At 55.3% G+C, this 102,820-nt stretch overlaps 3 protein-coding genes across 26 annotated transcripts; all 3 read left to right on the top strand.

Annotated features, from left to right (window-relative positions):
• The first annotated feature begins 1,247 nt into the window (after positions 1-1,247).
• Positions 1,248-13,264, top strand: TIRAP (TIR domain containing adaptor protein). 4 transcript variants are annotated; one of them, XM_059675808.1, is made up of 5 exons: positions 1,248-1,349; positions 7,632-7,750; positions 7,936-8,094; positions 9,724-10,374; positions 11,355-13,264. In XM_059675808.1, exons 3-5 carry the CDS (start codon positions 8,028-8,030, stop codon positions 11,372-11,374), a joined length of 738 nt encoding a protein of 245 aa, XP_059531791.1. In that variant the 5' UTR covers positions 1,248-1,349; positions 7,632-7,750; positions 7,936-8,027; the 3' UTR covers positions 11,375-13,264. The 4 variants fall into 4 exon arrangements, with proteins under 4 accessions (XP_059531791.1, XP_059531792.1, XP_059531790.1 ...); XM_059675809.1 differs by having other exon boundaries at positions 1,262-1,366; XM_059675807.1 differs by having other exon boundaries at positions 1,276-1,349; positions 7,570-7,750.
• Positions 13,265-16,015: 2,751 nt separating this feature from the next.
• On the top strand, positions 16,016-51,090 carry DCPS (decapping enzyme, scavenger). 2 transcript variants are annotated; one of them, XM_059676163.1, is made up of 6 exons: positions 16,018-16,264; positions 18,218-18,386; positions 36,925-37,070; positions 42,090-42,203; positions 47,329-47,439; positions 50,700-51,090. In XM_059676163.1, the coding sequence occupies exons 1-6, from the start codon at positions 16,055-16,057 to the stop codon at positions 50,964-50,966; spliced, it is 1,017 nt and encodes a 338-aa protein (XP_059532146.1). In that variant the 5' UTR covers positions 16,018-16,054; the 3' UTR covers positions 50,967-51,090. The 2 variants fall into 2 exon arrangements, with proteins under 2 accessions (XP_059532147.1, XP_059532146.1); XM_059676164.1 differs by lacking the exon at positions 47,329-47,439 and having other exon boundaries at positions 16,016-16,264.
• A 9,264-nt stretch (positions 51,091-60,354) lies between these two features.
• On the top strand, positions 60,355-100,670 carry ST3GAL4 (ST3 beta-galactoside alpha-2,3-sialyltransferase 4). 20 transcript variants are annotated; one of them, XM_059676152.1, is made up of 12 exons: positions 69,498-69,591; positions 83,994-84,148; positions 91,127-91,202; positions 91,484-91,592; positions 91,994-92,074; positions 92,322-92,419; positions 93,544-93,604; positions 94,126-94,221; positions 94,320-94,509; positions 95,168-95,311; positions 99,596-99,739; positions 99,991-100,670. In XM_059676152.1, exons 2-12 carry the CDS (start codon positions 84,131-84,133, stop codon positions 100,369-100,371), a joined length of 1,398 nt encoding a protein of 465 aa, XP_059532135.1. In that variant the 5' UTR covers positions 69,498-69,591; positions 83,994-84,130; the 3' UTR covers positions 100,372-100,670. The 20 variants fall into 20 exon arrangements, with proteins under 20 accessions (XP_059532140.1, XP_059532143.1, XP_059532145.1 ...); XM_059676155.1 differs by having other exon boundaries at positions 91,508-91,592; XM_059676157.1 differs by lacking the exons at positions 69,498-69,591; positions 83,994-84,148 and adding an exon at positions 60,355-60,514.
• Positions 100,671-102,820: the final 2,150 nt, after the last annotated feature.

Raw genomic sequence — 102,820 nt, forward strand, 5'->3', positions numbered from 1 at the left:
CACAGAAGAGGCCGCTGAGGAGGTGGCCAGAGGCAGGAGAAAAGCCAGGAGGGTGAGGGGTCCGGCAGAGGAGGGATGGTCAACGGTGTAAGTGCACGTGGGGGCTGGATGCAGCCCAAGTAGGTCAGGGGGACCTCGGAGAGCCGTTGTGGACTAAGTGCACCTCGGGGTCTAAGGTGTGGGCCGCTGTTCAGAAGGGAGAAGTGAGTGGGAGTAGTGACAGCTAGTACAGTGCCCTCACCCCCAGTGTCCTTTGGAGAGAAGAATGAAGCAAATGATGGCGGTGGGTCTCACGGATCACCTGGGTGAGGGAGGGAGGAGAGGGCAGATGTGCTGCCAGTGAGGAACATTAGAAGCTCCTGGGGGTGCGGGGTGAAGAGCCAGGAAGAGGAAGGGCCACCCGAATTAGGACAAGAAGGAAATTGCCGGGGGAGTGGGGCCAAGGAGGAACTTGCCAGGGGCATGGGGACAAGGAGGAACTTGCCAGGGGAGTAGGGATAGGGGCCATCAGGTCAAACCCGACACCCTTGTTAACCCCGGGAGGTAGGGTCCTTAGGTGCCCAGTGGGCACTCGCCCTTCAGGACAGACCCCCACCCATGGGTCAGAGGGAAAGGCTCCGCACCAGCAGCTACTTCCTTGGAGAGGACAAATGGGCTTATTAAGGTTAGAGAACCCTCCGTCCTCCCGCCAGGCTGTGTTCAGGCGGCTGGGGGAGGACTGAGCTCATCACTGCCTCGGTCGGTGTCACTAGTACACTGTGCGAGGGGTGGGGACTAAACCTTCCCCTCCGCAGGGCACCGAGCTATGGAGATGCCCGCGCAGTACTTGGCTCGGTGTTCACCTGGGTGCCTCTCGGCTCCCTTTGGAGCCCGAAGACGGTCCCCGGCCTCGGGGAATCCTCAGTCTAACGGAGGGCTGCGCCGTGGGCGCACAAGCTCCGAATGGCACCGGTGCAGCGGGAATTGGGGGAGGGAGGCGGGCGGGGAGCGGGAAGAAGGGCTTCCCTGCATAAGCTACCCAGGTGCCTCTGGCCAGCAGCCGGGCGCTGCGGGCAGAGCTGGGGGGAGGAGGGCGGGCGCCGAGGGGCCCTTCTCCCCGAGGCCGCGGGTCTGCCTGGTGGGCCCAGGGCTCATCGGCCAGCTGCTGCCCAAGTGGTGACCCCGTGGGCGCCCGCGAGCCCACCTGCCTCGGACCCCGGGGCCCAGGGCGGGGCGCAGCCTGGCACTTCCGGGGGCGGGGCAGTGCCCTGGCCGCGCCTCACTTCCCCTCGGCCCAGCGGGCGGGCGCCGGAGCTCACACTGCACCGTCCATCGCCCGCACCGCCTGCACCGCAGCCCGCCCCGCGCAGGTGAGCGCCCGGAGCAGGTGCGGGGACGGCGGGGAGGCCGCGGAGCAGGGCGGGGTCCAGGGAGGGAGGCCGCTGTGGGTGGGCAGGACCCGCGTCCCGCCCTCTGCCCCCGCGCTGGACCCAGCCCCGCGCAGGGCACACCTGCCTGGGATCCAGCGCCTCCCTCCCTCCAGCCCGTCCACCCGCTGCCTCGGGCACCCCGGGCACCCCGAGCGGGAGCGGACGCGGCATGAAAAGGGCCTCCGGGGCGGCTGTCACTCACCATCCGGTCGCCCAGAGGCTGGTCCAGGGAGCCCGCCCTGCTGGACCCGGGAAGGCGGGCCTGGCCGGGCGGTGGCTTCTCCCTCTGACTCCGCAGCCTCTCCCTCTGCCCTCCCCACGGTCTTTATGGCCGCGCTCCCGCAGGAACGTGGCTTTCTTAGGGCAGCGACCTGTGAGGCATTCCCTCCAGAGTCATTCAACCAACATCTGACATGGGCGGGGCACCGTGGAAAGTGCTAGCGACACCACTGACCCGGACAGATTCCGCCCTCCTCCGGGAAATTAGAAACCAACGCCCACCCTTAGGGAGGGGGGGCTCTGCAGCTCACCCAGGGGGCGCCCCGGGTCCGGAATCACCCACCCTCCCAGGAAGTCGCGTCTAGGTGTTTTTCAAGCTTTTGAAAAATTGCCCAAGTCGTAAGTGTCCGTCTTACCCAGTTTCCACACTGAACTTTTCCTGTGCAACCTGCATCCAGAACAAAGAAATAGTGCTCGCTCTCCAGAGGCCTCCCACACCCGCTTCCAGTCTCTGCTTCCGCCTGGCACCACCACTGACCTGCCTGCCAACCCCAGAAAGTAGTTTCACTTGCTTTTGAACTTTCGGTAACTGGAATCCCATGTCGTGTCCTTTTTGTGCATGGCATGTGAGAGTCACCCACGCTTCCTGTGTCAGGGATCTGTGGCTTCTTACTGATGTGTAATGCTGCACCGTGCAGACAGACCGCAGTTTATTTCTACATGCCACCCGACGCTTGGATTGATGGACATGGGTTTTGGTTTGGGGGGTCCGCCCCCTGCGTTTGGGGTTATTGTAAATAGCGCTGCGAAGAATTCTTGTGTTTGTCTTTCGGTGTAAGCACTTATGCTGGGCTTGTTCCTAGAGGGAAGGTGCTGGGTGTGTACGGTGTCAGCTTTCTATATGGTGCCAAACAGTTTTTCAGTCTGCTCCCCACCAATTTACATGTCTCCCTGCAGCGTGTGAGTTCCTCTTCCTCCACATCCCTACCAGTACTTGCTATTGTCTCTCTTCCATAGAAGCCATTTTGCTCAGTGTGTGGGTAGTGGGGTTGCTTTGAGGGTGTTTTCGTTTTCTTAATATATTTTTATTGATTTCAAAGAGGAAGGTAGAGGGGGAAAGAGAGATAGAAACCTCAATGAGGAGAGAGAATCATGGATCGGCTGCCTCCTGCACGCCCCACACTGGGAATCGTGCCCCCAACCCTGGCATGCGCTCTGACTGGGAATCGAACCGTGACCTGGTTCCTAGGTTGAGGTTCAACCACTGAGCTGCACCTGCCAGGCTGCACTGAGGTTTGAATTTGCATTTTACTGATGACTAATGCCTTCTGCATATTTTCATATGTCTGTTGGCCATTTGGAGGTCCTTTTTGTGAAGTGTCTGTTCAATTCTTACACCCATTTTTCTAATAGATTTTCTCTTTTTCTTACTAGTTTGTAAGGGTTCTTAAGTATTCTGAATGTGAGATATTTATTGGCTATGTAATTTTAAAATATCTTTTTTCTCTCAAAAGATTGCCTTTTCACTCTCGTAATAATGTCTTTTGATGAACAGAAGTTTTTCATTTTAATGTTGTCCAATTTATTGTTTTTCCCTATGGTTGTATTATTTAAGTACAATTTGAAAAGATATTTTGCTTCTGGGGTAGGGGTGGAGCATGAAATGGGTGAAGGGGGTCAAAAGGTACAAACTTCTAATTATAAACTAAATAAATCATGAGGCTATAATGTATAGCTTGAAGATATAATGTACAATATAGTTAACAATACTGTATTATATATTTGAAAGTTGCTAAGAGAATAGACCTTAAAAGTTCTAATCACAAGAAAGCAAAATTGTAACTGTGGCGATATAAGTAGACTTACTGTGACAATCATTTCATAATATATGGATACGTAAAGGGTATGTCAGAAAAAAATATTGCTAAGAAAAACGTCATAGATTTTACTGCCTATGTTTTCTTCTGGGAGTTTTATGTTTTCAAATCTTACATATAAGTCTTTAACTCATTTTGAGTTTATTCTTGTGTATGGTGTAAGAATGTGGTTTAGTTTTATTTTTTTAAAATATATTTTATTGATTTTTACAGAGAGGAAGAGAGAGGAATAGAGAGTTAGAAACATCTATGAGAGAGAAACATCGATCAGCCGCCTCCTGCACACCTCCCACTGGGGATGTGCCCGCAACCCAGGTACATGCCCTTGACCGGAATCGAACCTGGGACCTTTCAGTCCGCAGGCTAATGCTCTATCCACTGAGCCAAACCGGTTTCGGCAGTTTGCTAATATTTTGTTGAGGATTTCTGCATCTGTGTCCATCAGGAATATTGGCCTATAATTTTCTTTCTTGGCAGTGTCTTTATCTGGTTTTAGAATCAGGATAATGCTGGCCTCCTAAAATGAGATTGGGAATCTTCCCTCCTCTTGAATTTTTTTGGGATAGTTTAAAGAGGATAGGTGTTAATTCTTCTTTGAATGTTTGGTAAAATTCACCTGTGAAGCCATCCAGTCCAGGATTTTTTTTTTTTTGCGGGGGGGAGGAGGGAGTTTATGACAACTGTTTAAATTTCATTGGTTGAAATCAGTCTGTTCAGATTTCCTGTTTCTTCTTGATTCAGTCTTTGAAGATTGTATGTTTCTGAGAATTTGTCTATTTCTCCCATATTATCCAGTTGTTGACATATAATATAATCCTTTGTATTTCTGTGGTGTCATTTCTGATTTTGAGCTCTCTCTCTCTCTCTCTCTCTCTCCCTCTCTCTTTCTCCGTTAAAGATTTATTAATCTTGTTATCATGTTTATCTCTCCAATGAACCAACACTTGGTTTCATTTATCTTTTTTTGTTGTTTCATTGAGCTTTTGTAATTTTTAATTTAGACTCGATTTCATTTGTTTCCACTCTGACCTTTATTATTTTCTTCCTTCTACTCACTTTGAAATTTGTTTTTGTTGTTTTTTTAAGTTCCTTTAGGTGTAAGGTTAGATTGTTTATTTGAAAATTTTCTTGTTTCTTGAGGTAGGCCTGTATTGCTATGAATTTCCCTCTTAGGACTGCTTTGGCAGTGTCCCATAGATTTTGGGTTGTTGTGTTATTTTCATTTGTCTCAAGGTATCTTTTGATTTCTTTCTTGATCTCATTGTTAACCAATTCATTGTTTAGTGGCATGTTATTTAGCCTCAATGTTTCTGTGTTTCAGGTTTTTTCTTGTAATTAATTTGTAGTTTCATACTATTCTTGTTGGAGAAGATGCCTGATATGATTTCAGTCTTTTTAGATTTATTGAGACTTGTTTTGTGTCCTAACATCTGGTCTGTCCTGGAAAATGTTCCATGTGCACTTGGAAAGAGTGTATATTCTGCTTCTTTGGGGTGAAATGTTCTGAAAATATCAATTAAACTCACCTGGTGTAATGTGCCATTTAAGGTCTCGGTGTCCTTGTTGATGTTCTGTCTGGAAGATCTACCCATTGATGTCAATGTGGTGTTGAAATCCCCTACTGTGACTCTATTACTGTCAACCTCTCCCTTTATGTCTATCAAGATTTGCTTTGTATATTTAGATGCTCCTATGTTGGGTACATAAAATATCTTCTCTGCTTGGAAACTATGTCTCCCAAATCTCAATATGTGACTATTACTAAATCTTGTAAAGATTAAAGCATATTTGAGAGTAATAAATAGCTCCACAGCCTCAGCTGTGCAAGAACTGAAAAGTAACAAGGAAGATGTGGGGTTTTAGGCTCCAGGAAGTAGCCAGTGTGTATGGCTAATGGGACTTAACCTGCTGTCTTGCCCAATTATCCTCTGTCAACGATGGTATTGTTTCCTGTGTTTAAACTTTTCCATAATGTTAGTCACCAGGGCTTCTACCAACCCACTTCCAGTGGCCTGTGCTGTTGGGCAACTGGATTTTTCTTTTTCTTTTTTAAAAAATATATTTTATTCATTTTTTTTACAGAGAGGAAGGGAGAGGGAGAGGGATGGAGAGAACATCGGTGAGAGAGAAACATCGATCAGCTGCCTCCTGCACACCTCCTATTGGGGATGTGCCCGCAACCAAGGTACATGCCCTTGATCAGAATCAAACCTGGGACCCTTCGGTCCGCAGGCCGACGCTCTATCCACTGAGCCAAACCAGCTAGGGCTGGACTTTTTCTGAACCAAGCAATAAAAAAAGGCAATTACTCCAAATCAGCACGTATAGCTGGAAGGGCAAGTCATTTTATAAAATGGAAAACTGAAACTTTTAACTCTACATCTATTGAGTAGATTAGAGTATTCAATTAATTTTTAATCTTTAGGCTATCATTAAAATATCAAACGATTCTCCAGTGTAAGTATTTGACGGCCAAATAACACATTTAAAAATCAAACAAAACTGAAAAATACTCGAATACTATAAAAACCAAGTGACAACCGTTTACTACTGGGGGAAAAGGGATATACTGGATGGTTGAGCCGAAGATGTCGACACACAGTAATCCCTAAGCAGGAAAAGGATTTCAAAACCTGACTGTGGCTGTCAGGCGCCAGCCCAGCACGAGGCTGTCTGAAACCCAGAGAATGTTAGCAGGGGAAGGAACACAGAAAGATGTTCACCTGCCCATGTCCTCTTGGCCGGGCTTAGCAGCTAACTGCTTTTCTCTTTCAAGTATATCTCTGACTCCTGCACCATGCCACCTTCTCCTCCTGCCCCCTTGTTCCTGCAGTTTTAAGTTCTTTTTTTTTTTTTTTAATATATTTTATTGATTTTTTTACAGAGAGGAAGGGAGAGGGATAGAGAGTCAGAAACATCGATGAGAGAGAAACATCAATCAGCTGCCTCCTGCACACCTCCCACTGGGGATGTGCCTGCAACCAAGGTACATGCCCTTGACCGGAATCGAACCTGGGACCTTTCAGTCCACAGTCCGACGCTCTATCCACTGAGCCAAACCGGCTGGGGAAAGTTTTTTTTTTTTTTTTTAACGTTGGTATATTTTCATGAATCAACAGTCCACTCTCTTATCTTACAGTCATCAGCTTCACGTAGGGGTGTTTAGCATTTAACAGTGGAAAAGCATTATTGTCCAATGTGGGATGCCGCCCTTTGCATTTTGAAACCCCTTCCTTCAGTGTGTCTAATCTAAGTTTCTTCTATGAAAGTTCCCAGAGAGTTTGTTTTGACTTTGCTGATTCAGCAAAGAGTGAGGTGAGGAAGCAGCCCTCTTCCTGTTGCTCCATAGCTGGAGAGCCAAGCGCTCCACCAGGCCTCCATCTCTGGCTCTGGCTCGGACCCGGGCAGGCTCTGCCCCACAAGGAGTCACCCCCAGAAACCTAGGCTGAGAAAACCTCTGCCGTCAGGAACATCCTGGGCATTGCGGTGGGAAGAGAACATGGGAAGTCGCCCATCCTTTGCATTTTCATGTACATTTAGAAGCAGTTTGACAATCCCGCCGCCACCCCACCCCCCAAACCACAGCCCTTCTGGAACGAGGGACAGCATCGATCTAAATATTAGTTTGGCAAAAACTGATGACACTATTGAGTCTTCTTCTAAACCATGAACATAGTATATATCCCTCCAGTATCTAGATGATTTTAAATACATACTGTCCCACTGTTTCCTGAGCACAGTGTGCCATATACCATTAGTCCGTTACATAAATTATCCCATAATCTTCACAACAAGGCTGAGAAGCAGGTTCTGGTATAATTGCCAAAGGCCACAGTTAATGAGAGGGGAGAACCCAGGCACTGGGCCTGCACAAGCTGCAGTCTCTTCTCCGCTATGCGGCCTTGCTTCTCTGAGCTGACAGCTGAGGGCGGGAGGAGGGGCTGGTGAGAAGGAGGGAGAGAGGGAGTGGTGGTGGGCGGATGGAAGAAGTTATCCAAGGGAAGGCCGACGTAGAGGGAAAGTTTCTCGAGGCTTCTTACGTGTGTTCCCTCTCTTCTGCTCAGCATCTGCCTACCTGGATACAAAATGATTTGTCCACATAGCAATCGTGCTTCTCCCATTTCAGCATTTACACCGGACGTCCCTGTAAAGAGCTGCCTACCAGCTGCCCTTCCCCAGCTGCCGGATGCCCTCCAGGCCAGGTGGAGCGGAGAGCCGACCCTGCTGGTCATGCCGAACCCATCTGTGAGTCTCACCACACCACACAGACTTGGGTTTATCTCCTCAGCCCCAATCACAGTGGCATCTCTCCCATGTGGGTTGAGGGATCGACAGTGAAACTCTGTCAGGCAACAGGAGAGAGAGACCATCAGAGCCCACCCCTGGGGTCGAGAGTAAGGTAAGTGACTCTCTCTCTCTGTCTCTTGCAGGATGGCTGTCCCATGAGGTCAAGACTGGGTCTCGTCCCTTCTCCCACGTTACCAATGCCTGGTCTCATGGGGTTAGTTTTGAACCTAACACGATGGCCTCATCCACCCCCCTCCCGGCTTCTGGCGCCAGGTCTAAGAAGCCTTTGGCCAAGATGGCTGGTGAGTGAAAGCAGGCTCCTAATGCTGTTCTCGCTTCTGTGAGTGGTCCTCAGTATCCCTAGTGGTGAGGCGGGGGCCTGCCAGGCCCAACCCAGGGGAGAGGTGCAGGAGGCTGACGATGGGGGCTCCTGCCTTGGTTTTGGTGCCTGAGGAGAGGAGGCGTGCATCCCTGGGACCTTCAGTCCTTCTGGCTCAGCTAACTCTCCTAGCTCGAAAACCATGGTGCTGAGTGCCTCACCTTGTGTGTCTCTTGTCGTCTAAATCTTCCAGAATCATTCAGAGGAAGGGGCCAAGCAGAGAGAGAAAACACATCCATCTCCGGAACACCAGACTCTCTGTCCCTACCAGAAGCTGGGGAGCTGAGCTGAAATCATTATGGAGTACTGACAATATACCAGACACTGCATGATCCCAGTTAATCTTCAGCAACTAAAACGAACCCATTTTCCAGATGAGGAAGTGGAGACGTAGTCTGACTTGCTTAAGACCATGCAGAAAGCCAGCAGGTCCATTCAGGTCTCTGTTTGACTCCAGAGTGTAGGTCCCCAATCACCAAGCTCTGTGCTCCCTGGGGCTCTGAGCAGTGGCCCTCTTCCATACTTTCCTTTTCCTTTTAGCAACAATCTAGGGTTGCTCAGGGCCAAACAGATGCTAGTCCCTCCCCCTCTTTCTCTTCCATAATGGCTGGCCCACCTTCCTCCAGATCTGATCCCCCTTCAGTGCTAAAAATGAGTTTGGGGGCTTGCTGATCCTTCTAGCTTCACGTAGCTCTACTCACAGACTCACAGATGGTCCACTGGTCAAGTCTAGAAGTTCTGGGTAGGGTAGGCCCACCCAAGGGCCTGGAGCAGGGCACGGCCGTCTTTCACAGTCAGGCTGGTAACACCGCCAGGGTTCTCCCCCCCCACCCCCCTCATATTGTTATACCAAGGATTTTTTTAAAATTTAGGTATAATTGACATACAACATTATATTTGTTTCAGATGTATAAATGATATAGTATTTATATATTGCCAAATGGTCAGCACAGATTTAGTTAAGATCTGTTACCATACAGACAGAATTTTTTTTCTATTGTAAACACTTTTAAAATCTATTCTCTCAGCAACTTTCAAATATGCAATGCAATATTATTAACTACAGTCACTTGCTGTAGGACTTATAAAACTGTCAGAGTTCTTATGTCTTCCCCAAAACTTTTTTTAAAAAGTATCTTTTTATTGGTTTCAGAGAGGAAGGGAGAGATAGGGAGGGATAGAAACATCAATGATGAGAGAAAGAATCATTAATCAGGTGCCTCCTGCACACCCCCTATTAGGGATTGAGCTTGCAATCTGGGCATGAGCCCTGACCGGGAATCAAGGCAGGACCTCCTGGTTCATTAGGTCCACGCTCAACCACTGAGCCACACCAGCCGGGTGGAAAACTTGTAGGATAGTGGGAACTTCGGGCAGGTCCTGAGGATGTGCAGAATAGCCAGGCAGTAGGTCTGAGAGTTGGGCAGTACTGGCCAGTGCAGGAAGGTGGGCAGGTGCAGGAAGGCCGGGGGATTCCTGGCCCCATCTCCCCTCTATGGCTGGAAGGAGGCGGCCTGGTGAGAATTAGGCCTGAGCAGAGTTTCTCCCGCAGGCTGGCTCAGGCAGGCACTGTCCAAGAAGCCCAAGGAGAAGCCTGTGTCCCAGGAAACCGCCTCCAGTCATGCTCCACTCCAGCGCTCGGATGATCCCCCATGCCCCGGCCTCAGCTCCTCTGCATCGGCTGAGTCTCCCACTGCCCTGCCACCTGCACTGGAGAGCACCTCCTGCAGCAGCAGTGGTGGGGGCGCAGCCAGCGGCAGCAGTGATGGGGGCGCCGCCAGCGGCAGCAGTGGCCGCTGGAGCAGGGACTACGACGTGTGCGTGTGCCACAGCGAGGAGGACCTGGCGGCTGTGCAGGAGTTGGTGGCCTACCTGGAGGACAGCCCTGCCAGCCTGCGCTGCTTCCTGCAGCTGCGGGACTCCGCCCCGGGCGGCGCCATCGTGTCCGAGCTGTGCCGGGCGCTGGACAGCAGCCACTGCCGCGTGCTGTTCATCACTCCCGGCTTCCTGAGTGACCCGTGGTGCAGGTACCAGATGCTGCAGGCCCTGAGCCAGGCCCCGGGGGCCGAGGGCCGCACCATCCCCCTGCTCGTCGCTGGCCTGGCCAGGGCCGCCTACCCGGCCGAGCTCCGCTTCATGTACTTCGTGGACGGCCGGGGGCCCGACCAAGGCTTCCGCCAAGTCAAGGAGGCCATCCTGCGCTGTAAGCTCTGTGAGGAGGGGATGGTGGGGGGGGGTCAGCGTCGATCTGCTAGGCCTTCAGGAGGCGGCCCTGAAGCCCAGGAGTTCAACACGCAGGCTCTGAAAGCAGTGTGCTTCTTGGGCAGTTACCGAACCCCTCTGTGCCTGGGTGTCCTCTTTGGGACACGAGAATGATGCCGTGTGCCACAATCGGTATATACACTAAGTACGTGTTCAGAGCAGGGCTGGGCACATGGAAAGTGCTCATGACAGGCACCTATCAAGGCCTCAGGAAGTCTTAGCCATTGTTAGCATTCCTTCTGTGAGTTTCTCTCACGCAGGCCAGGTTGGAGGAACATCTATTTATGTATATAAAAGCCTAAGTGACCATTATGACCAGTCGACCGCTTGACCGGTTGCTATGACCCATACTGACCACCAGGGGGGCAGAGGCTCAAGGCAGGAGCTGCCCCCTGGTGTTCAGAGCACTCCCACAGCCAACCTCCCACAGCTGGACAACTTCCGGCGGTCCCTCCCCCTGGCCAGCCGGCCCTGATCTGCCCGATTGCAGGCCAGGCCCAGGGACCCCACCTGTGCACAAATTCGTGCACCGGGCCTCTAGCGGTTTAATAAGGCAAGAAGACGTGTAAAATAATGGGGGAGAATTGCCTCTGATAGGGGGAGGACATTATATTACAGGGGGAAGTAAAACAGTAAAAAGTTAGAAGAGCCCTGGCCGGTGTGGCTCAGTTGGGTGAGCGTCCTCTCGGGCACCAGAAGGTTGTGGGTGTGATTCCCCGTCAAGGCACACACCTAGGTTGCAGGTTCAGTCCTGGTCAGGGTGCATACGGGAGGCAACCAATCTGTTTCTCTCTCACATCGACATTCCTCTCTCTTTTAAAAAATAAAGCCAATAAAGACAGATTTTTTTAAAAAAAAGAAGAGGTGGAGACATGTTGGGGGAGGGTGACAAGCCCTGTGATTCTCTTTGGTCTCTTTCAGATCTGCAGCACATCAGCTGACACTCTGCCATCACCGAGGGACCCAGGAAGCTGGCACAAGCTGGAAATGAAGTGAGCGAGCACAGGGCCTGGACCCCACTGTGTGACAGGGTCCAAGGAGCCAGAGTTGGTAGCGATTTGTATGTGATGCCGGGATCAGATTGCCCAGCGGGCTTCCATTATTGTGGGCTCCTCAAGAAGGCCCTGAAGAAGCTGGGGACTCCCCTGGAAGGCGCTGGGGAAGCTGGGGACTCCCCCAGGAAGGCCACGAGGAAGCTGGGGACTCCCCAGGAAGGCCATGGGGAAGCCAGAAAGAGTTGGTAGAAGGTGCTGATACCAAGATGACCACCCGTGTTTTGCCTCCTCCTTATGGGACGTGAGTCTGGCACATCCCTATGTCTTCTTCCCCTGGGATCGGGCTCTGGTGTAGAGACGCCTTCCTCCTGAACAGGTGGCTCACCTGGTGAATCAGCTAGAAGCCTAGGGGGCATGTTTGTTTATTCCTGTTGCCGGGGAAACCCTGGGACAGCTGTCAGGAGGAAGGCACAGGTGTGGGTCTCTCACCCTCACACTGCTGCCTTCTCTTCCCCTTCACTCACTTTAGAAAGCTACATGGACCTGCACTCAGCACCGTGCTGTATTTATTTTACTGCGTGCAGGTCATGAAAGACTCAACTCTAGAAACCATTCTGAATTAGACTAGAGAGGACAGGGGGCGGGCGGGGGGGGGTAAAGAGAAGGAAAGTTCGGACCTTTGAAGTGGGATCAAAAGCCCGCCCACGCTTTGACATGTGGGGCCGCATTAGGGGTCTGGCTGGAGCCCATGCTTTGCAGTAACTTCGTCACCTCTGCACCGAGAGAAACCAGCATTTTTCTCCTGCCAGAGGACTGTGTGCCCTTGTAGGCCAGGCAAGGTTCCTTCATCAGTTCTCAGTAAAAGTTGATTGTTGAACCGAAATCAATCTCATTCCCCCAATGTGTACTATTGTGCCTCTTCTCTCACTTCCCCCTCCTTTTACTGAAAAATATTTATACATATATTATATATATTTGTAATTGAGATACGATTGGCATATAACATTATGTTTCAGGTATATGAGTCGATATTTGTATATATTGTGAAAATTTTTTGTATTGTTAACTATGAATTATTTTATTACACACAACAGGGCTAAAGCATACTGTCGTGTACACTCACGTACCTTCCACCCAGCTGAAGAGGTAAAACGTTACCACCCCTAGGGTGTTCCCTCTGTGCCCTAATTTTCTTCCAAATTAGTTGTGTTAATTTATGTCCTTACCACTTGTGTATGAGTTCCCACTGTTTGATGTTCATGCTAACACTTAGAATGATCAGATTTGAAAATGTTTGCTAATCTGATGGGTGAAACCTGGTATCCTATTATCATAATATTCTTGTTTTCCTTCTTATCTTTTTTTATGAAGATTTGGTGAATCCCCATATGTCCAATGCCCAGCTTCAACAATGACCAACCCAGAGCTAAGCTTATATCAACACTAGAGGCCCGGTGCACGAAATTCGTGCACTGGGGCGGGGGGGGGTCCCCTCAACCCAGCCTGCCCCCTCTCACAGACTGGGAGCCCTCAGGGGATGTCCTACTGATGGCTTAGGCCCGCTCCTTACTATGGTTTTTAATAACCTTGATAACTTATAGGTCAGTCCTTTCTACTCTGCTTTTTCATCAAAACCACTTTGACATTCCTTTCTTCTTTTATAGAAATGATTTTATTTGTCAAGTTTTAGGAAAATGCCTGGTTTTTGTTTGTTTTGTTTCTCTACTGGGCTGACATAGAGTTGAGAGATTCATTTTGGAAGAATAGATTTTTTTTTATGATATGTGTCCCTTTTTTGATGCTTTAAATGTATTTCAATAAAGCTTTATAATCATTCTCCATGTCAGTCAGTCGCATCTTTTATTCAGTTTATTCCTTAGTACTTCATATTTTCTGTTGCTAGTGTAAATATCTTTAAATTATATTTTTTATCTATTACTGGTAGAAAGTATTGCAATTCATTTTGCACACTGATCTGATATTAAGCAGACTGCTGAACTGTTTATTCTCTAAGACCACAGACTTTATTGTTTCTATAAAGACGATCATAAAGTTTGAAAACAGAAACTTCCTTGTTTCCTGGGCTGCTGCGGACCGCCAGTAAAATGCTGAAAGTGGCCATAGCAGCCATCTTTGTCTCCTTCATGATTTTAAAGGGAATACTTCAAACATTTCTCCATGAAATGTGATATTCGATGTAGGTTTTTGGTTTGGTACTTATTTTTTAACAAGTTGTAACTGTCCTGCTGTTTCTAGTTACTTACCTTGAATAGGCTTTACATTTAGTCTAAAATGTCCACATTTGATTTCAGAGAGGAAGGGAGAGGGAAAGAGAGAGAAACATCAATGATGAGAGAGAATCATTAATTGGCTGCCTCCTCCACGCCCCCTACTGGGGAGCAATCCTGTAACCCAGGCATGTGCCCTTGACTGGAATCGAACCCAGGACCCTTCAGTCCATAGGCTGACTGACGCTCTATCCTCTGAGACAAACTGGCTAGGCGGCCCCCCCCCCTCCTGCCCCCGCACTGATTTTTAGAGGGTAGGTGGAGAGACAGCAAGAGAGAAACATTGATGTGAGAAAGACTTATTGATTGGCTGCCTCCTACACACGCCTTGACCAGGGCCTGGGGTCGAGCCTGAAACCCAGATATGTGTCCTTGACTGCAGTCAAACCTGTGACCCTTCAGTCCATGGGTCCATGCGTCCATGCTCTAACCACTGAGCTAAACTGGCCCGGGTGGATATTTTATATATTTTTTAATTGATTTTTTACAGAGAGGAAGGGAGAGGGATAGAGTTAGAAACATCGATGAGAGAGAGACATCGATCAGCTGCTTCCTGCACACCCCCTACTGAGGATGTGCCCACAACCAAGGTACATGCCCTTGACCGGAATCGAACCTGGGACCTTTCAGTCCGCAGGCCGACGCTCTATCCACTGAGCCAAACCAGTTAAGGCTATGGATATTTTAATCAGAATTATAACTGCGCTGATAAATTTGCCACTAATGAATAAATTTCTCCACACTATCTCGCCTGTGCTCACCCTAAGGACCACTCCTGTTTCTAAATACTGTCAAGCTCATTTCTGCTTTAGGGTCTTTAGCATCTGATACCTTCTCCCCCTGAAATACATTTTCCTGGCTGTTTCCTTCTTATCATTCAAGTGTTTGCTCAATGTCACCTCCTGAGAGGGCAGCCACCTGTGACCACCTTATCTAAAGTCCTCCCTGTACCCAGAGACTATCACATTGCTCTGTTTATTCTATAAATAACGCATTAATCGTCACCTAAAACGATCGTATTTGTTTACCTCATCTCTATTCGAATATGAACTCTATGAGAGTAGAGGTCTTTCCTGTCTTATTCAGGATGGACAGTGTCTGGCAAATAGAAATGGAGGCCCAGAGAGAGTAAGTGACTTCCCCAAAGTTGCACAGCTAGTCAGTGTTGGAGGCAGACTTCATGGCTCCGAATTCAGAGCTTTTTGTTAAAACATAGCTACTCTTTCCAGGTTCAAGAAAAGAAACAAACAAACAAAAAAAAACCTGGGTGGAGGGAGGAGACAGAAAGACAAAGAAAAGAGAAAGGAAGCAAGAAACGGGGAGGAAGGAAAAGGAAGATGAGCGTGCACACCTAGACGTTTTCAGATCCGGGCCTTGTCGTTATTTTAAGCAGGTTTTGCTACTGTCACTTACACTCGGGGCATTTTGTTCTAGTGTTGCATACAGTTTATAACCTCCTACTGAATGGCCCCAGACGGCGAGGGATGAACCCAGGAAACTGTGAATAAACAGCAAATGTTTCTGGTTGAAGATAACTCCTCCAGAGCCTAAGCTTCCCCTACTAACTGCGCTGCTTCAGGAAACAATTAGCCTTTTATCCAACTCGATATATAGGGTGTCCTAAAAAATGCATACACACTGCCCCCCGGGCATGGCTCGTGGTGGAGTGTCCACTATGAACCAGGAGGTCACGGTTGGATTCCCAGTGAGGGCACGGGTTTCAGGCCCCAGTTGTGGGGCGCGCAGGAGGCAGCCCATCAGTGATTCTCTCACATCATTGACATTTCTATCTCTCTCCCCCTCTCTGAAATCAATAAAAACATTTTTTTAAAAAAATAAGATCGGCTCAACTGATTGGTTTTATTTGTTTATTTTTAATATATATTTTTATTGATTTCAGAGAGGAAGGGGAGAAAAGCATCAATGATGAGAAAGAACCATCCACAGGCCACCTCCTGCACGCCCCCCAGTGGGGACCGAGCCCGCAACCCGGGCATGTGCCCTTGACCGGAATCGAACCTGGGACCCATCAGTCCCCAGGCCCATGTTCTGTCCACTGAGCCAAACCAGCTAGGGCTCAGCTGATTGGTTTTATAAGGACTTGCTTCCATGTTAACTAATCAGTGCAGCACTGCTATGGCCCGTCTAAGGACTCGCTGCCTCCTCTCCTCCTCCCTCTGCGACCCGTCATCTCAGTCCCTTGGCTGAAATCGGTCCCCCGGAAGGTCGCCGGGGTCAGCGCCCGGAGCATGCCGGGAGTTGTAGTAGCGGCCACTCGCGCAGGGGGGCGGGGCGGGCCGCGCCGGGGTCTGCGCAGGCGCGCTCTCCCGTGGGCAACATGGCGGACGCGGCCCCTCCGCCGAGCAAGAGGAAGCGCGAAGTGGCCGCCGCAGGGGAAGACGCCCCCGGCACAGAGGACAAGGAAGCCAGAATAGCCGGCGTTGGGAATGGCACCGCTGCCCCTGCCCACCTCCCTTTCTCCGGCTTCAGAGTGCAGAAAGTGCTGCGGGAGTCCGCGCGGGACAAGATCCTCTTCCTGCACGGCAAGGTAGCGGCGGCGGCCCTGGGCGGGGGACCGGGTACCGCCGCCGGGGGGCGGATCTCGTGGGCCTCTCGGCCGGGAAGCACCAATCGCATTACTCGGGGGTGAGGGAGGAAGCGCAGGTCTGCAATGCTTTGGGGGTCGGGGGGAGGATGGAGAAGACGCGGTCACCCGTGGAAGTGGGGTCTTGAACACGTGCGGCTGATTTTCCTAACCCCTCCCTTGCAAAAGGAACCGCTGGCACTGGTAGGGTGTCGGGCAGGTGAATCATCCCGTCCGTGTTAAATGTCCCAAGTCACTCACCCTGTGTCCATCCGCTCTGTAAAGGTGCTGGGAACCCAGCCGATGTGGCCGGCCGCCTTGCTCCCTCCGGGCCCCCGGGGCCGGCAGGAGACGGACGGTAGGACACCCGAGCCCTGCCGTACAGGACTCCAGCCCCGACAGAGGAGCAGGTTATGAAATGGGTAATTCAGGGCCACCTGCCATGCGCCGGCAGGCCAGCCCTGAGCTGGGTGTAGCGATGAAGGTTCCCAGCCCTGATCTTCAGGGGTGCAGAGGAGCTTGGGGGAGACACCTTCCCACCGCCGCCGGCCGGGAATACACGTGCTCAGCCCCCCAGCAGGGCCTGGGGAGAGCCCGGAGGCCAGCCTGTGACTCGGGAGGAGGCCCAGCCAAGGGCAGGCCCTGGGGTTCCCCAGCACTCCTTCCTCGCGGGAGCTCTCACTTTGGGAGGATCACGGGGGGCCTGGTCCTCGGCATCCATGCTTCTCTCTGGGCGTCTCTTGCGTTTTCACCAGGTTCTGTCTGGGTCTCAGCCTGCAGCACCGCTTAAGACAGCGATGGCGAACCTTTGGAGCTAGGCGTGTCGGCATTTTGAAAAACCCTAACTTAACTCTGGTGCCATGTCACATCCAGAAATTTTTTGATCTTTGCAACCATCGTAAAACAAAGATTTATATTTTTTGATATTTATTTTATATATTTAAATGCCATTTAACAAAGAAAAATCACCCAAAAAGATGAGTTCGAGTGTCAGCTCTGACACGCGTGTCCTAGGTTCGCCATCGCTGGCTTAAGAGGTTAGCCCTGAGAACGTTTGCGTTTCAAGGGGTTCGTGGGGATGCCCGGATTCTAGTTTCCTTTTCAGTCCTGACTGTTCAGGGACCTGGGGCGATCGCAGACCTCTCTAGACCTCCGTGTCTTCGTCTGTGAAACGGGGAGAATTTAACAGAGGCCCCTGTGAGCTTAAAATTGAAGACAGCCCAGAAGCTTCCCATCTGTGAGAGCAGGGGTGGGGAACCTTTTCTTCTGCCCAGGGCCATTTGGATATTTATAAACATCATTCCCCGGCCGTACAAAATTACCAACCTAAAAAGTCGCCTGTTTAAAAAAACCACAACAACTAGCCTGCTATATTTGGTCAGGCATTTAATGAACTCACCGGTAAGCCGTGGCAGAGCCAGACCAAATGATTTAGTGGGCCTCATGGCTGGGACGCTCCCCACCCCGGTTTTAGAAGGAAGGATTTAGGTCAGTGATGGGGATCCTATGACACGTGTGTCAGAGGTGACACGCGAACTCATTTTTTTGGGTTGATTTTTCTTTGTTAAATGGCATTTAAATATATAAAATAAATATAAAATATAAATCTTTGTTTTACTATGGTTGCAAATATCAAAAAATTTCTATGTGTGACACGGCACCAGAGTTAAGTTAGGGTTTTTCAAAATGCTGACACGCCGAGCTCAAAAGGTTCACCATCACTGATTTAGGTTAATGATTTCTCCCCTGGGAGGAGAAACAGTGCCATTGGCTAGACTTGCGGGGAGAGAAACTGCAGGGAAAGGAAATCCCAAATGTTGGGAATTCAGAGGCCCTGGCGGGGGGGGGGGGGGGGGGGGGGAAGGGGGGTGTTTCTGCTTCTGTTCTCCAGGCCTCATGGGGTGTCTCCCCCCACAGGTGAATGAGGCCTCTGGGGATGGAGAGGATGCCATTGTGATCCTGGAGAAGACACCATTCCAGGTGGAACAGGTGGCCCAGCTCCTGACGGGCAGCCCCGAGCTCCAGTTGCAGTTCTCCAATGATATTTACAGCACCTATCACCTGTTTCCTCCGAGGCAGCTGAGTGGTGAGCAAGTGGCGGCCGAGGTGGCTGCCTGTGGGGAGAGCAGGGTGGTGGGACATTAGGGAGGGGTGGCTACTCCCCATAACTGATTTGCATATTCTAGTGCAATAGTTCTCAGTGGAAGGAAGAGGGCATTTTGGCCCCCAGGAGACATTTGACAATCTCAGAATGACAATTTTTGGTTGTCAGAATTGGGGAGGTGGGGGTGGCTGCTGGCACCTGGAGGGTAGAGGCCAGGTATGCTGCCTAATGTCCTACCTAGGAAACACAGGATGGGCCCCCACAACCAGAAATGGCCGTAGAGTCAAGGTTGAGAAACTGGCTCTGGTGTAGTCTGTTCTGAGGAGGAAGTGTGACTCATGGGAGAGAACAGGTTCATCTACTAACTGAATACTAATGGATGTCAGCACTTACTAAATCCTTACATTGAGCTAGCCACCATTCTCAGTGCTCTTCATCTATCATCATATTTTATCCTCAGAATAGCCTTGTGGTGATAGGACTTTACAGGGGAGGGAACTGAGGGTTTGGAAGGTTGAGCAACTCGGCCAACATCACACAGCCAACAGGCACCCGAAACACAGATCTCCCAGTAGCTGAGGACTTGCTCACCACACCTGGTGAAATGAGCAGTGTGCTGGGTCACTTCCCTAAAGGAACTCACTTTCTAGTAGGGGAGACAATGCGTGTGATTGAGGGGGATGGACTTGAGAAGGACAGGAATGCAAGGGTTAAAAGACAGAGATTTGTGGGGGAGTTTTGTTTGTTTGTTTGTGTTTCCTTTTTTTTAGAGAGAGAAACGTTGATGTGCAGTTGCCTTTCATAGGAGCCCTGACCCAGGATTGAACCTGCGACCTGGGTATGTGTCCTGACTGGGAATCGAACCCACCGCCTTTTGGTGTAGGGGACAGTGCTTCAACCAACTGAGCCACACCAGCCAGGGCCAGAGATTTGTTTTTGATTGCAAGTATTTTTATTTTTATTTTCTTTCATCTTCACTCAAGGATATGCTTTTCATTGATTCTAGAGAGAGGAAGGGAGAGGGGGAGGGAGAGAGAACTATCGATTGGTTGCCTCCCACATGCATCCTGACTGGGCATTGGACCCGCAAGCTGGGTACATGCCCTGATGGGAATTGAACCTGAGACCCTTTGGTGCACAGGACGATGCTCCAACCACTGAGCACACCAGCCAGACACAAGTATAATTTATTGAAAAGAGGGAAAAAGAAGAATATTCCATGCCAAAAGCCAGGCATGAGGTGAACTTCCTCTTTCTATCACTAGATTGAGTAGGCCGCTTTGTCGGAAGTGTGAGGGAGACTGGTTGACCTTGAAGTACCTCTTGACCAGGAAATGCTGGGATCTGCTTTGCAGCACATACCCATCTGCCTTTTTATTTGCCTTCTGGCATTTAAGAACAGTTTGGCTTTACGGATATCCTGCCACAGCCTTTCTGATAGATTTAGTCTTTTCCGCACCCCACGAAAGGGTGCTGTTGTTGGCCTTTGGAGATATATGTGAATACTTGATGTGAGACAAGCAAAGCTTCACAACTGCCAGCAAGACAGCCTGGTCCTCCATTGAGGGGAAGCCAGATTGATTGGCTCAACTTGACAGAAATGGACAGCTGTATTTACTTTCTCGGGCATGGACCTTTAAGCAAATAGATCCTTCAACTCGGAGAGGCAGAAGCATGACAGAAGGCACTGTCGCCAGATGGGTTCTGGGGTGTTTATTCTGCTGTCACCCCTTCCCCTGGCCTCCCTGCACCCCTGCATCTACCCTCCCCAACCCTCAGCCAAAATGAAGGTCTCCACAGAGCAGCTCTGTAGAATTCACAGCTTTTTCCTATTTTATTTTTCCAGTGCTTCTCTGGTGTTGCACAAAGTGATGATGGCCCCTCTTTATCTTTGTCGTTTTTTCCCCTTAAATTAAGTCGGGAAAGGGACAGTCAGTTATCCGTTCACCACAGGCCCTCTTCCCCATTCGGAGCCCCAGAGTCTCTGCGTTTTCCCCAGCACAGCCCGCTCCCACCGGGCGCCTCAGATGTTAGCTCCTTTCCAGCGCTGCCTTCTGAGCATAAGTGCTCGCATGCATGCAGTGTGGTCCACTTTGTTCTCCCTGCCCAGACGAAGTCATAACAGTTTGTTCCGAGCTGTCCTCTCTCTCTTCTTGTTTAGCTATGCATCCTGTCCCTGGATGCGCTTCTTGGCAAACTGTGGACGGGCCAGAGAATAAGTGTTTTAAGCTTATGAGCCACAAATGGCCTCTGTCACATACTCCCTTTCTTAATTGATTTTTAGAGAGAGAAAGAGAAACATCAACTTGTTGTTCCATTTATTCATGCATTCGTTAGTTGTTTCCTGTACGTGCCCTGACTGGTCATTGACCCCAAAACCTTGGCATATCAGGACAACGCTCAAACCAGCTGAGCTACCCGGCCAGGGCTCTCCTTTTTCTTTTTCTTAACGCCTTTAAAAATGAAAATACTGCTCTCAGTTGGGCCAGGTTCGACCTTCTGGCCAGTTTGTCAACCCCTGGTTCAGATTTTTGCCGCTCAGAGTGTGATCTGTGGACCACAGTGTCGGTATCCCCTGGGAGCTGCCAGGCACACGGAATCTCGGTCCCCACTGCAGACCTCAGAACCTGCACATGAGCAAACCCCCAGGGGACTCATGCACGTTAAAATGTGAGGGCACTGGCCTCTAATCATCACCTGTGTGCGGGCGATGCCCATGTTTACTTCTCTACCCCTGACCTTTCCAAGAACCCCAGGCTCACACTGGAATGAACGCCTCCTGGGCGTCTCCATTGGGAAGTCTCAGGTACCAGACGGCAGGAGGTGAGGCTCCGGTGCGCTCTGCATGTCGGCGACTTCGCACGTGCTGAGTAGTAGCTGCCGTCCTTACTCTGACGCGCTGGGCCCTCCGCTGGGCACTGGAGCTTCAGAGATGAGTGAGACACGTCTTTGTCCTCACCGTCTTGCTATGAAAAGAGGGAAGTAAACTCAACAGGGCTTGGTCATTGCCTGGCCGTAGGGAACCACGGTCTTGAGAGTTGGGGCTTGTCGGACCGGTTTCTGGTCGTTGGCAGCCAGACCCGTTGGCAGCCAGACCCGCCTTAGGTGCTCAGTACATGGCTGCTGAGGAGTAAAGCCACAAGCTGACCAGTGTTCTTTCCGGAGGACCAAGCACTCCGCAGCCACGAGGGGGCAGCATTGCCAAAGCATAGCCGGCTCCTCGGCTCCTTTGGCCTCCTGTGCCAGAGCCGTTCAGTCCTGCCTCTCCCATCTCATTCTGAGTCACCAGCTCTTCCCACTGCCAGGGGGGCCTTAAAGTGCCCTCCACAGCCTCAGCCCTCTGAACCCCTGCACAGTTGCCCCTTGAATTTCCCGGCTTTCTCCAGCTGCTTCTCTAGACCTTCCCAGAACAGGAGTCTGGGGGAGCTCCCCCACCCCCATTTCTGAGCTGGTCGCTCTCCTTGTTTCTTCTGGTGTTTCTCTGGTCACTGGCACATTTCTCCTTTAGCTTGGAGGTTTTGCAGTCTTCTCCTTTATCCCCTCCAATCTCAGCTGGCCACGAGCGGCTACTCCCCCTCCATTGACACAGGAGAGCACGGGCATCCGAGGCAGGCATGCGGGGTCCTGTCCCAGCGCTAACACTGACCAGCAGTGGGAGCCGAGGCAGGCATGCGGGGTCCTGTCCCAGCGCTAACACTGACCAGCAGTGGGAGCCGAGGCAGGCGTGCGGGGTCCTGTCCCAGCGCTAACACTGACCAGCAGTGGGAGCCGAGGCAGCGTGCTGTTCGGATTTCAGCGTCCGGCAGGGGCTACGCAAGCCTCGGGGCAGACATGGCTGGGCTGGGATTCTGCTCTGCCCTTTACTAACGGTGAGGGGTTGGGAAGTTTCTGTGCTCGTGTGACAGACGAGCGCCTGGTGCTGCGCTGGATGCCATGTGGGTTGGGAGTCCATCAGGTAGCATCGCTGTCTGGAGCCCTGTGGTGAGGCAGACGGCCAACCAGGAAACAGGTCACCGTGGCCCTGAACGGGAGAGGGCTGTGTGGGCTGGACGTCCAGGAGCCTCTCTGGAGCTGACTCCCAGGCTGAGACCTGGAGGATGGGGAGGAGCCAGCTGTGCAGAGAGCTGGTGAGGGGCGAGGAGAATGTCCTGGGCTGAGGGAATGGCCCGTGTTCTGGGGGAGGAAAGAGAAGGAGAAAGGAGGCCGTTGTGTTGGGAGCCTGGAGGGGCAGCTGGTATCCATGGTGTGGGGTGCCGATGAGTTTGGGGAAGTACTTGTTAAACTTGTTTAGCAACTGAACATACCTCAGGATGATTGCGGCAAAAATAAGAAGGAACAATTTTTTTGGTGTAGCCTCTGCCCACAGTGAGAAAGACATTTTACATCGTCACCCAGTACCTGTGAATGAATACACAGGTTTGCAAAAACAACCCTACCCTTACTTTGTGGGATGCTCTCTAGTTTTCTAACTTAATTCCAGTCTTGTGTGTTTCCCTTTTTAAAAAATTCTAGTCGTAGCCTTCTAAATGAGTTTCATCACCGCTGTCATGAGTTAGGACCATTGGGAGAAGGCGTAGAAGGCACTTAGCATGCGGTGGGTATTGGACGTGTTAGTCATTTTCTATTACTGTTACGCCCTTAAAATTCTATGAGCCTTAAGTGGAGCAACATATGCAGCATATGGAAATGCCAGCCCTGACCATGGGCAGGTGTCCTTTCTTCCCCCTGTGGCCATATGGCAAATGTGAGGACCGGGTGGGCCGGACGGCTGGCATCTTAGTGCTGCTTCTGGCCAGCAGGCAGGGCAGAGCCTGGCTCACCTCCTGCGGCTTCCGCTCTCACGCTGTCAGGCCCATGCCTATCAATGGAGCCCTTTCACTGAGACCTCTGTTCCCTCTTACCGGGGAAGAAGGGGGAGACACTAGGGAGAGCGGTGTGACTCAGAAACCCAGGCTGCGTCTAAAAAGGCCAATTGTTTTCCCGATGGAGAGCAGGGTGTGGGATCTCAGGTTCAGAGGAGCAGAAGGCATCTGTGTGAACGAGGCCAGACGGGCAGGGCAAGCCTGGGAACCGCTCCTCTCTCGGTTGTAGGGCACTCCCAGGACCTGGGCGACAGGCAGGGCTTTCCTCCTGTGCTCTTGGCAGAGGTGAAACCCGGACCTGAGTTTAGAGCGCGGACTTCTTTGGGAGGAGATTTTAAAGACTAACTGTTCCCATAGGAGTTTTCCTGGCAGCCTTGGTCATGATTAAAAACAAAACTAGTAACAACCTGGATATCAACTCACAGTAGAATAGATAAGGAAATTGAGTTGTTTTCCTACACTCGGCTGCTTCTCTGTTGCAGTGAAAATGAATGAACTACAAGAAAAGGAAGACACAGAACACACACAGTGTGATTCCTGATAAAGTTGAAAAGCAAGCAGATCTAAACAATATACCGCTTATGGTGCATGCGTACATAAGAAAACTAGGAAGACAAAAAAAGATAAGATTTCTTGCCCTAACTGGTTTGGCTCAATGGATAGAGTGTCGGCCTGCAGACTGAAAGGTCCCAGGTTCGATTCCGGTCAAGGGCATGTATCTTGGTTGTGGGCACATCCCCAGTGGGAGGTGTGCAGGAGGCAGCTGATCGATGTTTCTCTCTCATCGATGTTTCTAATTCTCTATCTCTCTCCCTTCCTCTCTGTAAAAAATCAATAAAATATATTTAAAAAAAAAAGAAGATTTCTTAACACCTGATTCAGCAACATGATCATCTCTGGTGGGGGTGGGGCAGAAAGGACATTGAAGTCCTGGTAATGTTCTGTTTCTTGGACAGTGTGCACCATGCGTGTGTAGTTTAAATTTTTATTTTAGGTCTTTAAACTGTGGCATATTTTATATTTAAATACACAGGCACTATACATATATACAAATGTGTATCTATGTGAATACACACATGTTTTATATGTACAACATAATTCCCAGGGAGAATGGGCACGTCCTTAGAGAACTTAGATTATTTCCCCACTAAATTGTAGGTTCTACTCACTCTCAAGTTTGGCTTCTAGTCCCTGTTGTTGAGAGTAAAAGTGTTGATGCAGGCCTTGCTCTTGGTTTTGGGCGTTAGGCGACCTGTTTGTGCACACCGCCTTTTCTCTGGGGCCAGGAGGCGGGGCCTGGCCCTTTTCCCTCCAGGGCCACGGGAGCGGTGCTGTGCCGAGTGTCCTCCCGGACAGTGCCAGCCCTGGCACGACGTGCAGTGTGGGAGGCCCTCCAACAACTGCGGGGGGCCCGGTACCAGGCTCTGCGGGCCCCACTCCAGCACAGACTGGCACAGGCCTCACCCCATCTCGAGGGTGTCCTCGGCAGGCCTCCCCTGGCAGCTGAGCCGAAGAACAAGAGTCCTCTGAGCTGTGACCAGCAGGGAAAGCCTTGCCAAGCAGGTCAACGGCCGAGCGAGTGAGGAAGAGCGCCATTGTCATCTAGCGTGAGAAACTCCCCAGATGTGGCCGGTTCGTGACACCAGGGCAAGTCATGGACTTGCTCAGAGAGTCCATTGCTCTGAGCAGAAAGTGTGGAATCCAGTGGCTGGCTAGCCTGCCTCGGGGCATCTGGGTCCTGTGAGATGAGAGTAGCTCAGGTTTGAGTGGAGCCTAGAGGCTCTGTGCTTACCTAGAACCACTCATCAGAATTGCTAAGGAGCTTTCTCGAACACAGAATCTGTACCCACTGAATTATGTGCCCGGGAGCATTTATCAAAGTCACACCAATCTGCACTGAAAGGCTGCCGGTTCGATTCCCGGTCAGGGCACATACCTGGATTTCAGGTTCCATCCCCAGTCGGCTATCGGTCTGTCTCCCCCCCCCCCACCCCCCCCGCCCCCTCTCTCCCTCTACTCTTCCTCTCTCTAATCATGTCCTCGGATGCGGATTTAAAAAAAGAGGCCACGCCATCACACGGTCAAATCGTCAAGTAGCACCGGAGGCCCATGTGGGCGGGACAGGCTCGGGAGCCCTCTGCCTCACACGGCCGGCTCTCCAGGAGCAGGTGCTGTTAAAATCCCCGGGCTAGTGCTCTGGTCGTTTCCTCCAGACGCTGAATCATATGCCTCTGCAGCTCTTTCTTGATTTATCAGACTTTGACATCAAGTCCCCGCTGTGGAGGTGGAAAGGTTCAGCTCCTTTATTCCTCCTTTTGTTGTGCTTTGCGGATAACTGCCTGTTTTACACATTGCAGGTAAGACCCTCCACCAGCAAAAAGATTACAGTTTGCTGAGGGCTCAGGTGGTTAGCGATTTTTAGCAATAAAGTATTTTTTAATGATAGTGTGTAACTGTTTTTAAGACAGTGCTGCTGCACACGTAGTACACTACAGTTAGTGTAAACAGATGACATGCACTGGGACACCAGAAAGTTCTTGTGACTCGCTTCATTGTGATACTCGCTTTATTGCGGTGGCTGAACCGAACCTGCAGTATCTCCCAGGTGTGCCCGTGCCTTTCTCACCCTCCCTCCCTGCTCCTCCCAGTTTTTGATGTTTATATTACTATTCTTAGAATTGCCTCTGGAGTCCTAAATCTACTGCGACCTACTGTCGTTTCGTTTTATCACTTGTCAGGTGAGAATCCCAGAGCCTCCAGCCTTTTCTTCCCACCACCTCCTCGTCCTTTGCTGTTTCCCAACTTACCTGTGGGCGGCACTTGTACTTCACACTGTCAGGGCCTGTTCTGTTGCATAACTGTGAAGTCCTGTGTGCTGTGCCAGCCGGTTGACCCTGAGTTGACACCAGTAAGCAGTGCTCTTGTTGTTGTGACCACGGTAGGGTGTGCTGCTGCCTCGGGCCGAGGCGAGGATCTCAGTGCCACGTACCTGCCCAGCGTGTAATCAGTCCTGGGCCAGGTGGAGGAGAAGGCTGATGTCGAGGGCAAGTGGGTTCGCTTTCCTTACATTCCAGCGGTTCCTCCTGGTCATGCTGCTTTCCAGTTTTTCATACGTGAACCAGGACTTCACCCACTTTTTCAGTTTCTAGTTGTTGTGGTTAAAAGAATAACTGCTTTTACTGTGTGAAGTTGTCCAGACACTTAGTTGGGTAATTCATTACACGGTGGCTGCTTCCTTCCTGAGACGTGTGCAGACGCTGCCTCCCGCGCCCCAGCCTGGGCAGCTGGTCCAGGCATCTCTCTACCCCGACTCCCTTCACCGCTCCCCAGGTGCCATCCACTGCGTTCTGGAGTCCGTGCCTTCCTTTCCTGCTCTCTTCTCCTGTTTAGCTGAAGTGCACTTGTAAGCACTTCTTCAGAAGGAAAAGGGGGAGGTGAACTTTAAATCCTTTTTTTTTTACCCTCACTTTTTTTTTTTCATTTTCATTGTAAACAAGTTATTTATTTATTTATTTATTATTGCTTAAAGTATTACAAAGGGTATTACATATGTGTCCATTTTTTCCCCCCGCCCTAGACAGCCCCCTAGCCTCCCCTATTACCCTCACTTTTGATTGATGGTTTGACTGAATACAAAATTTACTTTTTATTTTCCTTTTCAACATTGAAGGAATTGATCTAACTCCAGGCATTCGTTGTTGCTAATAAGATATCTGATGCCAATGTGATTCTCTCTCTCTTTTTTTTTTCCCCCAAATGTTTTTATTGAGTTTTACAGAGAGACCGAAACATCGATGAGAGAGGAACATCATCAGTCGGCTGCCTCCTGCACGCATCCCAACTGGGGATCCAGCCCTTGACCCAGGCGTGTGCCCTGACTGGGAATCCAACCCGCGACCTCTTGGTTCCTGAGTCAATGCTCAACCGCTGAGACCTGCCAGCAGGCTGATTTTCATTTATTTATAGCTAACTTGGTTTTGGTTTTGGGTTTTTTTTTTATTGCTTTATTAGTTTCCTTTTCTAGAAGCTGATAGTATCTTCTCTTCATCCTTCGTGTACTGAAATCTTGTAAGGTGCCCGGCTGGATTTTTTTTCGTTGTGCTGAGTACTTTTGGACCCTTTTGATTTAAAATCTTACGTTGCTCTTCTGCTCTGTACATTTTTTCTATTATTTCTTTGATGCTTCACTTTATTTTCTCCGACTGGAAATCCTCTTAGTTGTCAGACGTCCTGGGTTGATCCTGTGTGTGCCTGCTGTTCTCACTGTTTCCCTCTCTGCCTTTTCTGTCTGTGGTGGGTAGAGCACCTTAACTTTGTCTTGCAGACCTTGTCGTGAAGGCTGTAATTTGGCAGTTGTATTTTTAATTTTCTTCCCTCTGGGTCTCTGATGATAGGATTTTCATAGCCTCTTGCTCTTGCTTTGCAGAGGCCAGATTGGGTTTCCTTGCTCTGACACACTAATTAGAATGGTTTTAAAAGTTATCTCCTGACCCTCCGTGATCTCATTTCCTCTGGGCTCTGGTTTTCGTGTTTATTCTGGTCATTCTTTTTCTGGCTGCTGGTTTTCCCCGAATGTCTGGTGGATGCTCTCTCATTTGTACTTAGTGCTTCGTTCCTTCAGCGTTGTCTTCGATCACGTACTGCCTTCCGCTTCCTAACTTTGGGAAGTTAATCGCAACCTCGTTCTCTGCAGCCTCCCACTCATTCCCGTCATTCTTGGCGTTTGTTCCCTTTTGTGTTTCCTTACTGCTATTGCAGTGGGTTTTTTAAATGGTCTGAGGGCCACCATTAAGTTGGAGTTGGTGGCCTTCCATTTATGTCTAGATGTGCTGGGTGGGGTAGAGAAGTGACCCCCTTGAGGCCACCCCCAGACAGAGCTGGTGCTGGTGCTGAGACAGACAGACCCTGTTTCTCCCAGGTGCTCATGCACAGCGGGTGGGGTGTGCATTGGATATGGCCAGGTCCGTGAGATTGTAAACCTTGTCTCCCTTTGACCTAGCATGTCTGCTCTCAGGTATCTGACCGAGACAATCACTCACACACATGTGCAAAGAGGTGCAAGAGTATTCATTGCAGCATCATTTGTGACAGAAAAAAATTCAAACCTCAGGGACCCCTGTTGACAGCAGGGGTTGGGGGGCCAGTTAACAAGGCACAGTGAGTGCATAGTGTGGGCTACTATGCAGATAACCCATAAAAGATTGTTCTTAAAAGGAAAAAAAGACTTTTATAAAGCTACTAGAGGCCCAGTGCACGAAATTCGTGCAGGGGGTGGGGCAGGGTGTGTGTTCCTTAGCATGGCCTGCACCCTCCCCAATCTGGGACCCCTTGAGGGATGTGACTGCCTGTTTAGGCCCGATCCCACTGGGATTGGGCCCTCTCACAATCCAAGACTGCTGGCACCCAACCACTCGCCTGCCTGCCTGATTGCCCCTAACCGCTTCTGCCTGCCAGCCTGATCACCCCCTAACCGCTCTCCTGCTAGCCTGATCGATGCCTAACTGCTCCCCTGCCGGCCTGATTGCCCCTAACTGCCCTCCCCTGCTGGCCTGGTCTCCCCCAACTGCCCTCTCCTGCTGGCCTGGTCACCCCTAACTGCCCTCTCCTGCAGGCCTGGTTGCCCCCAACTGCCCTCCCCTTCCGACCATCTTGTGTCCACATGGGGATGGCCATCTTATGTGTTGGAGTGATGGTCAATTTGCATATTACCTCTTTATTAGATAGGGTGGTTATATTTATGGAAACTCATTAAAGAAAAAACTAGAATAACGAACACCCAACTATTATCTGTCTTTATGTCAATGATTAGAATTATTTGAGAATATATTCATGTGACACGTGGATAGATAGATATTTTTTAGAATGTTAACCTCAGAAAACAAACAAAGAAGGAGATCAAACGATTAGCTTGGATTAGGGCCCCTGGCTGCTTCCTTCCTTCACAGCCTGAATGATCCTCATTGCTCAGGGCCTGTCAGTTTATCGTCAAGTACTACATACTCCCAAGACACGTGGACCCCAGAGCCTGGTGATTTCCGCCGTCCTCCCTACGGAGACACACCTGCAATATGCTAACGAAGAACACTTGACCCTCCTGGGGTGCACATGAGCTGGCGGGTTGGCGTGTGTGTAGGTGACTGCCCCACACCTGGAGACGTGGTGGCCTCCTGTGATGGGCGGGACTTGGTGATCGTGGGATGGGAGGTGGAAGGGTTGTGCCTGGGAGGGCCACAGTGTAGACAAAGCTGTCGAGCAGGCATTGAGCATGAGCTGAGCTTTGGCAATGGGCCGGAAAAGGGGAGAGCCCACAGGAGTCTTTCCTTACCGCTCCGGTTTCATTAGTGGATGGCCCATAAGTGACAGGTTTCTGTCAGCTTTTCTCCCTGGTGCTTCAGAGCTCCTGATGGCCATGCCAGGGCTCCCTCTGGATGTGGAAGGACAGTGGGACAAGAACACGCAGAAGTCCCACAGTGGAGCGGGTCCTACCCCCTTAGAAGAGCTCTTCGCTCAGCTGGGCTCTGCCTTTGGCTGGCTGGCTGACTGGCCCCCCCTCTCCTTTCCCTGCCGCCTCGGCTCAGAGCCCTGAGTGCCGCCTCCTCCATGCCCCGAGAGCAGAGCCTCTGTTCACTTCTCCGTTTGGACTCCATGAGGCCAGGAGAAGCCATTGCATTCAGAGCCTATTTAGAAGTGAATAAATCCCGAGTTGCTGCGTTGTGCCTCCACTACAAACCTTGCGTTCTCCCTCCCTCTCTGCCCCCACCCCCCCTCGTCCTTCTCTCTCTCAGACGGGGCAAGGTCCCAAGACTCTGTGGCAGTCTTAAGGCTCGAGTCAGCGGAAAAGTCGGCCTGCCTGGGACCAGTGGGCAGAGGCGGACTACCCGCAGGATAGCTGGATCCGTTTCTCTGCTGGCTGGGCTGTGGCAGCTGGTCTTGCTGTCACTCCTGGCCCGTGCTTCCTAGTGAGTGCCAACCAGGATTCCCGTAGTCCTGGGCTCCTCGGTGGGGGTGTGTCCTGCCCCTTGGCCTCTCCCCACCATACGCAGTGTGGCGGTTCCACTGAAGAGCACACGACCGGGTGCTGTGCACCTCAGGGCGGATTAAAGGCAGTCCCTGTAGACGGGAAGCTGAGGGAGACCACATTTTGGAATTCCTGAGTGTTCAGCCTGACAGCTGTGCAGCCTGGTCAGCTGAGCGCAGAACCATGTCTTCCGGCAGCTCCCTTATCTCCTTAGAAAGCCTGGATCCTTCTGTCGAAATGAACTTGGGGAGCCCTAAGCCCACAGCCTGCCCCCACAGCATTTCCTCTTCCTAAAGGACCACCCCCACCCCAGCCAGCTCTGGGGCTGCGTGCAGTTATCACATACGCTGGCGGGCCGTCCGGCCCTGTCCTCCCCTCCTCCCACTGCTGGGCCTCAGTGCTGGGGAGGGGAAGGAGCTTCAGACCCAGGTCTTGCTGAAATCAGCATCTGCCTCCTGCCTCTGAGAGCATCTCTGCTTTCCTGGAGACAGGTAATTAGCGGTTTGAGGTTTGCTGTGGAGTGGTGGAAGCTTCCAGTAGAATCCCACCACACCCTGTTCTCAGGCCTTGAGTTCTCCCAGTGTCCCTGCAGTGGGGGACCAGGAATACTCCGCCCTGGCCTTCGACTGGAGCACGGTCTCCTCTCCAGCCTCTGGCTTGTCCTCTCTGGTCACAGAGGTCAGGGCGAGGAGCGGGTGGGTGGCCTAGCGAGGGGGAGCCCCAGGAGGAGGAGGGGGAGGCAGCTCCGAGACCCTCCAGCGGCCTCCCCGCCAGTCCTGCTGCAGTTCTGGGATGGCGTGCCTTGCGGGTCTGAGTCATCCAGCCTGTCACCTGGGGGCTCTGCTCAGCTCGGTGGAGGGGGTGCGGGTGGGCTCCACACTCGGATCGTGCTTTGCTGTTGCCTCTGCCCTGCTTTCCTGGGCCTGCACATCTGGGTCAAATAAGTTGAAACTGGCTCACGATGGTGAAGGGAGAGCAAAGCCACAGACAGAGCCATGGAAATGACCTCATCGTGTGGAAGCCATCAGCGAGCGCTGGAAAGCAGTCGTGTTTGAACATGTGTGTGGGAAGGAGAGCAGACTGTCTGTGGTTTGCATTTTCATGTTTCATGTGCAGCAGCGTTTTCCTGGGGATTTGGCTAAGCCAGCTTTGGCAGCGAGCGCGGGAGGCAGCTGCTCTTTTCTCTACATAGCCCCGCCTCCCTCCTCGGAAAGCAGTTGTGCTTTGGTGTTCGGGTGCTGGGGAGGGGCTGGTTTTCCACTGGAGAAGGCCTTTTGGGAGACCCTCGATGGCAGGCCAGAGTTGTCTTAGCTGGGGCATACCAGTCCGCTCAGCTGAGCTGCAGAGAAAGGAGCCTGTGCGTGCAGGCCCCTTGTTACCGGAGGTGCATTATGTGACCATTCCCACTGCCCAGACATCGCTGTGGATGAAGAGCTGCACCCCACGCCCCGCAGAGGCTGCCACACCACCACCAGGCCCCTCTTCTGGAGACGGCGCCCCCTCCCCAGGCCTTCTTTCTCACCATCCAGCACTGTCATATGCAGGGGGGTGGGTACCACACACAAGTTGCAACAGCATTGTTCCCTGTTGTGAGCAGGGCTGTCTTTAGTCCCTCTGTGTGCCCACTAGAGCCTGCTCCAGCCCATTGTCTGGCAGCCGTGCCCCCGTGACACCGCTCCTCAGACAGGCCCCCAGAGATGAGGGAGCAGCCTCTGCTTCGCTGCACTTCCCAGGAGGCTGGCAGCGAGCACTGGGCATCGCTGCTGCTGCTGGCCTCTGGCTCTCGTGCTCCCAGACCTCCCAGAGTGCAGCCTCAGTCCCTCTGGCACCTCATTACGCCTTTGGTTTTGCCGACTGGTGTACGTGTCTCGAGGGGTTGGGACTCATTGTGTCTCTCCTGTCTGAGAGGCTGCTGCTTGGAGAACATGGCTGCGGGGTGGTGTCTTAGGAAAGGGCCTGAAGGAGGGTGGCCCTGTGGCATCGGGAAAGCGATGTTGCATAGAGGAGCCAGTCTGCTTGGGTTCAAATCTCAGCTCTACCACTGTGACCTTGGGCTTATTTTTCTATTTTTAGTATATTTGTTTTAGAAAATATAACAAATGCTGCTCAAGGCCCTGGCCGGGAAGCCCAGTTAATTAGAGCATCATCCTGATACACCAGGGTTACAGGTTCGATCTCTGGTCAGGGCACTTAGAAGTATCAACCAATGAATGCATAAATAAGTGAAACAACAACTTGATGCCCCCCCCCCTTCATACACCCTCTCACCTCTCTCTACCTCCCCTCCCCTTCCTCTCTCTTTCTAAAATCAATTTTAAAAATTAGATATTGAAGGTTGAGATGACCCCATACCCTCCTCCTCCACGTACAGAGCTGTCAGCCAATTTTTTATGCCTCTGTCTGTGGCACTGGAAGAGTGGCCTGTGCTAAACCTGACCAGCCCAAGAGGAAGGATTCAAATTCCTGGAGGTTCTGTCACCTAAGCAACCAAATGACTGGTCGACTGGTTGCTATGATGCGCACTGACCACTAGGGGGCAGATGCTCAATGCAGGAGCTGGGGTCCCTCCCACCGGTGGCCGGCTGGCCAACCTCCCGCGCCCTCCCCAACCCACCATCAGCCCCAATTGCCGGCCAGGCCGAGGAACCCCACCCGTGCACGAATTTGTGCACCGGGCCTCTAGTCCTAAAATAAGCTTCAGGTGAACTCATCTATGTCCATCAGCTCATCAGCCTTTTTTTTCTTTTTAATTTCAGAGAGAGGGAGAGAGAGACACTTCAGTGATGAGAATCATTGATCGGCCACACACTGGGGATTGAGCCTGCAACCCGGGCATGGACCCAGACCACGAATGGAACTGTGACCTCCTGGTTCGTAGGTCAACGCTCAACCACTGAGCCACGCCAGCCAGGCTGCCTTTCCTAACTGACACTTAGGAAGAGTTGTAAAGCTGCTTGTCTGTGGAATGTCCCTGGATCTGGGTTTGCTGATATTTACTCACGATTGGATTCAGACTGTTCTTGGCAGAACAGCACGGCACATCCCTCATGAGGCACGAGGTGTCAGTTTTCCCTTAGGAGCGCTGTTAACTTTGATCGCTTGGTATTTCCCCTTTGTAATTAGTAGGTAATCCGTGGGGAGATATTTTGAGGCTGTGCATGGGTATCCTGCTCTCAGTGTATTTATTCCCACCCAGTGGTTTGACATTTATTGGGCATTTATTGATCCAGCACATGAGGGCCCGGGCTTCCGGTGGGGGTCTTGCCAAACTCCTTGGGAAGTTCAGTTGCAGTCATCACCTTGATTGGCATTTAGGTAAACAGCAGAGTTCGCCATTGGAACACTTACATTGATTCTTATCAGAGGTTATTTTCCATTTGGGACAAAAATCCTCTTCCTGGGTTTAAAGTCTGAAAAGGCCAGTTTCATCTATTCATTTGGTCAGTAAGTATTTGTTGAGTGCTTACTGTGGGCCAGTGCTATCCCAGGTGCTGGGGATAAAAATGATAAAAAATGGAAAGTTAAACAAAATGAAATTTTTGTCTCCTGGAAGGTACATTATAATGGGCAATCAGACAGTCTGCCTCTCTTATCAGGTGGTGAAGAGTGAGGGAGACAGTGATGAGCTAAGGGTGCTGCTCTAGCCAGGGCTGTGCAAGCTCTCTGACCCCTGGGCAGAGACCCCGGTGATGAGGCCTAGAAATGCGTACACGCTTGATGTGATTTAGTGGAAGTGGAAGATCGGTTTGGCTGGAGCAGAGATCAGGGACGGGGGCACTTGAGTTTGGGAGAGGTCCTGGCACGGTGATGGAGGGCCGTGTTGACCATGATAGGGAGCCAGTAGACAGTCCAGGTCTGAGGGAGTCAGGCCCTCAGGAGGATACGCACTCAGCTAGCCCCAGCCCACCATGTGCTTGGCATAGCACTGTGGACGCCTCCCTGAGCTGTTGGCCAGCATGTGAGGGCCAGGCTCTGGTGGTCTGTGTGAGGCCGGCCCCCCGTGACTGGCTCCGAGGGCCTTGATACACGGTGGGTTTCTGCATCCAGGGAAGGAAGGACAGCAGGAGGCTAGCAGGGGATGGCCCCGTGAGGTGCCCATTTCCCCAGCACCCTGGGTGGCGGGGCGGTCTTTGACAAGCCTTGGCAGACAGGGGCATGCTCGGGGGCCCCAGCACTTTCTGATCTGGAGCAGCCAGGGAGCCCCAGACTATGAGCACAGGCTGCGTGTCTATTGCCAAGAGGCTAGGCTGTTCTCCAACATCAGTTCTGCCTTTGTCTCCGTCCACCTCCCCCACGCAGAGGGAGCACCATGCCTCGTGGTTTTCCTCCCCAGGCCCAGCCCAGGAAACTGGAATAACTATGGACCCAAGAGAGAGGGCTGGCACTGGGGCCCTTTCCTGTTGGGGGAGGGGCTCTCTCTGAATGCTCCCATCTCCAGCTCACTGAGTCTCACAACAGCCCAAGGTTACTCAGCTACCAAGTGCAGTCAGGATTTGAACCCAGGCCAATTGCTGGCGGAATCTGTTTTCTCCCAGAGCCCACTGCCAGGGCCCCGCGGTGCCATCCCACCTATTTCAGGCAGTTCCTGACTCTTTAGCTCCTGGCGTGTTGAGCTCTGGCTATGACCCTGGGCTGGTAGAGCGGTGGGAATGAGAAGCACTGAACAGCCTTTGCTGCCGCCTCCCTCCAGGGTCCAGTGCAAATTCCCAGGATGCAGGCTGGTATTCACTGAGCATCCCAGCGGTCCAGATGGCACATGCTGTTTAGTGTGAGCAACACTGTGGGGCAGGTTTTATGAGCACCTTTAACAGTGAGGAAACGGAGCCTGGGAGGGTAAGTAGCACACCCAGCCAGGGGCATGGCCAGTGAGCGGAGAGCCACGAGCCAGCTCGGGTCCCGTGTGTCTGTGCCTGCCTTCTCCAGCGCCGAGCTGACGCAGTAGGGGCCTTTGATCCTCACCAGAGGTCATGTGCTTGTGTAGCGCTGCGGACACCCCCTGGGCTGTTGGAAGACAGTAGGAGGCTTTCAGCAGGTTTCAGACAGTACAGGTTACAGCACTGACTGTAGGGAGGGAAGGCCAGGTTCCAGCTTGCTCTGCCACACCTCCCCGTGTGACGGGGGGTTCGTCTGGGATCCCCTCAGCGCTTCCACTCGCCTGTGAGATGGGGGTCAAAATCACCACCCTCCTCGGACCAAGTGCGAGTGCAAGCTGGGTGCTAGGTGTGCAGGCGAGTGAGAGTTTGCTGGAGTGTTCAGTGCGCCTGCAGGGCTCCTCTGCTCTGCGTCCTTGGACGGGCACCTCTGGACCTAGAGTCAGGGTCAGGGAGGCCGCAGGCCTTTTGAGAAACAGCCACGGAAGTTAAACCCCGTTGTCCTTTCCTGCCCCTAGCATCTTTGTTGAAGCGCCATATACAGGGGCGGGCGAAGGTAGGTTTACAGCTATCTGTATGGAAAAAGCCAAATAATACAAATAAGTAACAATAATTCATAAATAATCTAAGAATCCACTGTACACCTACGTTTGCCCACCCCTGTGTAAATGTTAGCGTAGTGACAACAGTTGTAGCCGACGTTATTAGAGATAAAGGGACTTCACCCAGACCAGGTGATCCTGGACCAGGACCCTAGGCTAGAGTCTGTCCAGGAAAACGACACCCTTCCTTCCGGGGAAACCGTGGTTCTCAACTGGGGCAGTTCTATCTGGGGACATTTGGCAACACCTGGAGACGTGTTTGGTCGTCACAAGTGGAGAGAGTTTTCGTTTGACTAGCTCACCACCCTGCAGTGCACAGAGAGCCACAGCGGAGAATCAGAGAGGCCAGAATGGTGGTGGCATCCAGGTCGAGAAACCAGGATTAAAGACAGCCAGCATGCCCTGGCCGGCGGGGCTCCGCTGTGGGAGCGTCTCCCTGTGCACTGGAAGGTCGAGGGTTTTATTCCCAGTCGGCACATATGGGAGGTAGCCATTCACTGTAACTCTCATATCTCTCTCTCTCTCTCTCTCTCTCTCTCTCTCTCTCTCTCTCTCTCTCTCTCTCTCTCTTCCTTCCTCCCTCTGTTCCTCTGTCCCTCTCCCTCCCCTCTCTAAAAAAAGAAAATAAAGTAGCCAGAGTAAATATTGACTGTGTGTCAGACATTGTTCTAAGTGCTTCACTGGTATTCACTTGCTTAATCATCCCAATCCTAGGACATAGGAGCTATTGTTCTCAGGTGGCAGATGGGGACGTAGGGGCATGGGAGAGGTTAAGTAACCGGACTGGCATCCGGGTCCCCAGGAAGGAGCAGGACAGCCAGGACTTGAATTCAGTCAGCTTCTGGGCCCGTGCCTTTGACCACAGTGCTGTCCCGCACTGCTGGGCATTAAGAGGACTGCTTGGCTTTAAATCCGATTTTCAGCTTCGGGTCCAGAAACCCACATACCTAGGAATTGGTATGTGAGCAGAGGGGAAGGCTGAGGAGTAGGTGATGAGTTTCCCAGATTCTGAGTGTGGTCCAGCTTATGAATTTAGTGGCACAAGGCCCCTGTGGGAGTGGATCACAGGTGACGAGAGCCTCCGAGGCGGCAGAAGTCGTCTCCTTGCTGTGGTGGGGACCAGAGTGGGCACAGCTGTGCAATCCGGGCCGTGTTGTGTCATTGCAGATGTAAAGACAACCGTGGTTTACCCAGCCACAGAGAAGCACCTGCAGAAGTACCTGCGCCAGGACCTCCACCTGGTTCGAGAGACAGGAGGTGATTACAAGAACGTCACCTTACCCCACCTGGAGTCCCAGAGCCTCAGCGTCCAGGTGACTTGGACTGGCCCAGGGGGTCAGACATGGAGTGCGGTCCCAGGGGCTAGTGCATCTTTCTCAGGCATTTGCCGAGGTCTTACCAGGAGCCAGCACTGGTCCACAACACAGGCCGTGGGCTCCCTGCTTCCCTGAGCTTACATCCTCGCGCAGGAGACAGCACGCAGGGATGTAAATGACCACAGGAGGTGCACAGTCACCAGTGCTGTGGAGACGAGTCAGCAGGAAAGTGGCATAGGCCCAGCTGGTGTGGCTCAATGATTGAGCGTTGACCTACGAACCAGGAGGTCAGGGTTCGATTCCCAGTCGGGGCACATGCCCGGGTTTCTGGCTCGATCTTCAGTAGGAGGCAGGTGGTCGATGATTCTCTCCCATTATTGATGTTTCTCTCTCTCCCTTTCCCTTCCTCTCTAAAATCAATAAAAATATATTTGCCCCAAAATAAATAAAGTCTTGAAAAAAAAAGTGGCATAAAAAGTCCTACAGTGAGGTGGCCACTGTTTTCCGGATGATAGTCATTGATAGGGGAATTGAGCCTGGTCCTGGCCTGCCCCTCAGGCTCCCTGGGGGTCCCACCCTGGTCCATTGGAGAATCTGTGCCTCCTAGGCAGCAGCCCTGATGCAGTCTGAGTGGCTGCGTCCTCAGGTATCCGTGAATGGGCAAGACCGATGCCTCCTTGGGCCCCCCCAGTCCAGACTTTTATTCCTGGTTTTGAGCAAACCAGCCTCCAAAAGCCGAATCTCAGAGTAAAGAACTTCCCCGTGGCCAGTTCTTCCTCGTGTTCATTCCGCAGAGGGCAAGGCCCGCTGTCCCTGGGCGCTTCGTGCAGGCCTTTCGCCCTGGGGCTGGCGGCGTTTTCTGAGTGTCTTAGGCGACTGGACCAGATGCAAGGCCATTTAGCTGAGAGATCCCGATTTCTCCTTGGCGTGGACCCAACGCGAACCGGCACGTCTGCCTGGAATTGGCCCCGAGTGAATGCTCTGCGTTAAGTATGACGGATGAGTTGTTTTCCTGCTCACTCATTGCCTGTCTCCATGTCTTCATCACTCACCCTTGTTCTCTCTGAGCATGTCTCACCCACTCTCCAAGGTTCAGGTTACAGAGCTGGAGGGTGTTCCAATATGGGAAACTCACAGCCATTTCTCCCAGGGCCAGCGACGTGGTGTCCTGGCTGTAGGGGCAGTGCAGGGGGATGTACGCAGGAGGAGGACGGAGAGGAGGGCCGACAGGCGGAGCGGGAGGCCCTGTGTGCCCACAGCCCTCTCCCAGCCTGGCTGTCAGCCGCGGTTCCCTGAGCTGTGTTTGCACCAGGTTCCTCGGGCTCACGCTGGCTTGACGTTTTAATTTTAAGTCCCAGCACTTGCTCTGCCTTCTGAGTGGAAAAGAGATGCTCCAGCTTCCTGGGTAGCTTCTGCTGTCAGGATCCTAGAGGGATCTCCTGGGATATTTGTTCTATGTGCTGGTTGCACACCCCTGGGATTCAAGAGAGGAAACCCTTAATATAGTCATGTGAGTCATATGTACCTTATGCACCATTATTCAGATCCTTTTGGAGAATAATACAACAGAATTCCACTGCTCTACCGACTTCGTTTGACACGAGCATTTGTGTATCGTTTCTTGGCTGTTTCTAGCGAGTTCACCAGCACTAAGCTCAGCTGGCGACAGTCATTGTATTTCTTGAGCATCTGCCCTGTGCCAGGCCCTGTGCTTGGCTCGGGAGGGTCACCAAGGTGGACACTACAAGGCCCCTGTGTCTGATGGGAAGAGGGACATGTGGTCTGACAATATGATGACCAGCACTTTGGTGGTTTATATGTGAGGTGCAGTGGTGACACAGGGGGAGTGATCAGCTCAGACAGTGGGGGCTTCACAGAGGGACCCTCCAGCTGGGTCCTAGGGGACAACACAAGAAGGCCAGCAGGGGCCGGGGGGAGGCACTCTTTCCAGGAGTTCCCACACCTTGCTCATCATCAGGGCGGCCTGGTGAGATTTTTAAAAATACAGAACCTAGACCATATCTGCTGAACCAGAACGTTCAGGGCGTGGAGCTGGGAAATCTGTGTTTTAAAAGATCTCTGTTTCTGCTGCTTATTAGATTTGAGAACGCTTGCCATAGCCAGGGAGGGGCCCCTGAGCAGTTTAATCACGGGTGAGGTGAGTGTGGTGAGAGGGGGAGGCCGAGGCCGCGGGGAAGGCTGCGGTAGCGACTGGAGAGGGAAGGCGTAGGAACTGGGTGATGTGGAGAACTGGGCAGAGCCTGGGGTGGCTCCAGGTCCCACCTGAGCGATGAGGGGACAGGTAGTAGGACTGTTAACCAGGATGGGGGACGTGGACAGCAGAGAGGGTTAATGTGGACGACAGTGTGTTTAGTCCTCACATGCTGCCCGAACTGTTCTAAGCACCTTACGTGCGTCACCGCAAAAAATCTCCACAACAGCCCTTCGGAGACGGGCGCTCTAAGCCAGCTGGCCTGGCCCCTGCCTCGGTGCTCTTAGCCGACTACCCTGTTAGGCTCCTCACATTTGGTGCCTGGAACTTCTAGTGAAAATGCCCGGGAAAAAGGCAGTGGGGGGTGTGACTCAGCGCAGGAGAGATGCTCAGGCCGAAGCCGATAATGAGTCACTGAGCGAGGCTTCATCAGCATCGGCTGGGTCTGGGCTCTGCCCGGCGGGACACTCCTTCGCTTCGGAAGCCCTGTTTCCTGTCGGAACATGACCCAGTCCCGGTGGAAATGGAGAGAGGTGCCACGTATCACTGGCCTGCTGCTGTTTCCAGCACTTTAGAAAGGGCGCCAGAGTGGCAGCTGCCATTATGCACGCACGGGACAGTTCTGGGGAACAGGACAGAACAGTGCAGAGCTGAGATGCCTGCAGGTGCGGGCAGGTGAAGCGGGGCCAGAGGAGGGGGCCAGCAGGCGCTGAGCAGAGAAGCAGGAGCTTGAAGAGGAAGCAGGATGCCCCAAGGGAGGAGAGGGTCCGGACAGGGTGGCCAGTGTCACTGCGAGGCCATGCCAGGTGCATTCGGTGCTGCTCATAGGCCCTCATCGTTGGGTGGCCGTCTCCCTGCCTTGCTTTCAGAGGGTGGCTACTCCCCATACATAGCCCCTCGGAATGTGGGAATCCTGTTCTCTGGTTCACCCTTTCTCATCTCGGGTCCTGGCTGAGACGCGTGGATTGAGGTCCCGCCTGCTCCCCCAGAGGCCTTTCCCACGCAGCCTGGAGCGCGGGCTCCGAGACCAGGCTCTGGCTTAGAATTGTGTGAACTTCCTTTCCCTGCCTTTCCCTTACCTGCAAAATGGGGTGCTCACAGCCCCGCATTTCCAGGATTGCTGCGAGGACAGCCCCGGGAGGCACTGGAGCAGGGCCCGGCTCGGCGTAAGACTGCGCTTCTCACTGCCCGCCTGGTGTCGCCGCTCCATCCTCGCACCCACGACAGTCTTGCCCGGAGGTCAGCACCATCTCTGTTCTCATCCTCCTTCCCTTTCCCCAGTCAGACTGGTTGCCTTCACCTACTAAACCCAGTTCAAATCAGGCTGCTAAGGTGAACATCGCGAGATTCCAGCCCTGGAGTAGGTGCCACTCTGCATCTCTTAGGCAGGAAAGGCGGGAGGGTCAAAGTTTCTCTCTGAGACTTGTTTCTTAATTCACGGGTTAAAAGTCAGTTCCCCAAAGGCAGAAGTTCGGTCCTCCTCACCCTCCAGACCTCTCCCTGGGAGTGGGCGGCCAGACTCTTCTCGGTGAGTGCGGCCTTTTTTCTCTCCAGTGGGTGGCCTACTTGGTGTGGGTCCTACCAGCAGGCCCCCTCTGCTCCTAGCTCTCCAGCCCAGAAAGCTGCACTTGACCTTGGCCGTGCTGGCCAGGAGCTGACAGCCAAGGATGCAGACTCCTGGGATGAGGTGTGCAGACCCTAAACCGCTGTGTCCACACTTCCGGAAGTGGACAGAGGAGCCCTCCACGGGTGTTGGTGTCAGTGCCCTGGCGCCCCGTTTCACCCCTGCATGAGCGTGGAGGCCGTGGTGACAGGCACAGGGGCAGCAGTGTGAGCCCAGCGCTGCCTCTGTCTGGCTTTCCAGCAGGGTTCTCTAGGCTTTCTGGCATGGAGTTCACAGTCCTGGGAGGAAGTCTCTTTTGCAAAGAGTGCTCAGAGCTGGGGGAAGTGGAGAAATGCTGAGGTCTGTGGTCTGGGGGTTTGAGCCCTGGAGAACAGGGGCCTTATCTCAACCTCCTTGCAGGAGGCTTCTTCAGAGAGGCCATCAGGACCTTGATTGTAAACTGATGTCCTTGGGATCCACATTACCCAAGGAAGGGCTCCCTAAGACTCAGCAGCAGCAGATCTAAGGGGTGTGGGAGGCCAGAACCCTGGGTAGACAAGAGAATCATTGATCAGCTGCCTCCTGCCCACCCCCCACTGGGGATTGAGCTCGAAACCCGGGCATGTGCCCCCACTGGGAATCGAACCGTGACCACCTAGTTCATAGGTCAATACGCAACCATTGAGCCGCACTGGCTGGGACAGGTCTGCTTTGTTACACAGGAGCCATGTCAGCGGAGACTGCTATGGCGCCAGGTAGGCAGCCACTTTGCAAATCCCAGTGGGGCGGCCTCTCCGAGGATCCCACACTTTATCTAGAATCTGCCCTGGCATGGAGCCAGCTTCCTGTGCAGAGGGAACCCCAACCTGATCATTTGCTGTGTCCCGAGTAATGTGGGAGGGGCCCGTGGAGACGCTCTCCCCTGGATCTGTGGGCAGTGGAGGGTGGATGAGGACCGGGCCTGTGTGGCCACAGCAGAGTGTATGCACACTGCTGACCAGCAGGAGCTAAAGAGCCAGTGCCCTCTGCACGGCCGGGGCCTTGTGGGGATGGCTGGTGACCGAGTGTCAGCAGTGGGACAGGGCAGCCTGAGGTGGATGCCCTGAGCTCAGTGGCTGTCCTTCCTGGAGGGGCCAGAGAGCTTCCCTAGCCCAGCCTGGGGTGGTGACGGGATAGGAACCCTCTCTCCCTCTGCCATCAGTGGGTGTACAACATTCTCGACAAGAAGGCGGAAGCCGACCGGATTGTTTTTGAGAACCCAGATCCCGCTGACGGCTTTGTCCTCATCCCCGACCTCAAGTGGAACCAACAGCAGGTAAGAGATTTCCTGCTGGGTTCTCTGCTCTCAGTGTCCTGCTCCGGGTCGGGTCAATGACCCACCGTAATCCTACCTTAAGCCACCGTCTTTCCCCCATTGGTCTCCCACTCTCTAAGCAGATTGTCCTTAACCAGCAGGGAGAGGTCTGAGCTCTGCACGCGAATGCATACCTGTCATACGGAGTGTTTATGCTTCAGCGGGCACTTTAACGCCCTTTCTGTCTCCTCCAGCCCCCACCCCCACTGGGTCTGTGTGTGGTTGGGGGGAGGGGAGGCGGGGATGAGGCGATGTTTGTATAACCACCCGGGCTGCTCCTTAACCAGCCAAGTGGCTTGGGTGGCCACTCTCACTCTCTGGAGCCTGTGCTGGGCTGTTTGCTTTCCTTCATCTCCCTAGACACCAGCAGACCCAGGCCGGCCCATGGTCTGAACTAGTGACAGGCAGCAGTCACGGCGAACAGCGTGTGGCTTCCCCTGCACCGCCCTAGTTACAGAGGCCCGGCAGCTCCTCCTCCCTGAGCCTCTCCACCGTGTTTCCTGGTTTCCATGTGCCTGCTGCTGCTCCACCCCCTGAGGAGCAGGCTTCCGGGGGAGCCACCTTCTCTCTGTCCCTCCCAGTTCTCTGTAGCCTCTCTGTCTCTCCACCTTCTCTCCTCCCACCCTCATTCCCCTGCACCTGCCCACTGCAGTCACAGTGTACCATCCCCCCTGGGTGGGCCTGCATGCCCTGCTGAAGAACAGCAGACAGCGGCCTGCAGGGGGTACGCTTCCCTCCACGGCCTGCATGGGGCCGGATGCAGCCTGCAGCAGGTCGGGCCAGGAGAAGGCCATGGAGGCCAGAGGCGGAATCACCGAGTAGGAAGTGGGGAGTAGATAGATGCCCCCCTCCTCTAACTGGACTCTGAGATTCCAGCTTGGGTTTCCGTTCTGCTTTTGGGTGGGCCCTTCTGGTTTCTGCGCCGCTCTGGCAGTCATGGGACCTGCAGAGGCAACCTCCGGGAGGGTGGGCCCTGCCCGCCTTGCCCGCCTTGCCCGGGACGCCTCCCCCTTCTTTCTCAGCCCCGGCCTGCTCAGCTGGCTCTTGGGGCCTTTAAGTCCTTACTGGGCTCACCGGCAGTCTGCTTGGCTTTGATTGGGTGATTTCCATACCTGCCGTGCCCCCTTCAATGCCAGATATGGGGGCTGGGAGCCCGTGGCTGGGCACCGGGCCAGCCTCTTGGCTCAGGCGCATAGGCTCGGGAGCGCCAGCTGTCTTACCAGCGCTGTGGGGCTTCCTGAACATGACTCGGGGTGGTAGGAAATGAAGGGAGTTTCCAGGAGTTGGAGAGCTAGGCGAGATGTGGGGTGCAGCCAAACCGGTTTGGCTCAGTGGATAGAGCGTCAGCCTGCGGACTCAAGGGTCCCAGGTTCGATTACGGTCAAGGGCATGTACCTTGATTGTGGACACATCCCCAGTGGGGGGTGTGCAGGAGGCAGCTGATCGATCTCTCTCATCGATGTTTCTAACTCTCTGTCCTTCTCCCTTCTTCTCTGTAAAAAATCAATAAAATATATTTTTATAAAGATGTGGGGTGCAGTAGTGAGAGAGGCGGCCCCCAACCTCCTCTCCCCTGCAGCTGAGCCCCACCTCAAGCCTCCACAGAGGAAGCCAAGACTGGCCCTGGAGATGTTGGGGGAGCTGGGACAGGCCCTGGGGATGCTGGTGGCAGCAGTGGGCCATGCCTTGTGCAAACCCTGTCTGCCCCCAGCAGCCCTGTGCCTGGAGGTCCTGGATTGCAGCCTGGTCACGGGAGGTGCGGGTGGGGTGGGAGGAACTCCAGACTCACAAGATCCGAGCTTGTGATTGCAGCGGGGGTGGCCTGAGGGACAGCAGGAGACCGACTTGTGCGTCTCCATTCTAGAAGCCCACGGCACTGAGAAGGCGTATCGGGGTCCTCTGACCTGGTGCCGGCAGGCGTCCTGCCTCTGTTCCTTTAAGACAGAGAGGCTTCAGGAGCTGCACTGGCATCCAACGCAGGTCTGGACTGGTCCTCAGCGATCGAGGATGGTCAAGCTGAATGTCAGGCTTTTGCCCTGGCCCGTGGGGCTCAGTTGGGTGAGCGTCATCCCGTGCACCAAAAGGTCACTGGTTCAAGGTCATGGCAAATACCCAGATTTTGGTCTCAGGTTGGGGTGCATGTGGGAGGCAACTGAGCTTTCTCTCTCTCTCTCTTTCTTTTTCTCCCTTCCTCTCTCTCCCCCTCCCTCCCTCTGCCTTCCTCTCTTTAAATTTTTTTTTTTAAGTCAGACTTTCCTTGATGGTAATATAGGTGCCATTGTTTTAACCTTTGCTTAATTAGCACGGTCTCTTGGTAATGCCATATGTCACTGTCTCAGATCCTTGCCCTGCGACAGAACCTGACAATTAGGCAGTGTCTCCAGCAGGGAGACGGCGGGCTGGACGTCACCTCCTCCTCCCCAGGCAGGGGTGGAGGAGAGCAGTGCACCTGCGTTTTCTTCGGGGAGGCTCTCTGCTCACCTGGCACCTCCTGCTGCTCTTTCTCCCAGGAGGATGTCTTTACATACAGGGTGTCCCTAAAAATGTGTACGCACTTCAAATAATTATGAAGCCAGTATTTATTACATTACACTAAGTGTATTAAAATACATTTCATTCTCAAAATGTAATAGGACTCAGCGGTGTGTACATTTTGGGGGGATACCCCGTATTTATGTAGCCCCCAGCTGATGACTCGGGATTAATTAGCAAGACTCTTCGTCCGTATGTCCATTGTCCATCCATCCATCTGTGCCACGAATACCTGCCATGCCCCTAATGTGTGCCAGACCTCTGCCTTTCTGGAGGTTACATATCCCTTCCTCAGTTCTCGTAAGGCAGTGGTTCTCAACCCTCTGGCCCTTTAAATACAGTTCCTCATGGTGTGACCCAACCATAAAGTTATTTTCGTGGCTACTTCATCACTGTCATGTTGCTACTGTGATGAATCGTCATGTAAATATCTGATATGCAGGGTGGTCCTAGGCGACCCCTGTGAAAGGGTCGTTGGACCGCCAAAGGGGTCGCGACCCACAAGTTGAGAACCGCCGTCTTAAGGGCTCACCTGCGTATTTGTTTGTTTTTCTGTAGGTCTGGTCAGACATGCACGGGGTGAAGGTGCACATACCGAGGTGTGCAGGGAGAGTAAGGTCGTCACCCCACACGCCTCCACTCCCCTTCCCCAGAAGAGGGCATTTGTCCTTCCAGAGAGCCTTTCCCTATTGTATGTATGAGCGTGTGTGTGTGTATGGAGGCACACATGCCCTTTCAGGTCATGGGACTCGGGTTCTCTGGTCTAAGGATCTCAGCACCGGACACTGCCCTTCTGGGTCACCCAGGGGCGGAGGGATCACTCTCCCTCCGAAGCTCCGGCCAATCGCATTCTCCCCCTCAGCCCGAGCCAGGAAGCTGCTGCTCCGAGTCCGCTGTCCTCCCTTGTAAAACGAGATTGATGGTGTGAAGACTGACTTCTGGGCCACCTTCTGGGGTGCCAATCTGAGACCCTTTTCGGCCCCTTGTCTAGCTTTTTCAGAGAATTTCTCTGAGCCAGGGGCCCTTTGGCTGCAGAAAATCTGAAGTAATGTCTGATATCAGAGAATGGCTTTTTTCCCTTCCACACCCAGCCGTGAGCTGACACCCAGCAGCAGGCCGCATGCCTCAGTCCACGTCAGGGAGCAGCGGGTGCAACTGAAGGTCCTGTTTGGACGGCCAGCAGACGGCATCTAAAACAAAGGCTACTGCTGTTTGGAAGTCCTGTGATAGTGACACATGGAACAACTGAAGACACCCACAGACACACACCCACGCCCCGAGTTCAAGCAGTTTTTCCCCTGGCTTCTCCTGGGCCTCTCCCTCGTGAGAGAGTAAATGTCCTGGGCACATGTCGTGAAAAGGGGGAGCACCGAAGGGACTTGTGGGCCAGGGAGGCTGGTTGGCGCAGCTCTGTCATCTGCCGGAGGCTCCCACGGGCCCGTGTGCAGCAGGCCTGGGGCAGGGAGCCCAGCTCTGGGAGCCCTGGCAGAGGAGAGCGTCTGGGGCAGGAAGGGACTGCTGGCCGTCAGGTGCCGTCTGGAAAGTCTCATTCTCACTTTTGAACTCGGGACCCTTCAGGGTTTGGTCGGGTCCCCAGGCTGTCTCATCTCGTTGAGGAATCTGGCATCTTAGAGGCCGGGCTGAGTGCTGCTGGAGCTGCCCCAAGCCCCCCCTTCTCCCCCCCCACCCCCGCCCCAGCCCCGGAGCCTGGGCCTGCCTCACGCACGCACGGGATGTGATCGCCAGCCAAGGCCAGGGTTTGGGCGAGCGGGGCGGGGTGGGGACGGATTCTGGGCCAGAGGAGTTCATTTCTGTCCTGGGCACCATCTTGTCGACGTTGGGTCTTTGCAGTGTTGTGACCTCCAGGTTGTGGTCAGGTGCTGTTTTCAGGAAGGACAGTGGGAAGGGCTGCCGGGCCGGGAGGCAGGGGAAGGGAGGAGAAGGTTAGTGCGGCTCTGGTGGTGCCCCTGCTGAGCTGGTCCTGGCTCCCCTTCCACCCTCACACGCCTTCACCCGCCTTCGAGTCCCGACAGATCGGGTTGTTTACTCTGCCCGTAGCACTGTGCTCTCCTGACTCCGAGCCTTTGCTCTCACTGTCCCCTCTCCCTGACTGCCCCTCCTGTAAACCTACCTCTTCAAGACCCAGATCCCCGCCGCCTCCTCCAGGAAGCCTCTCCGGATGGCCCTCGCCCGTCTTCCTTCTTCCTGCACTTCTCTCACCTCATGTCTGAGTAGTTACTTGTGTCCATGCGATTAGACCCTGAACGCCTGCAGGGAAGCGTTGTCCTTGGCACTTGAGCCCCGTCAGCTCTGAGTTTAGGGTATTCCTTTGAGGAGGAATGGGCAGAAGTTCCGTTCCTTAGACCATCCACTCGCGGGGCACGTGGACTCCCACATCGCTGGGGGTCAGTCCTGCTGTGAGGTCCCTGGGGCGGGCTGTGGCTGGCACTGCAGGCGTGGGGGTGGGCGCTGCTGGCTTCGCTGGGGGATTCCAGGATTGGCGCCTCCCCGGCTCTGTCGCCCGCTGAGCCTGCTGTACTCCTGTCCTCTGCAGCTGGATGACCTGTACCTGATCGCCATCTGCCACCGCCGGGGCATCAGGTCGCTTCGGGACCTCACCGCGGAGCACCTGCCGCTGCTCAGGAACATCCTCCGGGAGGGGCAGGTGAGTTGCCCTGGCAACACATCGAAGCCCAGGGGAATTACCCTCTGCTTCCAGTGTGTTCCCTGTACATCTCCTCGCCCTTCCCAGGAGGGTGTCTGCCACGGGGGCTTCTTTCTCAGAGTCAGTGTGGGCTACACACAGGCTCTTTCCAGGCCCTGCCGCCTGTCCTGCCCCACCCTCCTCCTCTAAAGTTCCCACTTCAGCGCCCTGCCTTCTCCAGCAGGTCCCGTCTGGGCGCCCGCCCAGCCCGGGATTGCCAGTCTGGCTGTGACAGCCACACCATGCAGCCGTGTTTCTTGTAGCTGGATCGATGGCTCTGACGTGTGAATGCAGGAACCGCCTCTACTCCAGCCCGTGGGCCGAGGCGTATTCTCTCACTCCTGAGATTTGGGATGCCGTCTATGTGGGGTGACTATTGAGGGTGCTGAAAGGAGCCCCGAGGGGTGGGGAGATGGGGGAAGAGAGACTAGAATCCAGGGATGTGGCCCTCGTTCTGACATTTTGACCCAAGCCAGCTGCCTGACCCTGGGCCTCACCTCCCTGGGTCTCACTGTGTGGGTAGGATCCTTCTGAAGCCTCCATTCTGGGGGCTTGTTCTCGGCCTTTTTTCCACTTGGAACATTTGAAGGTCCCCTATACACACACACACACACACACACACACTCTCACACACACACATACACACACATACACACACACACTCACACACACACATACACACACACTCACATTCACTCACACACTCACACTTACACACACACACTCACTCACACACATTCATACACACTCACATACACACACTCACACACTCACACTCACATTCACACACACACACACTCACACACACACACACGCACACACATACACACACACACACATACACACACACTCACACACTCACACACTCACATTCACACACACACACACACTCTCACACACACACACGCACACACACATACACACACACACACTCTCTCACACACACACACACATACACACTCACACTCACACATACACACACATTCACACTCACACTCACTCACACACACACACTTACACACTCACATACACACACACACATACACACACATACACACACACACATTCACACACATACACACACACATTCACACACACACACACTCTCACACACTCACATTCACACACACACACACTCACACATACACACTCACACTCACACACATTCACACACACTCACATTCACACACACATACACACACACATTCACACACTCACTCTCATTCACACACATGCACACACTCGCGCGCGCACACACACACACTCACATTCACACACACACACTCTCACACAGTCACACACACTCACACGTGCACGCACGCACACATTCACACACGTACACATACACACTCTCACACAGTCACACGCGCGCGCACGCGCACACCCACATACACACACCCACATTCACACACACATGTACACATACACACTCTCACACACTCATACACACACACACCCCCCAGTGCCCAGGCCTGCAGTCCTGGTGCTCCTTCCACAGCGTTGCTCCCAGGCTTGGATCACTTGGAGGAAGGGCTCTGCTGGGTCCTCTCTCTGTTGACCTCTGACCCCAGCTCCCTGTCACACCTCTCTGGCTGCCTGTCTGTTTGGAGCAGCTCGTTTCTCCTGTAACAGCCTCTGGTGGCGGAGAGTGCGCCTTCCTTCTGGGGAGGCGCTAGGCCAGCACTTCAGCTGCGCTGGCAGCTCTGCGGCCTTCCCCGCTTAGCCCACAAAGCCTGTGGGGGTCGGCTGGCCCAGCGCCGTTTACAGAACGCCGTTCTGGGGTGCATCCCGAGCCCACGGAGGCCCTAGTTCTTTCCTCTTCCCCTCTGACCTCCTGAAGGGTTTGCCCACAATGGAAACCAGAATCTCCTCTTAACTCTAAGCCTTGGAGACTCCGGGAAAGGGGTTTGATACAAAAGGTCCTACCTCTGACCTGGCCAGTGTGGCTCAGTTGGCTGGAGCATCGTCCCTTACACTGAAAGGTTGTGGGTTCAGTTCCTGGTCAGGGCACATACTTAGGTTGCAGGTTCGATCCCCAGCCGGAGTTGGCATGCATGTGGGAGGCAACCTATAGATGTTTCTCATGCCAATGTTTCTCTCTCTCCGCGCCCCCTCTCCCTCCTTCCCTCCCCCCTCCTTCCCCTCCCACTGAAAATCAGTGAACATGTCCTCAGGTAACGATCTTTTTTTAAAGACCTATTATGAAAATAAAATAATTTTTTAAAAAAGGAAAGAAGCCCTGCCCATGCACAAGGTGGGGGCCGAGGGAGCAGGGGCCAAAGTCAGGCTCCCCTCCTGCCAGGCGTCCGGCCCATCCTTGTTCTCTCACTAAGGCCCTCGCTCAGCCATGCCCATTGCCGGAGCCTCACTCTGCTGCAGGCTGAGGGGGCGAGGCTTCCTCCACCCACCTGGTGCTTTTCGTGTTTACGGACCGTCCCAGCCTGGGTCTGTGGGGCCGTTCTTAGGCCCTGGACTGTCTAGATTTCCAGCAGGAGCCGCGTGAGGAAATAGATGTTTATCCAAGTGGGGTGGGGAGCCCTGATCCTGCCACTGTCCCTTCATGTGGGGGCCCTAGCTGGTTTGCTCAGTGGATAGAGCGTCGGCCTGCGGACTGAAGGGTCCCTGGTTCGATTCCGGTCAAGGGCACTGCCCAGGTTGTGGGCTCGATCCCCAGTAGGGGGTATGCAAGAGGCAGCCAATCAATGATTCTCTCTTATCGTTGATGTTTCTATATCCCTCTGCTCCCTTCCTCTCTGAAATCAATAAAAATATCTTTTTTTCTTTTTTTAATATTTTTTTATTGTTTTTTTACAGAGAGGACGGGAGAGGGATAGAGAGTTAGAAACATCAATGAGAGAGAAACATAGATCAGCTGCCCCCTGCAGACCCCCTACTAGGGATGTGCCCGCAACAAAGGTACATGCCCTTGCCTGGAATCGAACCCGGGACCCTTTAGTCCGCAGGCTGACGCTCTATCCACTGAGCCAAACCAGTTAGGGCATCTTTTTTTTTTTTTTAAAGAAAGAGCCTCAGCTTAGCGGTCACCTGCCTGCTCTGAATCCATGGCGGGAAGGCAGGGACCTGCAGCGCGCAGTGGGCAGAGGGCCGTGTGTGGGTTTTGTTAGGTGTCCGGAGGCAAGTCTGGGATTAGGGCAGGAGGAGGGGCTGGTGCTGCTTCGTGGGCAGCGCAGTGACCCCTTCCCGCCACTCCCTTCTCCCAGGAAGCCATCCTGCAGCGGTACCAGGTGAAGGGGGACCGCCTCCGCGTGTACCTGCACTACCTGCCCTCCTACTACCACCTGCACGTGCACTTCACCGCCCTGGGCTTCGAGGCCCCCGGCTCAGGGGTGGAGCGGGCCCACCTGCTGGCAGAGGTGATCGAGAACCTGGAGCGTGACCCGGAGCACTACCAGCGGCGCACCCTCACCTTTGCCCTCAGGGCGGATGACCCCCTGCTCAGGCTCCTGCAGGAGGCCCAGAAAAGCTGAGGCTCCTGGACGGCCCAGAGAACAGATATGTGGGACTGGGGTGGGGTTTTTTAGCACCAAATTAATTTTTTTAACTGTGGTTTGTACTGGCTTGTTTCTAGCGTGCGAATAAAGTATTGGTCGCGTTTGGTGTGGACTGGTGGTGCCGCCCAGGAGGCAGGAGCTCAGGAAGGTGGGGTGGGCAGAACCCCAGAAGGAGGTCTTGAGACGTGAGGCCATGAAGAGGGGGGACCGGGTGGGGGGTGTGGCTTCAGCTGACCTGGATGGCTGCCAGGCCCATCTCCAAATCCTGCACACCCCTCCTTGCCGGTTTCCGAGTCCTGAATCTGCCTGCCTCTCCCTGTCCTCACTCCCCATTCTGCTGCCACGTCCTCTCCTTCCTGCCTGATGGTGTTCCAGGTCCACATGTCGGAGTGCCCCCAAAGAGCCAAATATGCAAACTTTCTGGAAATAATCTATAGCAATTTTTGATGGCGCTTCCTCTGTTCATTCCCAGCATTGAGGTCACCCTCTAGGGGTGAGTCACGCCTGCTGATAAGCTTGTTGACAAGGATGAAGGATCTCGGCCTGGAAGTGGGAGGGTTTTAAAAAGAATCGGGGTGATGCAAGCCCAGAACGCCTGCCTTTGTCTCTGTTATTTGGTCAGCGAGTCCTGGCCTTGAGTGTATTATCTAGGCAGGAAGACAAAACAAACTCGCAGAAGCAGCCAGAAGATCAAGTACGAAACAGTACAGCAGGGTAAAGCGATACGGGTGCGGTGGCCCCAGGGGCCCCCATGGGCTCGGGTCCAAGGAGTGGCCAGCACCAAGGGCTGGTCATGGAATCTTGAGGCCAGGAAGGGACTTCAGAAGGGACTCCAGGCTGATGGCCTGTAAGGAGCCAGCAGAGACTTCCCCATGCAGGGTGGCCCCTGCCACTGCCCCAGCCGAGCAGGGACCGGCATGCACGACGGAGGCGCACGATTAAACGCACGCGGCACTTCACAGAAGACAGGTGCATCAGGGCCAGAGGGGCCGTACGTGTTAGTTTCGAGGTGTGGCTGACAGATCCTGGGTCTTGCTCGGAAAGCATTTGGGAGACGGAATGCTGGGCTTTGCTGAGTGATAAGAGGGAAGCATAAGGCAGAGGAGTGGGTGGCTCTTACTCTGCATCCCCTGGACTGAGAACCAGGAGACCTGGATGCAGAGCCGAGCTCCATTCATTCATTCATTCATTCATCATTCATTCATTCATCTGAGGTTTATTGAACACGTGCTATGGTTGAGGCACTGCCTAGATGCTGGCAATGGTGAGCAAATGGTCAGAAGTCTCTCTGGAGCCGACATTGACCCCTGACATAGGGCAAGACCCACGGCCTTCTGAGCCTGCACTGTGTGAAGGGGAGGAGGGAGGAGGATCCGCGATGTAATCAGCTGTGTCAGGTGTGATAATGAAGCTTTATCATAAACCGCAACTTGCTGATTGGCTCTTCAGCCAGACAGTGTCCTAGGGTTGGGAACACAGAGGTGACTAAGGCATAGCTCCTACCCTCTGGCTAGTGGGGCAGACAGGCGAACACAAGGGTAAACACAGACAACTCATGGAAACTGAAAGCAGGTATGTGGGCGAGTCAGGTGTGGATCCTGACAGTACCCCAGGCACCTCCAGCAGGACAGTCAATGGAATAAGGCATTGAGGGTGGGGAGGCCGTGGGGGCTGCGTTAGAGGGGAGGTGTGATGGGGTGGGCACCTGCGTTCCCCACCAGGTGGAGATGACAGCAGTGGGACCAGCTGGCTTGGAAGGGAACCTGGCTTGTCTTTTCTCACGTGTAACAAAAAGACACGTGGGGAGGTCTGGAGAGTGGAGAGGACGCCAGCCCTGAGGCCCCCCCTTGCAGTGTTTTCTTGAAAGAACAAGTCCTCTCAGCGAGGGTCTCATCTGGCCTCACACGGAGGTTGTCTGCTCAGAAAAGGCTGCCCGGCGACTCATCCTGAATCAGAGGAAGACAGCCAGGGTCTCCCAGGGTCGGACCTTCCTCTCCCTGGATGGGCGCCCTGCGAAGGCATCCCGCCCCTCCAGGCTCAACTCCCTCCCGATCTGTCCATCGCTCCTTCACAGGTTTACTCCGCCACCCGTCACACCTGCACCAAGTCTTACCCGGGCTAGAGCTTCAAATGTATTCGCGTTAAATCTCAGGGCGACAATGGGAACAGGGAGATTCCCCCAGAAGCATGGCTCAGGAGATGGGACAGCCCAGGACAAGACTGGGTAAGGGCTGTTCCAGAGGGAGGCCTGGCTCCACCCCCGTCATGCTGGGAGACAGGGCTTGTCTTACGTGTCAGGACCATGCCTGCTGTCACCCAGGGCCAGGCTCACCCCCACCCCCTCCAACCCCACCCCCAACCCCCTGCTCCCGCAATGGGAGTAACCTGGAGCCAAGGGCAGAGCAGCCTGCAAGCTGGACACTGCACTGGACAAGACAGGAGTCCAGCCTCCTGCCTCAGGACCCCACCTGTGGCCAGGGCCACTGCCCACAAGAAGACTCGCTTTTACTCCATTGAACGCGGCTCAGGTGTGTGGCGGGCCGTGGAGTGGATCCTACAGACTCTCTGTCTGAGGTTACAGCTACTTGCCCAGGTCACCACCCGAAACCGTTCCTTTGCTGCAATGCCACTCAGCAAAACCCAACATCCTGCCCCCACTGAGAGCTTCCCGAGCAAGACCCCGGATTCCAGAGCCCCACCCCGGCTCACCAGCCTACCAGCCCCTCCGGCAGCGTGCTGTGTCTGTCCTCCGTGCTGGAAAGAGGGCCCTGCGTGTTGGATTGCGTGATTCCGACGTGCGTGCCTGCGTGCCTGCCCTGCTGGCGCAATGGCAGATGCCACGCTCCCCAGATGAGGCCCGAGGCCTCCGCGCTGGCTGTCAGCCCCCGGTCCTGGGCCCACTTGCCCCTGGCTCGGTTGGAGAAGGAAGGGAGCCATTGCTATCGTTCCTTGGCTCCTCTCAGTTTGCCCAAAAGTTTCCTCACAGAGAAAAATTGCTGAGCATTCTGTAGTCGTCAGCATTCCTTCATGGAACAGGAAAATAACATTTTGAAATGAGTTGGACACTTCAGCTCCACTTTGCCTGTCTCTGTGGAATACAGATCCCCGCGCGGAGAAATCAAGAAACAATGACACACAGAAAAATGTTTGAAAATGTTGCTCTTGTAATACTTCCATGTCCAAACATTGCGAGATATCTGTTTTGTGTCTGAAGAGGTTGATGTAGGTCTGCTAACCCTTCCTTCTCAGGAAGGACTAAGTCTTTTCTTCAAGTGTACTTTTAAACAATTATTATTGATTTCAGAGAGGGGAAGAGAGAGGAAGAGAACGGGAGAGAAACATCAGTCAGTTGCCTCCCGCATATGCCCCCACTGGGGTTCACACCCGCAACCTGGGTATTGAATCGAACCAGCACCTCCTGGTATATGGGACGATGTGTCAACTAACTGAGCCACACCCGCCAAGGCAGGAAGGACTAAATGTTTATTCAAAACATGTATATATAAGGTTACAATGTCCTTTTCAAAATAAGAACATGGTGATAATTAAGAGCTGTTGTGTTTTAAATATCCTCACCCAACCCTGTGTTTGTTCTATTATTTTTTAACTTAAATTTTCAAATTTATTAGCATAAAATCTTGGTAATATCTTCTTTACTTTTTTAAAAATATATTTTATTGATTTTTTACAGAGGGGAAGGGAGAGAGATATAGAGAGTTAGAAACATCGATGAGAGAGAAACATCGATCAGCTGCCTCCTGCACACCCCCTACGGGGGATGTACCCACAACCAAGGTACATGCCCTTGACCGGAATCGAACCGGGGACCCTTCAGTCCGCAGGCCGATGCTCTATCCACTGAGCCAAACCAGTTAGGGTTCTTTTTACTTTTTTTTTTTAAAAGCTTTATTGTTGAAAGTATTACAGATGTCTCCTATTTTCCCCTACTGACCCCTTCATCCCACCCCGGTCCACTCCTTAGGCCTTCACCACATTATTGTCTGTGTCCATGGGTTATGCATATGCGCATATAAGTTTTTTGGTTACATTAGATTTTGAAATCTATGTAAACTTGAAGCTACCAAGTTTAGTTTTTAAAATTTTTATTTATTGATTCTAGGGGGCGGGGGAAGGAAATGTAATTTGTTGTTCCACTTATTTATGCATACATTGGTTGATTCTAGTATGTGCCCTGACTGGCAATTGTGCCTACAACCTTGGTGTATCAGGACAATGCTCTAGTCTAACCAATTGAACTACCAGGCCAGGGCTAAAGCTATTGACTTTTAACCACTGTTCAAAACTAAACATGACCCAGCTGGCATGGCTCAGTGGTTAAGCATTGACCTATGAACCTAGAGGTCATGGTTCGATTCCTGGTCAGGGTACTTGCCCCACTTTCGGGCTCGATCCCCAGTGTGGGGTGTGCAGGAGGCAGCCAATCAATGATTCTCTCTCATCGTTAATGTTTCTATCTCTCCCTCTCCCTGCCTCTCTGAAATCAATAAAAATAAATGTTAAAAAACAAAAAACGAAAAAGCTATGCACGGGCTGAATCTGTTTAAAGTGTTTTAACTCAATAAATAGGTTTGAACATCCACCCATTTTTAAAAAAATATATTTTATTGACTTTCTACAGAGAGGAAGGGAGAGGGACAGAGAGCCAGAAACATCGATGAGAGAGAAATGTCGATCAGCTGCCTCCTGCACACTCCCCACTGGGGATGTGCCCGCAACCAAGGCACATGCCCTTGACTGGAATCGAACCCGGGACCCTTAAGTCCACAGGCCGACGCTCTATCCACTGAGCAAAACAGGCTAGGGCCACCCATTTTTTTTTTTTTCTTTTTTCAAAGCAAGAATCTGGAGATAGAATTCACATGGAGCTTACAGTTTAGTGAGACATTCATTACAAAGTAATTACAAGAATGGTGGGTGCCTTGAAGAAAGCAGAGGGGGCTGTGGGAGCTTCTGAGAGAAACCGAACTTCTAGGCTGAAACTTGGCAGCCAAATGGCCAGCAGGTAGAGGCCTTGGGCTGGGACCAGAATTTAGCTTCTAGCCTCTAGCGTGTGGCACACAAGGACAGTTAAAACACTGGCCAGTTTTTCCTTCCAGATCACGATAAAGCAATGAAAGTCAAGGCTAATGGGGTATATATGTACTTTCCTTCCCACCTGCTAAATTCTTCTAGCTGGGTGAATAATCAAATTAGACCGATTAACAGGAGAAAATCACATTTCAATACATGCACCTCGGGAACTCCTGTAAGCATGAAAATTCCAAAGATAGTGAGGCGTCATTGGGTTATGACTACTTTGGACAAAGGAGAAAAGCCCCCTTCTGAGGTCTTAGATATCAGAAGTGAGAATGGGTGATTGACAGGTTGACAGGTTGTTGAGGAAGAGCTGAATGCACGCAGGCACAAAGGCACTGGGCTGGCAAACTCTCCTAACAAGTCAGAAACAATGGGACACAGCCCCCCCCCCCCCCCAAGCCTTCCCATTTATCACACTTCCATCAAATGAGTCTCAGAGGAACCTCCTAAGACTTCCTTCCCGACTGCAGGATTTTCTGATCTGAATCTCTTGGGCAGGAAAGCCGGGAGGATCAAAGAGGTTCTTTCTGAGTCTTTTGTTCCTTAATTACCAGCTTAAAGTCAATACCCCAAAAGGCAAACTTTCTCGGTCCCCTTCACTAACCAATTCCTTAACGTCCCCTCCCCGCTCTGCTTGAGAGCCAATGTGGGCACCGCACCCAAGTATGAACTTGGACGCGTTACGTAACAGCTCCTAACCAGGAGTGGTGGCCGTGCTGATCCCCGAGGCTTGGTGGGGTTTAGATGTGAGGGCTTTGTGGACATAGTCGTGGCACGGTAGATGTCGGTTGCCGTTTTCCTGCCGTGAAAAAAGGCCAGAAGGGCTGTCACCATTTGATATCTGGGCTAGATATTAAAAAGCACTTCCTGGCGAGAAGGCTGTGTAATCCTAGATTATGCTGTGGAGTCATGGCAACCAAGAGACGTTAAGGCGAAAAGCAAGCCACCAACTAACTCGCTGTGTTGAATGGATCGCGGCCCTGAACAGAGACGCGAGCTGGGTGCCGTGACTTCTGGGATCGCTCCCAGCCTAAAGCTTCCTGGAATGCATTGTGGCCCCGGCCAGCGGGCAGGTTTCTAAGACGACAACAGCGATGTCCCTGCCATTGAGAACCCTGGGAACCACGCGGCTCCACGGTCCGGCCATACAAATCTGATAAAAATAGGAGCTGAAATACCATCCCGAGTTGCTATTTTTAAAAGCGTCTGAGATGCTGGATTGGGTTTATTTTTTCCTCAAACAGCATCTTGCCGTTCCCTCCTGCTGGTGGGCAGGATGCTAACGTGGCACATGTGAGGGACGGGAGCCAACAGCCTGCCAGGCACCCTTGTCAAATGGCTCCAGGCCTCCTACCCCAACCCACTGCCTGCCCCGGGCAGGGCCAGGGCTTCCTGGCGCTAGAGGCACCTGCCCTCCCCATGCACCTTGCAACTTTGTCTCCTCCTCCGCTCCCACCCCCAGCAGGGAGGTGCCCGCCACTTCCTCCACAGCAGAGACAGACTGGGAGGTAAACAGGGGCAGAGGAAATGGCAATGGAGGCAGCGTGGCTCATGGAGGACCATGGCAGCTGCTGCTCAGGTTGTCTTGACCCAGCCCTGGCACAGCTGGCACGGAGAGCAACAGCCCCCAGCAGCCAAAGCCCTGCTGGCCCATCACAGTGCTTCTTGCTGAGGAGCTGACCGTGTCGTGCAAACGGGCCACAGGGATGCAACGGGGCTGGGTGGGGCTCCAGAACCCGGTGCCTGCGATGGAGCAGCACCGGAATTCCTGCCTCCTGCACCGCAGATGATACGGACTCTAGGCAGCTCGCTCAGTGTCTGGCTGTGCCATGAAGAAACTGGAGGGGAAGATCATGAGTAAGCACGTTGTGGCTAAGGGGAGGAGTCGGCATTACAGTTAGCTTCTGGGCACCCACTAACCAGGCTTGGGATAACCTCTGTGTGGGGGAGGGGGTGGAGGGCAGGGAGGGACCTACATACAGCGCATTGGCTAGGGGAGGGGCCCACCTTCGTAATAACAGCTCCCACTTCTGTAACGCGTTATACTTTCCTGGCAAATTCATAACTATTGCCTAATTTAATACCAACAGTACCCCTGCGAATAGCAGTTCTTTCCCTTTGTTTCCTCTAGTAAAACTAAAGCCATTTCGTGACAGAGGCAGAGTTGTGCGTCAGGTCTCCAGGAGCGAAAGTTGGCCCTTCAGCCCTACTTCCTGGCCGCGTGTGTGGTTCATGGCAAGAACGGCAAACTGTTCAGATCTAGTTCATCCCCGCGTTGGCAGCCTTGAGAAGCGGGCCTGTCCCTCCGTTCATCTCGGGCCAGTTTTCCCACCTGTGAAGCAGGGAGGACCTTCCTCTTCCTCTGGACCTGCCAAGGGCAAGGGCTGTCATCACTGTGTTCCTTCTACTTCACTTACTGCCAGGCCCCCTGGAGCTGACAGGCAATAAATGTTTGTTGAACGAATGCTTAACTGACAATGCCAAAGGCACCACTCAAACATAATGAGGACATGGTGAAATGAAAAAAACACACACACCATGTAACCTATGACTTGGGATGGAACAGCCATAGGCACCATCTATATATATAAAAGTCTAAGCGACTGTTACGACCGAACAACCGGAATGACCGGTCGCTATGACACACACTGACCACCAGGGGGCAGACACTCAACACAGTAGCTGCCCCCTGGTGGTCAGTTGGCTCTCACAGCCAACCTCCCGTGACTGGCCAACCTCCCCCCAGTCCAGGGGTGGGCAAACTTTTTGACTCGAGGGCCACAATGGGTTCTTAAACTGGACCGGAGAGCCGGAACAAAAGCATGGATGGAGTGTTTGTGTGAACTAATATAAATTCAAAGTAAACATCATTACCTAAAGGGGTACGGTCTTTTTTTTCAATAGTTTTATTCATTTCAAACGGGCTGGATCCGGCCCGCGGGCCATAGTTTGCCCACGGCTGCCCCAGACCCTCCCCGCAGCCAGTCAGCCCCAATTGGCCCAGATGAGGTGGGGCCGGTGGCCAACCTCCCATGTTCCCTCCCCACGGCCGGCCAGCCCCCACAGTTGGATCGGCAGATCGGGGAGCCGGTCGGCTGGCCAACCTCCCATGGCCCATCCCCCCTCTCTCCACCAGCCTGGCCCAAATGGGCCCCAATCACAGGTCAGGCCAAGGGACCCCCCCCCACCTGTGCACGAATTCGTGCACCGGGCCTCTAAACATAACTAAGACATTGGTGAACAGGAGAAAAAAAAACCCTGTAAGCTATGACTTGGGACGGAACAGTCCCGTGGGAGAGCCGGAGGCCCACTCTTCACGCACCTTCTGCTCTCTGTACCCGAGCAGTTCATTCTAAGAGCTTCCTGAGTTACGTTCTCAACAGACAAGCCCTCCAGTATCAGCTGCAGCGAGTCTTGAGCTGGTACTTCTCTGAACCCCTTCACGGTCACCACTCTTTACACTTAGTCACATCCTGCCCTGCCTGCAGGGAGGGCCTGCTCTGCGGCTGGATGACAAGTTTGGGGGGGGGGGCAGGGGCTGGGTCTTACACCTGCCTCTGAGGCTTCAGCACCCACGGGGGCTGTTCACACTTGCGGCTCAGCAGACACTGTTCACCTATGCAAGCGTCTTGGGGGCTGGGGGATGGGAGGATTGTCCTGGAGGTGATTCCAGGCTTTCAGCCTGGGTAGTTCCCAGGCTTGATTGGGGGGTGTCTGGGCCCAGTGAACTAGGGTCAGGGGCCTGATGTGGTTTTCCCTGGAGACAGAATGCCTGGCGCCTTCCCCTTCCCCGAGGAACAGAAACTGAGAAGCCGCCTCCAGGCCAAGGCAGGGTGTGCAAAAGAGGGGTACGGAGGGAACCGTCTGGGGGCGGCCGGTGCAGGCTAGGGCCAGGGCCCTCGGCCCCTGCGCACTGGGCGGGGGCCTCCCTCTTCCTGCCTCACTTTCCCGAGTGAGCAGTGAGGAGGGCAGGCTCACCGCGTGGAGAGGGCCGAGAACCCTTTGTTGGGGCTCATTGTTCCCGGGAGGGTGTGCGGAGGCCGCGCGCGCGGCACATCCATCCAGGCGCCTTTCTCAGGCCGCTCCGTGGCTCTCCCACCGCCCCTCCTCGGCCTCAGTGGCCCGACCACATCCCCACCCCACCCGCGCCATCGCCCAGCCCTTCCTCCTCCTCCTCCGCCCGCCCGCCCTTCCTCCCGGGCCCGCCCGCCCTCGGTCCGCGCCCGGCGCTGTGCGCACGCGTGTCCGGCCCGCCCCGCCCCGCGGGGCTCGGCCCGGCCCCCGCCTCCCGCAGGCTGGCCCCCTCGCTGCCCGGCCCCGCGCCCGGGACTGGGACCCGCCGAGCGCAGCGCCAGCCCGTGCGCCCGCCGCGCGCCTAGCGGATCGGAGTCGCGGAGCCGCCCGCCCGCCCCGCCCCACCCGCCCGGGTGAGTACGCGCCACCCGGCCCGCGCGAACGGGAAGCGCCGGGCCCGCTGCTGGCCCCCAGCCCCGCGCGCCCGGGAGGGAGTCGGGCCGGCACGTGGGCGCCGCCGGGTCCGGACCCGGGGGGCGGCCGAAGCCTGGAATCCCTTCCCTCGTTTTCGCGGGAAGCCGTTTCTCCGGCTCTTGGAGGGCGCAAACGGGACGGTCCTCTGCCCCGGAAAGTTTCCAGCCCTCACCCTGCGCCCAGGCAGGGGCGCCCCGCCCTCAGCATCCTTTAGCCGCGATTCCTCTCACCGCCGCCCCACCTACCCAGGAGACCCGGGGTCTGGCTTTGCTGGAGGTGACAGGCTTTGCTGGGTCCGGCCCCCGCGCACAGTAGCAAGGTCGCCAAGCAGAATCAGTCCAGAGGTGGAGGGTGCTCGCTGCAGGCTGGCTGTGCCCAGGACCCTGGGTCCACGTTGTGGGGGTCTTTGGGCCAAGGTCGCTGTGCTCAGAGCTCCCTGGGTGGTGGGCAGTGGGGAGGGTTGGAGCTGGGGAAAGGTGGGGGGCTGCTGGCAGACCCCCAGGGCTCAGCTGTCTGCTCTGAGTGCCCCCCTGGGGGCCCCTGCCCTTAGGGACCTCCAGCCTGGAGCTGCCAACATGTCTGCCAGGACGAGTGCTGCTCCTCCATCCCCAGTCTTGGGGGAGGCTCCTCTGGGCCATTAAGGCCTCATCGGCTGCTTCCTCTGTTTCACAGACGGGGTCCTGAAGGCCTGGCTTTGGGGGCTCCTTCCTGAAGGCTGAGGTGTTAGGCAGTGTTGGGGTGCTCACTGTGCATGCCTGACCTCCCAGCCACCCGCAGGCTGGCACCCCCACAGCCTCTCTGGGAAGCCTGAGCTCTCCACCGCCCGCCAGAGGGAGGCACAGTGTGGGAGCCAAGTTCAGGCGGACTTATCCTTTCAGAGCCTTGGGAACGGGTCTGGCATGGGCTGGGCTGTCACAAGAGGCACAGACCAGTGCTGCCCTCCTTGGAGCTGCGCTCAGCCACCTGCCTCCTCCAGACCCGGCCCTGGCATATGCCAGGGTGGAAGGGTGGGGGGGTCTTCAATGGGTCGCTCTGCGTTAAGTGCTTGAAAGGTGCCTGTACCGAGGAAGAGGTCTGTGTGTGGGATTAGATGTGTTTCTCCCACACCTTCCCTCAGGGTTGCCCCTTGATTCTAGAGAGGTGCCGGGGGGGGGGGGGGTGCCAGCCGTTCGGTGCCTAGAAATGAACTTCTGGGGCTTTTTCTCTTTGCTGGGAGCTGGTCTGGACCCTCCCCCACACCCCCAACCGAGGTGGCCCAGGTCGCTCTGACCTGCTCCCTCTCTGCTCCTGTTCCTACGCCCAGTGCTCCCTCAGCATTGGTGCGCTGTGTGGGAGAGCTTAGGGGCGGTGGGCCCTGCGTCCACTGAGGAGAGCCACAGCTGGGCCGGACCCCCAGAGTCCAAATGCACAGGAGCTGGGAGGGGAGTTTAGATGGAAGGAGATGTCAGGAGAGGGAGGGGAGAGTTGCCTGCTTGGGCTGTGGGCTGAGAGGCGGCTGTGGCTGGGGAGTGGGCTGCTGCTCCGGACAGCAGGGCGCCCCCCGAGAGTGGAGGCCCAGGCCCAGGAGCAGGTGATGCCTTCAGGGCTGCCTCCCCGCCTCCCCACTCCCCAGAAGCAGTCCTGGCCCCTCCACCTTCCCACCCTTTTTAGACTCGTAGGACCCAGTGTTCTGGGTGGAACCGAACCTCTGCTCCTTTCTGGAGTTGTAACACTTCCTGAAAGTGACACCCCGTCACCGGCAGGGACGGAGAGGCCAGACCATTGTGTGCTCCAGCTAAACCTGGCCATTCCGCAGCGAGCCACACGGCCAGCAGCCCCCCAGGCCCTATCCAGGCTCCGTCTCGGGGTCGCCTCTCAGAGTGGCTCCGCGGTTCTCACCCTCCGTCCAGGGGAGGGGTCCCTCGACCTCAGAATGATCCCGAAGCTGGGTTCCAGCCCACAAGTGTCCTGAAAGGGACCCTGGAGGTCATCAGTACCGGAGTGTCCCAGGGCCAGGTCACAGATTGTGACCGAGGCTGCCGCCGGAGCCTGGCCAAACTCCCAGACCCTGAGGCGGAGGGAGGGCACTGGAGAGCAGGGCTGTGGAGCGAGGGGTGGGACCCCCAGAAACCTTACAGGGCCTGTTCTCTCTCTCCTGACCCCGCAGTGACCTTCTGGTGAGATTTCTCTGCAGTGCTTGCTGGCCACAGGGTCTTCCTTCCTTCTCAGGACCAGGGCCTTGACCTGAAACTTCCCGTGGCCCGAGGAACTGGCCAGTGGAGGCAGGTGTTGGTGACTGTAGCCATTAGTCCCCCTCTCCTGCAGGAGTGTTCCCAGTGCCCCCGAAGGAAGCCACCCCTGGCCTCGGAATCATGCCCTACCTCTACCCCCTTCCCAGTGTGTGTGTATGTGTGTGTGTGTGTGTGCGTGTGTGTGTGTGTGAGAGAGAGAGAGAGAGAGAGAGAGAGAGAGAGGCTCTTGATCCTACAGATGGAGGAAGTGGTCAAGTGCAGCAGCAAGTGAAAGCGGCTGTGTGATTCCTGGGCCACAGGCAGCTGTGGGGCCTCCAGCTCGGTGCCCTGAGCCCAGCAGGGGCACAACTCTGCCACGGGGAGTTGGCTGGGTTGGTTGCCTTTCGGGTTGAGGAGGGACACAGGTGTCCAGAGCTGCAGGTTGCCTTCTCGTCCCCGCCCCTCGCCTGGGACCAGGAGATCTGCAGCCCTGTCTCTGCCCACGCCACCCTCCGCGCTGCCCTGCGGAGAGGCGATGTGCTGGCTCCACCTCTGACGCGCTGGCTGCTGCCCCGGCTGAGGCAGGCTCAGGCTGGCGAGGCCCTCAGTGGCCGCCGCTTCACACCAAAGCCCAGGTGGGCCAGGGCTCCGGGCTCTGCTTCCCCGGGGTGGGGAGGGCAGGGGGGACGGCGATGGCCAGGAAGAGGACAGGAACCAGTGTGCATGGCACTGGGCCAGTACACTGTCGTTTCTGCCGCGCCTGTGCCCGCGGTCTGTCCTGTGTCCCCTGCCCTTGCATCCTCCCTCGACACCTGTCCTTGTCGTAAAAAGGGGCTTAGCAGATGCCAAAGGCCTTAATCATGCATCAGCCCAGCGCTAATGAAAAGCCTGGCCCAATCAACGAAGTCACGCTGACACTTCCTTGCGTCACTCCGTGTCGGCCTCGCACGGCCCCTGCATGAAGCCCGTTTATAAATGAACAGATGAGGCTCGGAGAGATGAGGCTGCGTGGCCAAGGCCTCACAGCTCGTTGGCAGCGAGCAGGGCCTCGTGTCCAGGCCTGCTTCCAAACCCCGCACGCTCAGCCCGGGTCTCTGTCGCTCCCCGAGCTGGTCTCGCTCTGTCCTGTGACCCACGAGGAGGCCGGGGCTCGGAGGTGTGAAGGGGTTTGCTCGAGGTCTCTGGGTCTTCGTGACCTAGGGGGCCCACGTGCCCTCCTGATTCCCAGCCTGGAGCTCTGTGTGGTGCCCTGCACCCCGCACCTCTGCCTGGGCATCCGGGAACCCCATCCCTGGAGGCCAGCCCTCTCAGCTGGGCAGGGAGGGCTCCCCTCCCGCATCCCCCCTCCCAGCAGCCGGCCCCGCCCAGCCCCCACTCTCCACTTTCCCAATGGTAATTGCTTCCATCTGGTCTGCCCTCCTGCTCCCCTGCCTGTGGAAAGGCAGCTAGGCTGCCGCCCACAGGGCTGCAGGGCCTCATCTGGCCACCAGGGCAACACGTTGGGCTGGGGGGGGGGGGGGGCGGGGAGCGTGCCCTGTGGGGTCTGAGCACCCACTGGCCAGGTGGCTCCTGGGGCCCGGTGTTCCCAGGTCCCTGCCAGGCCCGAGCACCTTTGCTCCCTGCGGCTCAAGGCCCCAGAGGCTCCTGGGAGGCTGTTCAGGTCAGGGAGGCCCCGCTGGAAGGGCCAGCAGGAGAGAAGTGGGGCCAGAGGCTTGTGCTGGGGACCCTCTGCTTTGGGGCCACGGGAGGGAAGTGAAGCGGGGTGCTCCTGCGGCAGAGGCTGCTGGACCGAGAGCTGGGACAGGTGAGGATGGAGCCCACTTGGTTTCGTTGGTCCCCGGCAGCGGACCGCACGAGCAGAAACGTCCCACTGAGTCTGATGTAACTGCATCGCGTGCGCCCTGCCTCCCTGGCCTCCGGATCCGTCTGGGTGAGGTGAGCTGGGCAGGGGCACCTGGACGGTCAGGAGTCTGCTTCTGCCCGAGGAAGGGCAGGCTCCCGATCGCTGCAGAAGGTCAAGCGCAGGCCGGTGACCTTGACGGGGACACTCCGGAGGCGTGTGTGGTGTGGACTGGCTTGGGGATGTCTGCGTTTTCCTCCCCGCGAGCTTGGCGTGTTAGCCTGCGCTCCGGGAACCTGCCGTGTTCGCTGCCATCCTCTCCACGCCTGGAAGGGTGTCTGGCCAGTAATCGCTCAATCAATATTTGTTGTTGAATAGATGGAAGACGGAGCTCCGGTTCCTGACTTGTTTTCCCTGTGTCCCTGCTTTGCCTCCCCTTTCCCTGGGGCAAAGGAACAGAGTGTCCCTGTGGACAGGTGAGCTGTTTGTCAGAGAAGGCCCCGCCCACTCCCCTAAAGACACTGGAGGACCGAACCGGTTTGGCTCAGTGGATAGAGCGTCGGCCTGCGGACCGAAGGGTCCCAGGTTCGATTCCGGTCAAGGGCATGTGCCTTGGTTTCGGGCACATCCCTACTGGGGGGCGTGCAGGAGGCAGCTGATCGATCTCTCTCATCGATGTTTCTAACTCTCTATCCCTCTCCCTTCTTCTCTGTAAAAATTCAATAATAAAAAAAAAAGACACTGGAGGGGCCGGCAGGAGGCCCAGGTGGGGCTGGGGCGGGAGTCTACCCCCAGGGGGGCGCGCCCCTCCCACCCACGCTGTGGTCAGCTGGTCACATCCGTGCACTGTCACCCTCCTCAGCCCTCCCTTCAGGCCCTATCTCGGATATCAGTCCTCTCCTCCTCATTTTGGGCCAAGAAAGGCGCCCTGGGGGTAGAGCCCTCTCCCAGGGGCCCTCTCAGGAGTGAGGGCTGGGGAGGGGGGTTCACCCTGTTCTTGCTTCAACCCAGACAGCCCCACTGGTATTCCTTACGCGCTGGATTTCCACCTAAATTCCAGACGAAGCTGGGACAGAGGATTTCTTGGCTTTATTATTATTCTTTTAAATATATTTTTATTGATTTCAGAGAGGAAGGGAGAGGGAGAGAGAGAGAAACATCAATGATGAGAGAGAATCATGGATCGGCTGCCTCCTGCACGCCCCACACTGGGGATGGAGCCCACAACCTGGGCATGTGCCCTGACTGGGAATCTAACCATGACCTCCTGGTTCATAGGTCAATGCTCAACCGGCCAGGCCATTTCCTGGCTTTAAGGCTTGTGTGTGAAAGCCTGCATCTGTCCCAGCAGTACACTGCGCCTCCTCACCTCTGTACCCACTGTCCCCCCAGGGGTGCCCTCAGCATCCAGCTCCTGTTCTCTGAACGCTCCCTGACGACCCAGCACACTGTCCCTTCCTCCTGCACACCCCACTCCTGTGACACGAGCCCCCAGCTGAGCCCAGAGGAGCCGTGGAGGCCGGGGCGGAACCATTGGCCAATCACAGACAGGTGGGGGGCAGTGCTGGGGGCGGCGACCGCCTTCCCAGAGACAGGGTGCATCCCCTCCCTGGTGGCAGCCTCCACTTCTGAACGAGAACGTTCAGATGACCCCTCCGTGCCCCGACCCCGTGCTCCACAAAGGCTGGCCGTGTGTGTGATGGGGCCGGGGATGGAGTGTCCACCCGCTGGCCCTGGAGGAGAGGGCAGGTGTGTGAGCCCAGGCCGGTCTCCCAGTCACTGGTTTCTGTAAGCACATCTGCGCGTTGGGGGTTACAGCCACCCCCGCCTCACGAGACCACGGTGCACAAATGAAATAGACGTTCAGAGCTGGCGGAGGCCTCAGACCCGCAGGGCAGGACCCGAACGCTCCCCGTGCGGCCCGGCACCTGGCGCCCTGCTGGCACACGGCGCCCGCTCAGTCGCTTTCTGTGGAACTCGCTGTTCAAGGTCACAGGGTAGCTCTCCCACCAGGCAGGGCCCTGCCTCAGGAGTGGCCAGGCCTCTGCCGCTGCGTCCCACCGCCTGTCCCCATCTCTGTGCTTTCCCTGAGGTCCTGGTGTCGTTTACCTGTCCCTTCTCCAGCCCCCGGGGGCGTGGCTGACTGGGGACAGTGCCCAGCTGTCCTGCTGCTCCTGGGCTGGCTTTGTGGGGCTGCGAGTGAGCTGCTCCTGGGCTGGTCGGGGGGCGGGTGTTTGTAAGGTGGCAGCCGACCCCACAGAGATGGGCTGGGCTGTGGACTCCCTTCTCCTCTTGTCCCCTCTGTGGTGCTTCTCCTCCCTCCCCCCCCCCACCCCCCAATCTTTTCCTGGCTCCCTTCCCTTTTCCTCCTTGGATTCAGCCGTCTCTCTTCCTGGGTGTCTGCCTCCTTCATTCCCTTGTCCTCCCCCCTCTCACCCCCCCAACCCCCCCCAGCCCTTCGCATCCAAGTTGTCCTGACAGTGGCAGCTGGACTGGGTGGGCGGGGTGGGTGCCTGGCAGGGCTCGGGGCTCAGGGCACCTCCTGTTGTGAGCAGCCCCAGAAGTTTCTAGTGAGATGGCTCCTCCAGCAGCTGGGTGTTGGGAAGGGGCACTGCCCACAGCGTAGGAAGCCGTGTTGCCTGCAGTCGGCACCTGGGCCTCCCCCCCTCCTCGGACACCTCCCTGGGCAGGAAGGGGGAGCTTGTCCTGCAGCCTGAGGGTCCCCAGAAGAGCTGGCCGGTGGGGCTTTGCTGGCCTCTGCCCTCTGCCCTCCCCCTCCTCTCTCCAGAGCTCAGCTCTTGCCCAGAGGTTCCTGCTGGGATGGAGGAGGTGTCTGCTCAGACACCTCCCAGGTGAGCACACACAGCGTGTCGTGCTCGGGCTGATGGGTCCGTGTGTATGCGTGTGCGTGCGTTGCGAGTGTGCGCGTGGGTTGCGTGTGAGCGGACACGGACATGCGTCTCTGTGTGGACAAGAGCATGGTGCGCTGGTGGGTCTGCGCCCCCTTAGGCCTGTCCCTGGGGCAGCCCTGCTCCAGCACAGAGCTCTCTGGTGTCTGTGACGCTGGCTTTGCTCTGTCCCGGGCCGGCTGGCCTCCTGCTGGGATCCCACCCAAAGGCTGACTGATCCCTGGCCACCCATTAGGCTGCCTGGGGGCTCTGGGGCCAGCATTTGCCCCCCCACCCCCCCACATGGAGGCGTGTGGGGCTTCCTGCCTGGCGTCTCAGCCCTGCCAAGGCGGAGGGAATGGGGAACAGCTGCGCTGGCTCGACCCGGCGCTGTATGGATGTGGTTTGACAACAAAGCTCCCTCTGTGTGTTCTCAGGCCCCTTACGTAACGGGCGGGAGACCGGCGGGAGGAGGTGGAGATGGGGACGGAGACACCCGGACCGGTGGCTGGAGGGGACAGGGGCTGGGAGGAGGGGGAGGGGAATGAGAGAGAGAAAGACCAGGAGAGGAAGAGCGGGAAGAGGAGAAAAAGTTTCTCTTGACCCTCCAATTCGACTTCCAGCCTCCAGGTCTGGATCAAGTCCAGACCGTCCAACCTTATCTATCGATGCCTTCTTTCCCCTCCCTGTGTCACTCCTACCAGCCTGCTCATGTGGCGCAGGGTCCAAGGACCGGACCCCGGGACCTGGCGGGGAGTGAGGCCAGATGGGGCTGGGGCCCGGCCTGAGAGCCCATCCTTAGCCCCACCCTGTAGCCAAACACATTCTATCAAGATGGGAATCGTTCTTCTCCTTTACTGTTTTTTCTTTAATTTATTGATGTTAATTTATTTATTTAGAGAAAGAGAGAAAGGGACAGACAGACACGGATTTGTCGTTCCACTGGCTTATGCGTTCATTGGTGGATTCTTGTCTGTACCTTGCCCGGGGATGGAACCTGCAACCTTGGCGTACGGGCACGATGCTCTCATCAGCTGGGCAGGGTCCTCCTTTCTTCTCGGTTGCCTGTTCCCTCTTCCCAGGCCCCGGGCCTGTCTCCAGAAGCCCCTCTGGCTACCCCTTCGTAGTGCTGCTGAGCGACCTGCTGCCCCCTCCCTGCACCCTGTTGGGCGGCCTAGGGCCCCTCCTGCTCCCCCACTCATTCTCCGGCTCCAGACCCTCGCCCACCCCCTTCAGAGGCCCCTGGGTCCTGGGCCCTGCACTCTCTCCTCCCTCAGCAATCGGTCTTTCTCACCATCACTCTCTCTCCAGAACAGCTGGACTGGCAGGCCCGGAGGGCCAGGTGAGCTGGCAGGGCTGCAGCGTGTTCTTGGGGGTGGGTGGTGCCCTGGGCTGGGTCCCGGCCCCCTCAGCTCCTGGGTGGGAGAACACACACCCGGAAGAGGCCAGGAGGATGGTGGGGCCTCCAGGTGGGGCCAGGGCCCGGTGGTGGCTGGGTCTCCTGCGCTTTCTCAGGGGCTGCTCTTCTCTGTGCCTCAGTTTCTCTGCGCCTCTTCCTTGGAAAGGATTTGATTCGACACTCAGGGTGGCCCTTGTCCCCAGGCTGCCGTGGACGGACAGGGCGTATCCCTGGGGACTAGGATGGTCCTGAAAGGGCAGTGGGGGGGGGGGGGAGGGGGCTGCTGGCGACCCCAGGTTCTGGCATGTGGCTTATCCCCTGGCATGTCCTCGGTTAGATTTATGGTGTCTTCCCAGGGGGTATGCTGTCCACCCGGGCACTGCTCTCTGGAGAGGTGGGGTGGGCGAACCCGGATCTGCCGAACAAGCCTGGGCTGGACTGCTCGGCTCCCAGGCCCCGCCCCACCCCGCCCCGTCTTGCCCTTCCAACCACCTCCCTGGGTCTGGGTCCTGGGAGGATCTGAAATTGCTAAGGCCTCAAGGCTTGAGCCTGGAAGGTCTGGGCTGAGGCAGGTGGCTGGGGGAGGGCCTAGGGGTTTCCTGGATTTGTGTGGGGTGGGCCAGGGAGACAGACCCTGCCACCTGGCTCAGGATCAGATGCCGGACAGGCTATGAGGATGGTGAGTGAGCCTGCGAGGGTGCTGGGCAGGGGTGCCCTGCGCTGGGGCAGCCCCCTCTGCCTGCCCACAGCTACAGGCTGCCCCAGAACACTCCCCTGCCCCCCTGGGGACACCCCTGAGAGGCGGTGTCTCCACGCCTCTGCTTCCTCTCCCCCACAGCCCACCACCCCAGGTGTTCTTCCTGGGAGCTGGGCGGGGCGGGGCTGGGCAGAGGGCTTCCCATTACCCACCTTGGCGAGGAGATCCCCGCTGGGCTGGCTTAGCCACTCCCAGCGCCTCTGGACGCTCCCGGCTCCTGGCTCGTAGCTCCAGGGACCTGCAGCCTCACAAACAAAGTCTGCTGGAGCCCGAGCTGATGGTTGAGGAGCCCGGTGGGCAGTGCCCTGCGCCGAGGGATGGGGGAAGAGAGCGCCCCGGCCGAGGGGGTCCAGCAGCCCCCAGAAGCCGTATGTTGGAGGCAGGGGTGGGAGGCATGTGTGTGCAGCGGTTACCACGTTCCTGGGTTTCCCGTGTTTGTTTTGGGGTGCACGCCTGTGCTGGAGCGAGGGTCGGTGTGTTTGTGCAGAGCTGGTAGGTTCTGGACGCTGGGAGGGTCTGAGGGGCCCTCAGCCGGGACTGCCTGAGAAGGGGCTGTGGGTGGGTGGGGCTCCTCATGGCGACATAGGGGCTGGGTGCGCCCTGGACAGAAGGGGCCTGCATCAGTTCTGATAACCTGAGCCTCAGCCAGCCTCCAGCCAGCCTTCCCCCTGCCCTGCCCTGGGCCCTGGGTGCAGCCCAGAGGGTGTGCAGGTCCCTGGCAGGACACAGCCACCCCTCCTCCCCCTGGTCCTAAGCTGTACTTGGAAGAGAGTTCAGATGCAGCCGGCTCGCTGGAAAGCCTTCCTGATGTGACACACGCTCAGAAGGGCCTCTTTTAGCGGCTTCTCTGTTCCCAGGGACCGGCTGCTGCAGGAAACGGAGGTCTTGATTCCCCTTTCTGATGGTTTCATTTCTCTTCTGGGTACCCCACCCGCCCCGCGCCCCCACCCACATGCACAGCACCCCCTTTTCCTGTTCTCGCCCTCAGCAGTCCTCACCCGGTTGGGCCCCTCCTAGGCATTCGGGAGCGGACCCTCCGCTGCTGATGCCCCGAGACCTCTTTGTTCCAGAATCACCACTGCAGGCAGTGGTCCCGCCGGGCTGGGCCCAGGTCCGGGGGGAAGCGGGAGGTTTCCGTCTGCAGAAGTGGGGGTCCCTGTGGGAGCGTGGGGCCAGGGAGGGGTTTCTGTGTGGTAGCCAGCTCTGCAGCGACCCAGGGCCGCACGTGGCCCTGCGCTGCCCGTGTTGTGGAGAGGGGACCTCGCTCTGGGAAGGAGGCACTGCTCAGACGAAGAGGGGCTGCCCCGGGAGCCCAGGGGGGCAGTGCCCTGCACCCCCGGAGCTGGGAGAAGGGTGCTGCTCAGCGGAGGGGCACAGCTCTGCCCTGGCTGAGGATCTGTGCCAAGCCCTGTGGGTTGTCTCCAGTGTGGCTTCCCCCGGCCCTCCCCCCCGCATGCTCCTCCCCCTCCAGCGTGTTCCCCGAGCCTGGCTGGGCTGTGGGACCTGGGCTTCGTGCAGGGGCTGGCAGTGCCCCTCCTCTCCCTGGGCAGCTGCGTGTGTCCCGTGTGGCATGTGGCGTGTGGTATGTGGCGTGTGGCATGGCCCCAGGGTGCCAGGAGGAGAGGTGAGTGTGGTTGCAGTCGTGGGAGCAAGTGGGAGCGGTGGTGGCAGACCCCTCCTTGGCTGGGACGGGCAGAACGTGAGGGGACAGGGGCTGCCACACGCTGGGGAGGCCTTGGCCAGCACCCCTCTCCTTCAGGGCCCTGGCCGAGTGCGGGCTCTGGACTGAGGCTGTGCCCTGTCAATCCGGGGATGTGTTTCGAGGCTCACATACCTCCCAGAAGTCCCTCCTGCCCCCTGCGTTTCTCAGACGAGGGATCTGTGTGGCCAAGAGGCCGACAAGCTTGCCAAGTCACCCAGCCCGGCACCAGCGCCCCGATGGAGCCCAGACCGCGCACCCTGGACCCCTGGGTGGCAGAGTGCAGAGGTGCTGAGTCGAGCGGGCCGCTGGGCCCCGCCACTTCCCAGCTGTCCGACCTGGGGACCCTTAGTTTCATCTCTCCGTCCTCCGTTTCCTCTTCTGTAAATCAGAATAAAACGGGCGGGCCCCACAGTGTTTTACAAATGGATGAGCTCATGCATGGTGGCTGCAGACCAGCCCTGGGGTCTTAAACGTGAGCGCACAGAGCCGCTCCCCCCCCCCCCCCCCGATTTCTCCTGGGACCTTGGTGACGTCCAGGCTCCATCCAGGGTTGCCTGTGATGCCCTCCATCACCTGGCCCTAGTGGCCTCCGTGGCGCCACTGAGCAACCCAGCCAGGGCAGGTGTGGTTTCCGTGGAATTGACTCTGGCCCTTTGGCGTTCAGTCCAATCGGCCTTTTTTTTTCTTTTCTTTTCCTTTTTTAAATTGTTTTATTGCTTAAAGTATTACAAAGAGTATTACATATGTCTCCCCCCCTTTTTTTACCCGCCCTTGACAATCCCCTGGCCTCCCCTGCCCCCCAGTGTCTTAGGTCCATTGGTCATGCTTCTATGCACCGATCGGCCTTCTTTCTGTTCCTCACACCCAGCAAAGCCTCAGGGTCTTCGCTCTCCTCTGTGTGGGGAACCTTCTTCCCCACCCCCACCCCCCGCCCCCCCAGCCCCCCAGCATCTTTGCTTGGCCTCCTTTCCCCCAGGCCTGACAGAACCGGAGGAGCCTGCTGCCCAGCAAACCCTGCTCCACTGTGTATCGGCCTCATCACAAAGACCATTGTCACATGAAATTACTTATTTGCTTGCCACTGCGCCCTCCCCGCCCCGGTATACATGGCAGGAACACGGCCTGCTTCTGTGTTTACCCCTGTGGCGCAGGGCCTGGGAGAGCGCCCTGCGTGCAGCTGGCCCACAGTCCCCGTCCGCTCTGCTCTCTGCTCACTGCCCCACGAGGCCCGGGAGCCCCGGCCCACCACCCTGGGGCAGGGCTGTTCTTCAAAATGAGGAGCAGGTGGAGGAGGAGGGGGGTGCCCCTGTGGCTGTCCTGGACCCACACAGGTTAGTGCCTGGGGTGACTTCACTTAGTTGACTCGCTGCCCTAGATTTGGTACGTAGATAAGGATGAGCCAAGGGGTCAGAGTCAATTCCTCAGAAGCCACACCTGCCCTTGCTGGTTTGCCTAGTGATTAGATCGTTGGCCCACACAGACTGAAGGGTCACGGGTTCAATTTCCAGTTAAGGGCACGTACCTTGGTTGCAGGTTCCACCTCCAGCCCGAGTTGGGGTTTGTGCAGGAGGCAACCAGTCCATGTGATGTGTCTCTTTTACATCAATTCCTCTTCTCTCTCTCTCTCTCTCTCTCTCTCTCTCTCTCTCTCTCTCTTTCCTCCTCCACCACCTCCTCCTCCTCCTCTCTCCCTCCCTCCCACCCTTCCACTGTCGGGGCAGGGGTCGGGGGGAGATAATCTTTGTGAGTTTCCCCAGGCTGCTTCTAGAATGCCCTATCCCCACCCCTCCTCCTCCCCTCCCCTTGGCCTCCCCTCCCCGCCATCTGCGTACACCTAGATTTTTGCACTGGGCTGTTTTGTTTTTTTAAGCTTTTAAAAATGTATTTGTATCCATTTCAGAGAAGAAGGGAGAGAAAAGAGAGAGAGAAACATCGATGAGAGAGAACTATTGATCAGCTGCCTCCTGCACGTCCCCTACTGGGGATGGAGCCTGAAACCCAGGCATGTGCCCTGACTGGTAATGGAACTGTGACCTCCTGGTTCATAGATCGATGCTCAACCACTGAGCTGCACAGGCCGGGCCGGGCCAGGCTGCACTGGGCTTTTTTTAACTTGGCGAGAGGAGGGCGGATTAGACTGCTCCGCTCCAAGATGTGTTGCCAGTAGCTCCGACAGAGCTTTCCTATAAAGCAGAATTGGTGACCCTGTGGTGGGGCAGGCAAAATTGGTGTGCTCAACTGTGTGCAACTGTGCCGGGCGGCTCCCCGCCCCCGTCCTCTGCCTGTGGATCGCGACACGAAGCGACCAGCCCGTGCCACCTGGATCTGAGGGGCAGTCGATCCTTCCACTTCCCCCTGATCACCATCCTCGGAGCTCCTCTTACCCGCATGCCCAACAGGTGCATCCCCATTGGTCCCCACAGAAAACCCCAGACCTGACAGGTGAGGGCCTGACACTGGCACAGCGAGCGAGGGCTTGCTCAGAACTGAAGTCCCCAGTGTATTCCTCTTCCTTCTTCTTCTTCTTCTCTTTTGAGTGTGTTTTTAGTTGAAAGTGTGCCACACCCCCCAGTTTAAAAAGTTCAACATACAAAAGGGTGTATGATAACAAGAGATGGTCTCTTCCATTCCAGACCCCTATCCCCAGGGCTTCCTTTGGGAGAGGTAACCCCCTTGGCTTTTTTCTGCATCCTCCCAGATAACCTACTGATGGACAGACTATCCACGTATGCATATCCGTCTCTCCTTAAGGGCACATGGGGAGCCCAGCTGCTGGGGCTTGAGCCCCAGCGTGGGGCGTGCAGGAGGCAGCTGATCAATGATTCTCTCTCATCCTTGTTGTCTCTCTCTCTCTCCCTTCCTCTCTGAAATCAGTAAAAATGTATTTTTAAAAATCTTAAAATAAAAAAGAGCACATGTGGAGGTGCACAGAGCATTGCTCTCCACCTGCCTTTTAGAAATGAAGAGTGTGCTTTGGAGACCATGTGACCGCAGCCTGCCTGCGTTTGCATCCCCTCTTCACATTTGCATCAGGGCCCGTGTTTGGGCCCTGGTGGCCTAAGCAGGTCTCTGCACCTATTTCCAAGTTGTGTCCGCCTTTCGCTGTTACACATAGGGCTGCTGTCAAGATCTTGATAGAGAGATCTGTGCACATGTAAGGAAACGCTTCTGTGGGATCCACTTCCAGCCACGGAATTCCCAGGCCAGAGGGGGTTTGGGGGAGATAATGCCAAATCGCCCCCGAAAGGTTGCCGGGTTGCCCTTCCGCCAGGCCTGGCGCCCCAGCTCCGGCGGCAGCGTGGGGCCTGGCCTCTGGGACGTGCGGTTAAGGGTGAACAATGGTGTCTCTACCCCTCGGGATAGAGACATCCAGTGTAGATGAATATCTTCTCCTGTGTCCTGTGACATTTACCATAAGTTGTATATTCGTGTCCTTGGCCAGTGTTTAAGTCTCTTTTTTTCCCCCTTATTGATTTGTACATTATCAGTGAAGGGAGTGAACTAGTCTGTTACACACACATTGGGGATATTTCCCCCTTTTTCCATTTGTCTTTGAACTGTTCCCTCTCCCTTTCCCTGGTGTGTATCTTTATGTGGCCGAAGATGTCAATTTTTTCTTTTCTAGCCTCTGAATTTTTGTCTGAAAAGTAACCTAACAGGCGCCCCATCCTAATCAGCCACATTTAACAGATGTGCGAAATTCTCCCAAGTATGTGCTAGTATGTATAGAACCAAAGCCTTGCCCCTCTAGCCTGTCCTGTTCTCAGTCTTCCCAGGAGGTACTGCTTCAGTTTGGAAGCGCCCTATTTTTTTTAAAAAAATATATTTTATTGGTTTTTTACAGAGAGGAAGGGAGAGCCAGAAACATTGATGAGAGAGAAAGATCCATCAGCTGCCTCCTGCACGCCCCCCGACCGGGGATGCCCCTGCAACCAAGACACATGCCCTTGACCGGAATCGAACCCGGGACCCTTCAGTCCGCAGGCCGACGCTCTATCCACTGAGCCAAACCGGTTTGGCGCGCCCTATGTTTTATTATCGTAAACACACACCGTGTTTACACATGTACACATACACACAAAGCAGGGCTGCCTCGCTCCACACACACTCGGAATTATTTTGTAGGTGTTTAACTTTTAAGAACAGCCATGTGCTGCTTAACGACAGGGAATGTTCGGAGAAAGGCATCGTTAGGCTGTTTTGTCGTGCGAGCAGCACAGTGCACTTGCCACACACCTGGGATATATGGCGTTTGCTCCTGGGCCCCAAACTGTACGGCAGTGGTTCCCAGCGTGGGGCACATGCCCCACGGGGGCGGGGGGGTTGCGGGCAATTTGATTTTTAAGGGGGGGCAATTCGAGAATGAGTTATTAACAGTGAATTGCTTGCATTTCTTATGGTTCTAGGGGCCTCATATACAGTCTATACATATACATTGTGACATATTTATACATTTCAGTTCTCTCTTATGTTCTGAAACCTTATTTGCTATTTTTTCGTATCACTTCGTATTATTATTATTTTAAACAATTTCTTAGTGATTTCTTCCTCAGGACCTGAGCTGTTCTTTGGTCCTTTTATTTTTCTCTTTCATGGATGCCGTGTTCTTTGGAAGCTTGTTTAGACCAAGTTAATGCCCTTTTAGGCTTCCTCCACGTGAATAGGAGTTCACTTTTTTACTAATAAGAATTCTGTGTCATGGGGGGAGGTGGGCGTCAGGATCTTAGAGATGCTTAGATGGGGCGTGGCCAAAAAAAGGTTGGGAACCACTGCTGTACAGCGTATTACTGTACAGAGCAACAGGAGATTAAATCAAGCACATGAGACAATGATGCAATCCCAAGATGCTGGAACCACCAGATGACTGAGGCTGCTGCCCACAAAATGCAGCACACTGTTCTCCAGCAAACTTTTTTTTTTATATATATAAACAGACAAAAAGTATACTATAGTAAATAGTCATTTAAAAATATTTTTAAAATTGATTTCAGAGAGGAAGGGAGAGGGAAAGAGAGATAGGAACATCAATGATGAGAGAGAATCATTGATTGGCTGCCTCCTACACGCCCCACACTGGAGTTCGAGGCTGCAACCTGGCATGTGCCCTGACTGGGAATCGAACCCTGACCTCCTGACACTCAGCCACTGAGCCACACCAGCAGGGCAGTCATTATTTATTATGATGGTGCGCTGCACATAATTGCACGTGCAGTACTTTTATGTGACTGGCAGTACAATAGGTCTGTTTGCACCAGCGTCACCTCACACATGTGAGTAACGCGTTGTGCTGGGCTGGTAGATGGCTGTGATGTCACTAGGTGATAGGAACTCTTCAGCGCCATTATAATCTGATGATGGGACCAGGGTTGTATGTGTTGTCCGAAAGGTCGAAAAGTCGTAATGGATCCATGGCTGTAATGGATCCATGCTTATGTGTCTGTTTGCAACACTTTGGAAGATGGGCATCTTGGTTCGGGCTGACCCATGATACATATGGAGTGATTTCTTCCCTTTAAATGGCTGTATAATAGTCAGTTGTGTGAAGGTTCCACAGTTTATTTAGCCATCCCTCCTGGACACGTAAGACATGTCCATTCTGTCCTGTGCCCCTGGACCCCAGTGCTGTGACAGGCATCCTGAACGGGGGCACACATGCAGGGGTGTGCACTCTGGGCTGTGCCTGCACGTGGAATTGCTGGATGGTAAAGTGTGCAAACTTCAGCTCTACGAGGCATTGTGAAGTGCCGTTCTAAGCCTTTAACCAGCGGTTCTCAACCTGTGGGGCGTGACCCCTTTGGCGGTCGAACGACCCTTTCACAGGGGTCGCCTGAGACCATCCTGCATATCAGATATTTACATGACGATTCTTAGCAGTAGCAACATGACAGTTATGGAGTAGCAACGAAAATAATTTTATGGTTGGGGGTCACCACATGAGGAACTGTATTTAAAGGGCCAGAAGGTTGAGAACCACTGCTAGATCCATGAACTCCTGCCAGCAACATGCAAGAAATGACACATCTGGTTTCATCTGCCTTCCCTGGTTGCGAGTGAATTTGAACAACTTTTTGCAGTTCCCAGATTTTCTTTAATTAAAAAAAAAAAAATCCATTCAGACATGTCTAGCAAAGAACATGTTAGTAATCAGAGTCATTTTAAAATCATGTACACATCCCTGGTTCATGAGAAAATGTTGAGCATGGTAGTACTCTGATTGGAAAACTGGATACACTGAGAAGGATATATCAAACTATTACTGATGAGTTAGCTTCGTTACAGCTGGGAAAGTGAGAAGATAAATTTTGCTTCGGGTATAAATGAAAATATTAAACTTAAGATAATGCAGTAGTCTCCATGCATTCACCATTTCCCTGTATTTTTCTTGAGTTCGTATTTTATTGTATTGATTTTTAAGATCCTATTTTTTCCGTTACAGTTTCCATTCAGTGTTATTTTGTATTCGTTTCAGGTGTACGCCTAGTGGTTAGAGTCTATCTTATCCTTTAGACTTAACCGTTGGACTATCTTATCCTTTACAAGTCCCCACCTGGCCTCATTGTAACAATACAGTTGTTACAATATTATTGACTGTATTCCTTGCGCTATACTTTACATCCTGTGACTATTTTGTAACAGCCGGTCTGTACTTCTTCATTCCTGCACTCCCCGCACCCCCGTGGACATCTTTTCATATTCCTTTGGTGTTCGAGTTTAATCTGTGAATGACCTTTTCCTGTCCTTTATGTTCGTTGGTTCCTTGGTCTTTTATGGATTGGAAGGAGTTCTGGTTTATCCAAGTATTTGATGAGTATACGCCTGGTGTCAGACTTCCAAGGCCAGACCTCTTACCCACCGCCCCATGGTCCCTGCCTGTGGCTGACCAGCTTTGAGGTCATCTCTTCTGCTGACGGGAAACTGCCCAGGAGAGGGGTCCCGATCGGGGGCCTGGGCACGGTCTCTAGGAGATGCTGCCCTGGGAAAGAGAGGAAGTGACTTCTCCAGGGTGGCCTCCTCCCTCTCCCCACGACAGCATGCACCCTGAGCCTGGCCCGTCCTCGGGGTCCGCCTTAGTGCCCGCCTCTCTCCCTGGGCAGCCGTGTGCGTCTTGTGTAGTGTGTGCGTTGGTCCCAGCTGCCAGGAGGGGAGGGGAGTGCCCGTCAGCCAGTGTCATGGCTGGGCTTGCCCTTGTCGTTCTTACTACGATTATAAGGTTCTTCAGCAATATGTACTTGAAAAAATAAATAAAGGTTTATTCTTTATAGGACCTGCAACTAACACTGCACAGCTGGGGCCACGCAGCGAGGCTGTGGGGTTGGGGTGGGGAGACCCGGCTTGGGGGTTCTGCTTTAATTGGGGTTGAAGGTTGTCAACATAAGAAACATTTGCACCTGCACCTTATTTTATGCATTGCGATCAAAGGAGGAGGCGTAAGGGAATTACATGAAATCCATTGCTGATAGATTAGGGAGGCGGGAGAAACCAAAGCAGGGAAGTCTCTGGGGTGGGATATAGACGAAGGCAAGCCCTCGTGGGTTTATCTTAGTGGATAGAGCGTCAACCTGCGGACTGAAATGTCTCGGGTTCGATTCCGGTCAAGGGCACATGCCCGGGTTGCAGGCTCGATCCCCAGTGTGGGGCGTGCAGGAGGCGGCCGATCCGTGGTTCTCTCTCATCGTTGATGTTTCTATCTCTCTCTCCCTCACCCTTCCTCTCTGAAATCTATAAAAATATATTTTTAAAAAAGAAGAGTAAGGCGGGAGACACATGCTTCTTTTACGTTGGTGGGTACAGGATAGTTAGCAGGTAACACTAACAGTGAGGGTTTTGTGGTCTCTGCTCCGGTGCAGTAAGGGGTCCAGTAAAGGTTTCCTGTTGATCGTATCTCTGCAGGAGTATTAGTGGGGGCTGGGAGTTTTCAGCCTCGGAGGCACTATTTCCCATAGTAATTTTAGTTCTTTTTGGGTTCTGCAGAGTCCGAACAAGTTTTTAGGAATATTGTGTGGTGGGTTAAAGTGCACGGCTTATGGATTGAGCTCCAAGGGGCTGTCATCTCCAGAGTCCCATCAACCCCCTTTTCTGTTGTTGTTGTTGTTGTTGTTAATCCTCATCCCCTTGAGGATATTTTTCCATTGTTTTTGTTTTTTTTAGAGAGAGTGGAGAGGGAGAGAAAGAGAGAGAGAGAAACATCGATGTGAGAGAGACACATCGATTGGTTGCCTCCCACACAGGGATTGAGCCTGCCATTGAGATACGAGCCTTTAACCAGAACCGAACCCGGGACCCTTTAGTCCTCGGGCCGACGACGCTTTATCCACTGAGCCATACCGGCTAGGGCTCATCCAACCCTGTTTCACGCCTCGGTTTCTCTCCCCAGCTGTCTAACAGAGCCGAGGGGACTCAGAGCTCCCGGTAACCAACCTTTATATGCACATCCCCAGAGGAGTCGATCATGTAACTACAGTTGAGTTGGAATCCCCTCTGGGCTCCTGCACATCTTGAGGAATATCCTCTGACACCCCCCCAGAGAGCCTCAGTCGCCTGATAATACCCGAGATTCGAGTTGGAGGGAGGAGGTGCCCCTTATCTCCGTAGCCGAGTGAGTTCAGGCTCTTATTTACTCAGCAAAAGGTTTTGTTCAGACTCTCAGCAAGCAGTTCCGACGGAAAGCCAACGTTAAAAACCAGCCGCTCATTTTCCTCCTGGCCTGGGTTCTCTCGACCCTTCACCGTGAACTCCACCTCAAGGATTTTTCTTTTTTAACAGCTTCAATAAAGTTGGGCCTCTTACCTGAAAAGAAGGAGATTCGGGATTCTGAGAAAAATTCACCCAAGCTCACCCGAAGCAAAGAGGAGAGCGGGTGGGGCATGGTGGGCCCCTGCGGGCACCTTGCAGGGTCTGGGTCCGCCAGGTGGGCCTGGGTGGGTGTCTCTGGAATCTTGCCCCGCGACACCAAGTAAACGTCAATGTCAGAAACCTTTGCGCCTGTAAAGAATTTTTATGAGTTCGTGTGAGCCAAACGGGGAACCATGGCCTGGACGTAAAATCTCCAGGAACTGCTGCGGAGAGTGGCAGTTTTGCACCTTCTCTGATGCGTTACCATCAAAGGAAGAGGCAGAGGGGGTTCTGTGAGGTTCGTTGGTGATAAATGAGGGAGGCAGGAGAGAGCAGAGCCAGGCGAGGACACCTCGGGGTTGGGTAAGAAGTAAACTGGATATAAGGGGGGGCACTTCACTTGCAGGGGTGGTTATAGGAGAGTTAAGACAGTTAACAATGAACACCACAGCAATCGCCATGAGGGGTTTTGTGGTCTCTGCTCTGGTCCGGTTGGTGCCCTGAAGGTTCTGGGAAAAGGAAATTACCCAGCATTCCAAAGGCATGTTATCTGAGATGCAAAAAGGCTACGGGCAGGCTCCTTGAAGGTAGAGATGCACCTTTGTCAGGGAGGAGACTGCCCTAGGACATGACGACCCGCCAGGACTCACCCTTAGTCGGGAATTTCTGTGTTCAGACCATCTTACATGGTTACTTTCCGTCTCTGAGTTTGTCGGGCCGCCATGCAAGCCTCCCCTGAGCTTGTCAGGTTTAGTACGTATGTGGCTCCTTTCTCGTCCACAAGGGTTTCAAGGACTTACTCTTTTTGTTCCTTTTTTTAAACCAGAACATGAATTGCGCAACCAATCGTTGAAATCCTTAGGATGCACTGCGACAGCTGCCCCTGGCTCTTGGCGGCTCTTCTCCACGCTCCCCCCCCAACCCCCCCCCGCCCCCCGCCGGCCCCTTGCATGCCCAGGGCTTTGCAACTAAGGGTCTCGGATGTTGGAACTTGGTGAAACGTCTGTTCACATGTATTCTGCTCATTGGCTCATTTGTTTATTCATTTAAATCTTCGTTGGTGACCTGCCATGTGTTCGGCATGGAATTTGGTGCTGGAGGCACTGGGGGGCCACAGGAGGTCCCTGCTTTTCTCGGTATGGGAGGCAGCGTGGTGTGACTGCTTCGAGGGAAATTGGACAGGGGGGCGTGGGGGACAGACCCTGGGGGCAAGGAGGCAGCATGGGAAGGAGAGTGGCCAGGACCAGGGAGGCTGGGGAGGGAGGTCTGGGCTTGGGTCACAACAACGCTTCCAGACCCCCCCGACATTTACACTGCCGTCTGCTCCTGCCCCGACGGGGATTCCGATGGGAAACTTGGCGCTGACCCCGCCTTGGTCCCGCCTCCATTCTCAGATGGGGTCAGTGTGCGAGGGGGGCGCGCAGGCTAACGGAAGGTGTGTAGGAGGTGCTGGCGAGGCCGCGGGTCTCCCCATCGTCTCGGGTCAGTGGCCAGTTGTGCATAGGGTACGGTTCTTAGTCGCAGAACAGGCGGATGGAAAGCCAGGGTGGTGTTCCTTTTTTTTTTTTTTTAAAAAAAAAATACATTTTTATTGATTTCAGAGAGGAAAGGAGAGGGAGAGAGAGATAGAAACATCAATGATGAGAGAGACTCATTGATTGGCTGCCTCCTGCACGCCCCCTGCTGGGGATCGAGCCCACAACCCGGGCATGTGCCCTGACCTGGAATCGAGAACCATGACCTCCTGGTTCATAGGTCGATGCTTAACCACTGAGCCTCGCCAGCCGGGCCAAGGGTTTGTAAAAATGTTGTAATTCCCCCTGTACTCTTCATGGTTGTAGCTTGTGGATCTTACTTAGCACCGAAAGGGGTGCTGCTAACAGTTACCATTCGCCCAGCACTTCCTGTGGGCCTTGCCTACTCTGCCTCGTTAGTCCCACAGCCAGACTGCGGGGTGGGGGGGTAGGGGGGGGACCCCTTTACCTCCGGGTCACAGGCTGGGAGGTGGAGGCTTAGGGATGCCAAGTAGCTGCCCAAGGTCACACATCTGGCAGGTGGCAGAGACAGGGTTCAGGCCCCAGTGGCCCGTCCCCTGGCACAGCTCCGGGCCAGCAGAGGAGAGGAGGCTCAGGAGAGGAATTTCTCCATGACCAGCTGGCCAGCCCAGACCTGGCGTCTGTGTGGGCCTGGGCAGGTGTGGCGTGCCAGGCATGGTCAAGGGCCAGCACTGGGCCAGACGCCAGGGTCAGGAAGAGGTTGGGGCTGGGCCAGGCGGCCCTGTGCCTCCACACCCAGAGCCCCTGCTGGGGAGCAGGATGGAGGGAAGAGAGGGGGCTTCCAGACTGACATGGGGAGCCCTCGGGACCACGGCCCTTCCTCCGCACGTCAGCCCCCGACAGCCCGTCTGATGCGGAGCCTGGGAAGCAGTCGGGTGCTCCGGAGGGACCTCGGATCCCCCCTTGCCCGCCGCCGCCCAATAGAAATGGAGTGGGAACCACAGATGCAAGCCACACGTGTCATTTTACATTTTAAAAAATGCTAACTTAGCCCCAGCCGGTTTGGCTCCGTGGGTAGAGCGCCGGCCTGGGGACTGAAGGGTCCCGGGTTTGATTCCAGTCCAGGCCACGTACCTCGGCGGCAGGCTCCTGGCCCTGGCCCGGGGGTATGGGGGAGGCAGCCAATCGATGTGTCTCTCTCACATTGATGTTTCTTGCTGTCTCTCCCTCTCCCTTCCACTCTCTCTAAAAATCAATGGGGGAAAAAAATCCACGGGTGAGAATTAAAAAAAAAATAAATAAAAAGCTAATTGAGTCATATTTGTGAAAAGTAACAATGAGGTGAAGTTCATTTTAATCCTTTAAGCCAATCCGGCCAAAATATCATTCCCATGTGTGATCCGTGTAAATAATGCAAAGGTGATAGGTGATGCTTTTGGTCTAACTCTGAGATCTGGTGTCTATTTTTCACTTTGACACACCATTTCGGGCCCAGCCACCCTGCCGTGCTCCACAGTCTCACGTGGCAGGGACCACCGTGCACACCACTCTCAGGACAGGCCAGAGGAGGGAGGGGACCGGCCACATCGTGGGGAGCTGGGTTCAAGCCCCCCACCCCAGGAGCGCCTTCATCTTTAAGTCCTTGGGGCCAAAGGTGTCGGCTGCTGGGTGGGAGGTCCCAGGAGAGTAACAGGCAGGCGCCCCTGCCTAGCAACCCGGGGCAGGTCCCGGCCACACAGGTGTGTCCTTTATTTACCCTGGGCACGGCCCGGACCCTTTGCCTCTCCGCCTTGCCACGCCGCCCGGCTTCCTCACCCAGAGAAAGGAATTCGAAGCGTCCGCCCCTCCCTCGCAGACACCAGAAGTATGATGTGCGAGTGGCTCCCTGCGGAATCTTGTGACGGGCAGCTGACAGACTGGGTGATACCGTGTTTCCATGCGGGAGGCCGCAGTGCTGGGCTGTTTGGGGTGCTGAGCGGGGAGGAGCCGGTGGCCCCCGAGGGTGGGGAACAGAGAGCCTTGTGACCTGCGGTGAGAAGCCTGTCCTCCCTTTTCCTCCGCACGTGGGTGTCTGGAGAGACGCCCCATCTGCTCACTGTGGGCCTCGGGGCAGTTGGTCAGTTACTCTGCCCTCTGCTGCCTGGAATGAGCCTGGGGCCAAGGAGCCCGGCGCCCCCTCCCGGGCACCCCGTGACCACGTTGTGCGGGTCAGTGGAGGGGAGAGGATGCAGGCTGCGGGCTGCGACCAGCCAGGGCTGCACCTGCCACAGCCTCTTCCCCTCTTGCTCCGATAGATCCACCGGTTCATTTGACAGATCTGTCCTGAGAGCCTACTGTGTGCCACGCACTGCTCCAGACACGGGTGATAGGGCAGCACACACAACAACGGGAAGAATCTTTACAAGCAGGGAGGGGGTCTGAGCTACTGGGGATGTGCTGGGACGTGGAGGTGAGTAAGAGCTGAGTGTCCAGGGGAGAAGCATGGCTGGCTGAGCCCATGACAAATGCAGAGGCCTCGCCCAGTCAGGAAAGGGTGGGGCCAGGCTGACTGGGTGGAGGGGGGCGTTGGTGGCCAGTAGGTCATAGGCATCCTGGTAGGTCAGCCACAAGGTCGTGGGCTTTGTAAGTTCTGCGGAGCCCATGGAGGGTTTCGAGCAGAGGCGAAGTGACAGGTGGCCAGTCCATTCTCCAGCACTGACCGTCGTGCCCATGAGCCATCGATTAACGTGGGTTAGAACCCCAGGGGAGCTCCCACGGCCGGACCCGGCAGTTGTGTTCGTTACATTAAGCTCCCAGCCCAGCGCGAGTCCCCTCCGGGATATCGGGGCTGGACACTAAGCCACAGGACTTGCTGTGGGTTGGCTGACACCGTCAGGCTCGCACACCGTGACAGGATGGACGCGCGGCCCCGCTTCCTGAGGTGAAAGGTGTGTGCGCAGGTGTGGTCCCCGTCCTGCTGTCGGTTCCGATGGCGGCCACACCGGGGCCCGGAGACCTGGCCCCCCGGCTGAGGGTCTCGGCCCGTCCCACGGCCGTGCAGGGACGCGACTACATGAGCGTGAGTGCCGTCGCTGCCAGGACTCCCTGACGTCTGGTGTCCAGATGGAGGGCAAAAGCCGACCTGCACGCGCAGCTGCGGGCCGAGGACGCGCTGGCCAGCTTCCCGCGCAGCCCGGGCTGGGGGCAGCAGGCACGCACTCCAGGGCCCGGGGCGTCTGGGGAGCGATTCCGTCCAGGATGGTGTGGGAGGCAGCAGGGGTAGGGGTCCAGGCCAGGCTGTGTGCTATGCCCGGGTTCCAGCCCCCTCCTCACCCGCTGGGGGACCCTGAGCACATTGCCGGCTCTTGGCACCTCGGTTCCCTATCTGCACACGGGAGGTAATAATAGTGTTTAGCTCACAGGGTTGAGATCATACTTGGACAGCCCCTGAGAGCGTCTAGCAGGGCAGTTCTCAACATTCCGTAATCTCTGGAGACTTTTTTTTTTCCCCACAGCGGTGGGGGGAGTTGGGGGGGACCTACTGCCATCTAGGGGTCCAGGTCCCCATCCTGTGGCACATAGGACGGCCCCCATAACAGTGACTATCTGGCCCCCTAAATCACGGAGAGGAGGGTGAGACTCCCTGGGTCGCACCTCGAAAGTGCACCATACACTTCCGTTATGCATAAGGGATGTGATCCACTTGTAATCTCCCTTTATTCCTTGTGTGGCCAGCATGTATGACACATCTGCTACATTCTAGGCACCGTCACGGAGTCGGCAGACATCGAGAACTCCCGACCACAGAGGCGAGATAACAACATAATATAATTATACTATGAAGTTACGTTCTGCGATGAGGCATCGCCTCTGACTCAGGGACTCTGATAGACGCTTGGAAAACAAAAAGTGTTGGAGTTCAGAGGTCAGGGGGGAGCAGGCGAGGCAGGAAAAACAGTGATTACATGACAGGAGGTTATTGTACCTGGAAGGGCTAAAATCAGGAGGTAAACAATGTTTTGTGGGGAGAGAGACATCCGTTGCTCAGACAGGTCAGAAAAGACGTCAAGGACGAGGTGTCCTTGAGCCGGTGCTCAGAAGGAGGGGGGCTGTCAGGCCGCCGGGGTGAGGAGGGGCGGCGGCCGGGGTGGGAGGAAGAGGCGGCTCTGGCCCCGGAGCCTGGGACCGGGTGGCAGGTGCATCTGCAGGGCTGTGGCCTGACTTGGAAGGGCCCCCATGGCCTCTGAGGAGATTCGGATTTCCGTTTAAGGAACAGGGAGCAACAGGAGCTGGAAGGTGGTTCCACCCGAATGGTTTCTTAGGAAGATTCCAAGGATGGGGCTCGAGGGAGGCAGGGCTTGTGGTAAAGAGATCAGCCAGGCCTTAGCCGGTGTTGCTCAGTGGTTAGAGCGTCGGCCTGTGGACTGAAGGGTCCCGGGTTCGATTCTGGTCAAGGGCATGTGCTCGGGGTTCGGGCTCGATCCCCAATAGAGGGTGTGCAGGAGGCAACCGATCAGTGATTCTCTCTCCTCATTGATCTTTCTATCGCTCTCTTCCTCTCCCTTCCTCTCTGTCATCAATAAAAATAAAAAAGAGGCCAGTGAGGAAGCGTGTGATGGGGGCTGGGGTCCAGACTCCGCCTCCGGCTTGCGAGGAGGAGGAGGGCTGCACCCTGAATATTCCGGAGGCTCCCGGCGGGGCGGCCTTGACCCCGGACCGAGTCCTATAAAGCCTTCTGCCCCCCGCGCCTCCCACAATGCCAAGCGCTCAGTGGGAGTTCAGCAAACATTGGCTGGAATTGGGAAACGGGGCGGAATCGATAATACTTAGTAACTGTTTAGTAGGGATGGCGCGGAGGGGAGGGAGGTGTTGGAGACTTGAATTGAAAATCTGGGGGCGGTGGGGAGAGATGGGTCCAGTTTGGCACGTGTTCAGTGGGAAGAATTTAAGGTCATGCAGGTAGGATGTGCCATCGAAAGTCAGAAGAATTAGGATGGGGCCTGGGAGAGAGATTCAAGGGCTAAAAACCGAGAGCTCAAACCATCAGCGTATGAATGGCAGCTAAAGGTCTGCAAACGAACAAACAGGTCCCTTGGAAAGACACCGGGGAGCGGAGGTTCAAGGTCAGGGGCCTGGGGTTGCCAGCGCGTGGAGAAGTGGCGCCCGCACAGGCGGAGGTAGCGGAGAACCTGCTGAGAGTCAGGTCAGGGAGGGGCCCTGGTGCCAGTATCGGAGCCTCAGCGTGAAAGTGAGGGTGGGAGGCAGGCCTGGGGCGGGGCGAGGGGTGAGTGGGAAGGAGGGTGGAACACAGACAAGGACGTGTGGCCCTTGGAGACCGGGACGCAGATGCGGGGGCAGCTTGAGGTGGAGGCGGAGGCCCGAGGGGTGTTTGTTTTAGGTAGAGGGAGGCCCGAGTACCTGTCTGAGTCAGAGGCAGTGGAGAAGGAGGGAGAGCTGGAAGGATCAGGGCAAGAGGGGTCCGTGAGGGGGGCAATGAAGGGAAGGTGAGTGGGGCCCGGTGTCCAGGCACAGGGCTCAGGAGGGAGCAGGTATGGGAGTGAGCCTGCCATTGATCAAGGTCACGGAGCCTGCGCCCCTGCCCACAGCCTTCTGAGGGACGTGAAGCCACATCCCTTGATGGGCCCCGGGCTCTGCAGGGCCTGGCATCCTGCTGTGCCCCTTGGGGGAACACGGTCCTGTTCCTCTGGGTACAGCGGGTGCCTGTGGAGTCCGCGCTGTGTGTGAGCTGGAGTGCGGAGCGTGCGTCACGGTCGCTGGTTGCTGCATCCGCGGGGCCTGTTTCCCAGCCCTGGGCCCCCGGTCTGCCCTTCGGCGAGTTCCGTGGCCGGGCTCGGCAGCCTCACCTCTGCCCGGGCCACTGGTTCCTGGCAGAGCACCAAGAGAGCACACAGCCTTCCCGGCCAGTCGGCTCTGCTAGCGGTTGGGTGCGCTGGGCCCCCTGGCAGCCAGAGCCTGCTGCCCCTTGGACATGAGTGGACCGGACGCCTGCTCTCCTGCCCAGGTACCGACGTTGAGTTTTCTTCTGCCCTTTGATACCGAGGGGCTCCGTCAGTAATGTGGGGAGCAGCTGGGAGAAGGTCACCCGTTGTCCGGAGGTAGCAGCCAGCCCAAGACTCCCCTGCCGGAAGGTTGGGGGGGGCGGGGGGGGGCTTCAGAGTCACCGTCTTGGCTTGGCCCAGCGAGGGGAGGGGTGGGCTCATGAAATCCCAGCTGGGGTGTCTTAGAGAAGCCCCAAGACTAGCCAATCTGCTGAGCATCAACCAGCACAGGGTGGGGACAGAGACACGAGTGCAGAACTTTCTTGTTCAAAGCAGGGCTAGTGGTCTTGTTGCTCTGGACCGGTCAGTGCTGGTCACTGCGCTGGCTCAGGTCTCCTCCATCCAGGGCGGCCTGCCGGCGGCTGAGTGTTTGCCTTTCAGTTACTGCGGACACACTGTGTGTAGTGTTTTCATCTTGGCTGCATGTTTGTCGTGTTTTTTTATTAACTTACCAATGCCTGGGCTCTGCCCCTAACCAATTAAATGAGAATCTTGGGCCCCGCTGGCGTGACCCAAGTGGTCGAGCGTTGACCTATGGACCAGAAGGTCACGGTTTAATTCCCAGTCAGGGCACATGCCTGGGTTTCGGATTCCATCCCCAGTGTGGGCATGCAGGAGGCAGCTGATCAATGATTCTCTCTCTTCATTGATGTTTCTATCTCCCTCTCCATCTCCCTTCTTCTCTGAAATCAATAAAAATATATTTAAAAAAATAAATGGGAATCTTGGGGAGCAGGGCCTGGACACCTGCATTTTTTTTTTTTTTTTTTTTACTTCTCAGGTGATCGGCTGCCTTGTGCAATCAGTGTTGTGAGCTACAGATAGCAAGGGGTGACTCCTGGTCATGAAAGGAAGATGGGGAGAGGATGGGGAGATGCTAGAGCTGGAAGGATCCTGGTCGCAGTCTAGCAGAGGGCACCCACCCCCTGGGAGCCGGTTAGGATCGGGCCCACCCACACCCACTAAGTCAGAACGGGCAGGCCAAGGTTTGAGGAACCTGCTCTCGCCACCTGCCCGACCAGCGCTGCTCAACCTCATGGGATCTTAGTCAAATGCCGATTCTGATTGTGCGGGTCTGGAGGGGCCTGAGGGGATGAATTTCTAGTAAGTTTCCTAGGGAGGCCCATGCTGCTGATCAGGTTTATTTTGACCTGCAAGCATCTCAGACCAAACTTCCCAGCCTCCCAGCCAAAGAAACCGCGGGTCAGCGCGGGAGAAGGGACTCCCCCAGAGGCGCCCACCAGGCTGCTCACTCACTCCGGTCCGAGCCGAGGGCTGGCTCCGTGCGGGCAGCGAGCTGGCAGCCGGCTGGGTGGGGACAGGCAGACCTGACTCCTTCCCTCACCGAGCTTGCATTCCAGTGGGCGAATCAGCCGGCAAACAAATGAGTCACCGAACCACGTCCAGGCCAGAGCGGCCGAGAAGGCCGTAAAGGGGTGAGGTGGGGGGTGGCGGCAGTGGCTGTGGGTAGGTAGGGGAGGTGTGCACTTTCGGGAAAGCAAGCATGGAAGTTACTAGAACCACACCTTTCCCTGGGGTCTCCTGGTTACAGATTACAGACCTAGAACTGGACTGGACAGGGCCACCTGCCATCCCCACTGCGGTCAGAAGATGGGTGCTGCTGACCCTACTGGGGACCCCTGACACTGGTCGCCTCATGACTCTTCCCCGTCACCCCCCCCTTCCTCAAGGCTCATTCTTCAGGGCTCAGGGCCTCCGAATGGAGCCGGGAATGCCCCCGTGGGGCAGGGCGGGGCAGATACGACAGAGTTCGGATCATTGAAGTGTGATTTGTAAGAAAACCCAGGCCGTGTCCAGACGAGGAAAAATGTTGGAGATTTTTTTTTGCTTATTCTGGAGAGTGCAGGTTCTCGGGCTCCCCACTCCTGGTCCCTCAAAACCGGCTGCGGTGGGCCCGGCAGGCCTGGCTCAGTGGTGGAGCGTCGACCTATGAACCAGGAGGTCATGGTTCGATTCCCGGTCAGGGCACATGCCCGGGTTGCGGGCCTGTGGGGTGCTGATCAATGATTCTCTCTCATCAGTGATGTTTCTATCTCTCTCTCCCTCTCTGAGGCCCATAATAATATATTAAAAAAGAAAAAGAAAACCCAAACCAGCTGCTGTGGACTAGCCTTCCCGGGTCCTCCCCGTTACCGAGCAGCCCAGGGAAGGACCCTAGAGTCTGGGGTTGTAGGAAGTGGCAGGTGATTCCTGGGATCCAGGTTACTGGGGAACCCGGCGTGGAGAGAAGAAACCGCACAGGCCCTGGCTGGGTGCTCAGTTGGTTAGAGCGTCGTCCCGGGACGCCAAGGTTGCGGGTTTGAGCCTCGAGCCCATGTAAGAATCAACCAATGAACGCGTAAATAAGTGCAACAACAAATCGATGCGTCTCTCAAATCAATAAATTAAAAAAAAAAAATATATATATATATATATATATATATATATATATATATTTTTTTTTTTTTTTTTTTACAAAAAGAAAGAACAGGGCACTTGGCGGCGCCCCACGCCTCTTCGTGTGGCTGTGGACGCTGCAGAAGTTTCTCCCTGGTGACCCCAAAACGTGGCCCCGGCTGAGTTTTGGGGTTTAGCAACCTCTCTGTTAACGCACCCGTGGCAGCTCCCCCTTCCACTGCCTGGCCTTTGCCTTTACCTGAGCGGGTCTCCCACCTCCTCTGACCCAACAGACCCTCTGCTCCCCAAACTCCCCGTTCAAACACCCCGTCTGCTCTGTTTCCCAGGCGCCCGGGGGGTGAGGGCTCGGGCACTGTCTGCGTTTAATCAGAGGCCAGAAGGGCTGGAGAGGCCTCGTGGGCCAGCTCGTAGCGGCGCCCTCACCCCACTGTCTGGCCTGGGCAGGCCGCTTGGTGGGAGTCCTGGGAGACTGGTGATGGGGAGGCGGCCAGTGGCCAGAACCAAGGGGAGGCCTTGGAAGGTGGTGAACAGATCAAGTTCAGTTACATAAATTTTGAGTCACACCCTCATTCAGTTGGCTGTTAATTTCCTGTAAAAAAGTGGGTGGAGGTGCCATTTGCCACCTGGAGCTGGCCCTCCCAAGATCAAAATGAGGAAGAGGACAGCGAGGGGAACCCCACCAGGGAAGCGGGGGCCAGCCAGTTTGGCATGGACCCTAACCCTTGAGGGTTGGACTTGGTTTCCCTTCCTGTCTCCCAGGACCTCTGGAACCGCTGATGCTGCCCTCCAGGGGCTGGGGGTGTCCGGGGCGAGCAGGGCCCCCATGGATGGCCGCCCTGAAGCAGCTCTGTGCCAGCAGTGGGCGGGGGGGAGGGGGGAGGCAGAAGGAGGCCGGCCGTGGGCGTGTCCCGCTCCAATACCTGGCAGGTGTGAGTGGCGCTGACCAGACACCTGTGACTCCTACTTCCTAGGTGGCTCGAGGCAGCCGGGATGTCAGCTCTTCCCAAGAACCCTGCTTCCCGCTGAGAAACATGATCAGCAAGTCCCGTGAGTGTTGTCCCAGAGCTCCCCACCCTGAAACGCGGGCCCCCACCCCCAGAAGCAGTCTTGGGGAGCATCCTGGGATCCCGGGGGTCGGGAGGGACAGACAGGGAGCTAGGAGCCCCTCTCTTCTTCTTGAAGGACTTGGGAAATGCTCAGGTCCAATGCTTCCCGGGCTGGAAAGCAAGGGCCAGGCTCGGGTCGGCTGGCATCGGGGGCGGCAGGGGCCCCAAATGGGGCAGGTGAGAGGGTGGACTAGGACGGTACCCGCCCGTTTCTGCCTCCAGCCCCTCTGTGCCTGTGCCCTGCAGGCTGCAAGCTCCTGGCCATGCTGGCACTGGTCCTGGTCATCATGGTGTTGTACTCCATCTCCCGGGAAGACAGGTACATTGAGCTGTGAGTCCAGCTTCCCTGGCCTTCCGCCGGTTCATCTCAGGAGCAGGGCTCGGGACGGAGCGTCATAGGGAGCGGACAGAGTGGACAGGAGGGCTCAGGGCCTGCGTGTGACCTCTCCCTCAAACTCAGCATGAAATTCTCCCGGGAGGGTGACATTCTTACGGGGTGGGTTTGGGGGGGGGGGTCGGGTCTGGGATGACTCCCCCAGGCCCTCGGCCAGGGTGTCCAGGACAAGGAAGAGCTGCATCCTCAATGGTTTGTTTTCAAAATGGAACTTGGGTTGAGATGCTCCCCACCCTGTAAGCCGCTGTCCAGGGCCTGGGACCAGATGCGTGAGAGATGGTGGAGGCTGGGCCCCAGGCCTGACCGGACCTCCTGCCTCTTCTCCTTTCCATCCCCAGTTTTTATTTTCCAATCCCTGAGAAGGAGGAGCCGTGCCTGCAGGGTGAGGCAGAGAGGAAGGTCTCTAAGCTCTTTGGCAAGTGAGTACTTGAGGGTGCAGTGGGTGGGGCAGGGCCTGGGTTGGGCTGGGGTTGAGTGTCTCCAAGTGGGGAGCCCTCCCTGAGAGCCGGGCGGAGGGACTGTGTTGGTGGACACGGGTTAGGGGAAATCTGTGATGACGGAGAGCCCTTGGACATGCATGTGGACTATCAGCCAGGGGCCTGACCCCGATTCTGGCGCCAATATTAATCCCTTCCGCATTCCCGCCCTGTGCTCACCTCCGTGCAGCTACTCTCGGGATCAGCCCATCTTCCTGCGGCTAAAGGATTATTTCTGGGTGAAGACGCCCTCTGCCTATGAGCTGCCCTACGGGACCAAGGGGAGTGGTAAGTTCTGCCCGGTGTTGTGGAAACAGCGGGCTTGCCTCGGCCACACTCTTCTTTTAAAAAAAAATAAAAAAATTTATATATATATATATATATATATATATATATATATATATATATATACACACAACTAGAGGGCCAGCGAAATCACGCGTCCCCGCCCACCCACCTGCCTGCTGGCCGCCAGCTTTGCTGTGATCGGAGCTTGTGGGCCGTGGGGGAGGGACCGAGAGGTGCTCCGTACACTTCATGGTGACTGGTCATTTGGTCATTTAGGTTGTGATGCCTCTGGCCTTTTATCATTATGATACATACATACATACATATATATATATATATATATATATATATATATATATATATATATATATATTAGAGGTCTGTTGCATGAAGAGATTCGTGCAATAGGCCTTCCCTTCCCTTGGCTGCTGGCACCAGTTTTCCTCTGGCACCCGGGACCCAGGCCTTCACTTTGGCTGGGCTCTGGCCAGCCCCCCACCCCCCGCCCCCCCACCCCCCAGCCGTCAGGCCTAGCAGCTCTGCTGATCCCGGGGCCGTGAGGCCTCGTGGCTCCGCCCATCCCGGGGCCGTGAGGCCTCGAGGCTCAGCTGGCTTCGGGGCTGTTTGGCTTCGCTGCACCGTTTGGAACCTACCTATGCAAATTAAGCACCATCTTTGTTGATGGTTAATTTGCATATTGCCCTGATTAGCCAATGGGAAGCGTAGTGAAGGTACAGTCATTTACCCTTTTTGTCTTTTATTAGATAGGATTCTATTGATTTTAGAGAGGAAGGGAGAGGGAGAGAGAGAGATAGAAACATCAATGATGAGAGAGAGAAGCATTGATTGGCTGCCTCCTGCACGCTCCCTACTGGGGATGGAGCCCGCAACCCAGGCAAGTGCTCTGACTGGGAATCAAACCGTGACCTCCTGGTTCATAGGTCAACGCTCAACCACTGAGCCACGCTGGCCGGGTGGCCACACGCTTCTTAGTGTTTGCCACCCGCAGTCCCAGGGGCAGGGGCCGAGCAGGCAGGCAAAGCTCTGAGGGGTGGAGGGGGGAGAACGCAGCCTTTGCGAGGCTGGCTCCTGTCCTCAGCCCCTTCCATCGGTTCCTTTTGCAGAAGACCTGCTCCTCCGGGTCCTAGCCATCACCAGCTACTCCATTCCGGAGAACCTCCAGAGGTAAGGGGACTGCCCTCTTACTCGGGTCCGAGTGCCTCTCCCCCCGCCCCCCCCATGAAACAGCCAGGCCCAGCACCTCCCGTTGAGCCTTCCTGCCTCTGGTCCCCGGTGGCCAATTTGACCCGTCTTCCCAGCCTGCCCGTCTCCAGGGAGGCAGGGACATCGGTCCCCACAGCAACTGAGCCTGGGCACCTGGAGCAGGCAGAGGCTGTTGCCTTGGCAACCGGCGGCCCCAGGCAGCAGGCGAGGGGCCTCTGAAATGGGGTTTCTTATTGGTACTCCTCAGTCGTCTTCGCGTCTCCCCTCCTCTCTTTTCCATCCTCTGCTCAGTTTCCTCTTTGGTAATAGATAGAACCCGGGGCTCAGAGTCTGCAGGGCCATAGGCCAGGACTCCGTGCAGATGGCTGGTCCATGGGGACCGGGGCCGAGGGGGCCCGGGGAAGGGTTCCGGGCCAGGCCAGGCAGACCCAGGGCGGGAGCAGCGCCTGCTTCTGTGTCTGAGCCCCCTCTGCCCCCCCCAGCCTCAAGTGCTGCCGCTGCGTGGTGGTGGGCAACGGGCACCGGCTGCGCAACAGCTCGCTGGGAGAGGCCATCGACAAGTACGACATGGTCATCAGGTCTGTGCGCCCTCGCCGCCTTCTCGTGTTCGGGGGCGGCTGTGGACGGGCCCCGCGGGGCCCTGGGTGATGGCGTCCTCCCCCCCCGCCCCCCCCAGGTTAAACAACGCCCCCGTGGCTGGCTACGAGGGCGACGTGGGCTCCAAGACCACCATGCGTCTCTTCTACCCGGAGTCCGCCCACTTCAACCCCAAGGTGGAGAACAACCCCGACACACTCCTCGTCCTGGTCGCTTTCAAGGCGATGGACTTCCACTGGATTGAGACCATCTTGAGCGACAAGAAGCGGGTAGGTGGGGCGGCGTGGGGGTGGGGACACGGAGCCAGGCCTTCCCGTTGTGCGGCGTCTGCTCTGCGGTCCTGGAGCTGGGGAGGGAGGGAGGGAGTTCGGGAACTCGGTCTCCGCAGCTTCTGATGGCCCTCTGGGCAGCCCGAGCCCACATGCCCATAGGAGCCAGGTGGCAGCCAAGGACCCCCCGAGCTCGAGGCTGCAAGAGCTGGTCAGGAGTCATCTCCAGGCCGGGGCAGATTAAGACAGTCGAGATCTGGCCCTTCCAGGAGAAACTTCCAGAAGGTCCACTGTGTCCCTTTGCCATCCAGTCACACACCCAGCTGTCCAGCCTGGCGTTTTTGCCAAGTGTTTGCACAACCCCCAGCTCGAACCCATCCACCTATGGGAGATCCTTGGAAGCGGGAATGGCTGGACCTCGTACTCGACACACAGTGTCCCCTGGCCTTCCCTGGGGGTGTCCCCCCGCCTCCCTGCCCCGCTGGTCTCCCTGCCTGTCTGTGGTGCGGGCCGGCACCTCCCTCTCCTCACCCTGGGGGTCTCTCCATCACGTGGACCCCACCCCCTGGCTGAGGACACCGGGCTGGACTTGCAAACAGGTCTTCGCTCGCCCCCATCTCTTCCTTCCAACCTCATCCCCCGCCCCCCCCCCCACCAGGTGCGGAAGGGCTTCTGGAAACAGCCTCCCCTCATCTGGGACGTGAACCCCAAACAGATTCGGATTCTCAACCCCTTCTTCATGGAGATCGCAGCTGACAAACTGCTGAGCTTGCCAATGCAGCAGCCACGCAAGATTAAGCAGGTGAGGATGTGGCTGGGCACCCCGGGGGTGGGGGACACGGGTGGGAAGGAGAGGGGAGCGTATTAGCAGAGATCACAACTCCCATCGGAATAGCACCTGTGGCAGCCGGGACCCAGCCTTGGGGCGCCCACCTGTAGTCGGGTTTATTAGCTCACCTGATGCAGCCAGGGAGCGCACAAGCTTGAGAACCGCGGGGCATCTCCAAGGTGGAGAGGTGTGGGCGGGTATTTACAGGCCCGGGGGCTGGAGTTGGAGGATGGTTTTGGCAGGCACTGGCCAGAATCTGTGAACTGGTGCGTTGCTGGGACAGTTGTTGTCTTCTCTTTAGAGCAGTGGTTCTCAACCTTCCTAATGCCCGACCCTTTAATACAGTTCCTCCTGTGGTGGTGACCCCCAACCATAAAATTATTTTCATTGCTACTTCATAACTGTCATGTTGCTACTGTTATGAATCGCCATGTAAATATCTGATAGGCAGGATGTATTTTCATTGTTACAAATTGAACATAATTAAAGCATAGTGATGAATCACAAAAAACAATATGTGATTATATATGTGTTTTCCGATGGTCTTAGGCGACCCCTGTGAAAGGGTCGTTCAACCCCCAAAGGGGTCGCATCCCACAGGTTGAGAACCGCTGCTTTAGAGCAAGTCAAGCCTGTGCAGTTGCTGTTACATCATCTTACCTGTGACCTCACACTTAGGTCTGAGTGAGTTCGGAATTGGAGCGTCCAGTTCGCCTTGCATATCATAGTCAAGTTTTGCCGTCATGATGCAGTTTTGCAAGGGCTGGTTGTAGCTCTCAGGGTCCTTAGTGGCCTTCGGCTGGTGGGCTTTAGCTTGTAGCTCCCCGAGTCTCACACACGTGTCTTCTGCGCCCCCGAGAGGCTGCGTGGGCACGGGGACAGAGGTAACCAGCAGACACAGGCGGGACTCGCTGTGCCGCTTCCTGGGTGGCCGCGGGCAAGGCCACCCCTCGGAGCCTCTGTTTTCTTATCTGTCTGGTGGGGGTAAAATCAGTGCCGACCTCCGAAGGCCATTGCAGGATCTGAAAAGATCATCTTGTCGCAGGCCCAGCACGGAGACGGGTACACAGTGGATGCTCAGTGAGTATTTGCCACATTTTGAGTGGATGGTGGTATTATTTACTGAGTATCGACCGTGATTCAGCTTCAGAAGTTGAGTGCCTGCTTTCGTGCTTGCTGAGTGCCGGGCCCCAAGTCCGCACAGAGGAGTAAGACACACTCCTCGCCCCGAGGACGCTCGGGCCAGCAGAGTACACAGAGGTAGCAACGGGAGGAGCCAGTGCCCTAGCTGAGTTGTTCCAAGTGCTGCGGGACCTCGGAGAAGGGGCAGCCCCCCCTTTTCCCCCCAGGAGGTGGTGCTGCATTGGCCCTTGAGGGCCCATCAGGCAGAGACCTGGGGAGAGGTAGGTCATTTGACAATCAAACACTCCCTGGCTCTGGCTTCTGTTGCAAGTAGAGGGGAGAGGTTTTATGCCCCTTACGGGGCACGGAGCAGAAGTGAAGGCAAGAGAAGGGGAGGACCCAAACCAGCTCCTGTCATGTGTAGGAAGAGGCGCAGAAGGGAAGGTCTTGATGGATATTCGTTTCCTGTCACTGCCTGACAAATGTCCACCGTTTAGCGGCTTAAAATAGCACCACGTATCCACTCCTAGTCCCGGAGGTCAGAAGTCCAGCTCAGGGAGGCTGGGTTCTCTGCCTAGGGTAGGTATGCGGGTGCCCCCCGCCCCCCCTCCCCCAGCGTCCGAGAGTAGAGTGCTCCCATTGATGTCTATGTCTTTATTTCTTTCACGATAATCAAAATACTAACGAGGTCCAGTTTTACGCGAAGCTTAGCACCCTTACGAGCTCTCTTAGGCTGCGCGGATGCCGGAGGCCACATCTTGCTCACGATGCACAGAGCGGACCTAGCTAGAGCCCAGATGCTCAGAGGCGGTTCAGAGCTCTGGCAGCTGGACGCTGGGTGTGGTTCTGGGGGAAGGAGCTTGGCGGGGCCACTCGCTGCAAAACAAATGCTGAAGGCCGGGTTTGCCCTTCCCCGTTTTTCATTAAAGCGAGAATCCGCTTCGAATGTCTCTGGGTTCGCGACCCCGGGTGCTGTGGTGGGTCTTTTGTAAAAGCGAAGCGGCATCACATGACCTTTTGGAGAGCGGGGAATAGCCGTACAAGCCTGGAACCAAGTTGGCAGCTGGACTGGGTTCCTTCCTGTCTGGAGGCTGGAGGGTGAGGGAGGGTTTTTTTTTTTTTTTTAAGTATATTTTTATTGATTTCAGAGAGGAAGGGAGAGGGAGAGAGGGATAGAAACATCAGTGATGAGAGAGAATCACTGATCGGCTGCCTCCTGAACACCCCACACTGGGGGATCGAGTCCACAACCTGGGCACATGCCTTGACCAGGAATCGAACCCTGATCTCCTGGTTCATAGGTTGATGCTAAACCACTGAGCCACACCAGCTGGGCCCAAGCTCATTCTCGTGGGAGGAATTCAGTTCCTGTAGTTGCAGGACCAACATCCCATTCTCTTGCTGGCTCTCACCCAGGGCAGCGGGGAGCACCCTCAGCTCTTGGAGGCTGCCCGTATTCCTTGCCATGCACCTCCCTCCATCTTCAGACCACCCCCAGCATGATAATTCTTGTGCTTCCCATCGCTGACTCCCGCCCCTGCTCAGCTCTAGACCTGGATGTACAAGCTCATGAAATGCGGTCAAGCCCACCAGGATTGTCGCTCTAACGGTCCACTGTGCCATCTAAAGCCAGAGACCGGTGATGGCGAACCTTCTGAGCTCGGCGTGTCTGCGTTTTGAAAAACCCTAACTTAACTCTGGCGCCGTGTCACATATAGAAATTTTTTGATCTTTGCAACCATAGTAAAACAATGACTTATATTTTTGATATTTATTTTATATATTTAAATGCCATTTAACAAAGAAAAATCAACCAAAAAAATGAGTTCGCGTGTCACCTCTGACACGCGTGTCATAGGTTCGCCATCACTGCCAGAGACCATACTGTCATAGGTGTAACTAATCCAGGGGACACAGCGGGGGAGGGAGCTTGGTGTGTTCAGGAGCCCTGTCCAGGCAGAGCTGGCCAGAAGGCGATGGGAATGTGGTTCGGCCAAGTTCTGCAGAGGAGGAGATAACAGTGGTGGTTAAGGCGCCGGGGGGGACGGGAGGCCCAGGCAGGAAGTGGCAGATGACACGACCGCTGAGCTCAGAAAGACTCTGGAAACCCCCGCTGCACGAGGCCTGGCCGGCTGACGTGGTCTGGAGGCCGAGCGGGGAAGGGAGATGGGTGAGGTTCGGGCACAGGCCATCCCTCTCTGTGGAAGAACTGGGGATGGAGAACGGGAGGTCGTTAGAGCAGCCCTTAGGGTGGACGGGAAAGTCTGGCATCCCCATTTCACAGAGGGGTGAGCCCACCTCATGAGGGCGCACGGTCCGTGAACACGGGGCCCCAGGTCTCCCGAAAGAGGTGCGGCCCTCCAAGGCTCAGAGCAGAACCTTCCTTTCCACTCCTTCAGGAGTTGTAAGCCTCGGTTTCCCCATCTGTACTAGGCAGTATGGTAGCTATGAGCCACATATGGCCATTTCAGTTTCAGTTAAACGAAATGAAAAATTCAGCCCTGGCCGGTTTGGCTCAGTGGACAGAGGGTCGGCCTGCCGACTGAAGGGTCCCGGGTTCGATTCCAGTCTGGGCACATGCCCTGGTTGTGGGCTTGATCTCCCGTGGGGGAGCATGCAGGAGGCAGCCAATCAATGATTCTCTCTCATCATGGATGTTTCTATTTCTCTCTCCCTCTCCCTTCCTCTCTGAAATCAATAAAAATATATTGGAAAAAAAGAGATTAGCCTAGCTACACTAATAAAAGAGAAAGATGCAAATTGACTGTACCTTCACGACACACACCAGCCAATCAAGAGTGAGTATGCAAATTAACCCAACAAAGATGGTGGGTTAATTTGCATATGCAAGCGGCTGGGGGTGGGGTGGGAAGTCGGAAAGGTGGCCCGTGAAGGCAGTACCAGCAGCCAGGAGAAGGAAGGCCCATTCTTGCACAAATCTTTATGCATCGGGCCTCTAGTATTATACATATTTTTTAAAAAGAGAAATGAACAATTCAGTCCCTCGGCGCCATGAGCCCTGTCCACTCACTCACTTGCCAGCTGTGCTGGTGGCACAGTTCTGTTGCAGAGGCCGCCCTAATGGTGCCCAAAGGGGCGGACCCCTCTAACACCCTCCCCACCCCTGCTCCTCAGAAGCCCACCACAGGCCTGCTGGCCATCACCCTGGCCCTCCACCTCTGCGACATGGTGCACATCGCCGGCTTTGGCTACCCGGACGCCCACAACAGGAAGCAGACCATTCACTACTATGAGCAGATTACGCTCAAGTCCATGGCGGTAAGTGGCCCCCGCCTGCCAGCTGGGAGGGGCAGACCAGCCTGGGACCCTGGGTGAGTGACGGGTGCCTGGAGCCCAGAGGTGGCTCCCGGTGGTGAGGTCCTTCAGAGTCAGAACCGGCACTGGACTCCCAGGCCAGCATCCCCTGGATTCGGCCACCAGATGGCCTTGCTTCTCAGAGGCGGCGGGGGAAGGGAGCTCCCGGGGTGCGGGGCTGTGGGAGGGCCAGGAATGTCACCATCATCCCTCAGTTTGCTTCCTTGGCTGCCTTCGCAGGGCTCAGGTCACAACGTCTCCCAGGAGGCCCTGGCCATCAAACGGATGCTGGAAATCGGAGCAGTCAAGAACCTCACTTACTTCTGACTTGGGCAGGAGCTGCATCCATCGGTCTGCCCACTCTGCTACCTGAGCAGCCCCCAGCCATAGCTGTGGGGGTGCCTGTGCTAGCATGGCCAGCTTGGACTCCCCCTCGCCTGTGTGTGGGGGGGGTCTTGGGACTGGCCAGGCCCAAGAGGGGGCCATGCCCGGCTGCTCTGGGGAGGCCAGCTCGCCAGGATGGAGGCGGGGGGCGGTGGGAGCCCAGTGGAGGAATGGGGCCCGCGGCTGCCTGTCCGCGCCGGGAGGTTATTTAATGGGCTATTTAATTAACGGGAAGGAAGTGCTGTGGGCTGGTCCCGTGGCATCCAGAAAAGGGGCATATACAGTGTCCGGACCATTTTTTATAAAAACACAAACAAGATGGGCCCACTGAGGCCTCGACCCAGAGCAGGCCTCCCCGGAGGGGGGTTGTCTGGAGCGGGTGGGGGTCCTCCTGAGAGGGGCTGCTCCTCCCAGCCGGCATGGGAAGAACAGTGGTGGGGTGTTCCCTGGAGAAGGAACCTCATCTAGAAAAGAGGTACCAAACAAATTAAACTATTTTTCCTAAAACAAAGCAGTTGTGATACCCGGTGTCCTTTCAGATGAGGGGCGGGGTGCGTGGGTGGGTGGGGGCCGCAGCAGTGGGTCGCTCTCTTGCAGTGGGTAGGGTCATTAAAGACCCGTGGGACCCAGAGCAGGCCACGGTCACTCAGGAAATTCACTTTTGAGGCCAGTGCTTGGAGCCAAGGCATACATTGTCATAGTGGCGTAGGAGGCAAGCAGGTGGTGCCCAGAGCAGCCCTACCTGCCAGCCATCCAGCTGGCATTCTGCATCCTGGTTTACTTCCTAGAGGTAGGGAGGGGCAGGAGGATGCCCAATAGGAGGGGCAGGACCCTCTCCCACCTTCCTTCCTTTCCCTCACCAGCGTGTACTTTCAAAAGCCCCATGCAGGGCGATGTCTGAGGACAGGGGTGGAGGCAGAGGAAGCCAAGTTTTCCTTCTCAGATTAACTGGGAATCATAAAACGGAGTTGACAGAAGGTCCTGCCAAGATCGGGATGGGCAGGGCCTGGGTAGCAGCTAAGGGATTTGGCAAGGCCTGCCAGCCAGTTGCCAGGCTGGGGGTGGGGTGGGGTGGGGGGTGCGGTGTGAAATGCTCCCTCCCTCCCCCTCCGGGTCTCTAGAATCATGATAGTCCTGCCATTTGTCCGTCTCTCCCCTCTGTGTTCTCCATCTTTCCAAGCCCTGCTGAGCTGCCAGCTCGGCTTCCTGCCACCCACAGCTGTTTCTTTACATCTGGAGCCAGGAGGGAGCGCTCGGACCCCCCCCCCCACCCCCCTGCCCCGCCCCAGGGAATGGGGCTCACAGCTGTGTGCCTGGCTTTCTTGGAAAGAGTTGCAGCCTTGAGGCTGTGAGGCTGGGCTGGGACAGGACAGATAGAACAGGGCAGAGATTGGGAGGATCAGAGGAAAGTGACACTTCTTGACAGGGTTGGCGTGGCCTGGGGGACACCCACAGAACGGTCCGGAGGACCCTGCAGAGGGTGGAACGTGGCAGAAAGACTTGCTAACTGCTCTCCCTCCAGGGGAGAGGGGGCAGTTCTGAAAGCAAATAGGGCCCCACATCTGCAGCCGCACAAGGGCTTTTGCTGGGGGCGGGGAGTGTGGAGAGTGTGGGGGGTGTCCTCTTGCTGAAGCGTGTGAGCACAGGGACAGGGATCTCAGCTCTTCTTGTCCCCGATGCTTCCCCAGCTGCTTCTTATGAGGGGATGCGAAGGAGTATCGATTTCCCCATCCAGGGCCATAGAAAGTCTGTCAGCACATATGATCCAGCTGTCCTAGCCTGGGGTCACTGTCCGTCACTGAAACGCCTAAACTTCAGCCAGAATCCACTACACATGGATGGTCAGACTCCCCAGATGCACCAGGCGTGTTTGCACGTACACACACACACACACACACGCACACACACACGCCTGTAGACAGGGGGCCATTTCACATTCTTGTTGGGTTATGCCTGTGAGGGCATACACATTCCTTCATGACTGCATACAGACAAGAGTGTGTGCGGGGATGGGGTGCCCACACCCAAACCGTCCACTCTTCCCTCGGGGTGTGGGCTCAGACTGAGGCAGCGCTGGCCACGCATCGAGTCAGGGCTGAGCGCGGAGCTCTGATGTGGCCTGGCTGGGTGGGGTTCCTTGGTCCTGAGAAAGGGACTAGCCCAGCCATGTGTGATCTGCCTGCCAGCCTGCCTGGGACTGATTAAGCCGAGCGAGCAGGAAGGCAACAGGAGGGGCCAGCAGCCGAGTGCAAGTCCACAGTCCGGGTTCCACACCCGCTCTCCACTTCGTTCTGTAGGGTCGAGCATTTCTCCGCCTCTAGGCTCCCAATTCCTACGTTTCTTGGACTCGGAGGGTGGGTCCAGCCAGTGAGCACCACTTAACAGCAGTCTTATCTGGAGGCGCTTTAAGAAAGCAGGTTTTTGGGTCTTCCCCAGGGCGCCGGGGCGCAGGAATCTGGGATTTTAATGAGCACTCAGAACCGCTGCTCTAGCAGTCTAGACTCCAGGATGACCTCATGCGTCTCTCGACTTTACCGTCTGCGAGCAAAGCCCATCCTAATCCCCTGCATCCTGGAGCTGCATTAACCAGGGGCACGGGCAGGACGAGCAGCCGGCACAGCTGGCCCCGCCCCCAGGCGCGGAGGGGCGCGGAGGGGCGCG

Source organism: Myotis daubentonii, chromosome 19 (assembly GCF_963259705.1).
Source record: "Myotis daubentonii chromosome 19, mMyoDau2.1, whole genome shotgun sequence".
Classification (NCBI taxonomy): domain Eukaryota; kingdom Metazoa; phylum Chordata; class Mammalia; order Chiroptera; family Vespertilionidae; genus Myotis; species Myotis daubentonii.

Coding starts and splice junctions, on each gene's coding strand:
- TIRAP (XM_059675808.1), top strand. CDS start 8,028: ATGGCCTCATCCACCCCCCTCCCGGCTTCTGGCGCCAGGTCTAAGAAG. Junction 8,095..9,723: donor GCCTTTGGCCAAGATGGCTG/GTGAGTGAAAGC, acceptor TTTCTCCCGCAG/GCTGGCTCAGGCAGGCACTG. Junction 10,375..11,354: donor CAAGGAGGCCATCCTGCGCT/GTAAGCTCTGTG, acceptor GGTCTCTTTCAG/ATCTGCAGCACATCAGCTGA.
- DCPS (XM_059676163.1), top strand. CDS start 16,055: ATGGCGGACGCGGCCCCTCCGCCGAGCAAGAGGAAGCGCGAAGTGGCC. Junction 18,387..36,924: donor TCCTCCGAGGCAGCTGAGTG/GTGAGCAAGTGG, acceptor GTGTCATTGCAG/ATGTAAAGACAACCGTGGTT. Junction 37,071..42,089: donor CCCAGAGCCTCAGCGTCCAG/GTGACTTGGACT, acceptor CTCTGCCATCAG/TGGGTGTACAACATTCTCGA.
- ST3GAL4 (XM_059676149.1), top strand. CDS start 69,987: ATGGGGGAAGAGAGCGCCCCGGCCGAGGGGGTCCAGCAGCCCCCAGAA. Junction 92,420..93,543: donor CTACGGGACCAAGGGGAGTG/GTAAGTTCTGCC, acceptor TTCCTTTTGCAG/AAGACCTGCTCCTCCGGGTC. Junction 99,740..99,990: donor TTACGCTCAAGTCCATGGCG/GTAAGTGGCCCC, acceptor ATCATCCCTCAG/TTTGCTTCCTTGGCTGCCTT.